Below are 140,245 nucleotides of genomic sequence, written 5' to 3'. Positions count from 1 at the left end.
GCACTTTGCTTTATTGTGCTTCACAGACACTGTGTTTTCTACAGGTTGAAGGTTTGTGGCAACCCTGTATCGAACGAATCTTTCAGCACCATTTCTCCAACAGCATTTGCTCACTTCATGTCTCAGTGTCACATGTTGGTAATTCTCACGTTTCAAACCCTTTCATTACGTTCATACTTGTTACGACGATCTGATGTTACTACTATGACTTGCTGAAGGCTCGGATGATGGTTAGCATTTTTTAGCAAAGAAGTATTTTTAAATTAAGGTATGTGCCTTGCTTATATAGACATATTGCTGTTGCACACTTCATAGACTATGCTACTGTTGTGCTTGAATGCTCAGTCCTGTTTGACTCTGTGGACCCCATGGACTGCAGCCCAGCAGGCTCCTCTGCCTCTGGGATTTTCCAGGCCAGAATACTGGAGTGGGTTGCCATTTCCTTCTCCTGGGGATCTTCCTGGCCCAGGGATTGATTGAACCCACATCTCCTGTGTCTCCTGCATTAGTAGGTGGATTCTTTACCACTGAGACTATAGTATAAACATAACTTTTATATGCGCTGGGAAACCAAAGAATGCACGTGACTCATTTATTTTGGTATTTGCTTTATTGTGGCAGTCTGGAAGCAAACCCACAACATCTCCAAGGCATACCTGTATTTATGAAGAAAGAGTCATGCTGAATACAGCAGATGCCACAATTAGGAGGATAGGGCCGTAAGACTCTGAGACAGCAGGGCAGCAGGGCCAAGAGAGACTATGTGATAAGAATGCTTATAATGATTCAAAGCCAAAATGAAAGATTCACACTCTCAAGAAAATAACAATACTTTATGAAAACAAGAATAGGCAGATTTGAACAACATTTATAGGTGAAATGATATGCTAACTGAAATGGGCCTCAGAATAATTTCAGAGTAGGGACTTCCCTCGTGGTCCTGTGGCTAAGACTCCATGCTCCCAACGCAGGGGGACCAGGTTTGATCACTAGGGAACTAGATCCCACATGCCGCAAGCAAGACCCAGAGCAGACAAATAAATAATTATAAATATTTTTAAAAATCTCAGAGTAGACAGCTGTGGGAAGGCGTGTGTATAAAACAAGACTAGTTACAGGTTGATACTTGTGGAAGGTGAATAAAAATAAGTACATAGGGATTTCTTATTCTATTGTCTCTAATTTTATGTTTGAAATGTCCATAATAAAAATTAAAAACAAATGACATTAAAAGCTCCAAACAGAACTTCTAGAAATGAATAATGTAAATAATGAAATTTAAAGCTCAAAACCAGTTTAATGGCAGATTGGACAGAGATGAAGAGAGAATGGATGAACTGGAAGATATTCTTAAAATATCCAGAACGCAAAGTAGAGGGGAAAATGTAGAAAACCCTTCAAGAGAGATTAAGAGACACAGAGGACAGACAACCACTTTAGAGTGCAATTTGGCGTTATCTGGTGATGCCATGACCTAACAGCTTTACTTCTAGTTTTGCTTCTCATACATGAAAATATGAGCACTAGAACTACATGTAAGAATTTCATAGCAGTATTGTGTATGATAGAGAAAAGGCAGAAATAAGCTAAATATCCCTTAGTGGCAGAGAAGATAAATAGGTGACATCTTAGTCATACAAAGCAGTAGAAATAAGTGAACCGCAATTTTGTGTGTCTCCATTAATACACAGAGTGCGATATACATACACCACATCTTCTTTATCCATTCACCTGTCGATGAACATTTAGGTTGCTTCTGTCTTGGCTATTATAAATAGTGCTGCTATGAACGTTGGGGCGTGTGTGTATCTTTTCAAATTATAGATTTTCCAGATGTGTGCCCAGGAGTGGGATTGCTGAATTATATGGCAACTCTATTTTGAGATAAAACTGTTTTTTAATTCATATATTTTAAACTTTAAATTCATGGATCACCCAATATAAGGGTCAAAGAAGGTATCCTAAGGGAAATCAGAAAATACTGAGAACTGAAAGATAATTAGATCAGTTTGTACTAAAGTAGAAGAATCCCACAGCAGGATTACATAGAGGGAGAGTCAGAGCTGCCAACGTACACATTAGAAAAAAAGAGACTTTTTTAAACTCCAATTGAGTGAGTTCAGTGTCCAACTCCAGAAGGAAGAAAGAGAATAGAATAAAGCAAAAAAAAAAAAAATAGAAGGAAGGAAATTAGGAAATAACAAAGATAAGAACAGAAATTAAGGGAAAAATAAGATCAATAAAACCACAGCTGGATCTTTGAGAAGACTGATAAAACAAGCAGATCTCTGGCACGAGTGGCTGGGAATATAAAGGAGAAGGGATGGGCATGTTAGGAATGAACAAGAAGAGGACATAGCTAGAATAGAGATTCACCCATAATGAGGGCTCACATCTACAAGTCAGTCTCTATACCTTAATCTATAAAGGAATATTTATTTACAGTTCAGATTGACCTACAAATCCTCTCTACAGAACCTTCTGCCTGGGTATAGTAACAGCGACGTACTGGCATTTACACAGAATCTGCTAGGAGCCCCTGCGACTTCCATGGGCTCTCTCACCTCCATCCATTTGGTTACGCTGTTTCCTCAGCTCAAAATACCCTTTCTCTCTTACACATCTTGGAAGGTTCTGCTAAAATGCCACTCCTCTGGCTGTTCTTATCTACCCATTATCCACTCTACCCTTCTCCCTTACCAACAGAACCATAATTTTGCTCAGGATAATAAAATGCCCCATTTAAAATAACCACAACTACAGTACTTCAGTCCCAGATTCCTCTGCATCCCAGGGTGGCATGTGATGGTCAATGAGATGTAAGTAGGAGTTTGCTGGGTATGGGGCTTTCCTGGTAGCTCAGCAGGTAAAGAATCCACCTACAATGCAGGAGACCCTGGTTCAATTCCTGGGTTGGGAAGATCCCCTGGAGAAGGGATAGGCTACCCACTCCAGTATTCTTGGGCTTCCCTGATGGCTCTGACAGTAAAGAATCCACCTGCAATGTGGGAGACCTGGGTTTGATCCCTGGGTTGGGAAATCCCCTGGAGAAAGGAAAGGCTACCCACTCCAGTATTCTTGCCTGGAGAATTCCATGGACAGAGGAACCTGGCAGGCTACAGTCTATGGGGTCGTAAAGAGTCAGACACAACTGAGCGACTTTTGCTTTTTGCTGGGTATATTTTTTTAAGGTTTAAAAAATCCATCCACCCATCCATTCATCCACCACCCATCCTTTCACTCATTCACCCATCCATCCACTTGTCCACCTGTCTACCACCCACACACCTATCCATCCATCCAACCATCCATTTCTGACAGTCTGTGAAGTGCCAGACTTAATATTTAGGTATTTGATACAGAAAATGAGCGATGTTTGCCCCCTGCCTTTAAGCAAATACACTACTTGGGAAGACAGATAAGGAGACAGTTTCAACATCTTTGTGGTAAGTGCTATGCTAGAGGTAAGAGAGAAATAAAATCCTAACATATTAATATTTTTCCTTCTCTTATTCAACCAGGGCTACCTGTTTGCCTCAGGGAGGATTGTGATTTTCATAGTAGAAATATAACAAGAGGAAAAAAAGACTTTTACCTTTGAGTGTTAAGATCAATTCTGAGTGTACATGAGATAATAGTCTTGAAACTGAACTTGGTTCAGGGAAGAAAGGGATTTTCTAAATTTCATGGGCTTCCCTTTAAGAAATTATGACCAAATCTGGTGGACTTGGATCCATAATAGGGTCAGAGGATATGACTTAGGGAAGTTTCCATCAGGTAGGAAGAAGCAAGAGATCAGAAGCTTGATCAGACCCTCCTCCAGGTCAAAACAGCAGTGGGAAGGCCCGAGGGGAGTGTGACTGCTGGGTGGTACTGTAGGAGGACCCTGTGGCCAGACTCTGGGCTGGAGCCCGAGAACCAGGCGGATGGCCGCTCATCAGGTCCAGGACAGGCAGCCTGGTACCACCTCAACCACGTGTCTTAGAGGCAGGAATTGGAATCGGGATCCTGTCTGGGAAGGCGTGGGGAGAAGGGGCCCTGAGAGGAAACCTGAACCTTAATGTACTTGAACTCTTGCCTTGATGTGTCTGACTTAACTCAGAAGGAGTTTTTGAAGCCTGGAGAGACTGAGCTAGCTTTGATTAGCAAGTCCATGGTGTTTAAATTTTCTTTTTTTCTCTTTTTCTGCCCTTAGCAGGAGTGGCGACTTGGGAGCAAGACAGAATCAATTATAGACCATTTTCCAGTTGCACTTCTGTGTGCCTTTGCTTACCGCATACAGATTTTATCCAGTGATAGAGGCATGCATGGGGTGCTGAGGAGCCAGAGGGCTGAGGGGAGGGTGTCGGTGGGCGGGGCACTGGCTTCCATCAGGGTGGTCACACAGGGCGCGGGCTCAGAAGGGCCCTGTCCTTAGGGTTTCATGCTCTGTGATTGTGGGGTACGCTTAATAATTTTCCCTCTGAATCTGTGTTTGTAAGTGAAGTCTAATGGGGCAATAGACAGCTGGGGGCTTGGGGTCATGCCTCCCTCTGCCTCCTGGGGCCAGCGACTAGACAGTTCTCAGTCACCTGCTCCCCAGCCTCACCCTCCGCCCAGGCCAGGGACTGGGTGGTGAGGGTGGGGGATGGCAGGGAGATCAGCGTGTCCCTGGAGCCTTCAGCTCCCAGCAGGAGCCTCAGAGCAGGCAGCTCTCCTCACTCAGGGCTGGCTGTGCCGCGGCGTGTTTAGCAGGTGGCTTGTTGGGGGCCCACCCCTCATCCAGGCACCAGGTGCGTCCACGGAAGGTGCGTTTCCTTGGGGGTTGCGCCTCCACCATGAGCTCGGGTAGCAGGCCCGTAGGAAGGGGAGACTACTCCCTCCCCAGTCAGGGTCAGTAACTGTGAGAACGGGACCCTGGCGACCTCTGAACCTTGCCTCTAGTGTCCTCCTGCCTGATGGAGCATGACACTAAGTTGCAAATAAAAGCATCATGACAGGCCTCAGAAGAAAGGAAAAGGCGCTGTGTTGTTAATATCTTTAATGGTGCAATTTCCTACTTTTCTAACAAGAGGCTTGATTTTTTTTTTTTTTTTTTTTGGCCACACCTGACCAGGGATTGACCTGTACCCACCTCTGCCGTGGAATCTCGGAGTCTTAACCCACTGGACCGGCAGGGAGGTCCAAGAGGCCTGCATTTTCATTGCCCACTGGGTCCCACAAATCCTGCAGCTGGCTCTGGCCTCATGGAAGCTTTGCCTGGAGGAAGTCTGCTGGGTCTGAGGCTTTCTGCTGAGCCGGCCCACCCGGTAGCAGGCCTCCTTGGCAGTCAAAACTCAAATGGCATCACCCCGCCTGGTAGGCCACCCCAACCACACAACCAAAGCGGGGCTATGGTTTCAGGAACATCAGGGTCGAATTCTGGCCCCACCAGCAGCATCTCCAAGGACCTTTCTGTCAAATATTTCTGAATCTCCAGGAGCATCTAATTTTTTTTCAAGTACAATTCTCTCACTCGCTCATGATTTCTGCCTTATTCCTTCTCTCACTCCTGGGATGGCTGCCTTTGGAGCTTCCTGCAGCCCTCAAAGCCTGCCCCCGACTGAGTGCCTTGATTCCAGTCCCCACTGACAGATGAGTGATGAATAGCTCAGACATCTGCTGTGCCTGCCATGAGCCAGGACCCCTCTAGCAATGGACTCACTGAGTCCTCTTATCAGCCCGACCAAGTATGCACTTCACACTGCCTCTCTCTATATGAGGGAACAGTCACAGAGGAAGCAGATCCAGTAAGGGATGGAGTTAGGATTTGAACTCAGGCAGAAATAATGATGGGTAAAGAATCCTCCTGCAATGCAGGAGGCCTGGGTCCGATCCCCTAGAGGAGGGCATGGCAACCCACTCCAGTATTCTTGCCTGGAGAATTCTGTGGACAGAGGAGCTTGGCGTGCTACCATCCACGGGGTCACAAAGAGTGAGATGCGACTGAGCGACTAACACGCATGTCAGAAACGATGATAATTTAATGATAAAAGAAGTCACACCTGGGATGGCATGCTGGAAACGCAAATGCAGTAGCTGAACATGCGTTTAAACTGCCAGAAAGGAATTTTACCAGCAAAATGGACACACTGTCCATTAACCTGATAGGGACAAGGCATCCGGTTTGGCACTTCGGCGAGGTTGGCCATCCCTCTCGTGATGGAAAAGGGCAGAAGGGACGGTTGGAATGAGGAACGTGGGGTGTCAGATGGCTGGTGGTACAAATACATCTGAAAGCCCACATCAAACCCCTCACCAAACATTTCTGATTCTCCAGGGGCATCTCCTTTCTTTTCTGCCTCAGAGCCCTGGGATTCAGGTTGCAGCAGAACTCGGGGGAGAGGCCGTGTCTCCACCATATGACACGCCTGTGCCCCAACTCTAGTCTAAGAAGGCCAGTCACAGAAAGTCATAATGCTCCATCTGGTTGGTTTAGCAGCCAGGGTTAGATTTAAAGTTTTAATCAAAATGTTCTGTACTTGGCCATAACTGATTTATTTGAAGGTCACCTTAATTTCTTTCAGCCCATGGGGGCTCAACTCAATTTTCAAGGTTGATTAACTCTTCCCTCCCTCTCGGTGACGACACCCCCACAGAGCCCTCTCCTTCCTCATCTGGCCCCGGGGTCCTCTTGGTTTCTCCTCCAGTGATACCTGGAGCCTTTGGTGTTTCCGTCCCCCTGTGGGTTTTGATTGTCACAGCCCTTTCCAGGAACAGATAAAGATCCGCACCACCCAGGATTGGCAGTGTCCCCAGCCTGAAGCTGGCTGGGAGTCTGTCCTGGTTTCACCATCTTAAGGCAAAAGTGGGCTTGGAGCCGCAGACACTGCCCGCTCTGGAGGACTGGCCACCATTCTCCAATGGAGTGGAGGTGACACTTGGAACATAACTCTCTACAAATTCAGAGCCATGACTTTTTGGATACAGTAGTTTCTGGGGAAGTGCCCGCATCTCGTTCAGGCACACTTTTACCTAGATATTTGCCAAAGAATCCCGGAACTAAAATTCAGTCATTTGCCAATGAAAACCTAACTTTTAAAAGAGTATTTAACTCTGTGCTGCCTGTATGTGTATGCATATACATGATTTTACGCATGCATGCATGTATAGTTAAGCCTCTTTAGGCCTCTGTTGCATGCATGCTAATTCGCTTCAGTTGCATACAACTCCATGAGACCCTATAGACTGAGCCCACCAGGCTCCTCTGTCCATGGGATTCTCCAGGCAAGAAGACTGGAGTGGGTTGTGAGCCCTTCTCCAGGGGACCCTGCCAACCCAGGGGCTAAACCTGTGTCTTTTATGTCTACCTGCATTGGCAGGTGGGTTCTTTACCACTAGTGCCAGCTGGGAAGTCCTAGTCCTCAGTCAATGGTGAAAAAGACCAACCAAATGAGAAAAACAAGGCTATTTGTTCCGAACTTGCTATAGCGAAGGAGAGGGCCAGTGTCACCTGCATTTTGGCAAAGACTCAAAGGCAGACTGGAAAGTTTTAAAGTGGAAAAAAGGGAAGGTCACAGGTGTGCCCTGATTGGAGGCTGTTGGCCTGGGGAACCTGTAGGCAGGCTGACTACAAGCGGATGTCCTAGGTGATTGGTTAAGCATACAGAGTTGGCTTCCTCTGATGGGTCCTAAGTTGGAAGAGAGGACAAGGAGTAAGAAAGCTGCTGGTTAGTAATCTAAATCTGGTCATTTGGGGTCAATTGCTCTAGAATTTGCTGTTTGGCTTCTTGGATTGTCACAGGGGTAGGAATCTGACTTCCAGAAAGTCTGATTTACAGCAGACTGGCTTCCTGGGCTGTTTATTGCAGGGAGGGGGGCGGTTTCCCAGGCAGGTGGAGGCAGGCTGTGGGTGAAATCTCTATTTTTATATGTGGTGTGGCCATTGTCTTTATATATTCAGTCTCTCATAATAATATAAAATGAAATCAAATGTGTGCATGCTCAGTCGTGTCTGACTCTTTGCAACCCCATGGACTGTAGCCCACCAAGCTCCTCTGTCCATGTGATTTCCCACGCAAGAATACTAGAGTGGGTTGCCATTTCCTACTTCAGGGGATCTTCCTGACCCAGGGATCGAACTTTTATCTCTTACGTCTCCTGCACGGGCAGACAGGTTCTTTACTACTGAGCCACCTGGTTTGTCTCTCATGAGATATATTCAGTCTCTCATGATGATACTTTAAGAATTGGTCAGATAAGTCCATCCCTTCTCTCTGAAGGGTAGACCAGTCCATTCAGCAAGTTTAAAAGGTGACCTTATTAACGAGCAGTGATTCATCTGATTGAGTCTGTGAGATCTCAAACAACTTCAATGAACAAATCTGCAAGAATCACACAGGACCAAAATGCAGCTGCCCCACACACAGAAGCAAGCTCGTGTCTGGTGATAGCGTGGAAATCATCCATGACCTAGATTGAGAGAGAAAACCAAGACGGCTTCTCAGAAAACTGCAGGCAGCTCCTTCGTCCTACCTTCCCTGACCCAGCTCCGCCAGTCTCACCAGGCAGTGCTACTGCATGGATTCCGAGGGAGGAGAGAAGATTCAGGCAAGGAGAAAGGTAGCTTGGTGAGGCAGTTCACAAACATGCCTGCTTTCTTCTTGAATTATTAGGACAAATAACTCCGCTTGGCAAGACCATCCTCCCTGTGCAGTGGCGATGAAAGCAAGTTCAGAAGACTTGTCCTCGGTGTCCCGTCGGTCCTGCTGGTGGGAACAGAGGTGATGCCCCTGATTCTCTGGGGTCCAGCCCAGTTCAGTGGCCCTTCTCACATCAGGAGCCCTCAGAGCTTTTCCTTGTGAAATTAATTCCCGATCATTTCTAGCTGTGCTTTCTAACCCCAGCACTTTCAAGGCTCTTACTTCCCCATGCACCAGGTTTCAAACAAAGGCAAGGAAGCGGACCAAGGATGTAAAGCAGGGAGGCAATGAATCTACAGCCAGGTGCTATGGATGTGGTATTGGATGACCTGAACTTTGCTCCTGAGAAAACAATGATTTGGGCAAACCATTTAATTTCTTTTGTTTCAGATTTCTTATTGGCACAATAGCATGCTATTTTATTCCAGACAGCTGGGTGCTGAGCATGCCAGACAGGCTCCCCACCCCATGGATCTTCCATCTACACAGAGGAAGAAGACAAGGGGGTCAGAAACTCACACACTTGGAAAGCCCCTGCAGATGAGCTGTCATCCTTGGCTTCCCTTTCCCTCACCCCACTTCTGGTCTGAAGACATCCTCCATCTCTGTCATCAGACTCTGTCCCTCCAAGTCCATCACGCAGGGGCCCCTGGGCATCCCTGGCGTCTTTATCAGCCTCCTGCCTCTGCCCCTGAAGGTCAGTTCTCACCATGCCAGCGAGGGAAACCCTTTTAAACATAAACCCATAGTATTCTGCTCAAAACTTTCCCATGACTTTCCACCTCTCCTGGAGTAAAAGCCAGCCTTCTCAACCTGACCTACAAGGCCATACCACTCCCGGTCCTTGCCTCGCAGACCCCTACTCCTTCCTTCAGCCACTGTGATCCGGCTCCCAGCGACCCTGCACCAAGACGTGGCAGGTTTGTGCCTGTTTGGCCAGCACGATTATTAATGGTGTCACTTGCACTCTCAGAGGCCCCGGTTTGCATGGTGAGTTAGATGGCCGCTCTGGCCACTCACTTGCCATCCTGCTTTCTCTCCTCTGCCTGGCCCCCTCCCTCCCTGGAGAGCCGCTGCCGTCAGGCACCATGCCATTTACACAGCACGCTCTGGGTGTGCTCTGTACTCTGACCCCGGGACCCCCTCCTCCCCTGCCCTCCTCCTGGCTCTGCTTTTCCTCCCTAGACTTCTCATCACACCAGTTATTTTTCTCATTTGTTTATTGTGTCTCCGTGCCTGCCCCCTTGTGCAGGCTCTGCGAGGGCAAGATTTTATTTTATTTTTTCCTTTTTTCAGTTTCTATTTTATTTTTTTGCCTCACCACGTAGCATGTGGGATCTTAGTTACCCACTCAGGGATTGAACCCATGGCCCCCTGCATTAGCAGCCCGGAGTCTTAACCACTGGACTGCCTGGGAAGTCCCGAGGGCAGGGATTTTTAATGTCTTGTTCACTGCTGTTTTCCCCAGTGCCTAAAACAGTGCTTAGCACACAGAGGTGCCTGAGTGACTGGATGAGGGAGGGGGTGCTACTCTGGATCTGGTGGTCAGAGGAGGCTTCTCAGGGGTTGGCTCTGAGGTTAAGGTCTGTATTGGTTTCCTCTGGCAGCTGTAACAAAGTACTACAAACTTAGTGACTAGAAACAACACAGATGTGGGACTTCCCTGATGGTCCAGTGGCTAAGACTCTGAGCTCCCAGTGCAGAGGGCCTGGGTTCAATCCCTGGTCAGGGAACTAGATCGCATATGCTACAACTAAGAGTTCATATGCAGCAACTAAAGACCTTGCATGCCACAACTAAGACAGTGCAGTCAAATAAGTACATATAAATTTAAAAAAATAACACAGATATATTATCTGATGGTTCTGGGGGTTAGAAGTCCACGCTGCATCTCACTGCGCTGAAATCAAGGTGTTGGCAGATATGCACTCTTTTCTGGAGGCTCCAGGAGAGAATAAGCATCCTTGCCTTTTCCAGCTTCTAGAGGTCACTCATATTTCTTGGCTCTTGGCACCTGCTTCCATCTTCAAACTCTGCGACGGTCAGTCAAGACTTTCTCAAATGCCATCTCTCAGTTCTGAACCCTCTGCCTGTCTTACCCCTGTTTTCATTGTTTAGTTGCTCAGTCGTGTCCAGCTCTTTCCGGTCCCATGGGCTGCAGCACACCAGGCTTCATGTTCTTCACTATCGCCCGGAGTTTGCTTAAACTTAAGTCCACTGAGTCAGTGATGCCATCCAACCATCTCATCCACTGTTGCCCCCTTCTCCTCCTGCCTTCTGTCTTTTCCAGCATCAGGGTCTTTTCCAATGAGTTGGCTCTCATATCGGGTGGCCAAAACATTGGAGCTTCAGCTTCAGCATCAGTTCTTTCAATGAATATTCAAAGTTGAATTCCTTTAGGATTGACTGGTTTGATCTCCTTGCTCTCCAGAGGATTCTCAAGAGTTTTCTCCAACACCGCCATTCAAAGGCATCAATTCTTTAGTGCTCAGCTTTCTTTATGGTCCAACTCTCACATTCATCCACAATTACTGGAAAAACCATAGCTTTGACTACATGGACCTTTGTAGGAAAGTAATGTCTCTGCTTTTTAATATGCTACCTAGGTTTGTCATTGCTTTTCTTCTCAAGGAGCAAGCATCTTTTAAATTTCATGGCTGTAATCACCATCCACATTTAAGGATCCTTACTATTACACTGGGCCCACCCAGATAATCCAGGATGATGTCATGAAATCAGTTGATTAGCAAACATAATTCCATCTGCAACCTTGATTCCCCTTTGCAGGAAACTCACTATATTCACAGGTTCCTGGGACTGGGACGTTGATATCTTTGAAGGAGGGGTATTATTCTGCCCTAATAGATAGGGTGGTCAGGAAACGCTTCTCAGAAGAGTTGGCATTGAAGGCGAGGTCTGAAGGGCAAGGAGAAGCTCATCATGTGAAGAGCCAGAAGAGCTTTCTAGTCAGGAGAAGCATGTGCAAAGACCCTGAGGCAGAGAAGAGCTTGGCATTATCAAGAAGCAGAATGTTACCCAGAGAGACTACAGTATATTGAGCAAGGGGAGAGTGGTCCCCAGTGAGGCTGGGGAGGGAGGCAGGAGTCAGATACTAGTGGAGATGCCGTGGTTTTGTCTCCCAGTCTAGGTCACGTATGATTCCATGCTGTTGGTTCTGTGTGTGAGACAGCTGCATTTTCACAGTATGTGATTCTTGCTGATTTGCTCTACGAAGTTGAGATCTGACAGTATAAAGCAGATAACTGCTATCCGTTGATAAGGCCGTCTTTTAACCTTGATCAGCTGACTGATACACCCTCCAAAGAGAAGAAAAGAAATTTATTCTCTCACAGTCTTGGACACTAGAAATCTGAAATCAAGGTATCCATAGAACACACTCCCTCTGAAGGGTCTAGAAGAGAATACTTCCTTGTTTCTTCTAGCTTCTGCTAGTTCCCGGCTGTTATCAACTGAATACCTGTCTCTCCAAATCCAAATGTTGAAACCCTAATCTCCAATGTGATGGTACTAGGACTTGAGTCCTTTGGGAGGTAATCAGGTTTAGATGAGGTCATGAGGGTGGAGCCCCCATCCTGGGATTAATGCCCTTATAAGAAGAAAGACAAGATCTTTCTGTCTCTTTTTCTCTCTACCATGTAAGAACACAGGAAGAAGGCAGCCATCTAAGCCCCCCAGTCTGTGCTATTTTTAAAATTAATTTATTTAATTTTTGGTTGCATGGGGTCTTTGTTGCTGCACCTGGGCTTTCTTTAGTTGCAGGGCTAGTCTCTGGTTGCAATGCATGGGGTTCTCACTGTGGTGGCTTCTTTTGTTGAGAACAGGCTCTAGGCACTTGGGCTTCAGCAGTTGCAGCACGTGAGGTCTGTAGTTGTGGTGTTCGAGTTCAGTTGCTCTCTGGCACATGGGATCTTCCCCGACCAGGGATTGAACCCATGTTGCCCACGTTGGCAGGCAGATTCTTATCTACTGTGCTGCCAGGGAAGTCCAATCTGTGATATTTTATTTTATTGTATCAGCTGGGACTAAGACACCAGCGGTCCTCGGCGTTCTTCGGCTTGTAGCAGCATCACTCCAGTCTCTGCCGCCATCCTCCCATGCCCATCTTCCCTTTGTGTCCAAGCTTTTCTTGTCTTATAAGGACATCAGCCATTGGATTCTGGCCCACCCTAAGGTAGTGGGGCTCCACCTTAAACTGGATTACATCTGCAAAGACCCTGTTTCCAAATAAGGTCGCATTCACAGGTTCCAGGCAGACATGATGAGGGACACCGTCCAACCCAGGACACCTTCAGTCCCCCTGTTATTAAGACTCTCCAGGCCACCCCAGTTTCCTCTCCTTGAGCCACCCTGCTTGGAGCTACTTTCTCAGCCAGACTTTCCTGTCTGTGGGTCTGTATACAAGTTACCTCTCCTCCCCATCCTCTCTCACCCTTTCCCCAGATCTTGACTGCAGCCACAGCTATTTATTTTCTTTTATCAATGTCTTTCTACAATGCAGTTGCTTAGCAGACTGAATGCCATTTTAATCCTCCAGACACCTGCTTTCAGGTTCATTTCTCACTGCAAAGTGCTTATCTTAGAAAATCTTGGAAGAATCTGAGTTTGGTCTTTATATCAACTAATTAGTATACACAGGCTCACTCTCCTAAATGGTTACAGCTACCCTGAACTGGTGGCTGACTTCAGGCCACAGTACAGAGGAGGTTTGTGCCGAACAGGCTCAGGGAGAGGAGCTGAATGATACTGGAGGCAGAATACTGTTCTCCATCATCCCCCAGTGGACACTCACTGCTGTGTCCTATTAGTCAGATGACCTCAGAGCCCAAGGAGGTCACTGACCATCCTCTGTTTGGGAAAGGATGAAACTGGGGTCCCAGACAGAGGTTTACAGGACTTCCTCAAAGCCACAAGTATGTGACAGATAGAAGGCTCTGGAGTGAAATTGATAAGTGGTTAAAAAAAATTTTTTTTTAATTTATTTGTTTATTTGGCTGTGCTGGGTCTTTGTTGCTAGGCAGGCTTTTCTCTAGTCGTGGTGCACAGGCTAGGGGGCACACGGGCTTCCGTAGCTGCGGCTCCCAGGCTCTAGAGCAGAGTTGTGCTCAACAGTTGTGGTGCACAGGCTTAGTTGCTCTGCGGCATGTGGGATATTCCCAGATCAGGAGTCGAACCCACCAAGTCTCCTGTATTGGCAGGAAGATTCTTTACCACTGAGCCACCAGGGAAACCGGATGAGTAGTTATACACTTTGTTCCTAAAGCTAGAGTCTAACTTAACAGGGAAATTAGATTTTATTTTCTTGGGCTCCCCAAATCCCTGCAGATGGTGACTGCAGCCACAAAATTAAAAGACACTTGTTCTTTGGAAGAAAAGCTATGACAAACCTAGACAGCATATTAAAAACCAGAGGCATTACTTTGCAGACAAAGGTCCATCTAGTCAAAGCTATGGTTTTTCCAGTAGTCATGTATGGATATGAGAGTTGGACCATAAAGAAAGCTGACTGCCAAAGAACTGATGCCTTCGAATTGTGGTGCTGGAGAAGACTCTTGAGAGTCCCTTGGACTGCGAGGAGATCCAACCAGTCATCCTAAAGGAAATCAACCCTGAATATTCATTGGAAGAACTGATGCTGAAGCTGAAGCTCCAATATTTTGGCCACCTGATATGAAGAGCCAACTCATTGGAAAAGACCATGATGCTGGGAAAGACTGAGGGACAGAGGACAAGGGGGTGACAGAGGATGAGATGGTTGAGTCCACCCCTGACTCAATGGACATGAGTTTGAGCAAACTCCAGGAGATAGTGAAGGACAGGGAAACCTGGCGTGCTGCAGTCCATGGGGTCACGAAGAGTTGGACACAACTTTGGCGACTGAACTACAACGACAAATAAGGGCATTACCTTAAGATCAACAATAAATCAAAGAGGTCTCCTGCTAGTCAATGTCGTGCTGGAGGCATTAGGCAAAGCAGTGAGAGAAGATAAACCAAGATGAGGTGTAAGAGGACTTCCCTGCTGGTCCCGTGGTTAAGAATCCACCTGCCAATTCAGGGCACATGGGTTCAGCTGCTGGGCTGGGCAGATTCCACACACTGAGGAGCAGCTAAGCCCATGCACCACAGCTGCTGAGCCTGTGATTCAGAGCCATCAGGTATAAGAATAGGCGAGAAAAAGAGCAAACGTATCCTTCATAGGTGATATGACTGTGCACCTAGAAAGCCCTAAAAGTATTTTATATTTGTCTTCATTGTTATCACTTCTGGAGTTATTCATTTCTTGATATAAATCCAAATTTTTACCTGGTATCATATACTTCCTGCCTGAAAAACTTCCCTTAATGTTTCTAATAGCACAAGAATTGATTCTTGGCTTTTGTTTTTCTAAAAACATCTGTATTTTTGCCTTAATTTTTGAAAGATATTTTCACTGGGTATAGCCTTTTGAGTTGACAGTATTTTTTCTTTCAGCTCTTTAAAGATACAATTCTTATCTCTGTTCCTCTGAGTGTAATGTATTTTTTTCCTCTGGCTGCCTTCAAGATTTTTCACTTTATCTTTGGTTTTCAGCAGTTTTAATATAACATGGCTAGATTGGGGAGGTGGGGGGAGAAGGTTCTGGAGTCACACCTCCACTTCTCTGCCCAATCTCCCACCTGTCAGCACCCACGTTCTGGAAGGACTTGCCACCATCTGCTTGTGTAAGACAGTTACACATGGTGTGTGTAATAGCCAAGGGTCCCCCTCCAGCTAGCTCAGGTCCTAGGGAATGCGCCAGGTACACTGTGATACCCAGGGCCACAGCCAAAGGACTGTGGATATTATTGCCTCTGGCGTGGGTGGTGGAAACCCAGAGGAAGAACCTACCAGATGTTTAAACCATGTCGCTTTTGTTGTTGTTCAGTAGCTGAGTCCTGTCTGACTCTGCGACCCCCATGAACTGTAGCACAGCCAGGCTCCTCTGTCCTCCACGATCTCCCAGAGTTTGCTCAAATTCATGTCCATTGAGTAGGTGATGCTATCTAACCATCTCATCCTCTGCGAGGCCCCCACATCATGTTGCACCCACTTTTCAAACACTCTGCAGGATCTGTCTCAGCAGCTAACGCTGGTCCGTTCCCAGCTTTCGGGTCTTCTCCACTTGCAAATGAACCGCGCTATAAATCCCCGCACAGGAAAAGGCAGGATTTTCTCAGCAGGAGGATGCGGAACGCTTGGAGACCTATATAATAAGCCGCTATCGGCAACAAGCACTTTCTCTCCCTGTTCATTATTGCTGCGGTTTAAGAGGAACAGGGAGGTCCCGCTCTCGCCTGGTTCCAAAGAGAAGCTCTGAGACTGCCCCGGAGGCGGGGGGCCGCTCTGGCACCAGCAGAGACAATGGAATACATTTTGAAATGTCTTTTCCCCCGTGCGCTGCCAAACAAAAGCCTCGGAACCCTTCTGGGAATTCACTGTACGAGGAAAGAAAAAGAGGCCGGGCGGTCGGAGCCACGTGCGCCTCCCTCGGCTCAGCTCCCGCCGCCCGAGGTCTCCGAGGCCGCGCCTGTTCCCAGCGGCTGCGTAGTTGGGGACGCGCTCGCTAAACGCAGTCGCTCTCTGCAAAGGCTCACGCCCCCTTCGGTTTTGAAGGCGTCTCTGTTTCTTCCCATTGATTGAACCGCCCGCTGCAGAGGCCGACCCCGACAGCTAAGCCCCGGAAAGCCGTCTTCCCTTTTCTTCCCTCCCCTTTGGACAGACCCGTACCGGGGGCGCACAGCAGAGGACCTGCCTGAGCGATGGGTCGCTACCCGCTCTCCAGCATAACGTTCCCAAGGGAACACCAATTTCCCATGCTTTAAAAATTCTCCTTGGAAAAAAACAAATTGTAGTCACGCAGGAGTCCAGCCAGCAGGAACTTCAGAGATGAAGAGCTTGAAGGTACAAGCTCTGAACACATCGCTAAACCCGCAGAGTCCCTCTGATCCCCGCTGGGTCAGGAAGGCTCGCTGCGCCTGGTGCTGCTGACAGTGGTGTGGGACGGTTTGGCCGATTTGGCCCACTTGAGGGGAAAGGCCAATCTGAGTCAGGGAAAGTTATGCATTAGACCAAGTGTAATCAAATGTACGCCTTTTAAATGATCTATTTACAATCTTCATTTATAATTCTTCATGCATCCTGTAAAGAAAGGTCTTATGAAGGGGAATTTGGGGCAGGCCCCTATCCGCCATATTTGCATGTTTGACTCTTGCTATAAATACAGTTGAGGACTTCCCTGGTGGTCCAGGGGCTACGACTCCACACTTCCAAAGCAGGGAGCCCGGATTCGATCCCTGGTCAGGGAACTAGATCCCATATGCTGCAACTGAGGCCTGGCACAGCCAAATAAAATTAAATAAATAAATGTTTAAAAAAACAAACACAGTTGAGGACCAAAGTAAATCATTTATCTTCTGTCACTACCCAGGAGGAATGAAGGTGCAGTATTTATCACCGAGACACTCAAGTAAAGAAAAATTTTCTTTCATTAACTAAACTTACAAAACAGTATAATAAACCAATAATATTGAAATAAAAATATAATAAAATATCTGTGAAAACCAAGACCAACTGATCAATTTTTTTAAAAAAATCAATACTTGGCTATTTAGAAGCCAATATATATATCTTTACCCGGAATATAAAGTTCCTAACACCAGAAAAATCTTTTAACCATGACCTTTGACCAACTCTTACTAAATGTGCTTTGCAGCTAGGACTTTCTAAGAATGTTTAGAACTCAACCTCACTTGTGTTATTCAGAGTTCTTCAGAAAAGTTTGCTGAGTCAAAAATTAATTCTGAATTAAGACCAAGACTCTTACCAAGACTAAACTTGAGTTCCCCTCTCAAGTTACAAAATATTTATTAAATGTCTTTAAGGGAAAATCATTAAGTCCACTGAATTATTCATCACAAACTATATGGGGCATATGTTTGTTTTTTAAATTTAAAACATATTCACAAACATTTTCCAGAACACTTATGCCTAATAATTGCGTAATTATATTAAATGTGGGCTCAACTGTATAAAATTGTTACCTTCAAAAGACATTTTGGATAAAGATTATGGAATAAGTCATCCCTCAATACCTAACTGTCTCTATGGTGTGTTTCTGGTCCCTTTTATTTTCTAATTGGGAAGTTCTTTGGTCAATGCCCATGTTACAGACCAAAGAACTGGAGCACTGAGGTCACACACTGAGCCCGTGATAGAATTAATCATGAGCTCATGAGCTGTTCTCTCCCACCAAGAAGCCACAGTCCTCGAGGGCTCCATATCCACCTGCTTGTCTGTCTGTAGGACAGCAGATGCTAGATAAGCACTTCATTTGTGTTCGACCCTTTGTGACCCTGTGGATTGTAGCCTGCCAGGCTCCTCTGTCCATGGGGAGTCTCCAGGCAAGAATACTGGAGTGGGTTGCCATGCCTTCCTCCAGGGGATCTTCCCAACCCAGGGATCGAACTCAGGTCTCCCACATCGCAGACAGACTCTTTATCATCTGAGCCACCAGGGAAGTCCAAGAATACTGGAGTCAGTAGGCCATCCCTTCTCCAAGGGAACTTCCCGGCTGAGGAATTAAACCAGGATCTCCTGCGTTGCAGCCGGATTCTTTACCAGCTGAGCTACCCGGGAGTAACTAAATGCAAACTTTTTAAAAACTCTGATTTAATGTTTAAAAATGGCAACCCCCTCCAGTATTCTTGCCTGGGAAATCCCATGAAGAGAGGAGCCTGGTGGGCTACAATCCATGGGGTCAAAATGAGTCAGCCACGATTGAGCAATTGAGCACAATAATATCTCATGGAACTACTATTTATGAAATACAGTTTGGAAAATCATGTTTTCATATAAATCCAATGAGTTTTAAGAGTATGAAAAAATTTTCCTTTTCCTCCAAAGTTTAAAAAATCAAATCAAGAATACAATGGGCATGGGACTTCCCAGGTCGTCCAGTGGTTAAGAATCTGCCTTGGGATGCAGGGGATGTGGGTTCCGTCCCTGGTCAGGGAACTAGGATGCCGCATGCTATGGAGCAACCAAGCCTGCGCACTGCAGCTACCAAAGCCTGCGCACTCTGGAGCCGTTGTGCTACAACTAGAGAGTCCTGGGCCGTAAGGAAAGATCCTGCTGATGCAACGAAGACCCAACAGTTCAGTTCAGTTCAGTCACTCTGCTGCTGCTGCTGCTAAGTCGCTTCAGTCGTGTCCGACTCTGTGAGACCCCATAGACGGCAGCCCACCAGGCTCCTCTGTCCCTGGGATTCTCCAGGCAAGAACACTGGAGTGGGCTGCCATTTCCTTCTCCAGTGCGTGAAAGTGAAAAGTGAAAGTGAAGTCGCTTAGTCGTGTCCGACTCCTAGCGACCCCATGGACTGCAGCCTACCAGGCTCCTCCGTCCATGGGATTTTCCAGGCAAGAGTACTGGAGTGGGGTGCCATTGCCTTCTCCGGTTCAGTCACTCAGTCGTGTCCAATTCTTTGTGACTCCATGGACTTCGGGACAGCAGGCCTCCCTGTCCATCACCAACTCCCGGAGCTTCCTCAAACTCATGTCCATCCAGTTGGTGATGCCATCCAACCATCTCATCCTCTGTAATCCCCTTCTCCTCCCACCTTCAATCTTTTCCAGCATCAGAATCTCTTCCAATGAGTTAGTTCTTCACATCAGGTGGCGAAAGTATTGGAGTTTCAGCTTCAGCATCAGTCCTTCCAATGTCTATTCAGGACTGATTTCATTTAGGATTGACTGGTTTGATCTTTCAGTTCAAAGGACTCTCAAGAGTCTTCTCCAACACCACAGTTCAAAAGTATCAATTCTTCAGTGCTCAGCTTTCTTTATAGTCCCAACTTTCACATGCAAAATGCTCAAACTCCCGCACAATTGCACTCATCTCACACGTTAGTAAAGTAATGCTCAAAATTCTCCAAGCCAAGCTTCAGCAATACGTGAACCATGAACTTCCAGATGTTCAAGCTGGTTTTAGAAAAGGCAAAGGAACCAGAGATCAAATTGCCAACATCTGCTGGATCATCAAAAAAGCAAGAGAGTTTCAGAAAAACATCTATTTCTGTTTTATTGACTATGCCAAAGCCTTTGATCACAATCTAGTGTGGAAAATTCTGAAGGAGATGGGAATACCAGACCACCTGACCTGCCTCTTGAGAAACCTGTATGCAGGTCAGGAAGCAACAGTTAGAACTGGACATGGAACAGCAGACTGGTTCCAAATAGGAAAAGGAGTACATCAAGGCTGTATATTGTCACCCTGCTTATTTAACTTCTATGCAGAGTACATCATGAGAAATGCTGGGCTGGAGGAAGCACAAGCTGGACTCAAGATTGCCAGAAGAAATATCAATAACCTCAGATATGCAGATGACATCACCCTTATGGGAGAAAGTGAAGAAGAACTAAAGAGCCTCTTGATGAAAGTGAAAGAGGAGAGTGAAAAAGTTGGCTTAAAGCTCAACATTCAGAAAACTAAGATCATGGCATCCGGTCCCATCACTTCATGGGAAATAGATGGGGAAACAGTGGAAACAGTGAGAGACTTTCTCTTCTGGGGCTCCAAAATCAGTGCAGATGGTGACTGCAGCCATGAAATTAAAAGACGCTTACTCCTTGGAAGGAAAGTTATGACCAACCTAGACAGCATGTTCAAAAGAAGAGACATTACTTTGCCAACAAAGGTCCGTCTAGTCAAGGCTATGGTTTTTCCAGTGGTCATGTATGGATGTGAGAGTTGGACTATAAGGAAAGCTGAGCGCTGAAGAATTGATGCTTTTGAACTGTGGTGTTGGAGAAGACTCTTGGGAGTCCCAAGGAGATCCAACCAGTCCATCCTAAAGGAGATCAGTCCTGGGTGTTCTTTGGAAGGAATGATGCTAAAGCTGAAACTCCAATACTTTGGCCACCTCATGCGAAGAGCTGATTCATTTGAAAAGACCCTGATGCTGGGAAAGATTGAGGGCAGGAGGAGAAGGGGATGACAGAGGATGAGATGGTTGGATGGCATCACCGACTCAATGGTCATGGGTTTGGGTGGACTCCGGGAGTTGGTGATGGACAGGGAGGCCTGGAGTGCTGTGGTTCATGGGATCGCAAAGAGTCGGACACGACTGAGCAACTGAACTGAACTTTCAGATTCATACATGACTACTGGAAAAGAAAACCACAGCTTTGACTAGGTGGACTTTTGTCGGCAAAGTAATGTCTCTGGTTTTTAATATGCTGTCTAGGTTGGTCATAGCTTTTCTTCCAAGGAGCCAAGAGTCTTAATTTCATGACTGCAGTCACCATCTGCAGTGGTTTTGGAGCCCAAGAAAATAAAGTCTGTCACTGTTTCCACTGTTTCCCCATCTATTTGCCATAAAGCAATAGGACTTGATGTCATGAATGATCTTTGTTTTTTGAATGTTGAGTTTTAAGCCAGCTTTTTCACTCTCATCTTCCATTTTCGTCAAGAGGCTCTTCATGACCCCTACCCCTGTCAAACAACACAGCCCCGCCCATCAACAGAAAATTGGATTAAAGATTTATTGAGCATGGCCCCGCCCATTAGAACAAGATCCAGTTTCCCCCGAAGTCAGTCTCTCCCATCAGGAAGCTTCCACAAGCCTCTTATCCTGATCTGTCCGAGGACAGACAGAATGAAAATCACAATCACAGAAAACTAATCAAACTGATCACATGGACCACAGCCTTGTCTAACTCAGTGAAACTATGAGCCGTGCCATGTAGAGTCACCCAAGATGATATAAATAAATACAGATGATAAAATAAAGATAATATAAAAATAAATAAAGTCCTTCTTTATGTGTGTGTATATATATATAAAGAATACAGTGGACATAGTCTAGAAGAAAATCTTACAGGCTGAAGTTACGATGCATGCGAGCTAAGTTGCTTTAGTTGTGTCTGACTCTTTTTTGACCCTATGGACTGTAGCCCACCAGGGTCCTCTGTCCATGGGATTTTCCAGGCAATACTGGAGTGGGTTGCCATGCCCTCCTCCAGGGGATCTTCCCAATCCAGGGATCAAATGCAAGTCTCCTGCATTGGCAGGTGGGTTCTTTACCACTAGCACCATCTGGGAAGCCCCTGAAGTCAGGAGGTCCTGCAAAATATTCGATTTCATGTCTCCAAGTCTTGATCTCTTGCTCCCTAAGGTTCAAGGTTCAGCTCACACCAAGATCTGTGACCTGACCTTACACCTCATACCATGGTCCTCCTCCGCAGCTACAAGGCTGCTCCACATGGGCTCAACACGTTTTTGCTAAATGAATCAATGACCCTAAAAATACAAATGATGTGGCGGTGTTGGGAGGAAATAGGAACAGGCATCTCTGTTTAAAGCACAAGCATGAAAGAGGACATTTATTGGGCTATTAACTTAATCTGGCTTTCCTGCCTTTTACCTATGCAGTAATATATGTTGTAATTTCCATTTGGGGCTGACTGCAGAGTTTGCTAGGAGCCGAGGAGAGAGGAATAGTGGGAGGTGAAAAACCCATACGGCTATCTGTGTGCTTCTACTGACACCAAAGGTTTATCATGAAACTGACACTCCCAGCGCAGTCTCACTTCAGATCTGCTCTTTTTGTGCAAGAAAGGCTCATGAGGACCTGTCAGTAATGGGAAAATGAGATATACCAACTACTGACTGAGTCTTAAATGCAAGTTTTTCCTCTCTTTGTCTGACCCGTGCCTAATTTTGCAGGTATGTATTAGCAGTCAATTGCTGGTAGCCTCATCCTGCTTAAGTGCCCCTTCTAGGATGCCCTGGCCAGCCTTGTTTTGTTTTTCTTTTTTCCTTTTTTCTTCTTTTTTCAGTGATGATTGTAGTTTTAGAAGGAAAGGTTGATGATCCAAAATAGATGGTCCTGGTCCCCTACTGCAGTCCCTATGGAGGGCTTGTGGCTCTACTTGTAGCAAAATTAATTCCTTTTTTCCTGTATAGCTTTTGAAAAGGCAAGATGGGGATTTTGTGGCTGTTGATGTGCGTGTGTGTGCTGTGTGCTTAGAGTCTTTGCAACCTTATGGACTATATAGGCCACCAGGCTCCTCTGTCCAGGAGATTTTCCAGGCAAGAATGCTGGAATGGGTTGCCATTTCCTACTCCAGGTGTTCTTCCAGACCCAGGGATCGAACCCACATCTCTTTTGTCTCCTGCAATGGGAGGCAGATTCTTCACCACTGCGCCATCTGGGAAGCCCCAGGTGGCTGCTGGTACGTCTTTCTAATACATACCTGAAAAATTAGACATGTGCTGCAGTTTGACACATGGTAACAAGATTTTAGAGACTTCCCTGATGGCCCAGTGGTTAGGACTCAGAGCTTCCACTGCTGGGGGCATGAGTTCAACCCCTGATCAGGGAACTAAGATCCCACAAGCTATGCAGTGCAGAAAAAAAAAAATAATAATAATAAGATTTTACACTTTAGAGAGTAAAATTCATCCCGTCCTACTACATAGTAAGCCAGAGCCCTTCACCAAACATGACAAGCTGCTGTCGAATTTCTTCAAACACCAGGAACCACGTGGAACCTGGCCACGCCTTCAGCTTGCAGGATACCTTCATATCAGTGTCCTCGACCCCCTTTCCCTCTCCTTAAAAATTAGCCTCCATTTTTACCTCTGAGGAATGCTAGTTAGTTCATGGTCCAGGGGTCACACAGGCAATCACCCTCAGGGCCCCAGAGGCTTTGGTGAGGAACCAGACTTCATTCTGAGTGACGGGGAAGCTGGTGAGAGATTAAGAGGTGAGGCATAGCCTGGCCTCACTTACATTTTAAAAGAATCATTCATTTGCTCTGGAGACTATTTCCCTGGTGCAAGGGCAAGAGAATGGCTTGGGTCAGAATGGGCAGTGGTGGGTGGAGGAAGAGCTGGACCGACTCTGGATTAATTCTGAAGATAAAGTCAGTGGGATTTGCTGATGAACTAGAACAACTTTTGCCCAATTTTTAGGTCCCTGCTACTGCCTTATCTACTGTGCCAGGTAGATAAGGTTCTGCCTCATATGCAGTACTCAAGTCAAGACCCATTTTCCTGCCCAAATGTTAAGTGGTCAGGGCAACCCCATTGGCTGCACCGACCTCCTGCCCTAATCTGGCAGCACTGAGCTAACTGTACAAACAAACCTGAGCCCCCAATTCCACTGCAAGTGTTCATGCGCATTCGATGTGTGTGTGCTGCAGCCTTATGTAAGAGCCTAGATAGGAACTTCCTCGGTGGTCCAGTGGTTTAAGATGCCTGCTTCCAGTGCGGGGGCTGCGAGTTCAATCCCTGGCTGGAGAACTAAGGTCCCACATGCTGCATGGCACAGCCAGATTTTCTAAAAATAAAATAAAAGCCTAGATGGATGGCCACAACGGAAATGCCCATTCATAGATAAATTATGGCACACCCAGACTCTGAAAACTGACACAATTGTTAAAAAGAAGGAGGTAGAAATATACGGGCTGATGGGAAAGATGTCTGCCACATAAGCATTGTCAGTAAATGAATAAAATGCATGAAAATATGTACGCTTTCTATTTTTATTTAAAAAGCATGATCTAGAAGGCAATGGCAACCCACTCCAGTATCCTTGCCTGGAAAAGTTCACAGACAGAGGAGCCTGGGAGGCTGCAGTCCATGGGGTTACATGACTGAGCATGCGTGTATGAGGGTGGAGGGAGATGGGTTGGTAGCAATAAACTGGTAAAACTAAAAGAATAAAATAAAAAGCATGTGCATGAGCCTAGAACAGAGAGCTGGGAGGATGCATACCACTGTGATCGGTAACTCCCCAGGTGTGGGAGGGCCGAGGGGGAAAAGGACCATATATACTCTCTGCTGGTTGCTTTTTTTTTTTTTTTTAACAATTATTGTGTTCTTTTTATAGTAAAAAATGAGATCTTTTTCCCCCACAGGTCCTGTCCAGCTCTTGCAGGAGCTGGAGAAACATCTCTGCCCCTCCCCACACCCTCCACCTCTTGTTATCTCTCCCAATGCTTTGCTCCTCTAGTCCTGCCAGGCAATGCCCTGCCAGGCTGCTTCTGGCTCCCAGCTTTTGGCTTCATGCCCTGGACTCCATTAAAGCCTCTTTTCCATCTGGCAATGCCCACAGTCTGCCATCTGGAGACGGCCCTCACCCCCAGATCCTACCCCACCAGGCTAACCTGACCACCCACTGCTCCCGGGCCCCCTTCTCTAACCTGGCCCCCGTGCCCATGTCCCAGAAGGTCTAAGACACTGATACACTTTGAAGTGCTTCTCTGCTGGGAAACTTCCAAGGTTTCCATTGCCTGTGAAATAAAATCCAAGCGCTCTGGCAGGGCAATAAAGGCCCTTTGCAAAACTTGGCACAATGTCCCTGCCCACTTGGGGCCATTCTGATTGCCGTTACCCAAGCTCAAGCCACACCACGCTGCTCAGGGTTCCAAACATGCCACACCCTGTCGGCCCTGTGTACACCTTTCCTCAAGGAGCCTGGATCGCTCCGCACTGGTCCTTATCCTCCACCCCCAATTACTGATCCCAGGCAAACAAACATATAACTGTCAAAGCCTGTGTAAAAGTCCCCTCCTCCTGGAAGCATTCTTACTCCTTACTCCTGCAGGAATAGTTACCCTCTGCCTGCTCTGTATTCTGTCGCATTTTGTACATTATGAGATCAGTCATAGCTCGGGAATAAAAAAAAAAAAACAACATAGCCTGTGGGTCGAATCTGGCCTGCCACTGATTTTTGTGGGCCTGCAAACCAAGTGTGTCTTTTACATTGTAAATGGTGAACAAAAATCAAAAGGAGAACATTTCATGACATATGAAAATTATATGAAATTTAAATTTCAGTCCATGAGTAAATTTGATTGGAACAAAGCCACACTTCTCTACTTGGTGAATGAGTGTCCATGGCTGCTTTTCATGCCACAGTGATAGAACTGAGTAGACTCTATGACCGCAAAGCCTAAAATATTTACTAGCTGGCTAATTTTTTGTGCTCTCACCTCATGGTGTGTGGGATCTTAAGTTCCGCGACCAGGGACTGAAACCGCCTGCCCCAGCAGTGGAAGCACGGAGTCCAAGCCACTGCGCCACCAAGGGAGGCCCCACCTGGCTTCTTATAGAAACATTTGCCAGCCCCCAGACTGCTCTGCTTATGTATTTATATGTCAGTTTTCAACAAGACATTAAACTCATAAAAACAAGAATATGCTGTACTTTCCTGTCTATCAAAAAGATAGCCGTTAATACTGTATCCAGCATGTAGCAGAATTTCAGTATTTAGTGAGCAAACGCCTAGCTGTGCTCTCAAAAGGGAGAATACACCAGGCTCCTGACCCATGGAGGAAATGTTGCCATAAGACAAAGATCAATGCCAGGTGTCACTGGGATCAGTGGTTAACATTATTTTCATGAAGTGGAGAGAAAATAAAACATGTCACCATCTCGATTCCATTCACAATTTCTACTGATTAAGGACAAAAACAAAGACATAAAACAACAAAAGAAAAGTTGCCTTTCAAGAAAAATTCCCAGGCTCCGTTCATTCCACTGATCTTATTATCCTAATGCAGGCCCTTTTAGGAGGGACTGTAATTATCTAAGACTCTGCTTCAGATACACAGGGCCTCTCCATTTCCTCTCTCGTCACATCCAAAAAGCGGATTAGTTTCTGAAGTTCCTCACAATTTTGTCCTACCCCAACCCATCCAACCCCAGATAGGAATTCTCTCCCCACAGGCAAATTGGGCTCTATTCTCCCCAAACACCCATCTCCTTCCAAGGCCACCGATCAAACTCTAAGCATCCTTGAAGACCTACCTCAAGACCACTCCTCCTTCCTGGAAGAATCTGACTCCTCTAGGGTTCCAGGACGTGTGTTAAAAACAAAGCAATTACCCGGTTAACATCAAAATATCCACAGACAATAAATGCTGGAGAGGCTGTGGAGAGAAGGGAACTCTCCTACACTGCTGGTGGGAAGAGAAATTAGCACAGCCCCTATGGAGGACAGTACGGAGCTTCTAAAAACAGAGCTATCATGTGACCCTGCAACCCCACTCCTGGGCATACATCCAGAGAAAGACATGTTCTGAAAGGATACATGCACCCCAATCTTCATTGCAGCACTGTTTACGATAGCCAAGACATGGAAGCTACCTTAATGTCCATCGACAGAGGAATGGATAAAGAAGGTGTGTGTGTGTGTGTGTGTGTGCGCGCGTGTGTGTGCGCGCGCGCATGTGCACAATGAAATATTATTCAGCCATTAAAAAGAATGAAATAATGTCATTTGCAGCACATGAATGGACCTGGAGAATGTCACACTAAGTGAAGTAAGTCAGACAGAGAAGGAGAAATATAGTAGGAAATCCCTTAAAAGTGGAATATAAAAGGAAATGATACAAATGAGCTTACAAAACAAAAAGAGACTCACAAACTTAGAGAACAATTTTACGGTTCTTGGGAAGAAGGATGGGGGGCAGAGGTAGCGGGGGAGTTTGGGATGGACGTGTACACACTGCTACATTTAAAATGGATGACAACGAGGACCTGCTGTATACAGAGGGAACTCTGCTCAGTGTTATGTGGCAGCCTGGATGGGAGGAGTTTGGGGGGAAATGGATACATGTGTGTGTGTGGCTGAGTCCCTTTGCTGTCCACCTGAAACCATCACAAACTATCACAGTTTGCTAATTGGCTATACGTCAATAGAAAATAAAAAGTAAACAAAACAAAACAATTACTTGTCCTAGAACTCTTCGCACTTAATAGAGTCTGGAAAATCAGTGGCCAGAATGGAATTGCATATATTGCATATAGTATTATACACACTGTGTCATATTACATATAATATACTGTATATTCTCTGCGACAGAAAACTTCATGTCACTGTATTTGTGTATCCCACATGGCTCAAGACCCTCAGAAATGCTTGAAGGTTTTTTGAGTTGGGGGTATCAAAAGAGGAGTAGCCGAGATTAAACACGAAGCCCAAAACTGTAATACATGGAAAACTAAATTCTTTTTTTTTTTTTAAGTAAATGCTATAATGGAAAACAACATACGAGGCTAGTGACAAGTCAGTGGGATCAGCCTGAGGTTCAGGGAATAGGTACACGCCCTCAATTCAGAACGTTCTCTTTCACCAAAAGAAAGTGTCACACAAGTCTCCAGGCCAGGACAGAAATGCACCCCACCTGAGAAGGGGTTCTAGAAGGAGGGAGAATGGGGTTTGGAGGGCACGATGAGGACGAGACACTGTTCTTGTGTGGGGGGGTGTCTTTCTCAGAAGCAAACTCGCTCCTGGAAACCATCCAAAGGGTGGGAGGCGGCCGGGGCTGGGTGGCAAGAGAATCAAATTGAGTCGAACCTCACTCAGTGGAAAGCAGTTTTCCCACCTGCCTGTCCTGGCCTGCAGGATTGGTTGAAATACTTGTTTCCCCAGTTGCACTACGAGGGGATTGAATGAAGTTTTTCTGGAGCCCATCTGAGGGCCTCTGAGCATCTGTGCCACTTTCAACCTAAGACTTTCCACAGTCTGAACTGCGGCCTCACCCGAGGCGAGAATACCGAGACCAGGAACAGGAGCCAAGGAGAAGCACTGTGGTAAAATCAGCGGGTGATCGTCAATGCACACGGTGTCAGCCACCACAGGGATCAGAGACAGGATCCAGTCTGAGTGCTCCAGAGCACTGTGATGGTGAGATGAATGAGACGAGGAGCCCGGCATCTCATGGATCCTCAGTCCCTGTTGAAAGAGAGAAGCCGGAAGGGCTGGGTGGAGCACCCCACATCTCCACCCTGGGGCGCTAGGGAGGCGGCAACCCGATGGGCAGAGTGAGGAAGGCTCAGAGATAGCAGGAGGCACCCAGGCCAAACCTGACCTCCCTTGTGAAGCTGTCCAGGGCCTGCCCTGCTATGCTGGAGGCCAAACTAATTACCACCCTGACCTCCTGCAAACTCTGTTCCATCTAGTAAACATTAATTTAGGGAGCCCAGCACTCCCAGCAAGAAAGCAGCCTACGTTTATTGGGAGGAACCACTGTATCGTCATAGCGACCACGGGTTATGCCACCAGTTCCTTTCAGCTGAAAGCCTCTTGTCTTAGGTTAGATGCCCTGGGGAACAGAGCTGGAGTCTTACTGGTGCATTCAGACAGCTATTTGGACAGCCTCTCAGGAACTGGACTTTGAGCAAATCACTCAGGCTGGGCAGAAGTTGAACTCTGATGCAGCTGGGAGTCATTGTTGTGTTAGCCCGCCAGGCTCCTCTGTCCATGGAATTCTCCAGGCAAGAATACTGGAGTGGGTCGCCATGCCCTTCTCCAGAGGATCTTCGCAACCCAGGGATGGAACCCAGGTCTCCCTCATTGCAGGCAGATTCTTTACCATTTGAGCTACCCAGGAACCCCTGCTGGGAGCCTCACCTAATTCCACAGGGAGCTCGAGAGCTGGGATGGACTTTCAGAGCGGTCCTGAATCAAGGTAGGGGGCCAGCCTCTTGTACCCCCAGCACGGACTGGATGTTAGCAGAGAACTACCCAGAGAGGTCATATCCTTGGGCATGGCAGGTCCCTTCAGTAAAGGGCAAGTCTCAGGGAAGAACTCATCCGTGAGCTTTCACAGCTGATGGCTGGAGGAACCTCGGAGGCTTCAGGCTGTGGAGGATGCCAGGTTGGGCACCAAGCATCCCCTCCACTTCTTAAGGGCAGCCTGTTTCGTTCTCTGTTCTCTGCATGTCAGATTTTTCTCTTCCTGCTCCTTAGGTTACAAGGATAGATAATGGTCACACCATTGCTCCTAATTTTTAAAAAATGTGTTCCATTCTGAAGACAAGCCTAGACTAAGGCTGGAATCTCAAATCCAATTTCAGATTTGTGGGTCAGAGACCTTGGCTCAACTTGGGTCAGTGTGCCCACCCAGTAATTAGCTATGGTCTCAGGTTAGATTCCAAGATACCAACAAGGCTGCCCAGGACCCACCCTGGTGACTATGTGCATGGGAGGTGGATAGATCTCCCCAACGGAGAACTCTTGTGAATTAGGCATCCATCCAGAGGTAACCAGAGCAATGAGTAGGAGCTTCTAGACTGAAGTAACAACATATGCCAAGGCATGGGAGAGTGGAGAGTACGCCATTGCCGAGAGTTCATGCATTTATTCATTTGACAAACATTTACTGAGCACCTGCTATGTACCAGATGTAATTACAGGCTAGAAGTACAACTGCAAAGAAACTGGGGAACTGACAACAGAAATGTAAGCAGCCTTCCCCAGAGCACTTCCCAGCAGTGCTGAATGTAGAGCCTACTAGAATACTTCCCTGAGATGTTCTGGTGAGATGTTGATGTATAAAGTAGCAGAGGCCGAGTTGACCTTTATCGTGGTCATTGAGCAAAAAGAAAGAAAACCCCACTTCTTCTGTTATATGGTAGCAGTTGAGACATGCCAGTCTTGTGTTGCTCTGGTTGCTTAATAAACCATGAAGAGCCTACGTCATTTGACTGTGGAGACCATGGTGGGCAGGATGCAGGATTCGGGGCACGGGCGTGCCCTGAACTTGGCTGAGGGATGCCAAAACATTAGAACTCGGAGACCACTGCTTCATTTTACAGCAAGGAAATGTGTCCCACACCTGACTTGGAGGAACTAGATGCAGCTGGACTCCCTGTTGTGTGCTCCTTCCATGCCCCACGGAAGATTTGAGTCCTGGGCTCACCTGTGACTCTGGCAATTGACCAGGGCAGTTGACAATGGATATCTGTCAGCCCTCCTCCCACCCGTCCCTCTCCCCAAGCTCTGCCCTGCGGCCTGAGGATGGTAATATCATTGAATGCTGACCCTGTGCCATACATAGAGAGACAGGGAAAACCACTAGACCACTCAGGTATGACCTAAATCAAATCCCTTAGGACTATACAGTGGAAGTGAGAAATAGATTTAAGGGCCTAGATCTGATAGAGTGCCTGATGAACTATGGACGGAGGTTCGTGACATTGTACAGGAGACAGGGATCAAGACAATCCCCATGGAAAAGAAATGCAAAAAAGCAAAATGGCTGTCTGGGGAGGCCTTACAAATAGCTGTGAAAAGAATAAAAGTGAAAAGCAAAGGAGAAAAGGAAAGATATAAGCATCTGAATGCAGAGTTCCAAAGAATAGCAAGGAGAGATAAGAAAGCCTTCCTCAACGATCAATGCAAAGAAACAGAGGAAAACAACAAAATGGGAAGGACTAGAGATCTCTTCAAGAAAATTAGAGATACCAAGGGAACATTTCATGCAAAGATAGGCTCGATAAAGGACAGAAATGGTATGGACCTAACAGAAGCAGAAGATATTAAGAAGAGGTGGCAAGAATACACAGAAGAACTGTACAAAAAAGATCTTCACGACCAAGATAATCACGATGGTGTGATCACTCACCTAGAGCCAGACATCCTGGAATGTGAAGTCACGCCAAGGCCTTACTCCTTGGAAGGAAAGTTATGACCAACCTAGATAGCATATTAAAAAGCAGAGACATTACTTTGCCAACAAAGGTCCGGCTAGTCAAGGCTATGGTTTTTCCATTGGTCATGTATGGATGTGAAAGTTGGACTGTGAAGAAAGCTGAGCGCCAAAGAATTGATGCTTTTGAACTGTGGTGTTGGAGAAGACTCTTGAGAATCCCTTGGACTGCAAGGAGATCCATCACTATGAACAAAGCTAGTGGAGGTGATGGAATTCCAGTTGAGCTATTTCAAATCCTGAAAGATGATTCTGTTGAAAGTGCTGCACTCAATATGCCAGCAAATTTGGAAAACTCAGCAGTGGCCACAGGACTGGAAAAGGTCAGTTTTCATTCCAATCCCAAAGAAAGGCAATGCCAAAGAATGCTCAAACTACCACACAATTGCACTCATCTCACATGCTAGTAAAGTAATGCTCAAAATTCTCCAAGCCAGGCTTCAGCAATACGTGAACCATGAACTTCCTGATGTTCAAGCTAGTTTTCGAAAAGGCAGAGGAACCAGAGATCAAATTGCCAACATCTGATGGATCATGGAAAAAGCAAGAGAGTTCCAGAAAAACATCTATTTCTGCTTTATTGACTATGCCAAAGCCTTTGACTGTGTGGATCACAATAAACTGTGGAAAATTCTGAAAGAGATGGGAATACCAGACCACCTGACCTGCCTCTTGAGAAATCTATATGTAGGTCAGGAAGCAACAGTTAGAACTGGACATGGAACAGCAGACTGGTTCCAAATAGGAAAAAGAGTACGTCAAGGCTATATATTGTCACCCTGTTTATTTAACTTATATGCAGAGTACATCATGAGAAACGCTGGGCTGGAAGAAGCACAAGCTGGAATCAAGATTGCCAGGAGAAATATCAATAATCTCAGATATGCAGATGATACCACCCTTATGGCAGAAAGTGAAGAGGAACTAAAAAGCCTCTTGATGAAAGTGAAAGAGGAGAGTGAAAAAGTTGGCTTAAAACTCAACATTCAGAAAATGAAGATCATGGCATTTGGTCCCATCACGTCATGGGAAATAGATGGGAAACAGTGTCAGACTTTATTTTTGGGGGCTTCAAAATCACTGCAGATGGTGATTGCAGCCATGAAATTAAAAGACACTTACTCCTTGGAAGGAAAGTTATGACCAATCTAGATAGCATATTCAAAAGCAGAGACATTACTTTGCCAACAAAGGTCCATCTAGTCAAGGCTATGGTTTTTCCAGTGGTCATGTATGGATGTGAGAGTTGGGCTGTGAAGAAAGCTGAGTGCCGAAGCATTGATGCTTTTGAACTGTGGTGTTGGAGAAGACTCTTGAGAGTTCCTTGGACTGCAAGGAGATCCAACCAGTCCATTCTGAAGGAGATCAGTCCTGGGTGTTCTTTGGAAGGACTGATGCTGAAGCTGAAACTCCAATACTCTGGCCACCTCATGCAAAGAGTTGACTCATTGAAAAAGACTCTGATGCTGGGAGGGATTGGGGGCAGGAAGAGGGGTTGACAGAGGATGAGATGGCTGGATGGCATCACTGACTCAATGGGCGTGAGTCTAAGTGAACTCCGGGAGTTGGTGATGGACAGGGGCCCTGGCGTGCCGCAATTCATGGGGTCGCAAAGAATCGGACACAACTGAGCAACTGAACTGAACTGAACTTCTCTGTCTTATCTAGTCTACCCTAGGAAGCAGGTGTTAGAGATTTGCTGGCTTGCTTATCTTCTTTTCCCCTACTTCTTGATAAGACAATGGGATTTAATCAAAGATAACCCATACTATCTGAATTTGTATAACAAGAACTTATTCTTCTTGTGATTAAAAAGGTAGAGCAGTTATCCACATGCAAGACCGTATATGAGCCTAAGCTGTAACGACATTTTGAAGAAGCAAGGACAACCTAGAATGCAGTTTCCTTAACTGTAACCTTTGAAAAAAAAGAGAAGCCCAAAGTGAGAGGATCTCTGACTGTCAGGATTGTATTTCCTGGGCAACAGCAAAGATCTGTAGGTAATGCAGTCCTAGGCAACTCAAGCGTCTCTGGGTAATGCCTGGGTGGCAGCAAGGGTCTCTGGGTAATGCCCGGGTGACAGCAAGGGTCTTTGGGTAATGCCCTGGTGGCAGCAAGGGTCTCTGGGTAATGCCCTGGTGGCAGCAAGGGTCTCTGGGTAATTCCCTGGTGGCAGCAAGGGTGTCTGGGTCATTTAGTCCTGGAAAATGCAAGGGTCTCTGTGGCAAGTGTTTCTGGGTAACGGCAAGTGTTTCTGGGTAACAGCAAGTGTCTATAGGTAATGCAGTCTGTCGCTGATACTGCAATGACACAGTGCCCTGAATGGCTTTGTTTAACCACCCAGAATGTGTTTCTGGTGCATTTGGCTACACCCCCTCTTCCCTGTGGAAGGACTCTATTTGGATCAGCCCCTGGCCTATTTCACACTTGTTCATGGTGAGGGTGGGTAATGGGAAGACTTCTGGAGACTCACACCACATGGACTTCACAGCAGAGGCCCGCTTGGCTATCATCCTGTCCCAAAATATCTGTGACCGGGCTCCAAAACAAGAGACACCAGCGTCTTGTGTATAATTTTTGGTTATTAATTTACTTTTAAAACTTCTGTAATTCTCATTCCACCATTCCTTATGAAATTTTTTGTTTACTTATTGGCCGCGCTGGGCCTCGACTGTTGCATATGGGCCTTCTCTAGTTGCGGCGAGAGGGGCCCCTCTCTAGTTGTGTTTCGCTGGCTTCTCTTGCTGCAGAGCACGGTCTGGGGCATGAGGGCTCAGCAGTTGTGCTTGTGGGCTTAGTTGCCACACAGTATGTGGAATCTTCCAGGGATCAGGGCAGGCAGATTCTTAACCACTGGACCGTCGGGGAAGTCCCTCAAGCTCCTTAAGTTAATCGCATCTGCAAGCTCTCTTTTGCCATGTAAAGTAACACAACCACAGGCTCCAGATATTAGGACGCAAACATCTTTGGGAGGTTCTTTCCCTACTACAATGTACTTTATAGATTTTCTTTTCTTGAACTCCTTGTAAAGTGTATTACACTGCCATTCGCTCGTGTCTTGCTGCTTTCGCTCACCATTACATTTGTAACATTCGTCCCTGGTAATATCTGTAGCATTCATTCATTTTTTGTCATTGCTATATTGTAGTCCCTCAAATTCATACACCACAATTTATTTATTCATCTTCGCTGATGGCCATTTAGATCATTCGGCTTTTGAATTTCACAAGCAACACTATTTGTACACATGTATCTTGATGGTCAGAATCCGTAGAGTCGTCCTGATTCCACCTCTTCCGTCTCCTCCCCACTCTCAACCACCCCCAGCCTGCCTGTACTACCTCCCCGTCTAATCCCTCCTGTCATCACCGACTGAGGGCCTCCTGACACGGCTCTCTGCTCTGGCTCCCAGCACAGGGTCTGGGGAAAACCACCTGTCCCCAAAATGTTTCTTTGATGAATCTGAAAACAGAAGTGTTGGGGGCAGATGAACCTTGAGACCCCCTCAGTTAGACATTCTGGGATAAAGAAAGCAGCTTCCCTCTCACCTGAGGCAACAGGAAGACCCTGGTGGTGATGTGACGGTGCAGTTGGACCACTCATTCAGCCACCAAGATCTTCTTGCACCTAATGGTCAGGAGCCTCCACAAGACCCTCCACGTATGGTTTGCAGACCTCCCCAGCAAACAAAGGGTTAAGGTAGACTCCAGCCTGGCAAGTGGTCACACACTTTGACTATCACTCCAGAAGGGTGGGTGCGGAAGGAGAGTTAGCTTTACTGAGTCAAGGTCTATTGGTCTGAAAAAAAAAAAAAACAACTGTTGGTTTGGGTGAGCTCTATTTTATGACTTCTTAATTAATTAATTTTACAGTAGGTCCTTGTTGCTTATTTTAAATAAGCAGGGACCCGCCTGGTGGATCCGTGGCTGAGAATCCGGCTTCCCATGCAGGGGACACGGGTCCAATCCTTGGATGGGGAACTAAGATTCCACGGGGCAGCTAAGCCCATGTGCCACAACTGGAGAGAACCCCCCAAATGCTGCAACTAGAGAAAGCCCACATGCCACAACAATGACTCAAAATAATAATAATAATTAATTAATGTAGCAACATGTCTGTTTTGTGACTTTAAGATCTAAATGAAATGAAGTGAAACCCCCCTAAAATAATAATAATAAATAAATAGAGCAACATGTCTATTTTGTGACTTTTAAGGTCTAAATGAAGTGAAAATCCCCAATAACAATAAAGAAATACAGCAATGTGTCTATTTTTTCATTTAGACTTTCAAGGTCTAAATGAATTGAAGTGAAAACCCAAAGTCCCTGGGCCAAAAGACCTAAAAGGAAAGCTGTGGGTCTTTCTCAGAAGGAACTGGCTATTTAGTCCCTCCAAGAAGGGGTTTTGTTTGTGGAGGAGAAGCAGAGAGGCGAGCCATTTCCTTCCATCTCATCAGTCACCTGCGGGCTCTGAAGAAACAGGTCAGGCCTGGCCGCCGGGCAGAAGTGGGAGGGGAGGCAGAACAGCTGTCCCGGCAGAGGGTGCTGAGGCCACTGTGCTTCAGGCCAGCAGGACGGGGCTGGCTTGCAGCCAGCTCAGGCTGAGGACATCAGGGCACAGGCAGCTCTTGTGACTGCGGGGGGTGAAGTGCCAGAGTGCATGGCCAGCCTCGGGGCTGGGTCAGCTGCTCTTGGCCACCTCGCTCACCCTGAGGCTGCTTGTCCAGGGCCGGGCACCCCACCGGGACCCGGCACTCCTGTCCATCAAGCCCCCCTCGCTAAGACCCCAGCACACCAGCCCCCCAGGCCGACCAGCCTGGGCTTAGGCCGGTCACTGTTTCAATTGGCTCTGATACACACCCTGTCCCCTAAGTCACCATCTAAGTCCTGAATCCAGGCCCCAACGAAAGAGGATCTGCTCTCTCGAAGCCTCTGGAGCGTGTGTCCACTCACTCCTGCCCTCCCTGTCTGCAGGGGTTGGTGGGGAGGTGGGGGAGAGGGCAGGGGTCTGTCCTGAGGCTGAGCCCATGCAGGTCACCCTCGGTCAGGGCCCTCGCTACTGGGCTTGCATTTGTGTACAGCAGGGACATCTCTAACGGTGTGAAACTAAACTGACCCTCAGGGGACTGAAAATAAGATATGAGCAACATCCCCCAGAGACTGACCCCTAAAACTGGACACCAGAGGCCCCCGAACATCCTGGAGCAGTCCCATGGGCACTGCATCTAAGGAGCTAAAAAGAAAATTACAGTTCTTCAGGGGCCCTTGTTTCCTGAGGTATGCACCATTCCTTATTCTTTCCTGTATTAAATCGTTCAACAAACAAATCTTCAGGCTCTTTTCATGTGCCATAGCCGCTCTAGTAACCTATTACCGTGTAACCGTCTGCCCCAAGACTTAGTGACAAAGGCTTTTCTGGGGATGACTCAAAACTAGAAGTGAAATAAGACTGACTGATTCAACTACATTAAAAACAAAACAAAACAAAAAAACCTCTGTGTGGGAATGAATACACTCATAAGTCAAATGAAAGATATTTGGGGAAAACATACGCAACTCATGTCACAGAGAAAGAATTAATCTCTCTAATAGCTGAGTTCTAAGAAATCAGGGAAAAAAAACAGAGAAAGGACATTTAAAAACACAGATGGCCCTGAGGTTCATAAAAAAAAGTCAAGCCCACTTAAACCAAGAGAGAAATTCTAATTATAAGCGCCCTGCGATACCATTTCTCTTCTAGCAGATTGACACAAATTCAAAAGCTGGAAACTGGCCTCCTCTGTCAAGGCCACAGGGGAGCAGGCAGGCTTGTGCAGCATGGGACAGTCTGGCAATGCGGAAATCTAGCAACATCATGGGAAAAGTGGGAAAGATTTGTCCACATGTACATTAAAAAACAAAAAACTGAGGACTACTAAGAAATTAACAGAAGTTTCCTGAATTGAGTGGTAAGAGTGGGTTGGCCAAGGATGGGGTAAAAACACGATGCCCCGCTGCATACCTTCTTGCGTGTCCTTCTTTGAACAGGAGTGCCTTATCGCTTCAAACAACTTAAATATGCATAACTTAATGAGACATAAAATGCACAATGTCAAATCGTATAGGACATAGCTAAAATCATCTTTAGAAGTGTAAAGCTTTAGGGGATTCCCTAGTGGTCCAGTGGTTAAGACGCCATGCTTCCACTTTAGGGGGCACGGGTTTGATCCCTGGTCAGGAACTAAGATTCCGTATGCCTTGAGATGCAACTCCCCACACCCACAACCCCCACCCACCCCCACCCCCCGCCAAAAAAAAAAAAACGCTTAAAGCTTTAAATTCGGTAAATAGGATACAAGGAAAAATTTTTTAAGTTAAAACAAGCTGGAACAGAGCAAAACAGGCTTGTTAATAACGGCTGACAACATTTCACAGTGCAACATACTTGCTATTCCCTCATGTATTTAATCATATCTAAATTATAAATCAAGGGTTCTTGTCAGGTTTTTGGTTTTTTAGTGGAACTCTTAAGTTTGGGTATAATTTTAATTCACAGAAAAAGCTGTAGAGATAGTACAGAATTTCTTCTATGTCCTTCACCTAGCTCCCTATGACGTAAACACCTCCAATAACCATGATACAAAGGCAGAAATTAACATTAGGATGTTACTATGAACTAAACCCTAGATTTTAGATTTTTCCAGTTTTTCCAAGAATGTCCCTTCCTGTTGCAGGATCCGATCCAGGATACCACACTACATTTAGTGTCAGAGATTGCCTTTATTTCATAAACTTAACCAAGGGAAATTTCCCCTTGCTGATGGACTAGGAACTCCTGGGAACATTTCTGCCTCTCACTTATTAATACGTTCCTACCTCTCTGGATGTGGACAGCATTCTAACCTGAGGAATGTAACCAAGGGAGTAAGGACGCAAGACCTTAAGAATTACTCCCTGACTCCCCAACTCTGGGCTGTTGCTTTTGTGAGTCTAGAGGGACAGGCTGGGAGGAAATGTTCTTTGTAATTCTCAGCCAATTCAATTGGCAGAAGTTGATTGAGGTTCTAGTGTGTGCAGGGGCTCTGGTAGATGCTAAAGGGGCAAACAGAGTTGAGTAAGACCTTTTCCTAATTTTAGAAGCTGACATCTAGGGAGTGGACCCAGTTGAATACAACACCATACGGGGGTGAGAGGTGGTGTACCGGCAGCAAAAACAAGAGATGAGGAGGTACGCGTCTCACCTGCAAGGGCTGAAGAGGGCTTCCTGGAGCAGGTGACTTTCGAACCATGCTTTGAAAGAAGGGTAGGGTTTCAATGGCAAGGCAAAAGGGAAGCGTATTCTGGACCAAAGAAATGGGGTAAACAAAGGCACAGCAGTGAGAAAATGTGGGCACAGAGAACCCACAGCCTGGGGTTCCTGAAGCTGGATGTGTGCCCCAAAAGGCAGGGAGACAGGCGACTTCCCTGGTGGTCCAGTGGCTAAGACTCTGGACTCCCAAGGAACTCAAGGGGCCTGAGTTCAATCCCTGGTCAGGGAATTAGATCCCACGTGCCGCAACTAAGAGTCTGTGCCGGGGTCCAGCCCCGGTGGATCCAGGGAATTCGAAGGGGGACGGCGTCGGCGAGGATCAGGAAACAATTGCTTAACTAAACGTTAATTAAGGATATAAAGAGTAATAGAATGAGGATAGCTCAGTGAGGAAATTCAGTGGAGAAAAGAGGCTGAATAATTCAGCCAGAAGGTAAGAGAAAGAACGACACGGTGAGACCAAGTTTCGGTGAACAAGGCCCGCACTTTATTTTCCAAAGTAGTTTTTATACCTTAAGTTATGCATAGAGGATAATGGGGGAAGGGGTAGAGTCATGCAGCAAGCCAGGCTTTCTTCCTGCAAACTTATCATATGCAAAAGCTTAGGTGATTTGCATCATCTTCTGGCCCGGAGGCCTGTTAACATTTTAAGACCCTTTCTTCAGAAAACTTATTTTTCTCTAAAGGTGATAAGCCAAGCGCCACCCTCGAAAAGCATTAGATAAAGTTGCATTCCTACAGAGCAAAGGTGTGGTGGGCTATAACAAGAAAAAGAATTAACTCAAGGGTCCCAGGTTACAAACATTAAAGCTACTATTTACACCAATTATATTAATCAATACACTGCCAGGGACACAGCAGGTAAGGGATATGGAAACTTAGCAGCAAACATTGGCCCAAAAAGTGAAAATCCTTCACCAATACAATTTCTAATCAATCTTTTAACTGCTCAAAGGAATCTGTGTTTAGACAGTTTAGAACATCTCATGCCTCTCACAGTTGGGAGGCTCTGAGCAATCACATGTGGCTGGAAAAACCTATTCAGGCAGGCTAGAGGATTTCCAAAGGAGTTTGTAGGTTGAAACACTGTCACACCCAGGAATTATTAACTGGAGCTCTAAGCTAACTCTTTTTTCAGAGAGAGGTAGTGGGGGACAGCCCCCCGTAAAGTCAGAGGTGTAGGTGAAAGCACAAAGCAGAAAGTAGGCAGACTCTGGTTTTGGGGGTAGATTGCTCGAGAATTTCCAGGGAGACTCCTGAGGCTTGATCCCGCCTTTGCGTATGCCAAGCCTCCTTCCTCATGACCTTTGCCAGGGGCGGAGCTCGCTCCCCGCAAGTCTGCAAGCCACAACGCAAAGATCCTGCATGCCAGGACTTTCCTGCTGGTCCAGTGGTTAAGAATCCGCCCTGCAATGCAGGGGACACCAGTTCGATCCCTGGTCCGGGAAGATCCCACGTGTCTCTGGGCAACAACTGAGCCTGTGTGCCACAACTGGTGAGCCTGTGCTCTGGTCCCCAGGAACTGCAACTACTGAGCCCACGTTCTGCAGCTACTAAAGCCCATGAAGTTGGAGCCTGTGCTCCCCAGAAAGAGAAGCAATGCAGTGAGAAGCCTCCACATCACAACTAGAGAGCGGTCCTCACTCTTTGCAACTACAGCAAGCCCATGCCCAGCAACGAAGACCCAGCACAGTCAAAAAAACAAAAAAAAAGATCCTGCATGCCACAATTAAGACCCAGCACAGTCAAATAAGTAAACGTTAAAAAGAAGAAGGGAAGACGGGCCGCAGAGACAGTCTCTAGTGTTAGGCGGGAGATCCACCTCCCTCCAGCAGGCAGTGATGCCAAAGGTCAGAGTTGCGGCCATGCAGCAGGGGGAGCTGGTGGCGGCAGGACGTGTGAGTTGGAGCAGGGGGCCTAGCCGAAGGGAGTCCTTGTCTTCTTGGGGTGATGGGCACCCAGCCCAGGGGGTCACTGGAATGGGAGGGGTCAGAGGCAGGCAGTGAAAGGGTGCCGTGGATCCCGGTCTAGATGTGAATGTGAGGATGAGGAAGCGGATGTGGTGGGGTGACTGAGGGGAGCCTGACGGACAGAGTTGAGGCAGCAGATAAGGTCTGTGCAGGAAGGGCCGACTGGACTGAGGAGTGCAGAGAGGTGCATGGATGCTCAGTCACTTCAGTCACATCTGACTCTTCAGGATCCTATGTACTGTAGTCCACCATGTTCCTCTGTCAATGGGATTCTCCAGGCAAGAATACTGGAGTGGGTTGCCATGCCCTCCTCCAGGGGATCTTCCCGACCCAGGGATCGAACTTGCATCTGCCTGTGTCCTCTGTATTGTGGGCCAATTCTTTACCCACTGAGCCACGTGGACTAAGAGAATTTGAGGTCAATGTGCTAGCTAGAGAAGTCCCCACTCAGAGGCCAGGCTGGAGCCTGGTGCCAGGTATAAATGTGGCATCATCCATGACAAAGAGGTGGCACCCAGGGCAGTGGAGGAAGGAGCCTCTTCACAGGGGCCATGTCCCTCCCTGTGGCTTCTATACCTCAGGGTCTGTGACCCCTGCTTAACTTGTCCAGGAGGCCACAGCATTTCTGGAACTCATGGACACCACCATGCATGTACCCACTGAGAGATGGTCTTGTCAACCCCAGCTCCCAGCTGACCCTCACCACTTAGTAAGGTCCAACCTCCTTAGCTCCACGCTCGGCCCCATCCTCACCTTCATGCACTGTCCAGCCACCAACACCCTTCCCTGCACTGTGACACCCTGCCAGCTCATCCCCCACCAGCCCTGTCTTCAGAGCCTGGGTCTCTGATCTCCTCCCCTTGACACACACCCACACCCCAGGAAGAATTCACTGTACAGCTCTCACTTTAGCCCTCAGCCACCTAGATTCTGGGCTCCAGTTAGGGGCTCTGCTGGGCCATGACACCTCAGGGCCCTAGGCTTTCCAACTAGCAAATGGTGCTAAACAAAGAGGAAGTATTTCCCCTTATTTGTCCTAGACCTGTCACTTTCAAGAGGCTCAAAGGATGCACTTTTGCACCTTTATTATAGGATTTGGTACCCCAAATATCCCCTTCATGATTTGGAGTTCTTGATCCTCTCCAAGCTCAATGTCATTGTCTATAATCCTCCCTCACCTGGGGGTTCCTCCATGTTCCCAATTTACACATTCATTGGTTCACTGGTACAACCAATATCAAGGCTGGCTCGTGCCAGACACCTTGAAGACCCCAGGACACCGTGAGAACACAATGGAGGCAGTTAGCCCTCCAGTGGGGGTCCATGAGGACCCAGGGGGTGCCCCGATCGCTGGGGCAGCTTCCTGGGCCTTCTCCAGCTCCTGCTCCCGCGCAGGTGTAAGGATGGCCACGGGGATTGCGCAAGGGTCTGGTCCCATCTGTCCAGATCTGTTACCTGCGACACGGCCCTGGGTGCAGCCCAAGATTTTGGAGGTCGTTTGGCCAGAGCCCGCGGGCTCCCCCACCGTTCTGCTCACAGCTGAGCGCTCAGCCCCACTGTGGGCACGTGGGGGCTTCCCATTGCAAGCACGATCGGGGATCAGGTCTCGGCAGGAATCCAGCCAGCCCGCCGGAAGTTCTGCACGTGGGAGCGGGGGCGGGGCCGACCATTGGTGGGCGTGGCCGAGGGCGGAGGGAAACGGCCGCTGGTGGGCGGGGCCGGGCCGGGCCGGGCCGGGACTGTCCTTTGGTGGGCGGGGCCGAGGGCGGGGTGGGGCAGGCCTTTGGTGGGCGGGGACGAAGGCGGGGCGGGAGAATGGACCTGGTGGGCGGGGGCGGGGCAGAGCGGACAGGCCGTTTATGGGCGGGGCCGAGGCGGGTTTGGGGCGGGGACGACAGCTGGTGGGCGGGGCGGGCCACGACCATTGGTGGGCGGGGCGGGGCGGGGCGGGGCGGGGCGGGGCGGGGCGGGGCGGGGCCGGCTCCCTAGGAGCCAGAGCCAGAACGCAGGTGTCTGTCGCACGCGGGGAGACTTAGCTGGAGTGACGGCCTCCGTGCGACCTAGGGACGCGAACGATGGGTGAGGCTCCGCAGTCCCGGGCTCCCTAGACCGGAGTGGGATGGGCGAGGCCACCCACCTGCTTGGGACCGCGGAAGCGGGGTGGGCATGCCGCCCTCCCGGCGGTAGCACGTCCTTGTCTGCAGCCTGCAGAGCAGGCCCAGTCCCACCGGCGCGAGGGTGGGGCCCCGAGAATGGGTCGCACGTGGTCTCTCAGGATTCCGGGAGCCCCAAGTTAGAGAAGCAAATTCGCGGGGGCTCTGGGGGCACGCGTGTCTCAGGCCTGGCCAGGAGCGCCTGCGGGTGCAAAGGTCAGCCCTATAGGAGGCAGCCGGACCTGAGCGGGCCGGTGCCCCGGGGGTCAGGGCAAGGGGCCTGGGGTCGCGCCGCCCGCGCTGAATCCAAGCTCCACCTGATTGCCCCTGTGTGACCTAGGGCATGGACTGCACTTCCTGTGCCTCAGCTTCTGGGTTTGGGAAGGGAGGGCGAGAGTGTTCCAACTTACTGTGAAGATGTGGGGAGATGGGCCACCCCATCGCGCCCTCCGCGAAGGCTTAGAAAACCTTGGCCATTGCTTATTACTCTGTTTACTCCAGTTTTACAGTAAAGAAAACTGGGTCAAGAGGTTTTAGTAACTTACTCCAGGTCGCACAGCCAGAAGTTACAGAGCCCAGGCCTAGCTAACCCCCACCCCCAACTTATTCTACAAAATTCTACTGTGAAGCCCTCCCAAGGTTTTTCCTCACCCAGTGGACCCAGCTTACCTCTCCGTCCTCCAGGTAGCCACACACTCACATCAGGCTCTTTATTTCAGGTCTCATCTCAGAGCTGAAGCTCGCTGTTCCCTGGGGCCACATTGCAGCCAAAGCCTGGGGTTCCCATCAAGCCACCCCTGTTCTCTGCCTTCACGGGTGGCTGGACAATGCCAACTCCTTTGACAGACTCATCCCTCTTCTCCCAAAAGGTGGGCCTGGGGGCTGAAGGGAAGCCATGGGGTAAGGCAGCGGGTCTGTAGGAGAATCAGGAGTGGGGGAGATGGCTGACCTGGATGCCCCCTCCCACCCTCTCCCTCTGTCTCAGACTTTAATTATGTTGCCATGGACTTCGGGGGTCATGGGCTCTCATCCCACTACAGCCCAGGTTTCCCGTATCACTATCAAAACTTTGTGAGTGAGGTCCGGAGAGTCGCGGCAGGTGAGCAAGAGACAGAGCCTGTGTGTTTGTCTGTGGGGGTCGGGGGTGGGGTGGTATAGGGAATTGGGGAGGTGCTCTGTGAATGGGGTGTGATGGCCAGGAAGCAACGCTGGCCTGAGAGTGCCTTGGGGTCTGGCCCTAATTCTGCCAGCAACTCATGGGTGACTTTGGGCAAGCTGGAGAAAGCTCGCTTCTTCCCATGAGTTCCAACCCCTCAGTGCCCCTGGGGGCCCTTTCAGGGTGTTTCCTGAGTGGAGCATCCCAGGGCACAGGGACTGCGGGGCCGAGGGCAGGTGGGGGAGGCTGGGCCCACCCCGACCTGGCTCCATGTCTTTTCAGCCCTGAAATGGAACCGGTTTTCCCTCCTGGGCCACAGTTTTGGTGAGTGCGCTGGTCTCAAGCTGTGGGGCTGAGAGGGAGAGGACTAGTACACAGGTTCCCTGCACCCCTGGGAACTGCAAGAAGATATAAAGGAGTTCGTTAGACACTGACCCGTGGGCACCATGCCCAGTGGCCTCAGGCAACCCCCTAAGGGACAGGTGGCCCCATGGATGGCCGTTGTCTCCTGATTTGAGAAGGGAAACAGAGTCAGGTCCGATGTAGGGGCCGCGTGGCCCCAGAGAGGGAGCCTCAAGTTTGATGGTGAATGCAGAGCCCCGCCTGCTGGTGGGAGACAGGAGCTGGGGGGCCTGGCTGGTGGTAGGTCCACCTCTGGGAAGGAGTCTTGGTAGGACTTGGAGAGCTGGGGGATATCCGCCAAATACTCTTTTGTCCCCCCAGGTGGTGCTGTGGGTGGAATGGTGAGTAGATGGCTTTGCAGTGACCACCTCTGGCCCCTCCTCCCGGTGGGATGAGGAGAGTAGGAGCAGGAAGGGGTAAAGAGTAGGAGCAGGCAGTGCATTAGTGGCTTGTGCCAGCTTCCTTTGGAAGGACCCATGATGATCACTATTGTGAGGACATTCCTGATGGAGTTAAGTGTTTCCACTGCCCATCCCCTCTGTCACAGAGAACCCTGGAGAATCCAGCCATCACCGGGGTCAATGCTGGGTGTGGACTGTGGGGAGGAGGGGAGAGAAAGGTGCCCTGAAAGGATAAGAGATTCCTGGTGGCCTAGTGGTCAGTACCCTGTCCCCACCCGAACGCCAGTGTCCCCAGGGGACAGTCTGAGTCCTTCTCCTTCCTCTCCTCTTCATGCTTCCTGTCTTCGGTGTCGCATCATAGTTTTCCTGTATCTTCCCCGAGATGGTGGATAAACTCATCTTGCTGGAGTCCTTACCATTTGTCCTGGACACAAACGTAAGGACGGGGCTTGTGCACATGGTGTCACTGGGGTACCCGGGTCCCATATAGTGTCCTCAGCCCTGCCCACCTTGGCAGATACCAGGGAAGCAGGAGGAGGTGGCAGACGCTGGACAAGAGGGCTCAGGGTTCCCCACCCCCACCGCCCCTGAGGGCAGGGTTGTGCTACGTATTCCCTCGGACTGGGCAGGGAACAGGGTCACGGGCCTGTGTCATCCTTGGAGGCCCTGCTTGTGGCCTGGAGTCTGCAGAAGGCCAGGCAGGGGTGGGAGAGGGGAGGAGCAGTGGGCTGAGGAGGCCCTAGGGGTGCACAGTTGGGCAGGCCCACCTGCACTCAAGTGCCCTCACAGTGTACACGCACCACACAACTGCACACAGGAGGCCTGAGTAGGGACTGGTGGGCAAAGCGTTGACCCCTCTCACCAGCACCACCAGTGACGACCACCAGGGCTGTCTCTATATCTGAGTCCTGGCTCTGCCATTTTCCCTGCTGTGTGACTCCGGGCAGGTCAGTTTGCCTCTCTGGGCCTCAGTTTCCTCACCTGTACAATGAGGAGGTTGGACTAGGGCAGGGGTCTGAAGCCTCTGGGACCTAATGCCAGATGATCTGAGGTGGAGCTGCTGTAATAATAATAGACATAAAGTACACAGTAAGTGTAAAGCGTTTGACTCATTCTGACACCGTCTCCCTCCCCCACCCTGGTCCAAGGAAAAATTGTCTTCCACGAAACTGGTCCCTGGTACCAGGAAGATTGGGGTCCCCTGGACTAGATGATGTGGACGCACCCTCCAGCTCTGACGGGAGTCTTCCTGTTCCCAGGGCTTAGCCTCACACAGCTCCTTTATCAGTTTCAGTTTTCTTGTCCATAAGATGTCCACAGATTCTGTAAGGGCAGGAACCACAGCTGTCTCTTTACCACCACACACCCAGTACTGGCACACAGTAAGCACTCGATAAGTGCATTGCGTGAGTGGAGAGCTCGTGGGTTACAGTAGGATCTCCGAGACTGTGGTAACCACCACTCTGGAGTCCTTGTTGGTTTCACCCACTGAGCTGACAAACACCGTGCCCCAGGGGGCTTCCTTGGGAGTTTCTGGTGACTCTTTGCTCCTGCCGGGGTGGATGGAGGTGTCACTTCCCATTGCTGCTCCAGGCAGTAGGCCTTGGACGAGGCCAGGCCGTGCTGAGAGTGAGCTGGGCTGGAAATGGGTGCACTGGAGTTAGGTTGTACCCGCTCCGCAAGTTCCTCTCCACCATGTAGTGTGAGAGTGTCAATTAGAACAGATGAACTTGCCGTTCAGTTGGACCCTAATAGTGCACCTTTGCAAAGCACTTGGCAGTTAACAGAGCTCTCCCTTCCCCTCCATCTTCAGCCTGACCCCTCCAGCTTTCCCGGGCTGCAGGCTGGGCTGGGTGGCTGTGACCGAGGTGGACAACTTGCTTCAGGTCACAGGGCTAACTGGCAGGGGCTGATCCTGCGCCCTGCCTCTCTCGGGTTCAGAGTATTCTCGGGCTAAGAGGGTGTGCCGCTGAGTGGAGGGTGCGGCTGGGCGAGGAACTGGGTCCCCGCCCGCCCAGCAGAACCCATGGGCCTTTAGGAGATGGACAACTTGCTGACCTACAAGCGGAGGGCCATAGAGCACGTGCTGCAGGTGGAGGCCTCCAGGAAGCCCGAGCAGGTGGTCAGCCCGGAAGAGATGCTGCAGAGGTGAGTGGCAGGTGGGACCGGTGGGAGTCAGAGATCTGGGGAAGTTATGGACCACCGAGGGGGGAAGTCTCTGGGGCCTGGAGGAAGCTCCATCTCCTAGTCCCAAATCTGCAGCACACCTGTTTCTCTGTGTGCTCACTGGCGCTCCTTAGCCACCCTGGCTGGGACTTTGTCTGCCCTCATTCACCCCACCCTGTAGCTGTGCCCTTTGCCCCACCCCTCCACAAGCTCTCTGCCACGCCCAGTACCCCCCCACACACAGACACACGCACACTCACAGCACTGAGGCAAACATCCCCACTGGTGCAGGCGCGTGTCCTTGGCGGGTGGCCTTCCCGCACCTTCCTCTCCTTCCACCTGGGCCCCCGCCCCCGCCCCAGGCACCCAGTGTCCCCTCTTCCCCAGGTTACTGAAAAAGAACAGCCACGCAAGTGAGGAGTGCGGGAAGCATCTCCTGCAGAGAGGAACCACACAGGTGGCCACGGGTAAGGGGCTCGCTGTCCAAGGCCTTTGCTTATGGGCACTGTCCTTTCTGAGGAATGGCAGTGGCTAAACTTTACTGCTGCTTGCTCTGGACCAGGCGTGATCCTAAGCACTTTGCAAAAGTACCTCCTTTAATGCTCCTACTGACTTATGCGTGCTAAGTTGCTTCAGTCGTGTCTGACTCTGCGACCCCGTGGACTGTAGCCCGCCAGGCTCCTCTGTCTCCAGGCAAGAATACTGGAGTGGGTTGCCATGCCCACTGCCCTATGCTCGTCCCATTTAAAGCAGGAGAAATGGAGGCTCAGATGGGCCAAGCAGCTTATGCTAGGTCAGACGGCTGCTGCACATTCCAGAAAGTCACATCCTATGGGAAACTTGGTCAGGGGTTTGGGGGCTCATTGTCGAGGCACAACGCTGCCCTGGTCTGCCAACCCTGTGTGCTGGGCGCCCAGTGTCCGAGGCAAGGCTTAGAGGACCCCCACGGGGCAGGGGACTTTGAAGATGTTTTTCAGAATGGAGAAGTTGAGTTGGTGGCACCTTGGTTTCAGGGCAGCATCAGGCCTGTGTTTTCTGCATGTTATTTCCCAATATATTCAATCAGGAAACCTTCACCCAGAGTCTGCTCTGTGCCCAGCCCCGAGGGTGGCGAGCCAGAGACGACACCTGGCTGGAACAACCCCAGGGGGCCCCATCCACAAGTGCCCTCGCTGGCAATGACTCCCTGAGGAGCTCAGAGAGCGTGGGCAAGCTCTTCCTGCTGTCAGACTCCTAGACCTTCCCAGGTGACTTCAGTTTATGAAGAACTAAATGAGGCTAGAGTCCAAAGTCCAAGTGTCCTCGGGTGGGGCGGGGCCGGGGTGGGGTGCCTCAAGGAGTTGTGGAATTACCCCAGCTGCTGGAGGTGGGGCCTTGGGAAGTGATAGGGACCTTGAATGGAGACAGCAGGGCAGCCCCCAGTGGTCATCATGTGGGGACTTGGGTGGCCAGAATTTCTAGCTGCTCAAGAGAAGCCAAAGGTCTGCTGCGCTGTAATTTTTTTTTTCTTTTTGGCCACTTGGTGAGGTATGTGGGGTCTTAGCTCGCCAACCAGGAATAGAACCTGGGCCCCCTGCAGTGGAAGTGCGGTGCCTTAACCACCAGACCACCAGGGAAGTGCCTGCTGTGCTGTAGTTTTTCTCAGAAGTTGCCAACCCACCATTAGGTCAAGGGGAATATCCCTGAGTGGTTTGGCAACCTGTTCTTGTCTTAGTCGCCATATCTGCCCCTCCCTGCAAATCCATAATGGAGAAGGGAGGTGGAGTGCAGAGGCCTATGGGCTCCGGCTCCCCTGATGGCAGACTGGAGGGGCCCCGAGGCAGAAGTGGGCTAATCTGGAATAAGACAGGGTGCCTGGCGGGTGCCTGACAGAGGCTGGGGAAGCCGATTAGGGCAGCCCGGGGTCATGTGAGACGGTGAGCGGACGCTGAGCCAGGTGTCACGGGGTGAGAGCAGAGGAGAGAGGCGTCCTGGGCAGTGAGCAGGCGGCTGGATGGCTGTGTCGGGACAAGCCCCTCTGTGCTACTGGGGCCCTTTGAGGCCCGGGGTTAACCCCAAAGCAGACCAAGCAGCCTCCCAGACCCAATCAGACAGGGTGACCCCGGGGAACTGATGTTCCAGGCTCCTCCTGAGTCCCGACCCCCTGACAGCCCCCCACTGCATTCTGGAGCAGGCCACACCCCCATCATCCAACCCAACCCCCCAGGATGTGTGTTTCTTTCCTAGGGCTGCCAATACAAAGCCACACACACGGGGCAGCCTACACAGCAGACATTTATTCTCACAGTGTGAGGCCAGAAGTCAAGATCAGAGTGTTGGCAGGGCTGTGACAGGCCGTCCGAGCCTCTCTTCTGGCTTCTGGTGGCCTCAGGCATTCCTTGGCCCATGTGTGGCGCCGTCTTTCTCCCCAAGTCTTCCCAGAGTCTGAGATGAGAGCGCTCTAGAAAAAAATAAAAAAACATCGAGTAAGGGAGGCCAGAGTTGGGGCCGAGCTTGTCCTTTGCTCTCTTCAATAGAAGGGCCTGGGTTTACCTCGTGGAGAAGGTGACCTCTGAACCCTTCAGGGATGCAGGGAAACCTCCAGGAAAGGCTTGAGGCAGGAGCTTGATTGGGCTTCTGGGAAAAGCAGGAGGCAGCAAGCAGGGCGAGGAGGGAGGTCAGCTCCGATTTTATCTGCCTCTTATCCGTGTTCCTGTCACAGCCCTGGCCCAGGCTGTCTAGAAACAAGCTCAGTTGTTGGCGTGAGGTGGGGAGAGTCCTGATCCGGGTGGTTTTCGTGACCACGGACAGTCCCATGTCAGCACCCGGCCGCTGCAGCTCTGACTCGGTCACGAGCTGGGCTGCCCTGGGGCTGCAAGCCTGATTTGTTTTGACTTGTGCACTTGAAACACAAAAATTGACCTGAGGGGAATTTTGAATAGATGGCTTGTATTTAGAATAGAAAGACTGTGTGAAAATGGAGAGTTCCACTTTCTTTTTGTTCGTTTGTTTGGCTGTGCCAGTCTCGGTTGTGGCCTGTGAACTCTTAGCTGTGGAGTGTGGGATGTAGTTTCCCAACCGAGGATCAAACCTGGGCCCCCCGGGGTTGGAAGCACAGAGTGTTAGCCGCTGGACCATCAGGGAGGTTTTCTTTTGAAAAACGCAAAGAGCTGGCGACACCTTCCCCACAGGCAACAGCAGGTGGACGGAGACCCCTCCATGTGCCGGTGGGTGCAGCGCCCGCTCTGCCCAGCTCCTGTGGGTGTTTGAGTCCATGAGCTTGGCAGGTCCCAGCAGAGAAAGGGAGTGGTGTGCCACCTTCCCAACACCTCCCGCAAGCTCTCCAAATGCAGAGATTTCTATGGGCTTTACCCAATAGGCACGCTGCTGCTGCTGCTAAGTTGCTTCAGTCGTGTCCGACTCTGTGCGACCCCATAGATGGCAGCCCACCAGGCTCCCCTGTCCCTGGGATTCTCCCAGCAAGAACACTGGAGTAGGTTGCCATTTCCTTCTCCAATGCATGCAGGCATGTTAAGTCGCTTCAGTTGTGTCCAACTCTGTGTGACCCCAGGGACAGCAGCCCACCAGGCTCTTCTGTCCGTGGAATTCTCTAGACAAGAATACTGGAGTGGGTTGCCGTTTCCTTCTCCCAATTCAGCCTCTAGTCCCTCTCTTTTCCCCAAAGGACCAGGGTGGAGCTGAAAGTTCCAAGCTCCTAATCATGGCTCGATCTTCCTGGTGACCAGCCTCCATCCTAAAGCCATCCAAGAACCACCCAGGATCACCCCATTTGAACAAAAGACATTCCTACTGCCCAGGAAATCCCAAGGAATTTAGGAGTTCTGTGTCAGAGACCAACTGTTAGGACAAAAGATGCCCCTAGCATTTCCACCGCTTTAGGAAGGGACAGTTTTTAGGAGCTCTGGCCAGGAGCCAAAGAGCAGGACTCAAAAATATGTTGTATTATATCACCATGGCACAGTCTCGAACTATCGGCTGTTGCAAGAAAGGGGGGAGTCTAGGGTTCTCATAACATCCCCTGCCTTCAAAACTATTTTCTTATAAAATGTACATTTCATGCAACTTTCCGGGGATTTCTAAACCCTTGGAGGAGGCGTCCCTCACAAGTCAGGGGCTGGGCCAGCCTGAGGGGTCCCAGCCGCCAGGCCGACCTCAACCTCAACCCTCCCTGGTTCCTTCCCAGTAAAACAGATGCTGGCGTCTGCCTTTGTGTGGTTGTTGAGGGAATTAAATGAGGTGAATTGGCCCAAAGCCCTGCTCATGGCTGCTGGCACGTGGTGACTGTGGGATTGGAATCTAACTGAGAAAACACCACACACCAGTCTCTTTCATGACCAGGAGCACCAGGGCCACTTGCTTTTGGACCTGGTGCTTGGACTTCTTATTTAAGTGACATCTGCTGTGGCCCACCAGTCTGAGAAACACCGTTCCTGCCCTCACAAAGGTCACTGTCACAGGAGAGGCAAGCAGAAAAGCAGACAGGTGCGGGAGTGTCCAGGCGGGGTGGGTGTCAGCTGGAGGCGAGGCTTGGAAGAGACGGAGGACGGCCTCAGGGCGGGGCAGGGCCTCAGGGCAGAGAAAACAGCACTGTGGGGTCCTCAGTACCTTGGGGGTCACCCCACCCCCAAGATAAACCCCCCCTTTTAAGTCTTTTCACATCCTCTGAGCAGCAGAAGCTCAGGCTTGGAGGAGGGAGGAGAGCAGTGAGCCTGGAGGCCAGGAGACCCAGGGGTCAGCTCTAGTCCTGCACACACAGCGGAGCCAGTCATCTGTGCAGGGAGGTCGTGGCCGGAGACGAAGGCGGCCCAGAGGCCTTGGCCGTGGTTGCATCAGACAGCAGTGATCTAGTAGCGCAGTGACCAGAGAGTCTTCCAATTACATGCTCCTTCTAAGTATTTTGAGTCACGAATGCCTAAGAACCCCTACCAACAATTAGCTATGGGACTGCCTTGGTGGGCCAGTGGTTAAGAATCCGCCTGCCCATCAGGAGACATGGGTTCCATCCCTGATCCTGGTAGACTCCACTTGGCGAGGGGCAGCTGAGCCCGTGTGCCCGTGCTCCCCATCAAGAGAAGCCACGGCAGTGAGAAGCCCACACCACAGCGGGAGCAGCCCCCGCAACCAGAGAAAGTCAAGTGCAGCAACGAAGACCCAGCGCAGGCAAAAAGACTTTTAAAAAATCAGCTGTGGACAAAAAAGAGACCAAATCTCCATGTCCTCGTGGAAGCTGTGACCTAGTAGAGGAAAGAAGCACAGAGGGTAGATGACAGAAGGCATTAGAAATTTCTGGGGAGAATGGAGAGAAAGAAGTCATCTGTGCAGGGAGGTCGGGTGTGGAGGAAGGTCCCGGAGGCCTGGCTGGGAGCGTGGTGTTTGTGCAAAGGCGCGTGCGAAGGAGGGAACAGGCTTGCTTCTCTCAGGCAGCACGTCTGTGGGGTGACCCATGTCACGCATTCTCTCCCCTACTCAGGTCCTACACTACTCAGATCAGGCTGCCTCCAGGCTCTGAGATTCTGTACCCTCCCTGACACCCTGCAGCTCTTTCTTTTTTTTTTTAAGTATGAATGCAGGGAAAACTGTTGGTTTTATTGGTATTAGAGGGTAGTTTTAATATAAGCTTGTTAGATATTCAGTCACTTATCTTGCCGAACAACATGCCAAGATGAACCTTGAAGCATTTATACAAATGAAAATGTTTTCATTTTTAGAGTCCTCAATTAACTCTAAAGACTCAGTATACAAATGCAAAAACTTGAACTTATCAATGAGCCATCAAAATGTTGCCCTACTAATAACTGAGCAGTAAAAAAAAAAAAAAAAAAAAAAATTCTGATTTTAAAATTAAATAGTTCCAGGTGAAACCATGTAATTTCCCACATCTATTATCTTTGTATTCTGCACAGAGTTCCAAGGCAAAGATTGCTTCTAGCTTTATGCCCTACCAGAGAGGATGACCCGTGTGGCCGGATCATCACGGCCTCTTAGCCTTCTTTCCTGAGAGATCCTTCACTTCTTTAGGAGGGGGCATAGGAATTGGTTTCCATGGAATTGGGTTATAAAAGGCTGGTTCTGGATAAGAATCCCCACTGTAAAAAATGGGTTCTTTTTCTGAACGCATCCCTCGTGCTTTTCTTCAGCAATTGTCTTTCTCTTTTCGGGTTCTTCCACTTCTTTCTTTCCAGCTGTTGATTTAATTCCTACTGGTCTTGGAGAGTCTCCTAGGCCAGGGACATGGGCACTGGTGACGGAATAGCTGGCAGTGTTCGGCTACATGAGCTGATGGCGGCTGCCATCCTGACTCCTGCAGCCCTTTCTTGAGGGGACACTGCCCAGGAGGGAATTGCTGGGTCATATGTCGCTGTGCTGTGCTGTGCTTAGTTGCTCAGTCGTGTCAGACTCTGCGACCCCGTGGACTGTAGCCCATCAGGCTCCTCCATCCATGGGATTCTCCAGGCAAGAATAATGGAGTGGGTTGCCATTTCCTTCTCTGGGGACTCTTCCCCACCCAGGGATCGAACCCGGGCCTTCCGCACTGCAGACAGATTCTTTGCCGTCTGAGCCACACGGGATAGGTGGCCCCCGTAGGGACCGTGGCAGAGAACCTAGGTGGAGCTGGGACCACCCAGGCCTCCCCGGACACACAACCTTTCTTTTTTGGCTCAATTTCTCTCCAACAAGTGATGATGTTCTTCTTAGCTTTTTGGTACTTCCTGGAACATAAAGATCCCAGTGAACATTTCAGGGCTCCCAGAGATGAGATTGTGATGCCAGGTGGGTAGTTGTTCCCACCACCACCATCACTCTGTGCTCCCTCCAGGATGGCCCGGAGGCACCTGCCTGGGCCACTCCAGTCCATGGCAGGGTAGCTATGGGCAAGCTCTGCTCTGAGGAAGCCCGAGAGGATGCTCAGGGTGGTCCCTGCGGGCCCAGACTGAAGCGATGAGCCCTGGCTGCAAGGACCCAGGGTCCCTGGAGAACCGAGCTGTGTCTCCACCCCCCTCCACTTGCAACTGGCGGTGCTGAGTCCACGTCTCTCTGCTTCCTTCCAGGTGTGTGGCTGAACAGAGATAGGAGGATCACTTGGGTGAGTGCTGCTGTCTTCTCGACCTTTCACAGTGCCTGTCAACCTCTTTCCTTTTTTATGGTAATAAGAGATATATATGTATAGCATGATAAATAACCATTTTCAAACCATTTGTGGCATTAAATGCATTCACGATGTTGTGCAGTTGTTACCACCCCAAAATTGTTCATCATCCCCAATGAAACCTCCGCACCCGCTAAACACCACCTCCCCCGTCCTCCTCTTTCAGCCCCTGGAAACTGCCAGACTGTTTTCTGTCTCCCAGTTGACTCCTCCAGGCGCCTCATATAAGTGGGATCACACAATGTGTGACTTTTTGTGTCCGGCTTCTTTCACGTAGATAAATGTTTTCAAGGTTCCCTCGTGTTATAGCATGTGTTGGAATTCCATTCCTTTTGTGTCTGAGTAACATGGACATGGGCCTCCCTGGTGGCTCAGCAGTAAAGAATCCCCTGCCAATGTGGGAGACACGGATTCGATCCCTGGGTCGGGAAGATCCCCTGGAGAAGGGAATGGCATTTTTGCCCGGGAAATCCTGTGGGCAGAGGAGTTTGGTGGGCTACAGTCCATGGGATTGAAAAAAGTCACCACCACTCAGCAGCTAAACAACAACAAATATGGATATACCAGTCATCCGTGAAGGCGAGGCCTGCTGTCAGCCACATCGTGGGCAGATGTGCAGTTCCATCTCTTTTCTTATGAGTGTCTGTGTAGAAAGACACTCTATACAGACAAATACAGACATTCTACAAAGACAGACTTTTGTTCTAGGGCTTTTTTTCCCCATTGTTTAGGTGTTTACATGTTTAGTCACAAAGTTGTGTCTGCTGCTTTGGGACCCCATGGACTGTAGCCCACCTCTGTGCATGGGATATTGCCAAATGGTTACAAATGCTTAGATGGATTTGGAATGACTGGAAGGGCAATAGGAGTTCTAGGGCAAGCCAGCCGACAGCTGGGGGAGGGTGTGGTCAGAAGTCCCTTAGAGAAGGTGGGCCATGCCCGGCCCCAGGAGCGGGGTGGAGAAGAGAAGAATGCTCAGGTAATTGTGACCACACAGGTGAGGCCTTGGAGTCAGTTCTGGGCATCTGAGGGGCGTTCCTGCTGGAGGGTTTGAAGACTGAAAGAGACGAGAGAGGGACTGGTTAACAAAAGGCCTTAGAGGACTTCCCTGGCAGTGCAGTGGTTATGAATCTGCACTTGAGGGCTCAGGTTTGATGCCTCGCTGGGGAAGTTTTGCATGCTGCAGGGTGTGGCCAAAAAACAAGCCAACTAAAGGCCTCAGAAACTCGCAGGCAGCCTGGAGGCAGCCTGGTGTGTGACAGGAGTACTCTAGAAACTCAGTCGTCTCTGCCACAGAGAGGCTCTGTGACCTTGGGCAAGGCACTTACCCTCCCTGAGCCTCAGCTGTCTTGTGTGCGGAAAGAAAATGCATTCGTTCATTTAGTCATTCATGCAGCCAGTTGGTGAGCCGCCAGGAGGTGCCAGCCCCTGTGCATGCCTTCCTGGGGTAGCTGTGAAGACTAGCTAAGGTCACGTGCTGAGTGACCAGGCACCGTGCCGTCGCTTCCGGCGCTCACAGATGAGGCTCTTTCTGCGACCGTGTAAGAGGGTTAAATGCTCTCCACTGTGAGACGCTAGCATTAGAGGAGGGACATTCTGGCCCCATGGAGCCTGCTGAGAGCTGTCACCCAGGCCCAGGCGTGGACACGAGGCCTGAACCAGGGCATCAGCCAAGGGGATGGGAATGTTCGAGTTTTGGTTTTGATCCAGCTGGAATTTGTTCTCAAGCAAAGAGGGGTTGTTTGTTTGTTCAGTTGCTCAGTTGAGTCCAACTCTTCGTGATCTCATGGACTGTAGCCTGCCGGGCTCCTCTGTCCATGGGATTTCCCAGGCAAGAATACTGGAGTGGGTTGCTCTTTCCTCCTCCAGAGGATCTTCCCAACCCAGGGATTGAACCCAGGTCTCCTGCATTGGCAGGTGGGCTCTTTACTGCTGAGACACTAGGGAAGCCCGTGGAGGGGTAGGGATCCATTTTCATTTCTTCCCCAGAGGAACACCAGTGGGTCCACCGCCAGTTATCCAGGGCCGTCCCCAGCACAGGGCTCACTCTCTGTGGCTTGTCTTCTGGGTGCCCATCCTTGGCGGGGGAGGTGGAGCTTACGGCTCGATCCTAATCAGCAGGATCCTGGAGGCCCTGATGGAGAAGTCTTCCTCCAGGGAGTCTCCTGGCTGGCCCCCCTGGGGCTGAGTCAGGCTGCTGTCCCAGCTGTCCGCTTCCCAGAGCAGTTTGGGTTTTTTTTTTTTTTTTTTCAGTTTCTGCAGTAGTACTACTCTTGCCAGTTTATTATTTTTTAGACTATTTATTTACTTGTTTATTTATTTGGCTGCGTCAGTTCTTAGTTGCAGCACAAGGAGTCCTCACTGTGTCTTGTGGGCTCAGCCGTTGGGGTGCGTGGGCTGAGTTGCTCTGCTTAGAGTCTTAGTTCCCCCACCCAGGGTCGAACCTGCATCACCCGCATTGCGAGGCGGATACATAACCGCTGGACCACAGGGAAGTCAGTTTGTTTTTGAGGGTGTTTGGAAATGCCCTTCCAGCCTCGGGGACTGTGCCCACAGCTGTTCTGCAGGGGGAGCCGTGTGGTCATCACAGGGCCCAAGGGAGAGGGCCACCCACAGATGGGAAGACTCCCCTTGGGGCAGAAACTAAATCACCAAAGAGACAAATTCTAGGATGGGCCTGTCCCTGCTTTTTATGTCCCATCAATCTCTTTGTCCGCATCAAGTCACACGTTCTGATTCCTGTTTCTTTCTAACATGTTTTGATACCAGAACTAGTCCACTCTCCTTGTTCTTTCACACATGTTCTTGCTTTTTCTTGCATATTCTCACTTTTGAATGAAGTTTAGAATCATTGACTTCTGTTAAAAATTATATTGGGATGAATTTGTAGAATACTTTGGGAATTTAATTATGAAAGTTATGAATGAGGCTCTCCCAGCTTATAATAAAGGCACCACCTCAGTTCACTGGGGGGCGGGCAGTGGGTTATCTAGATGGAAAAGTATGACCCCAGGTCCCTGCCTCACACAATATACAAAAAATTAATTCACCATGGATCGTAGATCAAATATGAAGGGTGAAACAGTAATGTTCTAGAAGAAAAATTAGGGAATGGTTTCATGACCTTGAGGTAGACAAATATGTTTTAAGTAGACTAATACACACACACACACCATGAATCAATGAAAATGTTGATAGATACAGCTTTATTAAAATTTAGAATTTTTATTCATCAAAATAGAATAGTAAAAAAAAAAAAAAAAGAGGGACTTCCCCGGTGGCTAAGACTTTGTTCTCTCAATGCAGGGGCCCTGGGTTCGATACCTGGTGAGGGAACCAGATCCCACATGCTGCAACTAAGACCCAGTGCAGTCAAATAAATAAATACGAATAAATATTTTTTTAAAAAACAGAATATTAATGAAAAAGGGGACTTCCCTTGTGGTCCAGTGGCTAAGACTCTGCGCCCCCAATGCAGAGGGCCCAGGTTCGATCCCTGGTCAGGGAACTAGAGCCCATGTGCCACAATTAAGACATGACAGAGCCAAATAAGTAAATAAATACACAGGTTTGCTGAGGGACTCATGTCTGGAATATGTAAGGAACTTCTCCAAATCGATAAGATTAGAGGCTGACAACCTCATTTTTAAAAACTGGCGAAAGATCTGAACAGGCCCTTTCTGAAAGAGGCCATCCAGATGGCCGGTGAGCACATGAACGGTGCTGGACGCCATCAGTTATTAGGGCAACGCAAATCAAAGCCCCAGCGAGAGACCTCCACACCCGCTCCAGAGCAGCTAAAACCGAAGTCGTGACAGTAAATACCAAGTCTCGGTGGGGATGTGGAGAATCCAGAACTGTCCCACACTGTGGGAGGAAGTGTAAGTTGATGCAGCCATTTTGGAAAACTGGCAGTAACTACCGAAGGAAAATATATGCAAATTCTCTGCCCAGCAATCTCAATCCTAGATATACAGCCGGCAGCACTGCGTGTGTGTGCTCCAGAAGACACGGCAGCTTGATTCATAATAGCCCCAAAGTGGAGATCACCCAAATGTCTATCAACAACAGAATGCATAAACTGCCACACATTCATACAGGAATGTGAAAAACACACATGCAGACCAAAAGAAGCCCGAACTCAAAAAGAACACTATGACTCCTCCTATATGAAGTTCGAACAGCGGCAAAATTGATCTAGGGAGCTAGAGGTCAGAGCAGGTGGTGTCCTTGGAGAAGACCCCCAGAGGGAGCCGGCTGGTTGCTGAGCAGTTCCAGCCTCCATCTGGGTCATGGTTACATCCTTACGTGACACATGTATCCGTGTGTCAGAGGCCGTGATGAGGTAACACTCAGATCTGTGCACTTCATTATAAGTTATACTTGAATTTATTGTTGTTGTTGAGTTGCTAAGTCGTCTGACTCTTTTGCAGCCCCATGGACTATAGCCCATCAGGCTCCTCCGTCCATGGGATTTTTCAGGCAAGAATACTGGAGTGGGCTGCAATTTCTTTCTCCGGGTGATCTTCCCATACCAGGGATCAAACCCATTGAATCTCCTGCATTGGCAGGTGGGTTCTTTACTGCAGAGCCACCTGGGAAACTCACACTTGACTTACAGAAGAAAAGGAGAGATCAGGGAATGAAAGCAGACTGGGAAAAGACGGTCAGAGAGGGATGGAGAGGAAAAGGAAAAAAGACGGAGGAGATAAGATGCGGCCAGCAGCTGTCCTCAAAGGCTTTTTGGAGCCTTCATATGGTTGCCTTTGAGGAAAGCGCTCCACAAACCCAGATCTGTGTTCTGTTTTCACATCTGGAGACGTGCATGGAGGTGATATCCGTCAGCCTCTGCCTCAGAGACCTGCCTGTAATTCTGTTGAGGGCCTGCCTGGGCCATCAAGCCACAGGGTCCCAGTCCTGCTGGGAGAAGCAAAATTAAAGCAAGGCTGAGAGACTGAGCACCAAAGAATTGATGCTTTTGAGTTGTGGTGTTGGAGAAGACTCTTGAGAGTCCCTTGGACTGCAAGGAGATCCAACCAGTCCATCCTAAAGGAGATCAGTCCTGAATATTCATTGGAAGGACTGATGCTGAAGCTGAAGCTCCAATATTTTGGCCACCTGATGCAAAGAACTGACTCACTGGAAAAGACCCTGATGCTGGAAAAGATTGAAGGCAGGAGGAGAAGGGGATGTCAGAGGATGAGATGCTTGGATGGCATCACTGACTCAATGGACATGAGTTTGAGTAAACTCCGGGAGTTGGTGATGGACAGAGAAGTCTGGCGTGCTGCAGTCCATGGGGTCATAAAGTGTCAGACATGACTGAGTGACTGAACCGACTGAAATAAAAGACTAGGGGTGGGGGGCAGTCCATGCTGAGCTGAGTCTGGCGCCATCTCCTGTCTCACCGGTTGTTGTTTAGTCGCTAAGTCGTGTCCAACTCTTTTGTGACCCCATGGACTATCTATAGCCCGCTAGGCTCCTCCGTCCATGGGATTTTCCAGGCATGGATACTGGAGTGGGTTGCCATTTCCTTCCCCAGGGGATCTTTCCAACCCAGGGATGGAACCCACCTCTCCTGCCTTGGCAGATGGATTCTTCACCGTTGAGCCACCTGGGAAGCCGGTCAGCTGCTGACTGAGACACAGTTGCTTTGCCTTTCGGATCCTCTGGGGAGGGGATAACATGTGGCATGTCTGGATCCTCAGTAAATCTTCACCCAGCAGGCCTTGTGGTTGACAGGGGGACCTCTGTTTCTCTGAGGAGAAGGAGATAGCTGGGAGGGGTCAGAGCAGAACAAAGATGAGTTTTCTTGGCTGTGTGTGCGTGCAGCTTCCTCTAGATGCTGTAGGGGAACTGGACATTAACAGTCAGTCCATGTGGGGGCGCTCTTGAATTAACCCACTCGGCACACACTCACTGAACCCCGTGCCTGTCACACATGTGCCGAGAGCTGTGGACACAGGAAATCCTGAGTGCCCTCCCTCAGAGGGCTCTCGGCCCAGAGCAGCGCAGTCCAATAGAAGTATGATGTGAGCTCATGTTAAAGTCTCACCGTCTTGTGGCCATACAAAAAGAGTGAAAAGAAACAGGTGAAGTCAACTTTCATAATACCTTCTAACTCAGTGTATCCAAGGTGTTGTCACTTCATCATGGAATCAACATAAAAAAATAGTCGAGATATTTGACATTATTTTTTCACACTAAGTCTTTAAAATCCAGTGAGACAGCATGTCTCAGGCTGGACAAGCCCCATGCCAAGCCCTCAGCAGCCACGTATGGTTCCCGTGTCACGCCTCCGTCCTAAAACCTTGGCCCGAAGCACCCGGGTCACTTCTCTGCATGTAGTTGCATGGCCTCACCTGGCAGAGGGGGGCCTGGACATGTCGTCTGCCTAGGCAGCCACGAGCCCAGGAGGAGGGAGAACGATTACGGGGACTAAAGTCTCCAGTCTGAGGGAGGTGAAGCCTCTCTTGAGGTGGTGATGTGGCTAGGCAGTGGGCTTGGTCCTGGTTGGGTGCCCGAGGTGGGTGTCTACTGCTCCCAAGAGAGCTGGGTTTCCACTCACAGCAGCGCCTGGGGCCTCGTGGCGAGAATTCACTGGGGTTTTTTGTCTCTGCAGGCAGAGCACTGCCTCGATTTCGTCAGCAGGGAGCTGTTTATGCACTACATCAAAAATCTGCAGGCCCGCGTCCTGCTCGTCAAGTAAGTTGGAACCAAGCTCCCCAGACAGACCCGAGTTTCAGGAATGCCCAGGTCTCCTGGTATGAGACCACTCTGCCATCTTTCCTGGGCAGCGCCGCCCCCCCCCCCCCGCCCCCGCCCCGTCGCTGGTGCGTGGAAGGCAGGCGAGGGGACGGGCACGGGGGAGGGCACTGGGGGTGGGCAGGGACAGCACCACACCTTTCCACAGGTATCTGTGTCTGGGGGGCGGGGCACACTCAGGTGTGGCAGAGGGACCAGCAGTCAGTACCGCCTGGCCCCATCCTCCCAAACCCTCCAGCCACACCGGGCCCCGCGCACCCCCAGGCCGGCCCTGTGCCTCCATCTGCTGTCCCCTCTCCGCCATCCTCAGAGGCCATCCGCCACCTTCGGGACCCACAGCCCGTTGAACATCCTTCGCGGGGGCTCAGGTGCCACCCCTGCTCCACTGCATTCAGCCTGGACCTGGGACCTGGCAGGAACTGTGACTTCCGGGGACTCGTCTGCCGAGCACAGGGGTTCAGAAGGCAGGGACTCATGGGGGGCAAATCCCAACCCCAGGGAGGGACGCTGCGCACCCTCTGGGACATCTAGACTTTATGCTGAGGGCCTGGAGGAGCTAGAAACTAGAACCCTGCCAGGCTGCTGTGCGACTGTAGAACAGTGCAGCCACTTTGGGAAGGTCTGGCAGTTTTTCAAGCCTTGAAATCACCATGTGACCCAGCATCTGCCCACACCACAGCCAGTGCTGGTGGCTCACAGCGGTGTCCTTCAGAACAGAATGAACCGAGCGTGGGAGGCAACTCCGATGTCCCTCAGCTCACCGCCAAGCAAATAGGCTCCAACCACATGATGGACTGATGCCGCAACGAGATGGAATGACGCACTGACACTACAACAGGCAGGAACCTTGAAAACATTAGACTTGCTGAAAGAAGCCAGTCAGGAGAGCCTGCGTACCGTGTGATTCCATTCACTTGCAAGTCCACATCCATCATGTGCTCAGTCGCGTCCAACTCTGTGACCCCGTGGACTGTAGCCCTCCAGGCTCCTCTGTCCATGGGATCTCCCAGGCAAGAATACTGGAGTGGGCTGCCATTTCCTCCTCCAGGGGATCTTCCCCACCCAGGAACTGGACCTCCTGCATTGCAGGACCCCCTGTGGCTCAGTTGAGGTGATAAATAGGATCTAAAATCGACTGTAGGGATGGTTGCTCACCTCTGAATGTACCAAAATCCATGGAAGTGTACATTTTAAATGGGTGGAATTAATAAAGCTGTTAAAAAAAAGAGAAAGCATGCACTCAGAAGCCCGTTCAGATCCTGGCTCCACCATTCAGTGGCTAACCCTGGGAAGATCCTGAGATTAACCTTGTGCAGGTCCCGCTGAGCTGCGAGGGCCAGTGGGGACTAAATGACAGCCCTGAACTAAACCTGGGCTCGAAGGGCCCGGCGGCGGTGGGAAGGTTAGAGGAATGCTTGGGCTTGGGCCAATCTCAGAGCCCAGGGCAGAGACAGAGCATGCAGGGAGCGGTCCCAGGTGAACCTTCCTTCTCATCTTCCAGAGCAACCGAAGGATATTATGCCTTGAGAAGAGAGGACGATGCCGACAAGGAGACCGTAATGTTCGTGGTCAGCTCACTTAAGTCTGTCCTGAAAGAGGTGGGTGCCCAGGGCTCAGGGCAGCTGGGGTCGGCAGGGGCTGCCAGGCTGCCCTGGGCTCCACCTGTCCATCTCTTTTCTTGCACTGGGACCCCTGCTCTGGCCCCAGGTCTAACAGGTAACCCCAGGAGCAACCAGGCCTCATGTTGCTACTATGGTCCCTGGAATCACATATAAATCAGCACAGAAAGCAGGCTTTTCATTGGCAGAATCCCCTGGTTTTATTGTCCTCCTGTATTCCTGGGCCATGCCCAACTGAGTGGTTCTACAATTTCCTAGGGTCTCAAATGGGAACAGATGACCAGTCCCACCAGTGGGTGCCAGACTCCAAGCTGGAGGGCTGGGACGTGTGCTATGACTTTGATGTTTGCCTGGGCTCCTGGGAGCACCTGGCGTTTCAGGAGCATCATCCAGTAGACAGCTGACCCTAGGGCCTGAGCAGATGGCCGGGCGTCATCACAAAGGCGAAGACCCTGTGTGGCTAGCCGGGCAATGTTCAATGTCTTTCTTCCTGCCCTGTGGGCCTTTCTTCTGGGCCAGTTGGAGAGGCTGCTTGTTCCTTCTTCAAGTGAATATTATCTGATGACCAGACCCAGGAGCAGCCCCTGGACTGTGGCCCCCTCCCTAGCCGAGCTCTACAACCTCAGCTCAGAATGGCCTAGAACCCAAGGGCTGGGCACTTCCCTCCCAGGAAGGCACTTCCCACTGGCTCCGAGCCAGGCCTGACTGTCCCCTCCCCTGACTGACTAGGGCCTGCAGAGCTGTGGACACGCGGAACTGCTGGGAGGCGGCCTTCCACTGGGTCACCTCATCCCATGTCCCCTTCCCTCCCCAGAGGTTCCAGTACTTTGAAGTCCCAGGTAATCACTACATCCACATGAACCAACCCCAGCAGGTGGCTCGTGTCATCAGCTCCTTTTTACAGAACAAGGAGGGGACCCCAGCCTCCCTGTAGCCCTGGGCCTGGAGCTACAGCCGCCTGCTTCAGCACCGGGCTCCCAGCTTCTGAGCCCAGGCCAGCGTGCTGGGGACAGGGCCCCTGGTCCCGAAGACCAGCACGGCCAGAAGCGAGTGCTATGGCAGAGCTGGGGGTGGGGCCGCGGAGGGATCTAAGATTCTGACTTTAACATCTGTGACTTCCGGGGGGAGGGATGGTGTCTGTTTTGTGACTGCGCAGAGGGCATGTGTGAGGCCTGAGATAGGCCCAGCTGGCTTTTGTAGTGCTTTCTTGCCACCCAGCTGCATGAAAAATAAAACGTTCTTGTATTCTGCTTGTGAGGCCGTCTCACTGCCCACAGGGGCTTCTCCATCAGGAGGAAGGGGCGAACACAGGGGACAGTCAGCCCTGAGAGGAGAGTCCGGAGCCAGGCAGGGACAGGACCCAGGACAGGGAAGGAGCCAGCTCTGGGCCAGGGGCTTCCAGAGGCCAAGTCCTCGCTCCGGGCCCTAGGACAGCTGAAGCACACGGGAACCGATGGGTGACTCTGTCCTTCACCCACCCCGTGGGCTCAGGTCTCTGGGGTTTCACACAGCGGCCCCTCGGCCTGGGCACAGCCGTTGAGACAGGTGTTCCAGGACCCCGGGTCCTCACTGGCCACACTGCCTCCTGGTCACCACCCTGCTCCTCGGGCCCCGTGGGGACGGGAGAGGCTCAGTAGGGTCGGAACTTCCGCTGGGCCCGCATCAGCTCAATTCTCTGCTTGTCCTCCTCGAACTTCTTGCGCAGCTGTGCAATATCTGGGGCGAGAGGTCAGGAAGGGAAACAGGACCGGGGTGAGACGGCAGGCCGGGCGGGAGCTATGCCCCGCAGCCCACACTGGAGAGGACAGCAGCTCCTCCCCTCAGCCCCCACTCCCCTGGTGGGCGCTCAGCACAGCCTCCCCCATTGCCTCTGTGCTGGGCAACGGTGCAGATGCTGCCAGGAAATGGAACTGGGCCGCAACCCAGTCAGAGGATGCAGGCTGAAGTGGAGAAGATGGCATGCCTGAGGTTTCAGACAGAAACTTTACCAGGTCAATGGGGCTTCCCTGGTGGCCCAAGGATTAAGAATCTGCCTTGCAATGCTGGGGACTCAGATCCCACACGTAGCAGGGCCACTAAGCCCTCATGCCACAACCACCCGAGCCCAGGCACCTCAACTAGAGAGGCCCACCCACCACGGTTAAGAGCCTGCTCACTGCATTTAAGACCCAACAAAACCAAATAAAAAAGAACACCACCTCTGTTATCCCCTCCACCTCCAACACACACCCCGAGGTGAAGGAAGAAGGCTTTGGGGGTGCTGGGAGACCCCTAGGACCCCTCTCCCAGCCTAAAAGACCAGGAAGCTCCGCGCAGCCGGGGCTGGCAGAGCGGCCACAAGACCACGGCCCAGGCACGCAGGCAGTGGGGTGAAGGACAGGGCCCTGGGGCGCCTTACGCTCCATCTTGGTCTCGCGGTGCTGCCAAGCGTAGAAGTTGAGCAGCTCCTTGCGGGCGCGCTTCCGCCTCTCCCGCTCCAGCACCCGCAGGCTGGCCGCCTCCGTCCTCGGGAGCACCGGTCGGCGGCCCCGGCGGGTCACCTTCACCCAGCCCTCCTCGTCGGGGACGCCTTCCTCCTCCTTGGCCTTGGCCTCCTCCTGCAGGGAACAGGGCCCGTGACGGGCGGGCGCCTGGGACCCACCCTGTGGCCCCAGGAGCCCCTCGCCACCTCTTCTCCACTCTCCTGGCACCACGCTGCCACCTCGGCTGCTCCCTCCGCGCCCAGCACCGCGTGCCCTCACGCTGCTCCCCTCCAGCCCTGACCGCCCGGCCCGCCAGAGACCATTTCTCACGAGAGGACCGTTTCCGGCTGGATGTTACCAGCAGGGAGGCCCAGCCAGCCGCCGCCCGTGCAGAAGCCCCACCTCCGCTATCTTCCGGTCGTATGTCTCCATGAAGGCGTCCACCTCGACCCTCAGGGCCTCGGGGTCCGGCACCGAGTCCGTGTAATCTCGGATCCACTCTGACGGAGAAGGGGGCGAGGGAGACGGGGATTCCTAGGCCCGCCCCTTAGGGCCCCCCCAGGACCTGGCAGCGGGCCGGGATCTCCCCGCCCAGGCCGCCGGGATGCTGATGCGTGGGCCCGGGTTCGCGCCTGAGGATGAATCCGGGGGCGGCGAGCGGGGGCCCTCACCCCTGCCCACCCTGAGGGCCAGGTGACACGGGCAGACGCGGCCCCCAAAGCTGCCCTCCCGGCCCGGGGCCCACGGTACTGACTGAGGACGCCGCTCCTCACAGGGTGACTCTCAGTGGAGACCAGCAGGGGGCCCTTCAGGGCCAAGGCGGCTGACACGCTGCCTGGCTTCTGGAACAGCACGTAGGCCACCTGGAAACCCTGGAGGAGGTGAGAGGTCAGCAGCCGGAGCCTTCCCCAGGGGGACTCACCCCAGGGCCCCCCACCCGCCCTCAGCCTGACTGTCGCGGAACCAGGAGGAGAAGGGCTGTTCTAACCCAGGCGTGGGGTGCCCACACTCCTAGCTACGCAACTTCTGCTAAGAGTGACCTGATCCCACGTCTTCACCGGGGAGCAGTGGACCCTGGGGGCCCCTGTTTCCCTTGTGGGAGGGACTCAGGGGAGGGCGTGCTCTCCCGGGGCCAGGAGTGGACGGACAGATGGGGCGGGGGGGCGCCCGCAAAGTCCCCTCAACAGGAGGAGGTGTGGGCACCGGACGCAGAGAACGGAGACCAGGGCCACCGAGCCTAAGAATCGACTTCCGCGGGGGGAAGCCAGCGGCGGGGGTGCTCGGGGAGGCCCCTCGGGCGGGGAGCAGAGATGTCTCTGAGCTTCCCCACTCCCAGGATGATGGAAAGAGCCGGACAGGGAGGCTCTAGGACGTGGCAAATCCGGGTGGAGGCCGCTCAGCTGACAGGACTCCTAGACCACACAGGTCAGGACGGGCCTGACCACAGGGAACACCTTAATTGCTGCGGCCACCCCCGATGCACGTTCCCCTCACACACCGGGGACACCGCTCGGCCCCGCCCACACCCTCACTGGCGCGCCCGGTCCTGCAGGCTTACAGGAACTGGTTTGGGGTGAAAGAACTTCGACGGGGGCTCCTTTGGGCTCTCAGCAAGCTCCGGCTTCTCCTGTAACTCCACTGACTGGACGGGCCCGCACGGGGAGAGGAGGCGCAACAGGCACTCCTGCCAGGGCGGAGAGAAGCGCAGGGTGAGCCGCCGGCCACACCAGAGGCCCGGAGTCCAGCCTGCAGGGCGCGCACAGAGAGCCTGGGCACGCCACCCAGCTCCTCAACACCGAGGTCACAACCCCAGCCCCCCACGGCCCAAGGGGGCCACCTTTTTTGACTTTGTGTTCAAAGCTGTGGGTAAAAAGGGACTCCAGAAGGAGGATACAGAGGGGAGACGGAATTCAAGTATAATTTTTTGGCTTTATGACCTGACCCTGCTGGAAGCATGTGCCCAGGGTATGCTCTGTCTGTTCCGGAAAGGGACTGCTCCCTTTGAAAGGCCATCTGGCTGAAAGATCTCTCTTCCCCTGTCAATGTCTCTGAAGGATCTCCAAAGGAGAAGTGGGTTCTCAACTTTTCTTTTTCCCACTATTACAAGAATGCATATGTGCTAAGTCACTTCAGTTGTGTCTGACTCTTTGCGACCCCATGTTCTGTAGCCCTCCAGGCTCCTCTGTCCATGGGATTCTCCAGGCAAGAATACTGGAGTGGGTTGCCATGCCCTCCTCCAGGGGATCTTCCTGACCGAGGGATTGAACCCAAGTCTCTCAGAATAGGTGGGGAAATTTTACTACCTGAATCAGCCATTTAGAAAGAATTAAATCTCCCCTATTGGAATCAGGTTGGTGGTTATCCTTGGCAGGGGGAAGGGGTGCAGCGGGATTTCTGGGGTGTGGGTGATGCTCTGTTTTTCAGTCTGGGCACTGATGACACAGATTTGCTCAATCTGTGAAGTGTAGTGAGTGCTAGGCTTCTCTATTCATACACTAGTCTTCAGGACACATTAAAAACGACATCCTCCCCTCTCACTGTTTTTCTCCTTAACTGCAGAGGAATCTTTTAAAAATTAATATTTCTTTTCTAAAAAAAAAAAAAAATCATCAAAAATCCAGCCATTCCTTTAGTTTCTCTTCTGTAAATTAAAGAAATACTAAATTTAGTAACTTTTATGAAGAAAAAAAATAACAGACATATCTGCATAGTAGTGCGTGCGTGCTAAGTCACTTTAGTCATGTTCAACTTTTTGCAACCCTATGGACTGTTGCCCACCAGGCTCCTCTGTCCATGGAATTCTCCAGGCTAGGATACTAGAATGGGTTGCCATGCCCTCTTCTAGGGGATCTTCCTGGAGGGACTGAACCTCTGTCTCCTGCATTGGCAGATGGGTTTTTTAACACTAGCGCCACCTGGGAAAACTCTGAATAGTAGACTCAGAGGTAATTTTATCTTCTCCTACTTTCTTATTTTTTTTACTATGGATGCGTATCAATTAAAAAAAAAAAGAATGTTTACGTTGTCAGACTTCACACAAGTAGTTAGCACAACCTTCACAATACTCAAGAAAAAATGTGAGAACAAGTGTCTGTCCTGGAGGAGGGCATGACAACCCACTCCAGTGTTCTTGCCTGGAGAATTCCATGGACAGAGGAGCCTGGCAGGCTACTGTCCACGGGGCTGCAAAGAGCAGGACACGACTGAACGACTAACACTTTCAGTCTCAAGTGTCTCTGTCTTCGGGTGGAATTATGCTTGGCAGACATAGTTATGCAGCAACTGCTTTAGGCAACAGAACACTTCGGCTGTACTATAATACTATCTGCAATGGACACATATCAATTTTATAATCGGCGGAAAAAACACGTAACTCAAACAATTCTGGGTAACATATAAAAAGTTATGGGCTCCCTAAAGAATTATATTTAAAAAAGGACACCTTTAAAAAGCCAACTTCCTGTCACAAGAGATGCAGACTTCCAGACACCAGGGCTTCAGTTAGCTGCTTCCCTCTCATCACTGAGGACTGGGGGGAGGTGAGGGGCCCGCAGGAGCCCCTGCCCCAGGCTCAGGTTCCCTCCCAGACACCCGTTTACCTCTGTGCAGTACGGGGGCACGTTGAGGACAAAAAGGGTCCGCTTCGGAGGCCAGGGAGACTTGGTACCTTCTCGAACTTTGTGCTCTCTCACATAGAGGTAATGAGAGGATTGCTGCTTTTCAGAGAATTTGATCGGAATGGCTGGAAGGAACATGGGGACGGGGAGGGACGACACACGAGTCAGGTTCAGGCTGTCCCTTTTTAGTCCTGTGTGCCTGTCGGTCCGCCCATCCACCCATCCATCCTTCACTGAACCCTTCTCCTAGGCAAGGCCTGTGCAAGATGCTTGGGCAGGCTACGCGGCTGGACGAACACCATCTGCCCAGGAGGGGCTCCAGTCGGTAGTAGAGAGAATGTAAATGAGATGCGAAAGGAGAGAGGTTCAAATTCTGCTGCTCTGGGGGTAAACCCCAAATCCTTACCACGGTTCCCCGTGTAGCCTCTCTTCACCCCATCTTCCCCTCTCCACACCACATGCCTCCTCTCTGTTCCTCCAATCAGCCAGGGCTTCACCATGCTGCTCTGAAACATCAGCCCTCATCCTTCCACCCATTCTTCAGGTCCTCACTTCCTTGGGAGAGCCTTGCATGCCAGGTTAGAGCTACCTGCTTTGTGCCTTAACATCTCTCTCGGTCTCTAAGCCCCCTGCTGTGTGATGATTTGGATAATCGCTGGCATTCCCATAAACTTTAATCCTGTCACAAGAGATGCAAACTTCCAGACACCACCTCTCCGGACACAGAGAGCATGGAGACGATCCAGCTGCAAGCCCTGCACTCAGGAAGCTCACGTGGTAAAGTGGGAGGACAGAACAAGTCAGCATGTAACAAGCTGGTATCAAATAGGAAGGAAGCACACAGAGTGAAGCAGAGCAGGCTGATGGGTGGCAGAGGCCTTTTGGGACCACCTCTTTGAGGAACTAACATTAAAGCCTCCACCAGGGGCTTCCCCGGAGGCTCAGTGGTAAAGAATACACCTGCCAATACAGGAGACACAGGTTGGATCCCGGATCCGGGAAGATCCCACATGCCACAGAGCAACTAAGCCTGTGAACCACAGCTACTGAGTCTGTGCTCTAGAGCCCGGGAGCAGCAACTGCTGAAGCCTGCATGCCTACCTAGATAGAGCCAATGCTCCACAAAAGAAACCACTGCAATGAGAAGCACACTGCAACCAGAGAGCAGCCCCACTCCTGGCAACTAGAGAAAAGCCCGAGCACCAACCAAGACCCAGCACAGCCAAAAATAAATAAAATTCCAAACAGGAAGGAAACACACAGAGTGAAGTAGTGCAGGGTAATGGGTGACAGAGGCCTTCAGACAGGCATCTATCAGGACGACCTCTTTGAGGAAGTAACATTAAAGCTTCGACCAGAATGACACGAAGCCCTGTAACACAGCAGAGCTGTCTGAGGAACTCAGAGGAAAAAGACACAGTAAGTACAAAAACTCTGTGGGTGTAAAGAGCTTGTTGTCTCGGAGAAACAGACAGAGCTATAGGTTAGCTAGAGCCAGGACAGAAGTGATGTGATGTCTGGATTTTGTTTTACATGCTAACTTTAATCACTGAAGAGAGTTCGTCGGGGATGGGCGTGTGAGGCAAGATCTGAGTTATTCTGGCAGCTGAGTGAAAAACAGAAGGCAGGGGAACCAGTGAGGAGGACACATAATAACAGGCGAGGTGAGCGCTGAGCGGGCTGGACCAGAAATTGCAAAGAGGGGCTGATAAGTGGATGCGTGTATCTCAGGGGAGAGAATGTAGACAGACACAAGTTCGCCCTGGAAAAGTGTAGACGGAGGTGCATTCATCAAGGAAAGCGTTGGCCAAACTAGGTCCGTCCCGAGCCAAGTAAAGCCAGACGAGAACAGGCGCCGCGTGGGCTAAGGGGGCCCGGGGCTTCAGAACCTTCTGGGGCTCACGTCCAAGCGTGTGACGGCTCCTCGGGGTCCTGAGCCACTGCCGAGCCCCCGGGCTCTTCGTGGAGAAGTATGGCCGCTCCCCGGCCTCGCGCCCCGCATTCCCTCACCTGAGTAGCCGGGCAGGGTTGGAACCCCCGAATCAGATTCCCGCACCGCACGCTTCCTTCTGCGCGCCACCATCTTGCCGACCGGAAGCTGCGGGGGATGCTGGGAGTTGTAGTTAGTCGCTGGTGGCCGTTTCCGTGATGACGGCACCTCCTGGGGCCCCGCCCTCTCGGTTCCAGGCCCGCCTCTTGCGACCCCTACTCCCCACCTGCCCCCTCCCTCGGTCCTCCCAGGGCCCAACCTTCAGTTCAGTCCAGTTCAGTCGCTCAGTCGTGTCCGACAGTTTGCGACCCCATGGACTGCAGCACGCCAGGCCTCCCTGTCCATCGCCAATTCTTGGAATAAGGAATTACCTTAAAGTAAATAATTATATTATGTACATGTAAAACAATACATGAATATGTAAACATTATTTTATATGTAAATATTTATTATGTAAATACATACATTAAAAAGTTACCACAGTATACTACTGTTGATATTTTATCAGTGTTGATATTTCTAAGTGCAGAAACATTCCTTCTCTAGATATCCCTCAGTCCTTTCCCATTTATAAAATAATTGTTTTAAATACTTCCTTTACATTCACTGAGAACATCGTTATTATTTTTGCTAATCACTAGGCCACCAGAGAACTCCCAACAGCCATTATTTCTTCGACTTTTACTTTTCTCCTTCTGGGACTCATGTCACAGATTTTAGACTTTTTGTTACAGTACCAAAGTCCTTCACTATTTTTAAGTCTGTTTTTCCTTATTGTTCAGATTGGGTAGTTTCTATTGTTTCACCTTCAAGTTCACGGATTCTTCTCCATTGCTTTTTTGGGGGGGCGGGAGGGGGAGAATGGTACTTGTACTTTTCAACTTTATTTGGCTCCACTGTGTGGCTTGTAGGATCTTAGTTCCCTAACCAGAAATCAAGCCCACAGCTCCGGCAGTGAGTGCAAAGTCCTAACCACTGGACCTCCAGGGAATTTGGTGTATTTTTCAACTTGAAAAGGTTTTTCTCTACCTTTGAAACCAACTTAAAATGGTTTTCCATTTCTTTATTCTTCAATTGTTTGAAGTTCAAATATTCCATCAATTGTTTCATGTTAATTGCTCATTGACACATTTTTAATGGTTGCTTTTAAATCCTTATCAGTAACTAACATCTCTGTCATCATGGAGTTAACATCCATTGCCTTTTCTCCTTCAGGGTGAAATTTTCCTGATCTTTAGTATGACTGACTATTGACTGAAACATGGGCATTATTAAAGCTCTGTATCTTATTTAAATGTTACAGCACACCTCCTCTAATGGGCATGGAAAGAAACTGCTTCATTACTACCAGGTTATGGGTGGCAGTGAGCGCCATCATCCTAGACCCTCTGCTAATACCCTGGTTGGGAGGAGCTGTGGGGGGTGCCCATTTCTCCTCCTGTGGCCTTCACTGACATCAACTTAAAAGTCCCAGCTCCCTGTTTGGCCTTCTCTGACTCCATCCCTGCAGATTTGGGGGTGCCCCCAGTACAGCCTAGTGAAGGAGGATGCATATCTAGGACTCAACTTGGCATTTACTAGTGAAGGTGAGGCTGCAGTTTTTCCTGTGGTGTTTCACTAGTTTTTTCAGTCTTGTTAAGCTATCCCTTTTCAGGTCCTCACTTGGGTTTTTGGTTGGTTGTTGGTCTGCTTATTCAGCACCCAGCTTGGCATATATGAAGCAAAAAGGAAACCCAGGGAACTCAATGCCAGTCATTCATTGGGTCCCCAGCCAGTCTCTTTTCTTTCCACCTTCCAGTCTTATGTTTTATGTAAAATATACAAGGTTGTATTTAGTGGAAAGGATAGGAATAAAATACTTGCATTCCATCCTCCCATAAATGAATGTAAAATGGTGCAGCCACTGTGGAAATCAAAATGGTTGAGTCTTCAAAAAATTAAAAATAGAACTGCCACATGACCCAGCAATTCCTCTTCTGGGTATATACCCAAAGAGCTGAAAACAGAGTCGTTGAAGAGATTTTGTACATTCACGTTCATAGAATTATTCACACTCGCTAAAACATGGAAACCCAAGTGTCCAACAGATGGATAAGCAAAATACGGTATAGACACACAGCAGAGTATTATTTAGCCTTAAAAAGAAATGACACATGCTACAACATGGATGAACCTTGAGGACATTATGCTAAGTGAAAGTCAATTCAGTTCAGTTGCTCAGTCGTGTCTGACTCTTTGCAACCCCATGAATTGCAGCACGCCAGGCTTCCCTGTCCATCACCAGCTCCCAGAGCTTGCTCAAACTCATGTCCATCGTGTTGGTGATGCCATCCAACCATCTCATCCTCTGTCATCCCCTTCTCCTCCTGCCTTCAATCTTTCCCAGCATCCAGGTCTTTTCCAATTTCGCATCAGGAGGCCAAAGTATTGGAGTTTCAGCTTCAGCATCAATCCTTCCAATGAATATTCAGGACTGATTTCCTTTAGGATGGACTGGTTGGATCTCCTTGCAGTCCAAGGGACTCTCAAGAGTCTTCTTCAACACCACAGTTCAAAAGCATCAATTCTTCAGTGCTCAGCTTTCTTTATAGTTCAAGTCTCACATCTATACATGACTACTGGAGAAACCATAGCTTTGACTAGATGGAACTTTGTTGGCAAAGTAATGTCTCTGCTTTTTAATATGCTGTCTGGGTTTGTCATAGCTTTTCTTCCAAGGAGCAAGTGTCCTTTAAATTTCATAGCTGCAATCCAATCACCATCTGCAGTGACTTTGGAGCCCAAGAAAATAGTCAGAGAAAGACAAATATTGTATGAGTCCACCTATTCAAGTAGTTAAAATCATGAAGACAAAAAGCAGACTAGTAGTTGCCAGAGGCTTGGAGGGTGGAAGGAGAATGAGCTGGTGTTTAATGGAGAGTTTCAGCTCCGTAAGATGAAAAAGCTCTGGAGATGGATGGTAGTGATGGTAGTACAACTCTTGTGAATGTATTTAATACCAGAGTTACACTTAAGACAGTTAACATGATAAATTTTATGTATATTTTATCACAAAATCAAAAAACCTACCAACTAACTTTTTTCTAGTATGCAGTTGATCTAAGAGGTAAATTTTACCCGTAAGTGTAACTTCAAGGCAGCAACTCCCCTGTTCCCTATGAATAGACCTATGTTCGAGTTGACCATGCTTATACTCGTGAGGCACTTTAGGCCCAGGAGGTACCGAGTTTCTGTGCTAGGTCCTTCCCAGACATTCATGCTCATATTCTCTCAACTGTGAAGACCAAAATTCAAAGAGTCCTGTGAGGAACTGTCTGAAGGTCATAGCTGGTGAGCAGCAAAGCAGAGGCAAATCTCTTGTTTTCTGGTGCCAAATTCCAAGAAGCCCCTTAACGTAATCTTTTAAGAAATGACAGCTCAAAAGTAGGAATAACAAACGTTTATTCAGAAATGGGTAAGTAACACATAGTCTCCTCCATCCCTTAATGCCTCTCCTTTTGGAAAAAAAAAAGAGACAAGACGGGGAATGTAGGGGAGTGCGAGGTGGAGAGGGACACAAGGACTGGCCTACCACCTTCTCTTCTGTTTCCCACGATGACACCTGCCTGTAGAACGGGGGAGAACAGACTCTACCCTGCAGTGGACCACACAGCCACCCAGAGGACAAGGTCCAGAGGGCCGGTGGGAAGATAAAGGCATACAGGCAGGGTAGTTACCTTCCCTACTGAACGCAGAGTCCAAGCAGTGATCTGTCTGTCTCCAGACCTGAGAAGCCAGCTCCTAGTGTCTTATGGACACTCTCTGGGGTCAAGAAGGGGAAAGTGTAGGAGGAATGTCTTCTAGCTGATGAAGAGAACTCAGTTTGCACCCATTCAAAGAGGGAGAAGAGAACAAAAGCAGCCTTCTTCAAAGTACTGGAAAGTGGACCACCATCAGGCACATTCCCTGGACTTCCCAAGCCTGGGCAACCTCAGAGCTGGAGGACTGAGCTGAGTTCACACCTGGGTCCTTGCTGCTTGATCTAACTCTGTGGAAATTTGAGTTTCCAGGTTTTTCTTCGCTGGACTGGCCCCAAGTAGGTCATCAAAGACTCTGTCTCAGGTCCCCCCTACACTTTCTAGGCTTGTGCCTTTTACACTATTTACTTACAGAATCTTGCTCCCCAAGACTTGCCAGCTCTGCTAGGCTGGATTCCCTCTACAGTCCCAACAAACCAGCAAGAAACTGAGGATGAACACCCCTGGAGTAATGCTGTTCTGGTGTATTCAGGGCTTCCCCTTTGGTTCTAGAGTTGTGCCCCCAATGCCTGGAAGCACGCTGAGGGGACAACCTGTCCACTTGCCTGCAAAGGCTGCTTCGCTCTCTCAACTCCCTCCCCACCGCCCCCTGCTCCCCTCCCACCTCAGTCAAGGCAGGAAAATGCCCCTCTGGTCAGGATGGATGGATGGGTCACTCATAGTAGTGGAGACAGTGCCCTCTGGTGGCTGCTGAATATCTGCCACCTCTCAGCATCCCTGACTATTGCATGAACCTGAGGCCAGGGAAAAAACATCTTGGAGCAAGCCAACATCCCTATTCAAACAACCCCAAGGTCCTCAGTGTCATAGAACAGGAGGCAGACCCTTTGAAAACCCAACTAGCAGAGAGCTGGCATTTGTACCAAAACCAAGTGTGATGAGTGCTAGGCTGGGTGAGAAATGGGGGGGCTAACAAGGCAGCCCTGCCCAGCAGTGACACTCAGAAGGCCAAGAGAGCTGGGCTGGGCCACTCGGCACAACTCAGGGGAAGGGGAAATGTAAGCTTGAGAATTTATTCTGGGTTGACTGAGACAGTAGGGTCCCCCAAACCAAGAGCTAGGGTACACTCTTCCTGGCAGAGCAGTAGCCTCACCCTGCCCTTACCACAGGGCTCTCTCCAGAAAGCACTGGTCTGGAGCCAACTGCGGGGAGAGGACAAGGAGCCCGTGACTTGATCACCACCTAGGCCATCTCCACTGACCAGGAGAGTGAGTGGCAGAGCTTTTGAGCTGATGTGGTTCCTATTAGGATGGCAGGGGCTTCCATTCCCTACTTTGTTTGAAAAGTTTTAAAAAGAGAAAGGGGAGTCAAACCCTCACCCTGAAGAAAGCAGTATCCTTCAAATAGCCCCTGCCCCGAGTTCTATGGGGCCACAAGAAGGCCACTCAGAGAATTTAGGGCACCATTTTCAGATTTTAAAAAATCTATTTGGGGCTGAGTTTAGGGAGAAACACTCTGAACAACACAAGTCTACCCTGGTGATGAGGTGGAGAGAGAAGAAACGCACTACAGGAAATGTGAGCACATAGAAGAGCACAGGCAGAACACAACACAGAAAGGCGGCTGCCGTCCAGCGAGGAGGCTTTCTACCCCCGGTGACTCTTCCTGCACGCGGGGGCCCCCAGCCAACGGCCCATTGGTCACAACTTTCGTTTAAGGAAACAGAGCCACCCTCCTCCGCCCCCGCTTCTGGCTGTCTCGCTCCCCCGCTCAAAGTTTGATTTTGAATTCTGTGGGCTGTGTGGTCACAGAGGCCCCCGATGACTTGAAAAGCGCCTTCAGGATGGTGTCAGGATCTACTTCGGCTGGAGGGTTGGATGAGGGGGCAGAATTCACTCTGCGAGGCAGCTCACTCTCCTTTTTCACTGAGGGGCTATCACTCAGCCGTCTGTAGAGAGCAGAGAAGAGTCAAAATCTTCGTCAGGTTCCCCTTCAGTGGAGAAGGGTCCCACCATTAGCTGGAGATCTGTTATAAGCTAGGCACCAAACATAATGCTTTCCGTACCCTTTTACCCTATTTCTTATAGCAAACCTACCATTCTTTAAATTTGCTAAGAAAGTTGAGATGCAGCCTGCTAAGATCTGGGGTTTTTTTTTAAGTTTAAGCCTCAAGGATAGCCAAACACACATCAGCTTATCACACATTTTGAGAAGCCCAGTAGATTTAACTGGGTCTAGCTCAGTGGTTCCCAAATCCACTAGGTCATAAAACCCACATTTTTCAGAATACAACTTAATCCTGGAACACAGTTTAAGAAACTCATCTAAATCACACAATTCAATATCCAGGATTCAAACTGCAGTCTTTCTAAATTTCAAAGTCTATTACAGGCCTGCCCCTCACTACACCCATGTTGGCAAGCCTAATATTCTCCCTGGGTCTCTGTCTCCTCCTCAAAAGGACCTCCTTTTACATATCAATCTAGACATTTTCTGCATCTCAGGCTTCAAAAAGTCCTCAGTCCTGGGCCAGGCATGTACACTGGGTGTGTAACAAAATAAGGCGGAGCACCCAGCACAATCCCCATCAGAGTCAATCATGAGGAGGGGGGTTTTCTGCTCATCTGAAGATGCACACCCAATCATGCAAACAGGGACACAACCAGCCTGCTCTCCACTTTCTAAATTATAAGGCAGGGAATGAAGTTAAGTTAGCCCCTGTGGGGTCAATCTCCTGTAGAAATGATATAACAACCCACTCTGTACAAATTTAAGCCTCCTAGTCGGCTGGCTGCTCTCAGAGCAGAGGAAATGGAATGGAGCTGTGATGCAAGCATGTGTCTCCTCAGAACAGAGAGATGATCATGCCCAGTAAGCAAGCAGAAAAGCCCCACATGGTCCCCAACACCTCTGCCTTTGGAACTTACAGCAGGATGGGCTGGTCTGAGGTGATAACGTTCCCATTCATGTGGAGGTTGCACTTCATTGGTTGCCCTGAAAAACCAAGAAAGAAAAAGCTCTGTCATGAGCCCTCAGCTCCTCATGGAAGGACAGGGACTGCCACTTTTGTTATCAGGAGTCAAAGCACCCACCGCTGGCAGCTCTGGCTTCACAGCTAAGGCTGGGGCTGTCAGGTGTCAGCAAAGCCCAGAGACTATGAGGGTTATGAGGTCCATGAAACTTCGGTAATGACAGTGTCAAGAAGCAAACTGGCAACAGACCCTGCTTTGTGCAGGAGGAGATCAGAATCAAAGTAAGGGAGAAAGTACACACAGCATGTAACAACCCAGACTGGTTGTGAAGCAAGTAGAAAGGGGAAATGCTTATGGTACAAAATTAAGTGAAAAAAAATTTGAAAGCGTATGTTCAGATTTCTACTTTGTCCATGAAAGATTAACCTTACAAGTACCAGACTCCCACTTTGCATTTTATGTAGTAAGTATAACAATAACAGCACAAAAAAAGGGGAAAGTGGGAATAGAGCCTTATTGGAGTAACATTTCTAAATTTCATTGTGGCTACATTAATATTAATGTGAAATAGACTCTGATAACCTACAATATATACTATAAATCCTTGAGCAACTATTAAGAAAAGAAAGTGACTCAAAAAATATAGTGGAAAAAATCATTAAAGGAACTAAAATGCTACACTAAAAAATACTTATACAATGCAAAAAGGCCACATAAAATGTATGTAAATGGATTAAATAATACAATCAAAAGGCAAAGGCTGCGATAACCAACAAGGGATCTACTGCATAGTATAGCACAGGGAACTATTCTCAGTATTTTGTAATGACCTTTAAGGGATAAGAATCTGAAAAAGAAGATATATATAACTGAATCACTGTGCTGTATATCTGAAACTAACACAACATTGTAAATCAACCACACTTCAATTGAAAACAAAACATCACTGCTTATTCTTAGTACACAGGAAGCCCTGGAGAGTTTAAAGCACTAGGTAGATGTCCACCCACTCGTCCCAGAGGAGGGCTTCCCCCGAAGGCCTGCTGTGAGCGGCGAGGAGCATCGAGGTGAGGAGGCTGCTTTCTCTGACTTACCATCCAGACACCGGTTGTTGTACTTCTTATACGCGGTGATGGCATCGTCCTTCTTTACAAACACCACCTCTGCTACCCCAGGATGGACCAGCCGAGCACGCTTCAGGGCTCCACAAACACAAAAAAGCTCCTATGAAAAGCAAGAGGGCTTGGGTTGGGAAAGAATTTCAGGTTGTTGTTCTCCCTGCCTGCAATTCACACATTTCAGACAGGGCTCTGGGTTGACAGGTGGCTTCACTCTGATTGAACATGCCAAGCAGCCAAGATTTCAGGAAGGCTCCATGTCAGGTAGTATTCCTGGGACATCCAGAAGCCTCAATCTGGGGCCAGATGGACGAGTTGTGCTGGGCCTTGTGATCCCTATGACTCCAAGTCACCCCCAAAGTCCTCCTGCCTCAGTGCCCACTTCCTCAACAAGGGTAATAGTTATGGAATATGGTATTTCTGTCAAGAGTGCTGTGTCATGAAAATGGATGGACATGTAGGACTCCAGTGGATGTCCACATGGATGGACAAAGAGTGGTTAATATATCACCCGGGAATCAGAAACAAAATTCCGCAGTTCAATGCAGGGTGACCAATTATCCTGGTTGGCAAGATTGAGGGGTTTCAACTGAAACCATTTTCAAGGCAGTGCTTTGTACACGTGTCGTCATCATCCTTTACTCCCATCCCTCACTTCTCAGATGAAGAGACTGAAGTCAGAGAGGGAACACAGTATGGACACAGACTGCAAAGGCTAACTAACAACCACACCATTTCTTCACCTGCAACTGCCTTCACAAGGTTGTAATGAGGACAAAGGGAAGATCTGTGAAAACGTCGTTGAAAAGATTTCCAACAATAAAAGGGAAAATGGTACATATCAAAACCAAGACACAAAACTGAATACTAAGTGTGATCCTAATTTTATTATTATTGTTTTTAAAGATCTACTTTAGGCCATGCTGTGCAGTATGTGGGATCTTAGTTCTCCAAGCAGGGATTGAACCCAGGCCCCAGCAGTGAAAATGCCGAGTCCTAACCACTGGCCACCAGGGAATTCCTCTGGCTCTGGTTTACAGGCTATGAGGAAAAAGGGTTAACATATCTGGCCTGCCTGTTCTCCTTTGGAAGTCCTGCTTCCAAAGTTGACCCTTAGCTCACGTTTGGGATCTTGGATTCTGGGAGGGCGCTCATCACCATAACTGGCAAGAGTGGCAACTTGCAACTAAATTGTGCCAACAACGTGCTTCCTGCCAAACACTTGATTTCCTTCTGTGTCTGGAATTTTGGTATATGGCAGGCAGACGGTGCATATGTGATTAGTCCCTGAGAAAAACTCTGGGGACTGAGTCTCTAATGAGCTTCCCTGGTCTTTACAACTGACTGCTGGGGGAGTAAGTGCATCCTGTGTGACTCCCCTAGGAGAGGACTCCAGAAGTTTGAGTCTGCTATCCTCTAGCTTTTCCTCCACAAGTTGTCTCCCTCTGCTGATTTTGCTTTGCATCCTGTAATGCATCTCAGCCTGGACACAACTCTATGCTAAGCCCTGTGAGTCCTCTTAGACAATCAGCTAACCTGGGGGTGGTCTTGGGGACCCTTGGAACAGAAGTGGCTTGAGATCTGAAATTCTGGCAGGCCACAGTACTCACAACAATGTCCTCCTCGGTGACTCGAGGGTGCAGATTATTCACGGTCATCTTGGTGCCTTCCAAAGGGCTGAGGACAGGCTGCCACAGATAGAAGAACGTTACCAGAAGTTATCAGAGAACAGAACGTTACCAGACAACAGCTGTGCTCAAAGGGCAGAACTCATTTCACCAAACGACCAGGAAGGCCCAGAGGAAACCTCTATGGAGAGTTTCCTACCACAGCTGGGCCCCTCTAATCATGTCCCAGTCAACTTATGCTAAGGAATGGAACTTCTCATGTTTCCCAAATATTCCAGGCCCTTCCAGGCCTGAACCTCTGCACAGAATGCCACTCGTGTTTCAAGAACCATCCGGCTCAAATGGCACTTTCTCTTTAAAGCCTTCCTGTATCCCCGGTGGAATGAGAGGCTCTTTCATCGGTGCTCCTGGCAGCCCTGTGCTGTGGCAGACACAGTGCTCTATCTGCAGCTCTGTTTCCCTACTGGCTTGCCTGTGGGCTCTCTGAGGGCGGGGTCTACTGGATCTTGGTTTGCTCATTTGTAAGACAGAGGTGGCAACACCTACCTCCCAGAGGCACTATGAGGACCCAACGAGATGCACACTGCCCACCCAGCTCAGGTTAACTCTTGACTAGTGTGAACACTTCTCCTTCGCCTTCACCTTACCTCTGCAGGCGGCAGCTCTTTGGGGGGCTCCTCCTTGTTCACCAACGTCCGGGACATGTTGGTCAAGGCTTTTGTCCGAACAGAGGAGGAGAGAGCAGGAGCAGTGTACGCATCATTCTGAACCACTTTGGTGAGAGGAAGGGCCTTGGACATGGACAGCTTGGAACTGCTCACCCCGGCCTAAACAAAGAGGCAGACAGCAATCTGAGAAGCCAGGGACCCAGATACCCTAGGTGACTGACGACCCCCAATCTCAAGGCCTCCTACCTCCCCAGTTCCATTACTGATCTAAAGCCAGAAAGATACCAGCTGCCAGGGAAGGGACAGGAGGAGAAAAAAGTAGACTGCACACGTGCTCACAGAAGCCACGTTCCAATGTAGGGAGCCCTTGGCAAGAAGCATCCAGGCAGTTCCCGAACAGAAGCCACAGCTCAGTCATACCATTTAGATTTGATAAAAACCTACAATATGGAGTTAGAGTCCAAAAGCTTGGAGTCAAGTTCATTCCCAGATATGCTTCTATCACCATGGGCTGGCTGGGACTAGGAAGTTACTCTGAAGAAGGCCCAGACCCCCGCTTTTTGGTACCTGTTCTAGTCATATAGAGGAACCACAAGTAGCTCACCTTTGCAGCTCCCAGATGGTCAGGTGCAGGCTAGCAGAGTCAGCACGTGCAAATCAGCAGAAACCGTTCCCTCCCTCCCTCCCCTGCTACCCTTAACTGGGGAAGTGATCCTTTAGAAATATAAACCAGCGAAGTGCCTGGTTTTAATGTATCTGGAGAAAAAAAATGTGTGAGGCAGAAGCGGTTAGTGGTCTTGCTGACTGAGGACAGTCTACCAGGCATTGATTCATGGAGAAAGGAGGAATGCAGCGGCCAGAGAGACAGATGATGGAACAGAGTTAATTCACCAGCTTCTCCCAACCCAGGTGACTCAGTGTGGATCCCACACTTCTCAAGCTGTTTCCCGAGTTTCAAGAGCCAGCAGAGTGCAGTGGTTAAAATGTGGCCTGGGAGCCAGATTGCTGAGGCTTAAATCCTAGATCCACTACTTACAAGCTGAGCAGATTTATTTAACCTCTCTGTGTCTAACTCCTAGTCCATATAATAGGGGTAGTAACAGTACCCATCTCACAGGGTGGGGAGAGAGGGAACTCATTTTTAAGTAAGTTAATATAAACAGATTTTTCCAATTAGGGTTAGCCACTAACTAACAGTTAGCTGACAGCCGCCCTGGTAACAGACACAAACACTCTAATGACTAGAAAGGCTCAGCCCCTTTGTAACAAACTGGCATCATTCAGCTTCACATTTCAAAGTTAAGAGCTTCAAGGGTAACCAAGAAATTGGTCCACATATTCAGTGCAGTGACTAAAACTGAGTCTTTGGGTGCCTGAAGACCAAATAAAGGCATGGGTACCCATGTCTTTAGCGTGGGTACCCTCTCGCCTCCTATGTGTGATTTGGTTCCATGCACTGAGCCAAGCAGTGCAGAGCTCCCTGATGTTCCCAGATATACCGCTTTCTTTCCTTCTCTGCATGGCAGAACATCCATCAAACTTTCCCTCCACGCAGGCGGCACCTGGTGGAGCTTTCAGGAAAGGTTCAGTTTATTCTTGCTAACACATCAACCAATGGAATCCAGACTCAAGGATGGGGCCAGAGCTGATGACCACGGAAGGAAGGGAACCAGCAGAATGTCCTGCCCTAAAGGAAATAAAATGTGATTCTGTCCTGTGGGATCACTCACATTTCCCCTGAAGTCTCCAAACACAGCAGTTGGGAACTAAAGTCTGCACTTCACTGTCTGTTGGATCTTGAACAAGTCCGCTGACATGCTAAGCCTCAGTATTTATAAAAACCAGGGGCTGGATTAGTTCCGGTTCTAATAATCTTAGGACCCAAATAAGGAAATATCTCTGAATTGAAAGATCCTACTCTCCACCACATCTCCCATGCACCTGATCAGACACACACAGAGTGTTAAGAAGAATGTAAGATGACATACCATGTGGTGGAGAAAGCTGCCTGAGGCTGCAAATTTCATCTGTTTAGTAGGAATGGGAGCTATAACATCGTCATCATCATCCAGGTCGTATAAATTCTGAAAATAAAAAAATACATGCTAATGTAGCATGCAGGCTCTCAGCAGACATTTGGAATAAGGACAGCAGGGAGATGAGAGCTGGAGTAATTAAGCAAGGCGTAGGGAGAAGTATGTACATGTGGAGTGCCTGGGCAAACTGGCCTGGGTGACTGGGGCTCAGTTCTGGCAGGCTCCCTGCCCGTAAGAGCCAAATGAAAAAGCTGTGAAATTTCAGGTACATCAGAAGTACCTTTCTACAAGTGGGCAATATCTATTAAGGATCCCTAAAATGCCTGTTTATATCCTTTGGCTTAGAAAGTCTGTGCCGGGTAATCTGGTCTATAGAAATAAACTCAAACTGTAGAAAGAGCTTTATCCTCCAAGATGTTCATAGAAGGATGTCTAACAGTGAAAATTACAGGAAAATGGTTGAAGTCAACTAAATGTCTACTCAATGGATCAAGCAGTTATTAAAATGTTTACAGTAAATGTGAACCACAGAAAAATGCTTGAGTTATAAAGTGAAAACAGAACAATATGAAACTGGATAATAACATAATCACAACTACAGCTATGCATTAAATAAATAATAATCTCTCTCACATATACACACACACAAACAAGAAAAACACAGGAAGAATTCAGGGCAGAATTTCAACAGGGGCTCACTATGGAGAGCCATAGTATAAGAACTACCCCCATCCCCCCCAATCTTTCTGTTTTGCTAATTTTCTATAGTAAGCACACACTACTTTTACTTTAAAAAAATAAAAAGATTTTCAACATGCCTCTCTGCTTCTATGCATTCAAGAAATTTCTTCTCAAAACTCATAAACTGCAAAGTGTCAACCTCCAACTCTTCAAATTGGAACCCTGGGCCAGGCCTCAGTTAATCCACTTGGAAGATCACATCAAAACACACACTTGTGGGCAGTCTCTCTCTCTCTCTCTCTCACACACACACACACACACACACTCCACCTGTTTGGCCTGGTGGTTATTGACGACATTGATCCTCATTCCAGCAGGATGAGCATGAATTGGTGCCATGGCCTTCTGCTGTGGAACCTAGAAACACCCAGTGGTCATAATTCATCCCACTTGGCCTACATGCGTTCTCTACAAGTAGGGGATAAATGAACTTTAATATGGTGGGCATTCAGTTTTGGTCTGTAGTAAAAGGTCCTACAGAGTGCCTCATTCGCAAAGCAGGAAAGCGACAGGAAGACTCATCATCCCAGAGATCATGTAACAATGTACCTGCAGGGCTCAATGAACCTGGCTTAATAAATGTTCACTGCTTCAGTAGTTCCTATTACCAAAGTTGCTGTGAAGATTAAATGATACTGTTTCTATTCCCTTTGGGGCAGTGGCTCTGCAGGTGGCCAGGACTCTGCACTAAGAGCCAGGTCTGACAGGGCTTCTATCCTGATGCGTCCACTGACCAGCTGTGTAACTGTGCACAAAGATTCACATCTTTGAGACTTAGATTCTCCTTTGATAAACTGTGGTAATAACTGGGGTTGCATGAGGAATAAATATTCAGTGTCTGCACACAGCACTAGCTCAACTAGTCTGTCCTCTCCTCTCTTCCCTCTACCACTATTTCACCTGGAAAGTCACTTAATTTCTCTGGACAAATCCCCACCACCACCCCACCCATTTTCTTTTACACAAAACTGAGATGATATCTTGCCTCCACATATAGTTACTCTTCAAACAGTTGGGGGGACTGTCATTTTGCTTAAACACACCTGGTCTCTGCCTGATTCCACAGTTGTTACTGGTTTTGAGGAGTTTTTGGCAGGAGTCTCAACCTACCTGGATGGTTTTAGTGAGCTTCAGAGCAGGGGTCACTGTCCCAATGGGTGGGCTCATGAAGGCAGCAGGGGAATTCCGCTTCAAGCTGATTTTCTCCCGGGCATCAGCAACCTGGTGGGGCTTCTGGGGCACTGTGCTCTGCTGCTTGCGCGAGTTCAGCATCTCTCTGGCATCCTGCACTTTCCCTTTGATCCGGAACCGAGCATCTTTCTGCAAAAGCTTTTCCCGGGCATCCTTGACTCCCAGCTTGAGGCGGGCATCTGAGAGGCCAATTTTCTGCCGGGCATCAAACCTCTGCTGGAAGGTGGCTGTGCGTGCTGGCTGGCTAAGAAGGCTCTGTTGGATCCCAACACGCGATCGGACACCTCCCACTCCTGGTCTGGCATTGAGCCTGCAAATAAAAACTGCAATATTAAGAAGATCTGGATATCAACAGTAGCCTGTGGTAGTAGTAGAGTCGTGGTAATACTGGGAACAAAGGAGGTCCTGGAGAAACCAGAAAGCTGCTTCCTCTTAGAGGAAACAATTCAGTCTATACAGAGACTTCTTTCACAGTTTTATGCCTTTTAAGTCTGCATGGTAAACAAAGGGAGGAGGGCCTGGTGGTTTCTATCATTAGGCAAGACTGCTTTGCACCCCAGACCAGGTGTTTTGAGACACTATCATGGATAATAACCTCTCAACAATACCAAATGAAATAAGAATATTTCCCAGATATCGTAAACCCACACAGCGAAAGACTAACTTTAGTTTCCAAAATTCTTTCATTCCTTGTTCTCCATCAGCCCTCTCAACACCCTGTGAAGCAAGCAGTATTATGCCCATTTTACAGTGGAAGACACAGGCTTAGAGAGGTTCAATGATCAACAAAGGGCGCCCAGCTGGCCTATGACAGTCTCATGTCTCCAGGGCAGGTAGACACCCCCAATGGGCTGGGACCAAGAAAGTCAACACATGGGTCTGTCTCGGAGTCTGAGGTCTAATAAAAACATAAAGACTTGGAAGAAAAGAAAAATAACCACTGCCTGAACTGTTTCTATTCATAACACTGTGACTTCAAATGTGTAGGATTTTTCCACATGCCAACAAATTCTCCAACTCTCGAGATACAAACTGGGTGTCTGACAGCCCAATTTTGACACTACCTACCTAGAGCTGGCACAGACTCCACTGGTTAAAGGCTCAGTCCCACAAAACTGCCCTCACTTCAGAGAACAATTTCAAGTCCTAGGCTTCCTGTTCATTTGACAAAGGTTATAAAATGGAGCGTTCACAGGACCCTCCCCTGAAGTTAGATAATTTTCTAGGGTAGCTCACAGGACTCTGGAAAACACTTTACTTATTATTATTACCAATTTATTACAAACGATACAACTCAAGAACAGCCAAATAGAAGAGATGTATAAGGCACTGTATGGAGAAAGGGTATGGTAACACCACCCTCCTGGCACATGGATATGTTCATCAACCCAAAATTTCTTCAAACTCAACTGTATAAGGGTGACTATGGAGGTTCTATTACCTAGCATAATTGATTAAATCACTGGCCACAGATGATAATCGCTTAATCTCTAGATCCTCTTTTCTCCCTGGAGGTCCAGGGCAGAGAGTGGGGGTGGAGTTGCAAGTTTCAACAAGCTAAGCAGGCCTCCATCTTTCTGGAGGCCAGCCTCTGTCCTGAAGCAATCCAGGGGCCCACTGAGAGCTGCCTCATTAGAACAAAAGATGCTCCTAACGCCCTTACCACTCAGGAAATTCCAAGGGTTTTAGAAACTGTATGCCAGGGACAAAGACCAAATATATATTTATTACACTCTGACACAACAAAAACATGAAGTTCAGAAACTTAAAATTGGAAAGGAACAAAACTCCATTAAATAAGCCCCATTCTCTTCTGGGGCTCCTTTGTTGGCTCTTCAATGACTTTAGAGTAAACAGAAGAGCCCTTCAAGTACAATCCTTAAAGTCCTCCAGGGGGTCTGCGGGCTTCTGCTTCACCCCACCTGCCCACACCACCACAAGCCTCCAGCCACACATACACTCCTCCTGTGGCAGGTGCCCTGCCTGGGGACACAGACTCCCAAAGCAACATCTCCTTCTTGGGAAACCTTCTCTGATCCTTCCAAGACAGCCCTCCTTTGTGCCTATTATCACGACTGTTTGTGTTGTTCTTTTCTTTCCCCACCTTGGACTGGGAGGGAAGGGGCAGATGGGGATCACTCCTGTTTCAGAGCCCCGTGCTTTGTAAATGTTGCTCAGACCTGGCTCAGTATCAGAAACATCTAAGGAGCTTCTTAAAAATACAGCTCTCTCTTTAAAAAAATAAAGGCAAGAAAGAAAACAAAAAGATACAGCTCTCCAAACCCTACTCCAGAGCTACTGAGTCCAAAATTTGTGTAAAGGCCTGGGCATATGCATTTTTCACTCCACAGGTGATCCTGGAGGATAGCAGTGCTGAGACTCTCTGGCCTGGAGTTTAAGGCAAAACTGCTGAATAAACAAGTTCCTGCATCATGTCCCACATCACAGCCCAAGCCTCCCAGGAGGCATTCTTCATCACCGGCAAGCCTCTGGGTTCTCCTACTGCCTCATGCTTCCTCAGCTGGAAGCTGGAGCGAGACTTTCTCAGCTCTTCTGCTAAGAGCAGAAGCACACCCAAAGGTGAGTCTTCCTAGCACCAGTAAAAGAAAATCTGGACCTTCATCTTGTTATCCAAGCACAGCGGAAAAATACCTGCTGCTTCTAACAGGCCAGAGCCAGACCTAAAGCAGTGATGCACAGTACCATTTTACTTTGAAAATCGACAAATTACTTTAGGATTTAAGTACTTTCCAGTGGGTTTACACAAAAAACAGGTGGGAGAGTGGAAGGGGTCATTTACAGAATCGATCAGATTAGGCTGAAGGTGGGTGGGACTGCTTGTGCATCCCTGCTCTGTTTTCCCATGTAGTCTCTGGGAGACTGAGGTGCTAGAAAAAGCAAGGCCCAAAGGAATGAGGTGTTTAGGGAGACCAGTAAGCACCGTCAGGGAGAGGGAAACAGCTGTGTGCAGCAGGAGCATCTATTCGTCCCTGAACTGGGCTACCCTAGGCTTTGTAGCCTGTGAAGCCATGGGAAATAGTGAGGCTATGCTCTGTGGTAAGCACAGAAAACTGTAGCTACAGAGGGGCCCTTGGTATTTATGGAGAAACTCTGTAACAAAGCCCTGTCCCCAGGACCAAATGGCAGGTAAGGCCCCCACTGAGATTTGTTTGGTGTTTTTTAAAATGCTTTCAACTCCCTGTATCTGTTGATGATGCCCATCAAAGAAAAGCAACAGGTTGTCGGTTCAGACCAGGGTCTACTACTGAAAGTCTACTCATAAAACGTGGGAAAAAGATTTGGATCAACATTTACATGCACATCCAGATGAAACCCGAGTTAGTGGAAAGCATTCCAGATGAAATTCCTCACTCGTCAAGCACTGGAACCCTCTGAAGGCAGAGGCCTTGGGTACCAAAAGGAGCACAGTGAGGAACGGGATGCCAAACTATGGGGTGGGGTGGAGCAGATGGGACATACAGATCAACAAATAATCAGCATGCTCCCACTCTAGGAGAGGAAGGGCCAAGGTCTGTGGGCTATGGGCAGCCTTCCAAGATTTCTGGAAAGAGTAGTGTCAAAGGACATCCTCAGTTCAGTTCAGTCGCTCAGCTGTGTCCAACTCTTTGCGACCCCGTGAATCGCAGCACGCCAGGCTTCCCTGTCCGTCACCAACTCCTGGAGTTCACCAAAACTCATGTCCATTGAGTCCATGATGCCATCCAGCCATCTCATCCTCTGGCGTCCCCTTCTCCTCCTGCCCCCAGCCCCTCCCAGCATCAGAGTCTTTTCCAATTGAGTCAACTCTTCACATGAGGTGGCCAAAGTACTGGAGTTTCAGCTTTAGCATCAGTCCTTCCAAAGAACACCCAGGACTGATCTCCTTTAGGATGGACTGGTTGGATCTCCTTGCAGACCAAGGGACTCTCAAGAGTCTTCTCTAACACCACAGTTCAAAAGCATCAATTCTTTGGCGCTCAGCTTTCTTCACAGTCCAACTCTCACATCCATACATGACCACTGGAAAAACCATAGCCTTGACTAGACGGACCTTTTCCAAATATGGAAAGGACCCCCAACAGCCCACAGCTTGCAGCTTCTTTGCTCTTGGAGCCCTCAAAACACTGGACAAAGCTTCTATCAAAGCACTTACCATGCAGCATCACAAAGATTTTTACAAGCCTGCATCTCCCACATGACTAAGAGCTTCTGAGGGTAGATCCTGTGTCTCCTCCTCCACATCAATAATGCCCCAGGGGAACGACAAAGGCTCTAAGAGCTCTGTCAGGGATCCACAGGGCTTCTATCTTATCTTCTCCTTTTAGGCTCACCATCTCTGAGATTACCTGCCATCAGGTCCACCTTATAGGGGAGAAACCAAATCAAAGAGCACAGTCTTTCCAATAACAGATTTCAAGCTTCCCTCTTTCCTACTCCAAGCCTCAGGGGAGTTAAGATGGGAGAAAGGATGGCTGCCCTGGAAGGGCTTCTCCTAGAGAAGACTGCCTCTGCAAAGGCAGTCCTCAACTGTGCCCTAGGATCCTGGCCACCAATTGCTCTCCCAGCTGAGAGAGGGCACCCACAGAGCCATGGCACAGGGGCCCCTCTGGTCCTTACCCAAAAAGTGGACCCACAAGGGTCTTGTTGAACTGCAGGCACTTCAGGAAAGGCCTTCTAGAAGAGAAAGCAGCTGGTCTCTGACTGAGTGGACATTACAAAGGGAACCAAGCTACATAAACGCTGACAATGAAGGCATCACTGATGACCAGGTCCACCACACAGGAGGGGTCAGACACATCCACATACAAATGTGAGCAGGTCCTGAATGAAGATCTCCTATCTTCATCTGTCTTCTCTCATCACCAGGGTACCCCTACCACAGGCTCCTGATATTTATAACTATAGGAGGTGCGGTGATCTTATCATGTAATACACCATGATCTTCAGTTCAGTTCAGTTGCTCAGTCACGTCCCACTCTGCGACCGCATAGACCGCAGCACGCCAGGCCTTCCTGTCCATCACCAGCTCCTGGAGCTTGCTCAAACTCAGGTCCATCAAGTTGGTGATGCCATCCAACCATCTCACCCTCTGCTGTCCCCTTCTCCTCCTGCCTTCAATCTTTCCCAGCATCAGGGTCTTTTTCTTTTCTTTTTTTTTTCATCAGGGTCTTTTTCAATGAGTCAGTTCTTTCCATCAGGTGGCCAAATGATCTTACCACACCATAAAACTGGGCAAATCTAGACCCCGTGGCATAAATTATGCTTTCAAAAAATCTAGTTACCCAATTTCACCAATCAATTAAACATTACTACCAAAAAAAAGAAACAAAGGAAAAGAAAAAGCTGTTGAAAGCAACTATTTTGAATAATTAAAGAAACAATGAGATTCTTGAAAACAAAATTCATATCCCTGGACAAAAGATGAGGAAAGGGGCAGATTCAAAGTTTTCTGGTTCATTCCAACTGGGTCTGAACAGTAAACCTTTGCAGTAGGAGGAGCAAGGGAGATTAGGTCTCTGCAACCTTAATTTACTCATATTCCTTAACAATTTCCCTTCTCTGATAAACTGTAATGGCTGTTTGAAATGTCAGTACTGAGAATTCACAGGAGTTTGTGCTTGATAAGCAATGTCTACCATGGCCAAATAAGGGGCAACTGGCTACTACGGTTTATGAAAAGATTTTACAATGGAAGCACTCTCAACGAATCGTTTTGAGCACTTAACTGCAGATCCATAAACTTTGCCTCACCTCCTTTAACCCTCACAACTCTGAGAATAAGATTATCCACATTTTATAGATGGGGAAACAAATTCAAGGAGAGTAACTATTTCAAATTATAGAGCTATAATGTGATTTGAGCTTTAAAAACAACAGAATGGGAAAGACTAGGGATCTCTTCAAGAAAATCAGACATACCAAAGGAACATTTCATGCAAAGATGACCTCAATAAAGGACAGAAATGGTATGGACCTAACAGAAGCAGAAGATATTAAGAAGAGATGGCAAGAATACACAGAAGAACCGTACAAAAAAGATCTTTACGACCCAGATAATCACGATGGTGTGATCACTGACCTAGAGCCAGACATCCTGGAATGTGAAGTCCAGTGGGCCTTAGAAAGCATCACTACGAACAAAGCTAGTGGAGGTGATGGAATTCCAGTTGAGCTATTCCAAATCCTGAAAGATGATACTGTGAAAGTGCTGCACTCAATATGCCAGCAAATTTGGAAAACTCAGCAGTGGCCACAGAACTGGAAAAGGTCAGTTTTCATTCCAATCCCAAAGAAAGGCAATGCCAAAGAATGCTCAAACTACCACACAATTGCACTCATCTCACACGCTAGTAAAGTAATGCTCAAAATTCTCCAAGCCAGGCTTCAGCAATATGTGAACCATGAACTTCCTGATGTTCAAGCTGGTTTTAGAAAAGGCAGAGGAACCAGAGATCAAATTGCCAACATCTGATGGATCATAGAAAAAGCAAGAGAGTTCCAGGAAAAACATCTATTTCTGCTTTATTGACTATGCCAAAGCCTTTGACTGTGTGGATCACAATAAACTGTGGAAAATTCTGAAAGAGATGGAAATACCAGAGCACCTGACCTGCCTCTTGAGAAATCTGTATGCAGGTCAGGAAGTAACAGTTAGAACTGGACATGGAACAACAGACTGGTTCCAAATAGGAAAAGGAGTTCGTCAAGGCTGTATATTGTCACCCTGTTTATTTAATTTACATGCAGAGTACATCATGAGAAATGCTGGACTGGAAGAAACACAAACTGGAATCAAGATTGCCGGGAGAAATCTCAATAACCTCAGATATGCAGATGACACCACCCTTATGGCAGAAAGTGAAGAGGAACTCAAAAGCCTCTTGAAGAAAGTGAAAGTGGAGAATGAAAAAGTTGGCTTAAAGCTCAACATTCAGAAAACGAAGATCATGGCATCCGGTCCCACCACTTCATGGGAAATAGATGGGGAAACAGTGTCAGACTTTCTTTTTCTGGGCTCCAAAATCACTACAGATGGTGACTGCAGCCATGAAATTAAAAGACACTTACTCCTTGGAAGGAAAGTTATGACCAACCTAGATAGTACATTCAAAAGCAGAGACATTACTTTGCCAACAAAGGTTCGTCTAGTCAAGGCTATGGTTTTTCCTGTGGTCACGTATGGATGTGAGAGTTGGACTGTGAAGAAGGCTGAGCACCGAAGAATTGATGCTTTTGAACTGTGGTGTTGGAGAAGACTCTTGAGAGTCCCTTGGACTGCAAGGAGATCCAACCAGTCCATTCTGAAGGAGATCAGCCCTGGGATTTCTTTGGAAGGGATGATGCTAAAGCTGAAACTCCAGTACTTTGGCCACCTCATGCGAAGAGTTGACTCATTGGAAAAGACTCTGATGCTGGGAGGGACTGGGGGCAAGAGGAGAAGGGGACGACAGAGGATGAGATGGCTGGATGGCATCACTGACTAGATGGACGTGAGTCTGAGTGAACTCTGGGAGTTGGTGATGGACAGGGAGGCCTGGCGTGCTGCGATTCATGGGGTCGCAAGGAGTCGGACACGACAGAGCGACTGATCTGATACCTAATTAAGGGTTTCTCTGGTGGCTCAGTCGGTAAAGAATCCACCTACAATGCAGGAGATGCTAATTTGATCCCTGGGTCCCCTGGAAAAGGAAATGGCAACCCACTCCAGTATTCTTGCCTGGGAAATCCAATGGACAGAGGAGCCTGGTGGGCTACAGTCCATGGGGTCCCAAGAATTGGACACAACTTAGCAACAAAACCACCACCACCACCACCACACCTAGTTAAAATACCAATAAATCAAGCATGGGTCAAAAACAACGAACAAGACTAGAAAAGTTAAGGAAGGGTGAATACTGTCCTCAAACTAAGAAAAAAAATGAGAACACCAGTTACATCCAGGGACAGAGTGCACCCTCTAGTGACCAGAGGGTGAACACACACACACTAAGGATGGTGGGCTCACCAGAGACCCATACACCATACTCCTTGTCTGGCAAGAAATGCCACCATGATGGCCCATGCTGCTATTTTTATCTACTTGAAGAGCACAAAAGGTAAATTTTCAGGAGGGAGGTGATACAGTTGTGGATGTAGGAGCCTAAATAAGCTACTTTCCCTCAATTACATATATTCGGTTCCCTGGTTACATCACTTCTCAACTCCTTTCATGAGCAGCTTTAGGGGGGTTTCAGTGTTCAGGATTTTTCTAATCACTGCTCCTCTCCCTGCGTGAGAAGACAGCTATTCATCCCAGCAGGCAGCGGTACTGCTTATATGGCAGGCATTAGTCATCAGGAACTTTTCAAGTAAACGTTCCTGCTAGGAGCAGGTCTCTAAAACATTGAGCCAATTCTGTTCCCCTCCTGGCTCCAATAACTGCTAAGGACTCCCTAAAAAAAGTGCAACCCCTCAGTGGAACCCCCAGTCTGTCTCCCACAGACTGCAGCCTCCCTTCCCACTGCAGACTATCTGATGTTCCTGAACACATTCTGGGTTTTTGGCCCCAGTAAACATTTGGGAGGGAGAGAGAGGAGTGTTTTTACTGCCCTGCCTCATGATACCTGTAACAGTGCAACTGTGCACTGCTTCCAGGCGCTCACCAGGTACTCTACCAGGTCCTAGGAAGAGCAGTATGGGCAAGAGAGCAGACACTTACTGGAGCCTAAGCCCTCTCCCCCAGCACCCCTCCTCCACTGGAACCTGGCAGACACATGATCAGGGAAGGTCTGTCTGGGGCTAAGAATGCCTCACCCTCTTGGATCTGCCTGTGGAGGGCACAGTGGCCCCTGGCTCTGGACAGATGTCCAGTCCAAAGGATATGGAGGGACCCTGAATTGTTCAAAGTGGATTTTAACCCATGGGGTCTCTGGGTTAGAATGTGTGTGTTGAGGTCATCTTAGAAAATAGAGTTTAGTTCTAACAATTACTGAGGGTTAATTCTGAACTATGTGCTTTAGAGACACAAGGAAAAACAAGACAGGATCCCCTTACCTTTGTGCCGATGTTTCATTTTAAATTATAGTTCTTCTCTTCCAAGCTAATGTAACAACTCATTTCCCTCCTCTTTGTTTTAGGTCTAATTTCTTTTACCTTATTTCAATAGGAAACCAGCAGAGAGTATGGGAGCAGAGCCCTGGTTTCAACTGGAAAATTCCCTAACCTCCTCTCCCCACAGCTCCAAGGATTCTCCATATTTGTATCTAGCTCAGAGCCACTCACCTCCAGCACACTCTAGGCCCAACTTCCCCACTAAGACTGCCGGTCATCATCTACCTGCATGGAAGCAGTGACAGCTATCCTCTGACGGTTGAACTAAGCAAACCAAAGAGGAGGGTGACTTGACTAACCAATTACATCCAAAGGAAGAAACTGACAAGAGAGGCAGGCCCACACTGCAGCTGGTGCCCAGTGCTACCTGAGGAGACTCATCTATGGGTCTTGAACAACTGAAACCAATAGAGACATGCTGTGTTGGGGGAAGGACAGCACCTCACCACAGCCTGGATGAAGTATCATAAAATAATTCCCCACTTTCTTGAATCTCATGTTAATCAAAGAACTTTCTGATGATTAATTGAGGGCCAAATAATAATGATGGTAATGACACCTTTCTTGACTTACACAGTACAATGAAGACAAAACAGAATAGCTGTTCTAAAGAACAAAGCACATTCCACGACTTTTGAGAAGGGGTTATTTACACTTGCAGAGGCTCAGTCCTTTGCTATTTCCTTTAAGAAAAGAAGTTTTCTGAGATGGTCATAGGCTCTTCCTAAATTATTAAGCACAAAGTTGTCTCTGTGACATCCCTATACTACACCAAGGTGCCAGTAAAGAGATTTCTTCTAAGAAGCAAGTAGAACAGTATTTATTTACTGTAGGAAATACCATCTGTTCAGACCTTTCACAGTTCTTGACAAGAACCCTAACCCCCTCACCCCCGATCTAGTTTTTCTCTGTTGGCTGTGCGAGCACAATGGAGTTTCCAGTAGGTTTAATCCAAACCCAGCATGTGGTCCAGTTTCTTTCACACTGTCTCTTTGCCTGCATTTCCCCCAATTCAATTTTTACAAAATAGCAACACAATATTCTCACACTGAAGACTGGATATTACTTCTTTCCTTAAAAGCCTTCATTAACAATAATGATGAGAGCTAACATCTACTGGGCACTTAGTACCCACTAGATGCTTTCTGAGGTACTTTAGATACATTAATTCATTTAGTCCTGACAATACCCAGTAAATATTACCCACGTTTTACAGATAAAAAAGAGAGGCATGGCATGGTTAAGTAAGTTTCATATGGCAAGTGGGACTGAAACTTGGCAGTCTGACTCTAGGACCCCAATGCTTACTTATTATGTCCCCTAAAGGAGGGATTTGGGCTTCTATTCCTTTAAAGCCATCTACTGAACACTTACTATCTGGTACAGTTTAAAACATACACTCTTACATCCTCATATTTAATCTTCTCAACCACCTACCTGGAACCATTATTACAAACGAGCAAAATGCCTAAATCAGAGGTCATCAGGCCACAAAAGCACAGAACCCCACAATGGGGCCCGCCAAGGGACCAGGTCTGCCTGGCTGCAGTCTCTGCTCTTGTGGTGGATCCACACATCCTCCCTTCCCTGCAGTCCCATTCAAGGCCCAACACAAGACACTGCACACATCAACATCAACCGCAGGTACAGACTGCCTGCAGTCGGGAACTAAGGGAGTGCCTGCAGGAAGCCCAGGTAGTGGGAAGCTGGCTGCCCCAGCAACTGTTCAGCAACTCTGTGAAACCTGGATGGGCTCAGACGTGACCAGAGGACCCAGTACCAATTCCCCGCCAGTTACTAGAGGGTAGACCTGAAAGAGGGCTTCCCAGGTGGCGCAGTGGTAAAGAACCTGCTGGCTGATGCAGAAGCCACAAGAAATGCTAGTTCGATCCCTGGGTGGGGAAGAACCCCTGGAGGAGGAAGTAGCAACACAAACCAATATTCTTGCCTGGAAAATCCCATGGACCAGAGGAGCCTGGCCGGCTACAGTCCTGTGGGGTCGCCAAGAATCGCACACGACTGAGCACACAACACAACCACAACAAAGATAGAGAAAATTAACGCTGCGTGCCCATTATGAACCAGAAACCTCGTGAAGGGCTGGCTGGGGAATGAGGCGGGGGCGGGAGCAGTTGTGGCGGATCTGTGTGTACAGGTTGAGGGTGAGGGATACTTTTCACACAGTGAAAAGAATCCATCTTCGAGCCACCACACAAGGCAGTATTAATAAACATCTGCCGAGTGAACGACTGCGGGAGAAAACAACATCCTTCTTTACAGCCTGGCTTCTCCGCAAGGACATGTGAACTAATCTAACGTGTGCTAGAAAACCACTGGCCCAGGTTTCCCATCTCTTTCACACAGATGAACTGGAGCCCCTATAGAGTCTGGAAATGACTACCAATATTTTGAGGGTCCAGAGGAAGTTTGGGTCACGGAACGGCAAACCAGCTCCGCGACTCTTCACCCCGACACAGAACAGGGGTTCTCTGCGAGTCACCAAGAAACGGCCGGCCTGCCGCCCCGTCCCGCCAGTTTGTCTCGCCCAAGCCTGAGGCCAACTCTCAGAGCGCGCCCGGCCCCGCTCTGAGCTCTCCTCGGCCGCGGGCAAATTCCACCTCAAGCCCCTCATTTGGAAACATTAATAGCTGGCTGACAGGACCGCGCACCGGCGGCAAAGCGCCCCCGAGAGCCTGAAACGCCTCACAAAGGGCCGCGAGTGTGAAGAGCGGGGAACCGGGAGAAGGATTGGGAAATTTTAAAGGGCTGACTTTGGGTCGCGGTTTCGGCAGGAACAGACCCGGAGAGTCTTAGCAAGTCACTTCCCCGAGAAACTCCAGGCGTCCTAACTCGAAGGCCGCGCTGAGACCTCGGCGCCGCGCCCGTCTCCTCAGAGGAGGAGGGGCTGCGCCGGGGAGACCCTCCGGACGCCAGGCGGGCCGCGGGGCAGCGAGTCCCGTCCGCGCCCGCAGCTCCGCCCCCGGCGGGCCGCTCGCACAAGCCCAGCAGGCCTGCCCCTTCCTCGGCGCCAGCCGCACCAGCCTCCTCCGGCCAGCCGGAGCGACGGCGCCCACAGCCAGTGGGCGGCCGGGCTACCTGGCCCGCGGCGGCGGCGGCGGCCGGGCCAATGAGGAGCGCGGCTGAGGGAGGGGGCGGGCGCAGACTGGCCCTCCGCGTCGCTCCCGGGCCGCTCCCCTCTCCGCCCCAAGCCCCGCTAGGACGAGGACCCTGAAACCCGAAGGGAGAAAAGGCCACTCACCGCCCCTTCGATGCAGCTCCTCGCTTTCGGATGAGCTCGTCCAGAGAGATGTCGGCCATCTTGCACCGCCGAACGAGCCGAGAGCAGCTTAGGTTCCCTCAGCCTCCGAGCCCGCCCCTAAGGTCGCTGTGGAGCGACTAGCGGCTTCCGGCGTTCGCCAGATGAACTCTCGCGACAGTTCAGACGGAGAAAGGAACCGGAAGGGGCGGGGCTCTCCCCGTGAACCTTTGCGAGCCGGTTGCTTATCTGCATATTGTGGTCCTACCTTTCCCCCTCTCTCGCAACTGAAAAATAGTAAAATGAAAAGCGACATAAAACAATGAAATGAATAAGGCAACCTTCAACGAACAAAGTAAGGGCTTTAACGTTCCACTTTTATACTCACCGTATTGCAAATGAGAATGGGATTCATTACCTAGGAAGTAAGCCAGGAACGTCTTTATGCCTTAAACTTATGAGTAAGGAAAATAACGATTCGGGGTGACGCCCGAATCCTCACTGCTAATGTGAGACGAATTTTTGAGCGGGTAAAGGTTGCCCCTAAGGTGACCCGCCTACTTTGCGGGATGCCTGGGAGTTGCGATCTGCCCGTCCCACTTATATTTTAAAAAATAGAATTGTTTGGGTGTGTATGCACGGGATTAAAATAAAAACTAATCATTGGTAGTGTGTTTGTTGTGGATTAAGTTTGTAATGAACAATTTGTTCCTGTTTTTTAAAGGGCATTGTGTGAGCGGCTAATATTTTTAACGTTAGCTGTTTGTGTTTGAATATAGCACACCGGCTCAAGCAGTTCCCGCTGTCACGTGTCGTATTTCCAGGCTGAATAACCTTCAAAAGCCAGCCGTTTTTCCTTCCTGTGTATGTGTGTGCCTGTGTTTTCCTGGTGTGTATTGTGAAAGTGGGGCAAACAGCACAGGCTTTTTGCGATCTAAGGGTGCAACATGTGGAATTGCATTTTAGTTGAACCGCCTACACTGACCCTGGCATGAGATGGGTAGTCAATCGTATCTGAGCAGTTAATGAAACCCGGGTCCCTTGTGGTTCAGATGGTAAAGAATGTGTGTATAATGCCGGAGACGCGGGTTCAGTCTCTGGGTTGGGAAGCTCCCCTGGAGGAAGGGGAGGGCATGGCAACCCACTCCAGTATTATTGCCCGGAGAATCCCAAGGACAGAGGAGCTGGTGGGCCTCAGTCCATGGAGTCGCAGAGTCGGACACGACTGAGACATTAACACACACAATCAATGGAAAATACAGGCAATGCCTTGAGCACAGTGCCAGGCACGGACTGAGTGCCCTATGAGTCACTACTGTTATTCTTTTCTAAGTCCCCCGAGTGGAGTTAGTTACTCTTGACAGAGCAGCGCAACACAATAAAAAAAATCCGGCGTCGGAAGGTCTGTGGAAAAACGAGCTGCTGAAGCCGGAGGGGGTCTGAGATTGGGCTCCAGACGGAGGGGGGAAATCCAGGTCGCCTCTGCACTGCCGAGACTGGGTGCCGGCCCCCTAAACTACCACTAGAGTAGGGTCCTTAACTGATACCATATCTGACAGTGAGCGGGATGGCCCTCCACTAGGAAGATTTCGTAACTCTGGGGTCGCACTTGGCGGCCCGGGCAGCGGGGATCCGGTCACGTGAAGGGTGCACGGGGTGGGGCGTCCCGCTGGCCCTCCTACGCCCGAGACGTCCCGAGACGTCCCGGAGCTGGAGGTGCGGGTTACAATTCTCTGGGCAGGGGTTTCGTTCCGTTTCTTGTACGAATACACAGGACTTTTTGCCCGGTGAGAACACACATGGATTACCAGCAGTGCAGCTGCGCTGTAGCCAAAGGTACTGGGTCCTGCTTGGAGACTAAGCAAGGATTGTGCCCGGGCCAGGGAGAACCGCACCGGGGAGGCAGTGCCCGGAAGGCGAGACTGCACCGGGCGGAGCGTGTCTGGGCACAGGCCGGTGCTTCCTCCGGGGCCTGCGCCCAGCACTGACATGCTGAAATGTGCATCACTTTATACATTCCTTGTTTTTTTTTTTTTATGGCCCAACGGCATATGAGATCTTCGTTCCCCGACCAGAGATGAAACTCTACCCGCTGCAGTGAAAGCACTAAGTCTTAACCTACTGGATCGCCCCCTTTACTTTTTTTTTTTTTTTGCTTTTATAGTATAGTTGGAGCTTTGCATTGACTTCCTAAAAGTTCTGTATGGGTAGGTGATATCTATCACCTGTGAATTCACTTCAGGAGAGTAAGTGAAAGTTAAGTCGCTCAGTCGTGTCGGACTCTTAGTGACACCGTGGACTGTAGCCTACCAGGCTCCTCCTTCCATGAGATTCTCCAGGCAAGAATACTGGAGTGGGTTGCCCTTTCCTTCTCCAGGGAATCTTCCCGACCCAGGGATCGAACCGGGGTCTCCTGCATCGGAGGCAGACACTTTAACCTCTGAGCCACCTAAAGTGGAAGTTGCTGAATCTGGTCGGACTCTTTGCAACCCTATGGGCTGTAGCCCACCAGTCTCCTCTGTCCATGGGATTCTCCAGGCAAGAATAGTGGAGTGAGTTGCCATGCCCTTCTCCAGGGGATCTTCCTGACCCAGGGATCAAATCCAGGTCTCCTGCATTGCAGGCATTCTTTACCTGGACCCTGAATGAAGGAACTCCCTTCTCTACCTGTAGCCTCCACAGGACAAGGTGACACCTGCCTCACCTTGGGGCAGCCCCCCCACACACACCCTGAAAACCACTCACTGCCCTCAGCCTCAGTCTCTCTGTGGGAGAGGGGGGCTACTAACTTCTTCCTACTTCTTTCAGGGTGTCCAGAGAGCATACAGTGGAAAAGACTGGGTCACATGGGGTTGTCTGAAGTTAGGACTGGGCACACCTTCTGACACAGCAGAGATGATCTGTGCAAGACTGGGTGTGAGGGATGCTTAACTCCCAGGGGCCACACTGTTTTCCAGGAATCTATCCTAAAAGAAACCACCAGAGAGGAGGCTGAAGATAGCCACTGTGATTTACAAAATCTGCAAACTGGAGACAGCCTTACTGTCCAACAGCAGGGATCTGCTACATAAAAAGCCATGATCCATCAGGCTTATGGCGTTTCTAACCACAGAGGGAAAGCATACCTGCCATTAAGGCGAGCTGCGGCCGCACAGCGGACCGTGTGGTTTCATCTCAGTTTTAAGTGTTTGCCTCTGGATGTCCACTATTTTCCTGGGTATAGTTTTTATTTTTACTGCATATATATATCTTTTCCTGTGACTATTTCTTTTCCTGTGTCTATTTTTCTGTACTCTCCACAAATTTTCTCTTTTTTTCTTTGGCCGTGCTGCAGAACCTGTGGGATCTTAGTTCCCTGACCAGGAACAGAACCCGTGCCCCCTGCAGTGGAAGCACGGAGTGGAAGAACAGCCAGGGAGTTCCCCAAACAAACCTCAGAAATAAATGCCAGGTCTTGCACAGCCCCTTTCCCCCTCCTGCCCCAACAACGCAGGTCACAGAGCCTCCAGGAGTTCCAAAGGGTTCAAACTAGCAAAGTTTTACTTCAATGTTGTTTGCTCATAAATGACTCTGAAAAAGCCGATATGCAAGAGGCTAACACGCTGTGTCTAAGGCAACGTCGAGGCCACTGTGAATGTCCTTCCAACAAGGGGCTCTACTCGAAATCTCCCTGACCTGGGGCAGGGGCAGCACGGGTGCTCTGGGACGGATGAATAAAACGCACACCATCTCAGCTCTGCCATCAGGGCTGGCTGCCCGGGACGCTAAGGCAGTCGATGGGAGGTGGACTGCTTGGAACTTCCAAAGCTGCCCGAATGTTTGGGTGTTTTTGCTGAAGCTTTGGGAGAGCCCATGTGCCAGCTGGAAGGGCCCTCGGCCAGCCCCCTCCTCCCACACCAGCCCCAGGGACAAGCCCACCTCCCTGCTGACTGGACCTGCTGGGCTCTGGGTGGTTTGGCCAACCTCTCACCCCAGCAGCCCCTGCCATGGGAACTTACTGGTGTCAGCTACCATGTAGTGTCAGCTGTGGAAGCCTGGCCGTGGCCCTGAAGCAGGCAGGGGCGGCAGGCGATGGTCTGCAGCTGGGGTGAGGGCCTGCGGCCTGTAGCTAAGGGTTGCCTGTACATTTCTGCTAATTTCCAGGGTGTGGGATGCTCTGGGGAGGTTGGGGAGCATGGTGCTGGCAGCCTCCACCCAGTAGTGTGTATGCTGGAGGGGGCGGAGAGGGAAGGAACATCTCCGGCGAGGCCTAGACAGGAATCTGTCTTAAAGGTGGCCAACAGCAGCCCACCTGTAACAGACACCTGCTCCCAAAGGGGCCCCTCAGGGGCCAGCCCAGCGGGGTGACCTCCCAGGCACGGGCAGGCCAGGCTGAACCCGGCCGCAGCTGGAGATGTGGGGCGGGTGGTGTTAATGAACAGCGGCAGGAGGGGTGGGTGTGGCCAGGGTACAGTGAAAGCGGGCAGCAGGGCCCGTCCATCAGAAGGCGAAGCAGCGCTCCTTGGGGTGGCCCACGCGGTCCAGGTTGGGCAGGCAGGCGTACTGGATCATGGGTGGGGGTCCACACATCAGCACCAGCGGTTCCTCCTCTGGGGGCGGCAGGTGGTCCCGGATCATCTCCTCGTTCACGAAGCCCTGGCTGTAGTCCCAGGCTGCAGGACGGGAGACCAGGTGAGCCTGAGGGTGGCCGTGTGACTGACCACCAACTGCCCACCGCCCCCTCCTCTATGACGAAGCTGCTGTGCCTGTGAATTCCTCCTTTCTTTCAACAAACACGGAAGAATGGAGCAGACCTTGGCTCTGATCCCCTGCCCCCTTGCCTGGCTCACCTGGCTCACAAATGCAAGCCTGTCAAGGTTCCCTAACCATACTTTACAGTTTGCAAAGCCTTTCACTTCTACTGGCCTCTTGTGTGACCCTCGTGGATGGACAGGGCGGGGCTTACTGATGCCATTTTACAGGTGTGGAAACTGAGGCCCAGAGGACCCAGAATTGTCTCAGGTCACACAGTGAGGCATGGACAGGGCTGGGACATTAACCCCAGGTCCCAGAGGCCCCCCAGCCAGTGCTCAGTGCCAGGCTGGTCAGGGTGATGCTGCCTACCCCCCACCCCTCTTCTTGCTACCTACCAGCCCCGTGCCTACTGCCTGACTCTTCCCTCCATGGGGCGCTGGCCCACAAGGAGCCATCTCTAGTCCACAGCTGTAGTCCCAGTGCCTAGACAGCCGAGCACAGAGTAGTTGCTCAATAAATAATGAACAAAGGAATGTGTCCCAAATAAGCATTAGATGCTTTTGAATTGTGGTGTTGGAGGAAACTCTTGAGAGTCTCTTGGACTGCAAGCAGATCCAACCAGTCCATCCTAAAGGAAATCAGTCCTGAATATTCTTTGGAAGGACTGATGCTAAAGCTGAAACTCCAGTACTTTGGCCACCTGATGTGAAGAACTGACACACTGGAAAAGACCCTGATGCTGGGAAAGATTGAAGGCAGGAGGAGAAGGGGACGACAGAGGATGAGATGGTTGGATGGCATCACTGACTCAATGGACATGAGTTTGAGTAAACTCCGGGAGCTGGTGATGGACAGGGAGGCCTGGCGTGCTGCAGTCCATGGGGTCACAAAGAGTCGGACACGACTGAGCAACTGAACTGAAATGAGCCAGAAAACAGTGAGGCCAGGACACAGGCCGAGGTTCCAGATGCAGGATCCTCAAAACAGCAGCCTCCTCAAAGTCCTGCTTGCCTCCCTGTCTTGCACATGCACACGCGCAGTTGTGTCTCCAGGTTTCACCTGAGATCCAGAGCTGCCTTTTATTCCTCCCAGTGACTGCAGGTGCCCATGGTGAGAACCTGACGCCCCGGGGCTGGCAGGACTCTAGTCCCACATGGACCCTCAGGACTGACCCGCTGATGGGGGCTGCTCAGGGATGGGGACCAGCCAGTCCTGGCACATGGCTCCTTGCCCCCATCACCTGTACTGCCCAACAACGTGACTCCCTTTTGCAGACGCGTGAGAAGCAACCCGGTCTGAAGCTCACCTTGCTCCGCAGTTCTTCAACGGTCAGTCGGGACAAACACTGCTTAGGGACTGAGGGCACATGCTAGGCTCTCAAATGACCCGTGCCGAGCAGCTCAGCAGGATCTCAGCCCCGGAGGGACAAACAGAGGGACTTGCCTGATGCCCACCACCCGCTGCCTGCTCCCTCCCCTCTGAAAAGCTACCATCAACCACCTCCTGATCCCATGGTGGGCGCCTGACCCCAGGCCAGCCTGAGCCCCGGCCAGTGAGTGGGGGGCTTACCCAGGCCAGCCCTCTGGCTTTGCTCCGGTGAAACAGTAAACTGAGGGCCACGCGGCAGCGTGAGCAGCAGACAGAGCATCACTGCATCTATCAGACGAGCAGGGCTCCACCAGGCCTGCACCCTGAGTCCCTCTGGCTCCAAACACCCAATTATCTGGCTTCTCTCTGTCCTTCACAATTTGGAAGAACCTCACTAAAGCCTTTGACACCAATAGAAACGCAGCTGCGGAAGTCCAAGGTCACGCGGAGGTCACCGAGGGATCTTGTCTAAATGGACACTGCTCCCTGTGTCATGCCCTGTACACTCCACGGCGGGGGTGGGGTGGTGGAGGGACGGGGGGTGTCCCCTGAGGGAGGGGGATAAGTCGGTCTCAGCTGGTCCTGGATGAGGAAGCCTCCTCTGTGCTGAGCAGTGGGGTATATTCTACCTCACCGGCACTGTGCTTAGTCACTGACCACACCTCCCCTTTCACATTGGCTGCTGGGAGGGTGCACCACAGCCCACGCTCCTGTACAAACCTCACTCTAGATTCTATTTTATGGGCCTGCCCGTGTTTTTCTTTCACTCTGACTCACTCCATAAGTCTCTATAAGCTGCCTAAAATCCCCCTGGAATGGGGCAGGACATAGGCAGGTAGATCACATTTTATTAACGGATCTCCAAGTACTTTGTAAAAAACTTCATGGGATTAAACCCTATTTGCTAGTATATGAAATGTACAGGTGTATAAGATACATCTGTTTTACAAGATTTTTTTTTAGGCAAGTATTTCTCTTGTGTGTATGCTGAAAGAGACTGTGGCGGAAACGTGGTCAGCGGGCCCCTCCCTCAGCCCCTCTAGCTCCACAATCACCACGCTGGCCTGGTACCCTGTTCTTGTTCAACATCGGCCTTTTCCAGTTTATACCTGATGGTACAGCAGTCCTCCAGCTACTCTCGAATCGTGGTCAGGGTAATAATAAACGTAACTGTAAAATACCAGAAAACTACCTAACTGTATCTCTTCCTGGGCCATGTTACTTGGTTCCTCTTAAAACAGTTCCTAGGAGGAGGCACTTTGGTCTCGGCATTGCCAGGTGCCACCACCAGAGGGCGGTGTCCACGACAGTGCTTGCATGCATGCTATGCATGCTAAGTCACTTCAGTCGTGTCTTTTTCTGTTGACTCTTTGCGACCCCATGGACTGTAGCCCAGGCAAGGCTCCTCGGTCCATGGGATTCTCCAGGTAAGAATACTGGAGTGGGTTGCCATGCCCTTCTCCAACTAACAGTGCGGCCAGGCCTTTTGCTGGCAGGAGACTGGAGCAGGGTCTAGCTCCCAGAGGACAGCCTTGTTTCGAGTTTTGGGGCAGCCTTCAGTCCCTGCCTCCTATGAGTCCTTGGCAAACAGCCCAAACACCTGGACAGGCAGAGTGAAGGGAACTGTACATCAGTGCAGCCCGACCCCCAGGGCTGGTGACTGCACTGTGGAAACGATCACCCGTCGCCCCCAGCACTGGCCCCAGCTCGAGGGGAGAACGCCGGTCTTCTATGTCCAGCAGTGCAGGCAGGGGTAGGCCTAGGGCTCCATAAGAGGCGGACAAGAGTTCAAGTCCCAGCTCTGGGCTTTTCTCGCTGTGCACTGTGGGGCACTTACCTCCCCTCTCTGATCCCTCTTTCCTCACTGCCCTCCTCTCACAGGACCACCGTGAGCTGGACCAAGGGAGACCTCGTGGACAGAAGGCTCCACCTGGCAGAGGGCTTGCAGCACAGGCACGCATGGGCCAGCGTGCCCACCCACCCAGGCACACTCACCTTCAGGGGCTTTGTCCACCGTGTACCAGAGCTTGAAGCGCGCAGAGTGCTCGTTCCTCAGTTCCTCCAGCTCGGGCCGCAGCAGGATGTCCTTCTCGGTCTGGGGGAGCGGACAGGGCCCAGTGGTCAGGAGGGACAGCGACAGGGACTGCCCTTGGAGACCCTGGTCATCCCGCCCACCCGTGGGCCACACGCTTGGCAAAGCTTCCAGGGCAAGTCCGAGTCTTTTTATGCTCTGGCATCTCAGGATGTATCAATAGGTCCATAATTTAGGGAATATAGATGCAGCTCCCCACATCACACAACCCGCAACCTTGCCCACGCCAATCCCTCTGCTTGGCGTGCAGCTCCCCACCTTCACCCTGCTGACTTCACTCAGCCAGCCCCACGCGACCCTGTAGAGTTCAGCTTGTTTCACCTCCTCCAGGAAGTCTTCCTAGACCCCCAGGGAGTGTTAGCAATCTACTCCAGAAACGTTCCCTCTTTCCATTCCTAAGCATAGATTTGCCTGGAATGTTTGCAGGTCACTCAGATCTGGCTCCTCCGGTCAGTGAGGGCACGACTGACTCATAGGACTGTTGTGAAACTAGGGACAAAGAGCACCGTCAACCAGCAAAGGTCACCCGCTCACTGACCTCTCCTGAGCCCCCCGCTGGGACAGGCAGGCAACGAGAGGCATGGAAATCCTCTGAACATCCTCCTTTGTGAACACCTCTCTGACCACCCTCAGCGCCCTGTCAATTCCTTAGGATCAACTTGAGGAAGTGGAGTCCAGGGCAGACAACTCCACATAGTTAGGGCCTTCAATACAAGCCGCTGCTTTATTCCCCACGTAGGTTACAACCAACACACACGCCAGCAGGGAGTCCTGGGGTACTCACCCCTCTACACCTCTACCAGGACTAGGTAATACTCATTTACCCTTTGCCAATCAGATTGATGGAAAATAAAGCTTGTGTTTTATCTTTTATTATTAGTAAGCTTGTCACTGGTCTGCTCATATTTTTTTCTTACTAGTTTGTAAAAACTTTTTATATGAAGGATATTTTTATTGATGATACATTATGTGTCTCATCCTCAGTTGTTTATCTTTCTACCTTATTTATCAGTTCAGTTCAGTTCAGTCGCTCAGTCGTGTCCGACTCTTTGCCAACTTTTTCCCCAGAGGAGCTTTTCATTTTTAAGCAGATGACTCCATCAGTCTTTGACGGGCTCTCCTCCAGTGTCTTGCTTAGCCTGACCATCTTTGTTCACTCATTCAGTAATACTTCTTGTATTTAAAAAGGCTCGCCCTCTACTTTTAAAGCTTCACTTTTTCACACATATATCCTTAACCCATACTTCATTTTTCTATAAGGTAAGGTATGGACCTACTTCACTTTTCCCAAGTGCACAGCAACTAACCCAACACTCCTTTTCATCTCCTCAGGTTTGACATGTCACCTGCATCAGATATAGAGTCTCATTTACACTCAGGTCTGCTTCTAGGTTAGGGCTGTTCAACCGAGCCTTCTATAATGATGGGAATGTTCTAGATCTGTGTTATCCAAGAGGGAAACTAACCACTGGTCACAGGAGACTATGGAACCAACAACATGTGCCTAGTGAGACTGGGAAAGGGAGCTTTTCATTTTATTTCATCTTAACTAGCCTCAGTGTAAACAGCCACATATCTAGCATGTTCCAGCACAGTCCAGACTTCCCGCTGTGTTACCCAGAAACACAGCTAGTCCAGTAAACCCAGGTCTCACGTGCGGCTCCAGAGCCACGCTATTTTCATCACTGACACTTCTTAGTATTCTTCCTTGTCTCTCTTCTTTTTCAAAATTTTCTTGGCTGCCCATGTATACTTTGTCTTCCAGGCCACAGTGCATCATTTTGTCATATCATAAAAGGAAAAAAATGATCCTACTAGGACTTCTGAGTATTACTTTCTGAAGAACCGATGCCTTCAGAACATCAGTCTCCCTGCCCAAGAACCAGGCTGCCCTGCTGTTTATTGTCTCCCTGACGCCCTTCTGAAAGCGGGGCTTCCCTCCTCGTCCTGGGTCCCCACCGGCCTCCACTCCCGGCCACCCGGTGCCTCCAGGAAGAACGCACGCATCTGCGATGTTAAGCGCTCCTGTCCCAGGCCACCTCAGTCCTCACACGGGTCCTGAGAGGTGGGCCCCCGTTACCCTACACTGCAGATGGGGAATTGAAGCAGCTGCGGCCCCCGTCCAAGCCAAGCATGCACGGCACATGGGGAAGGAGGGAGAGGCAACAGCCCGACTGGAGCAAAGCCGTGGTTCCCCCTGTGGGGTTCCCTGCGGACCCCAGGGTCCCTGAGACCCTCCAGCGGGACCCTGAGGTCAGAACAATTTTCACACAATACATTTTTTTTTTTTTTGCACTTTTTTCACTCTCGCTCCCTCACAAGCGTGGAGTGGAACTTTCAGAGGCTACGTGACTTGTGACACCACACTGACTAAATACAGAAACAGATGACGGAAGCCACTGCCCCCACCGACGGGCAAAATGACGCCGTTTCAGGTGACGGAAGGCCTCCACGGAGACTGCCCAGCACCACCAAGCCGAGTGCAGCCCACCCGCTCACCCCACCGGCCAGCCTGGCGTTTCTGGCTCTGTCCACCCACCCCTGGGCCTGGTCAAGGCCGCGCTGGTTGACCTCAGGGCAGTTTTCTGCAGCTGTGTGGGAGTCCAGGGACATCAGGCCAACCTTTCCCCTCTGGGCTCAGCGTCCTCGCAGATGGACGGGGCAGAGCCTGGGCCAGACGGACCCAGGGCAGGCTGACCTGAACCGTATCTGAGAGGTGTGGGGGGCCTGGTGCACGCGCCCCCACACAGGCAAGGGGTGTCCCGTCTGAGCCTCCCCACAAAGGGGCCTCACTACAAAATCCACATATTCAGTCATGAAACGCTGAGCCTGGAGAGATCCTCGTGATGACCGGGCTTTATCGGCTCATTCCTCAGGGAGACAGGGAAGCCCAGAGAGGGAGAATGACCTGTCCAAGGCCACACAGCAGGCCAGGGTGGGCAGGCAAGCGGCAGGCGTGGGGAGGAGGACATGTGCTCGGGAGCCAGACAGCCCAGGTCCAAACCCGATCCCAACACCCCCAGCTCAGGGACCTCGTGCGGGTGCGTCCTCTGCACCTCATCTGTGCAGATGCACCCTCAGGCTCTTCCCACGTCCCTGGTGGGTCCCAAATTCCACGTGCGGTAGAGAGAGTGCTGAGGTGCCGAGGAAGCGGCCAGGGGAGCCAGTCTCGGTGTGGGGGTGCTCCAGGGGCCTTACCCCCCCAACCAAGCAGCCCTGCTCGGGTCAGACGCTCTAGCTCTGCCCAACCTCACCAGCTGCTGCAAGGCTGCTGTGCACAAAACACTCAACACACCTTCCAGCCATCGTGAGCATCTCCACAGTGCCTTGCAGACCCCTGAGCAGTGCCTACCCAGCACCCTACCCTCGGGCATACAGACCTAAGGACCACCCACTGACCTGGTTGGCAAAGAGCAGGTGGCACACGGTGTGGTCATCAGGGTCCTTCATGATGGCGCGGATCACCTGAAGCATTGGGGTGATGCCTGCAAAATGAGCCACCCCCACACGCTGTGTGAGTGCCTGCTGCATACATACAGCACCAGGCAGATGCCCGGGGAGGTGCCAGGACAACCCTGACCTCATGCAGCTCCCGGGCGCTCGTAACCTGTGTGGTGTCCCACACCCTGCCCCCGACTCAACAACTCCGCCCACCAGGGACTCAGGCAGGGATCTAGGTCCACATACCCGTTCCTCCTGCAATCATGCCCACAGATTTCACCGTCTTGATGACAGGGTCGGACTTCTTGTCTGGACGGATGGCAAACTTTCCTGGGGAGAGCAGACGGGGTGAGACCCAGTTCTCAAACACACCATGCTTGGGGGTCAGACGGGCTGGAGATCCTGCCCCATCTCAAGGGTTTGGGTGTGGCGACCACCTTACCCCCCCAGCCAGTCAGGTGAAGGGGATGGGAAGCGGGGGGACTAGGGCCAGCTCAAATGCCAAGAGCAGCAGGAGGCTGGAGAAACAGGGCCCCAGCTCAGCCCTCCCCTGGTTTGCTTTCAGCCTGACAGAGCTACTCTGTGGGCTGGATGTGCCCCCCAAGGCTGATCTACAACCCCTGCACCGGCCACCTTGATCCCTAACAGCTGGGGAAATGAGGCCCCGGAGAGGAGGTGGCCTGCCCTACAGGAGTCACCCTTCCAGGCAGCAGCAGGGGCGGGACCTGTACCAACATCCTCCGCACCCGCCGGGCCCCTGGGGAGTCCAGCCCAGGTCACCTTTGCCCTGGTAGACCAGCAGCCCGTTGGGGCCCCGGAACTCAATGGTGTCGCCAATCTTCATGCTTTCCAGGTACTGGGACATCTTCCCTCCAGCGGGAAACTTGGGATGGGTGTCTTTGAAGTAAACCTGAGAGACACACGCACCATCCTCAGCCCCCGTTCCCAGGCTGCCAGGGTGAGCTCCGGGATCTTCTGCGGCTGCGTGCGGCCTGCTCACTCGGGGCTCCTCCCACCCGTCAGAACTTACCTGTCTGTGCCCCGTCCCCCCCGGGGGCCTGCCTTCCCCGTAACGTCCCCTTGGAGGGCAAAGCACCAGCCTGGTGTCCACGGCAGCCGACCCGAGGGCCTGAAGTGTAATGTTCTGCCAAGACCCGTGTCTGTGACCCCTCCCGGCAGGAGATTCCCACGGCTGTCAGCCCAGTGCGGGCCCTGCTGGTGGCTGTTCAGTTCTTTCTGCTTTGTGCTGCCATGAAAACATCACTCTTGGAACAACTCCCTTTTCTGTGCCCTTTGGGATTTCAGCTTTGGGAAAAAGGGATGCAGCTACAACCCTCGAAAAAGAGACGGGCAGACAGAGGAGGAGCTCCAGGACAGAGCGGCATCTGTGCTGGGCCTTGAAGGGCAAGCAGGAGTGGGCAGAGAGGGGGCAGGGCAGGGTGTGCCAAGGCCAGGGGCCTCACAGGGCTTGGAGCCTCTGGGGTGTGGAGGGGAGAACTCGTGGCTGCAAGACAGCCGACATGTCTGTGTGTCTGGGGCCGGGGAGGAGAGTGGGCAGAGCTCACTCTGTGCCAGGCCAGCGCTCTGACCTTTAGCCAGGGTGAACCAAGGGGGCCACGAGGTCTCCAAGCCAGGAAGGACCTGGTCCTCGTGAGCGTTTCATCCTCTACTTGAATCCCCCCGCCCCAACACCTCCTCCACATCCGGCTGGGGTGAGTTCAGCAAGAAGAGATGCATGAACCCTCACCACCTTCCCGTTCCTTCTGGACAAAGCGCCCCTCCCTGCAGGGCCTCCAAGGCTCTGCCCAGCCCCACTGACTTCTCCCCTTCTCGGCCCTCAAGTCCTCAAGCCTCCTCCTGGCCCCAGGGCCTCTGCACTGGGAGGGTCCTCTCCCTCCATCTCCACCTACTCGCCTCACAGTTGCCTGCTCAGAGGGACGAGGTGGGGGGCACAGCTGTCACCACCCCGCCCCAGCTCCAGTGTCTGTCCCCAGAACAAACACTGACCTGCGTGTGCCCACCTGTTCAGTGTCCACTCTCCAGCCAAAAACAGGCTCCCAAGGCCGGATGGGCTGGGCACCCAGCGTGTGGCCTGAGTGACACTGAGCAAAGAAGGGACCCAGGCCAGAGCCAGGACTGCCAGGCCAGCTCCCTTCCTGCCCTCACAGACCCAGCGCCCAGCCCGGGACCCTGAAACCCCCGGGGCTGAAGCTGCGGCCCAGCGGGGGTCTGTTTCTGCCCCATCCCCCATCCTGGGGTCCAGTGAGGGGGCCTGGGGCCCGCACAGCAGCATTGGGACAGTAAGCCTGGTCCCCAGGGGGATGCTGAGCCAGGGTGGCTGTGGCTGGGGGTTGTGGTTTGGGCCTTGACTGGGGAAGGTGTCTAACACCCCACACCCACCACCAGCTCTGGCAGGTTCCCACTTTTTGGGTGTGTAATCAGAGAAAGTGACTCACTGCTGTAAAGCCTGTGTTTCTAATTTTCACAAAAATGTACTGGGTTAGAGTGTCACTTCTCCTTCTGCCCAGCGTCTTGTTTTTTAAGATCCTTTCTGGCTTGTCTGTGTCTCTCTGGTCTGTTGCTTCTAATGGCTCTGTCTTCCCCGTGGGGTGCACCCACCCCCTGACTGGTGGGGGATCCCAGAGAGCCCCTCACCCCAGTGCCCACACAAGGACCCATGAGCCCCACACTGCACCCCCAGAGGGCCTGTGGGGTGCTTCTCAAGGGTGAGCGGGCGCCCAGCTCCCCGGGCCTCCCCCGTCTGCGAGTGGAAGACGGGCCCTGCCTGAGCTGGTGGGCCTGCCTGCTTCCTCTCCGGCAGACCATCTGTCCTGGTTTGAAGACACTGAGCCTGAATCCCACCCCCTGCCCTCTGCTGAGACCCCCATGCTCGGCTTGTGCTAAGAACCACAGGGTGCCCCTCACTCCGAGACCAGGCTCAGAGAGCACAGGGCCTTCAGAGGCCAGATTCTGGGGCACGTGGGCCCCGGGGAGGCCTGGGCTGCGATGTGGTCACCCCCGCCCCACCCAGCTGTGGCCCCAAGGCCTCACCTTGATGACCAGGTCCACAAAGCCCTTGTCGTCATCGCTGGAGACGGGCGTGTAGGGCCGAATAACCAGGTTCCCATCGATTCGAGCCGAGAGGTAGATGTGCTGGCCTGCAGGATGGCGGGGGTGAGTCTGGGCCCGGGACCATCCCGCAGCGTCCCCTGGATCTTGTCAACCCACTTCCCTGCGTCCCACCACAGCCTGAACAGACCCCGGCTCCTGCTGTACCCTTCACCGCCCCCCACCCCAGGGACTTCCATCACATCCCAGCTCTCTGCCTTTGCTCGTGCTGGGGCCACTGCCAGGGACACTGGAGCATTCTGCCCTCTCACTGTGACACTCATCCTCGAAGGCCTGGGATGGCTGATACCTCCTCCTTGAAGCCCTCCCTGCTCTCACTGAGATGTAAACTCCCCCGCCCCCCCACCTCCCTTTCCCAGCGCTGGCTCCGTGTGGGCTGGGCCGGGGCTGTACTCACCGACAGGGAGGCCCAGGATGTGCTCAGGCGACGGCAGTGCAAAGCGGAACCGCCGCGTGTCATGGCTGATGACCTGCAAGGAGGCTGAGCTGCTGGACGACACCCAGGGCAGAGGGGCCACAGGACCCAGAGCCCCCACCCTGCCCCAGCACCAGAGATGACACTGACAAGTGGCACATGCCCTGCACACACGTGTGTATGTGAGGGCACAGAGGTAAGCCACACACTGCACGTGTTCTGTTCTTGTTGGCCCAGAGAAGGGCAGTGACCCGCCCAGGGCCACAGAGCAAGGTGGCTGGGGCAGGAAGCAAGCTCCAGATCCCAAAAGGAGGCTGCCAAATGGCCCAGAAAATTCCAGGGCTTCCAGGGGCAGGAGGGAAGGAACCACCTCTGCCATAGCTTGAGATGTGTCCTGTCCTGGGGTGGCAGGAAGAGCCTGGAGGCTGACCACAGAGTGGGGAGGGCTGAGACAAGGCTCCTGTGAGTCTTGGGGCTGGGACTTGAGAGAGGGGTTCTAGAAGCCACTAAACTAAAAGCCCCCAAAAGGCAGGATGGCATGACTGTGACAGGGCTACACAGGGCAGGAGGCATGGCAGCCTCACTGCCTGGGAGGTGGACATGGCCATGCGCACCCAGGGCATGGTCAACGGGCAAAGGCCATTTCCGCTCCAGGGCGGGGCAGAGGCGGCTTAGGACCAAGGCTGGGCTGAGGATGGGGGCTGGTCTTAACAGAGGCCAGGGAGGCAAGTGTCCCACAGTGTCAGAGCTAGGACGTGAACCCGGTCCTTCTGACTGGGCTCCAGAAGGCCCCTGGGGGTCTCCCCTGCACCAGGCGCTGCAGGGCGGTGGCTGTGGAGGGGCCACTGGAAAGACAGGCAGCCAGCAGCCCAGCACTTGTGCTCGTGCTCACAGGAGGCAAGGCCCAGTGGGACGGTGCCACCACCCAGGGAGGGTCAAGAGACCTCCAAAGGGCCAGAGCATCACTGGAGTGAGCGAGCTGGGGCAGGAGGCCTGGACCTCAGGAAAGACGGCACCCAGCCTCCACTCAGGATGCAGGGCTTGTTGGAGGCCGGTGGGTCTCTCTGCCCCACAGTCCAGCTGCAAACAGAGGCCCAAGGCCTCCTGCAAGTGGATTCCAGGATTATCAAGCAGTCCTAGGGTTCGAGGTCAGAAATCCACATGCCAGACGTTTTTGGAGGAAGAGCAGAAATGAGGCAAAGACCCTGATGACTACTGTGTTCGACAGCCTCTAGCCCAGGACAGCAAGAGTCACCAGGCTAACGTCTGAGAGGGCGTGGCACGCCGCTGCTTCCAGGAAGCCGCTGGCCATGACAAGCTGAGCAGGAGACTCTAAGGGCTCAGGGCGACCCTGCCCAGCACCTGGTCCAGTCCCGTTCGGAGAGGGGAAGGGCGGGCAGCTGGGACCCTGCCTTGTGCCATAGCAAGTAGCCAGAGCAAGCCCACCTGCTGACCCTGCAAAGCCACCAGGAGGCTACAATGGGGGAGGGTAACTGCTAGGACACTCGCCACCTGCTCAATCAAAGGGGCCTGGAGGGTCCACTGCGGACATCCCTGTGACAAAATACCAGAGAGCTGTCAATCAGAATGAATCAGCTTTGGGTTAGACATGAAAAGGCGTCTGTGCTGTGTGTGAAAGTGAAAGCGTTAGTCGCTCAGTCGCGTCTGACTCTGCACTGTAGCCCACCAGGCTCCTCTGTCCATGGGGATTCTCCAGGCAAGAATACTGGAGTGGGTTGCCATTTCCTCCTCCAGGGGATCTTCCCGACCCAGCGATCAAACCTGCATCTCCTGCATTGCAGGCGGATTCTTTACTGTCTGAGCCACCAGGGAAGTCCATGTTGTACAGCCAGGTAAAAATATCAGGTTATTAGAGAAACTAAGTATACACACATCTGAACGTCCACACGTCATGTACGTAACCAATGTGACACCAGGAAAGGCTCGTGATGACCCATGAATGGGACCCTCTTGCACAGGGGTCATGGTGCAGGGAAGGGGAACATTCACACCTTGAGAACAGGGCACATATAAATATGTGTTTTTACAAAAGTACAATTTTTACAGTGAGCACATGTAAATCATACATTACTTCTGGAATTAAAGAACAGTAACAAGGGCGTTCCCTGGTGGCCTAGGGGTTAGAATTCTGGGTTTTCACTGCCGTGGCTGGGGTTCGATCCCTGGTCCGGGAACTAAGATCCCACAAGCCACGTGGTAAAAAAAAAACAAGGAAAAAGAACTTTATGAAAGGAAAAGGATTCAAAACGTTGTGATTTCATTTTAGTAGGAAGAAACTGTACAGGATATATTGAAAGGATAAGTCTGGTCTCATCTGGGAAGTGGTCTTTTTTTTTTTTTTGGCCTCTTTCTTGTTTTCGACTTCTAAGAAGAACTCCTGGTACAATTACGGTCACAGGCGCTCCAGCTCTAACATGGAGCCCGGGGCACAGACCAGAGCCTGGGATTCAGGCTTGCAGCAGGTGACTGGCTTTCTCTGCCCCATGACTCAGTTCCTCCCTGCCACACCCCTTCTGAGGCAGCTGCCTGTGGCCAGAAATAGCATGGGGGAGGCTTTGATGGTGAGGAGGGAGGCGGCCCTACAGGGTGGGCGTCTGGGCAAAGATGGGGAGAGGATGGTTTTAAATCAAAACTACGATCGGAGGTTTGAAAAAGGGGGGAAGGGCAAGAGGGGAAGGGCAGGAGTGAGCCTGCCCGACCCAGCCACAGTCGAGATCACGGGAACATGCAGGGAATCAGGACTCTAGGGGCCCTGAGTGGGTGGGCCTGGGAGTGAGGGAAGGAGAGAGGAGGAGACCTTGTCTTTAAGGAAGGGGCCCTGGGATGCAGCACCTTGGATGACCACGAGGCCTAGGCCTGAGTCCTAACCCAATCCCTAACTCACAATGTGACCCGAGTTAACCCTCTCTTGCCCTCTGTTTTCACATCTGTTAAATGGGTATCTGGACCCAAAAATCCTTACAGCATCCCTCCTACTCTGATTTTCTGTGGGATAGTAAGTGTGGCTCAGAGAACCTGCTCTGAGGGTTCAAATCCCTCAGTAATTTACTGGTAGCCTTAGAAATGGATATGCATGCATGCATGCCAAGTTGCTTCAGTCATGTCCGACTCTTTGTGACTCCATGGACTGCAGCCCGCCAGGTTTCTCTGTCCATGGGATTCTCCAAGCAAGAATACTGGAGTCGGATGCCAGGACCTCCTCCAGGGGACTGAACCCACATCTCTTATGTCTCCTATATTGGCAGGCAGGTTCTTTACCACTAGCTCCACCTGGGAAGACCTTAGAAATGGACATCACCTCACTTTCCCCATCTGTAAAATGGGCAAATAATAGGATCTACTTCATGAGGGTCCATGCCCTAAGTACACAGTAGATGCCCATGAAATGCTCTGATGCCGAGAAGGAGAGAGAGGTGCCCGTGCCCCAGGACCCCTCAGGCCCTGCACTGACCTCCTTGTCAATCAGCCGCAGCGGGTACTTGATGTCTGGATTCTCGAGCGTGATGGCCGGGGTGGAGCGCTGGAACAGCTTCATGATCAGGCTGTACAGGAACCAGACTGGGGAGAGGACCACGTGGCCCAACTGAAACGACAGGGCAGACCCAAGAGGTCAGCTTGGCCCTGGGGAGGGTCTGCCCCCTGCCCTTCCCCCAAACACACCAGTTGGTCCACAGCTCTGGACCACTCCTCTGCCAGGAACACCCTCTCCCCACTTCGTCACCATCCCCACCCTGGTTCCATCTTGGTGCCAGCTGGGAGACGCTATTAATACAAAACTCAAACTCATGAAACCCATCAGGGTGTTACTACGTCACTGGAAAAGCTCCATTTCCCCTGAGGAACAGGGACAAAGAAAGCTATGAAACTGAGCATGTAGCCCCTTTTCACTATGGCTGCCAGGAAGCTCAGAACAAAGTTCCCAAGCACCTGTGCTTAACCTTGAGTACTGTGTATCTGTGCTCCCTTCCTCCCTCCTTGAGTCAATCTCCCTGCATTAAGTGATGTCAAGTCCTAGCTCTCTACAGACAAACCCCTGAGCCCTGGGGTTCTGCTTTCAGGTGTGAGGGGCAGCCAGGGCACTGAGCTGGACGCTGGGAAGCTCTGCTCCTTGCTGGCTGGGTGACCCTGGTCGAGTCCTTTCCCCTCCTCTGAACTGAACTGGACAAAGGTGATCTGCAAGGTCCCCCGAAGCTCTCTGCACCGTGCCGAGCCCCACACGGGGGTTAACCTCACGACGACCCTGAAGAAGGTGCTGACGTCACTGCCGCTTTACAGACAAGGGAACGGCTCAGGGAGGCGAAGCAACTCACCCAAAGGCACACAGCTGGCAGGTGGGGGGCTGGAATTCAAGCCTTAGTCCACCTGCCTCCCCAGCCACGCTCTTATAACATCAGTCCTCGCCCTCAACATCACGCTCAACCTGCTATGTGGCTCTAAGGGGCTCTTCCTCGCCAGCCCCCTGCACCCCTGCCCCGTGCTCTCAGCCTCACAAAGACCCTGAGAGGTGGTCTGGATACTTTGAAGACAGAGAAAACTCAAATCACATGGGCAGATAAAACTGCTTAGGTTTTACCTGGGGAGGACATCCTTGCAAAGACAGACAACTAGCCTGCTGCTCTTTCTAGCTGTGTTTGTCCCTGGGAAGCAAAACCACTGAGCCTCTCTGCCCTGCTTCTGTCGGTGAAATGGGGATCAGAAAACACACTTCCTGGTTGTCAAGACGGAACTCAGCCATGGAAAGCGGCTAACCCAGGCTGTCCCCCAGCAGGCCTGTGACCTCACTGGGCGCGTACATGGGTGCAGCGGCTACCCTGGGCCATCTGGAAGTCGCGTCCTGGGCAGCTTCCACAAACTAGACCACGAGCGAGACCCAAGGAGAAGACAAGAACAGCCTCAAGACCACTCAGACCAACCCTGCAGTAGAGAACCTGGCAGACCCCACCCTGACCAGCGAGCAGCATAGGAAAGGGGCCAGGCTCACCAGACAACGCCTGACATGGAGCGAGAGGGGCCGGCACTGCCCCGTGCCTTCTTTGGGACCCACCTCCAACACGAGGAAACACCGAGGGGCCGTCCTCTGAGACCACTGGCACGACTCTTCAAAAATATCAAGGCCACGAGAAACGAAGGCTGAGGAACGGGTTCCAGATTAAAGGAGGCTCTGGTGGGTTGCAGGGTGGCCCCCAAAAGACCTGTCCACCCAGATCGTGGGGATGGAAAAAGGGGTTTTGCAGCTGTAGTTAAACCAAGGAAGACTTCCCTGGTGGTACAGTGGATGAGAATCCGCCTGCCGATGCAGGGGACAGGGGTTCAATCCCTGGTCGGGGAACTAAGATCCCACATGTCGCAGGGTAGGGAAAGCCCAAACGCCACAAATACTGAGCCTGCACCGTAGAGCCCACAAGCTGCACCTCCTGGAGTCCCCGCACCACAACTATGGAAACACACACCCCAAGAGCCCGTCTCCACAACGAGAGAAGCCGCCGCGTGAGAAACCGGGCACCCTAGCGAAGAGTAGCCCCCGCTCGCCGCGACAAGAGAAAGCTCTCACAGCATGAAGACCCAGTGCTGCTGAAATAAATTAACCGGGAGGAAAAAACCTGGACTTGAGATCCTCTTGGATTCTGCCAGCAGGCCCCAAATCCCATGACAAGCGTCCTTCTCAGAGAGAGAAGATTCAGGGGAGAGGGCTGCATGAAAGAGCAAAGGACCCTCCCCTCGACCTCCAGAGCGTGCCCTGCCAGTACCCCGATTTCAGACTTCAGGCCTCCAGAGTGTGGGAGAAGGAATTTCCATTGCTTTGTGCCACCTAGTTTGTGACAATTTATATGCAGTCAGATGAAATAAAGACAGGGAAGTCCCCTACCGACGAACAAGTTCCGTCCCGTGAGCGCTTTTGTGAAGTCTAATTTGTTCGAAAGTCTGACACAGGCACCCAGCTCACACAATCGGCTATGTTGTACGGTACTGTACTGGGCTTATAATACTTCTCACACAAATGATACACAAACAAAAAATAAAGACAACACTTAAAATCTTACAGGAGAGCACCTTGATAAATACAGTATTCCAGTACAACAGCTGGCACACAGGGCCTGGCACTGAGTCAACCGACAAGAAGAGTCACGGACTGGAGGCGGGAGAAGAGGTGGGAAACGGTGGAGCTGAAGCACCGCCAGCAGAGGAGACGGAGGGCGAGCAAGACAGTGTGTTCTCATTCACGCCTCACGCGGATGGAACACACGTTCGCATCTTTGAAAGTCTGCAACTTGCAGGTTCGTGGGTAAGGGATGAACTCTATACCCCTGTGTTTCTGTGTTCTGAGTCGCTGGGAAAACCGCCACTTCCCCTGAGGAATAGGGACAAGGTTCGTATGGAGGAGACTTACTGTACAGAGGCCAAAGGGACAGAAAAACTGCAGAAAAAATGCAATGGGCAGTTTTGAATTTGATTCTGGGCCAGGGGGGAAGAGAACACAGCTGTAAAGGACAATCCTGAGACAACTGGCAGAACATGCATTAAGGCCCATGGATTAGACAATAGCACTGTATGTTTCCGATTTGATCACCATCTTGCAGTTATGCAAAAGCAAGTCCTTGTTCTTAAGAGACAGACACAAGTATTTAGAAGCAAAGAATTAACATAATGTCATTTACTCTCAATCGGTTACAAATACACACATACAATAATAAGATAAATACAACCAATGTTAACATCTGGTATATTTTGGTGAAGAGTATATAAGGGCTCTTTTATGCACTCTTCCAAACTTACTGGAAGGTTGAAATTATTTCAAAATTAAAAGTGAAGAAGGCAGTCCACACTAGCAGTTCAAACAGCGAGGTCAAGAACCCAAAGTTCTCCCCAAACACTGGTTCTCAAGGAAACGGTCTCAGAGCTTGTTCACTCAGCCTCCCTAGGGTACCTCCCTGAGCTTGGTTCTCACGGTAGACAACCGTGCATATTCTTCCACGCAAGTTCCCCCTTTTCCTTGGCTGCCAGGAAGCTCAGAGCCAAGTTCCTTGCCTGCAGGGAGGCCTCTCTGCTTCCTCTGCAGACCTCTTGACAAGATCTTCCCCTCTCTAGGCCCAGTCTCAATGCTCCCTCCCTTCCTGGAAGCCCTGCCAGTACCTGAGGCCTCTCTGAGCCTTGGTGTTCTTATCTATGGAAAGAAGGTCAGGGCCACTGACTGGCCTACCACCCAGGGGAGCTGGGACATGAGATGAGGTAGGGGGCTGAGGTCACAGACTATAACCTGGGGAGTGTGGGCACATGTGCGTGTGTGCACGCACACACACACACACACACACACACACACACACACAGGAGCTTTCTCTACCACCCTCATGGGGCCCCCACCACAAGCGAAGCAAGAACACAGGCACCAGGATTCCACACCAGGCCTGGCCCTGCCCCTCAAACCGGCCCAGCAGCTTCAAGTTGCCCAGCTGCAGCTTTGGTTACAGGCCTTTTGTGGGGCTCAGAACACCATCGACAGTGCCTCGTGCCTCTCCGGCAGACAAGGCCTCCAGGCTGCGTGCAACCAAGGCCTCATCCCACGGGGCCCCTGGTCTGTATCAGTGGGTGTAAAGGGAAGGCCCGAGGGAGCTGGCCCCAGCACACACCCCAGCACACACCCCCCAACCCCTGGCCTGCACAGACCTCACAAAGGGTCTCTGGTCTCCTGCTCATTTACCTACCACCTACCATGTCCCGACCACCATGTGCTATTTCTCCCACCCTGAATTTTATTTAGGGCCCATTGGGGGGACTTCCCTGGCGGTCCAGTGGCTAAGACTCCTCGCTCCCAACGCTGGGGGTCCAGGTTCAATCCCTGGTCGGGGAACTAGATCCCATGTGCCACAGCTAAGACCAGACACAGCCAAATAAGTAAATGAATAAAATAAATATTGAAAAAAGGCCCGCTGGCAGCCCAGGACTCCAGGGTCAGGAGACCCGGGGCTGAGACCCAGCTCAGGACTTCAGGAGAGGATCTTCACCTCTCCAGGCTGCACCTTCCTCAGGAAGGTCCCACCTAAGGCCGGGGAGGGCATCAAGGCTGGAAAAGGCCATGCGCACACATGGCCCCGAGCTGGCACTGCTCCACGAGTGGGCGGTGAATCCTCTGAGCTAATCCTCACTTCAGTCCCAGGCTGCAGCACCGTGACTATCATCCAGTCAAGGATAAGCAAAGTCTGTCCTCAAGGGACCACACTCAAAACGAGTGAGACTGCTGTCCCCATTTTTCAGACAGGTTAAGTGACTTGCTCACTGCCATGAAACCCAGTCCTGTGTAGTCTGGTTCTTCTGGAGGTGCCTCCCAAGACAGATGCCCTGGAGCCCACAGCCCAAATCCCCGGCTCCACCGAAATCCCATCTCCCACCTCCCGCAGCCAGGGCCCAGCAGCCCAAAGCAACAGGCCGCTCCCCCCGTCCCCCAAACACCCACCACGTGGCTCCCCACTGCCTACGCTCAAGGTCCCTACCATCCTGTCACCAGTCTTTTTTGCTTCAGGCCTCTGCACACCCTTCCCTCATCCAACCAGCACATTCCTTTCCTATTTAGCTTCCAAGAGCCCAGCTCAAACCTCAAATCTCACCTGCCAGGCCCCTCCCTGGCTAATCAAGCCCTTAGCAGACTTCCAGAGCCCCCATTGCCCTCTGCCAACTCCCTGGGGATGAGGGTGGGGCACTCTGATGATTCCTCTGCTCCAGGCCCCTTCCACGTCTATCAGGGAAGGCATATCCACCGGGAACATTGTTTAGGAAAAAAATTGAGCCAAGTTACATTTGCAGGAAATCACTATTGTCGGCAGCCCTGGAAATAAACTTAAATGACATTAAGAGCCAAGTGGAGCTGTGCTCCCTGGAGTTTTCCTTCCTCCCAGCACAGCTGTTTCAGTGCATGTACAGCCAGGTTTGATAACTAAGACCCCTGGCTGGCAGGTAAAGGATCTGCCAGTGATGCAGGGGACCCGGGTTCGATCCCTGGTTTGGGAAGATCCCTGGAGAAGGAAATGGCAACCCACTCCAGTATTCTTGCCTATAGAATTCCATGGACCAGAGGAGCCTGGCGGGCTACAGACCATGGGGTCACAAAGAGTCAGACACGACTGAGCGACTCACATACACCCCTGACCTGCAGTTCGATGTGCAGTCTGCAAAGCACCTTCCTCTGCGTTTCCTCACTGACCCTCAGCCGTGGGTGACGGGCCAGCTGCCTTCCTCATTGGCTTGGCAAGGCCCAGAGTAGAGTCTGCGCTCCGGATCCCCTGTCTCTCTCCTCCAATCTTTCACCTGCCCCAAATGCCAACCCAGGGTAGGTGCTGAGCCGTGAAAAAGGCTCATTCGTCAACAGCTCTGAAGGCGAGCCCTCAACACTGACCTTGGCCCTCGCACAGAACTTGCACATTCCAGGCACCAGCTCCGTATGCCCTGGATGCCAGCCTGGGGCTCACACGCCTGGGCCAGCTCCCCACGCGCGATCACAATGCAGAATGGCAGACACAGAGAGGCGAGGGCCCTGGTGTCTCATCTCCAGCAGTCAGAGCAGAGACTTGGTAAATATCTGTGGATTAATTCACATGGGGACAAGCACCAGCGGCTACCCCACAGTCTCTCTGACTTCTCTTACTTTATACGAATGTTTCAGTAACCAGGACAAGAGACCAGATGCCCCCAGGGGGAGGGCAGGAATCGGCCCTCCACCAGGCATTGGCCAGATGGGTGGATCCTGAATTCCTGGCGGACACACCTGCCTCCCAGACATGGGGCTGGAGCCGCTGCTGGAAGGAGCTGGCCTGGGACTGATGGGTAAACATAAGCGGCCTTTCCTCCAGTCCCTCTGCCCGGCTGCTCCGCGTGAGCACAGGTCCTCGAGCCCAGCACGCGGGCACTACGGCCACCCTACTTCAGTGAGGACACTGAGGCAGGGTGAGAACTGGCAGCCAGTTCGGTCTGCGCACTGAGCCCCGCGACCACAACTCTGCCCCCGTGGACAGTGTGGCCACTCAAGAGAGCAGGGGTGGGCTTTGCACAAATTCCTTTCCAAGTGGCAGCTGTGGGCAGACTCTCACTGTCAGTTGGTCCTTCAGGACACAAAGCCCAGTGGGCACAGTTGGCAGAGAAAAGAGTGCAGTGGAAAGGTCAAACTTTGTCTCTGGGAAACTGGAGGCTTTACCAGACCCACAAGGGGTTGGGACGCCCTGCCACCCTTGCAAACAGTGGGCAGAGTAAACAGGATGGACGAGGCTAAGGCCCCACCCCAGCTCCTCAGTGCACTGCACACACATGTGCGCACACGCATATACACACACCACCTCCCCCCGGCCACCCCGGGGGCTAGGGGACAGCTGCCTCCCAGGCCTTGACCTGGTGCCTCAAAGGTTACACTCTGCCCCCGACGGAACCCACCTGCCTTTCCCTGCCTCTGATAACATAGGATGGGGAGAGGAAAATGGGGCACCAGGGTGTCTCCAGGGAGCCCCCAGCCTGCCCAACAGAGCAGAGAGGCGGGGTAGCCCTGCCACCCCATGCGGCACCCTGCCAGCTGCTCACCCCCTGGAATTCCACCCCCTCCTCCCCCCCGACCCTGGGACCCTGCCATCCTCTCTACCCAGGTCAGGTCTCAGCGGGCAAAGGGACCTGCCAGGACCTCCACCTGGCAGGCATGTTCCTCCCCAGGTGCCAGCCCCCTGTGCTGAGGCTTACCTGCCTGCTGCCTGCCCGCCAGCTATCCGGCTGGGATCTGAGCGTCCACCTCCCTCATAGCCCCCTTCTCAGGAAGTGGGAGGGTGCAGAGGAAGTCCTGCAGCGAAGGGCTCCTGGCCCGAGGCTTGGGGTGAAGGGAACCCAGGAGGAGGGGCAGGTGCAGAGCCGATCCGCCCTCTGCAAGGGAGACCCAGCCCTGCTGCCCAGGGGCAGGGGGTTTGGGACCACAGACTAGGCACAGGGCTGCTGGGAGCAGGAGAAAGCCTTGGACTCTACCTGTGGTGGCGGCCTGTCCGGATCCACTGAGCGCTCACATCTGTGCTGGGGGCAGGGGAATCAGGGTTGGGGCCGGCCGGCTAAACCCCCCAGCGTGTACCCACCGGTGGCTGGCAGAGTCCAGAGCTAACCCCTCTTCCGTGAGTGGGAGGAGGCCTCTTGCAGGGCCTGCACGTCCCAGATAAAAAGTCTGGCGCCCCAAGCCCGAGCGGGCCTCCGGCAGACTGCGTGGAGCCTCTGTGCCCGGAGGCAGGGCTGGGGTCTGCTCCGGGTATTCTGGGCCAAGCGGGGACCCCAGCAGGGCCCACGAGGAAGGGACCATCCACCACCCCTTGGACAGAGGAGGCCCAGGAGTTGGGACAGGTCTCCTGACGCTCAGATGGGGCTCTGTCCCTCACGGAGGGGCTACAGGGGGTCCTTGGCTACTCAGTAAAAATACTGAGCAGCCACATCCCAGGGTGCGTGCTTAGTCACTCAGTCGTGTCTGACTCTGTGCGACCCCGTGGACTGCAGCCCACCAGGCTTCTCTGTCCATGGGATTCTCCAGGCCAGAAGACTGGAGTGGGTTGCCATTCCCTCCTCCAGAGGATCTTCCGGACCCAGGGATGGAACCCAGGTCTCCTGCATTGCAGGTGGATTCTTTACTGTCTGAGCCACCAGGGAAGCTCATCGAAGGGACACAGAGACAAATCCAGGCAACGTGGATGGCTAGAAGGTGAGGAGCCCTGTGGGAAAACAGCAAGGGGTGGGGGGTGTCTGGCCTGGGGGGTAGAAGGCTGAGCGGTAAGGAAGGAAGACAATTTCTGGGAACACGGTCAGGACGTTCCACGGAGCTGGGGCGATGCCCCCAGGCTTGCCCTGAGTAAAGCTGCCCCTCGGTCTGAAGGGCCCTGAGTCCCAGGCTGGGCCGCTCACCCAGAGCAAAGTGGCCAGGCCAGGGGCTTTCTGCCTCCTACCCAAGGGGGGGGGCCACAGAGAGCCGGAGGGCGAGGCGGGGAGGAGGCCAGGCAAGAGGCTCTGGGCCTCCTGCTCCCAGAGGACCCCAGCGGGCCCCAGGGACCAGAGTGTGGGGGGCGGACCTGGCCACAGCCTGGAGGGGAAACACAGGCCACCCACCCCCACTGCGGCTTCTGAGGAAGCCCAAAGGAGGCGGCCCTGGGCCGGCCACATGCCAGTGTGACAGTGGACTTTGCGGCCCTGGAGTTCAGACTCGGCCAGCCGGGCAGGTGGCCAAGGCCCCGGCGGCATCTTCTTCGTCTGTAAAATGGGGCCTCGCCAGTTTCATGGGTTAAAAGAAACTAGAGCCCAGCATGCAGCCCAGAACAGGGCTCAGGGGTGGTGGGTGGTTAAAAAAAAAAACACTCCATGATCCAGCAACATTGCACGTGTGCACACACACACACCCACTCCACACGCACACACTCGCAGGTACGCACCTGTTCACACTCCCGCACAGCTGCACACTCACTCACCGTCCCTAAAACCTAAACACACCCCTAAACGCACGGTTGCACATGCACACACGTCACACCCACACCCCGGTCACACACACATCTCACACTCGCACAGAAGCGCCCGTTCACACTTCACACGTGTTCACACGCATGAACTCACACGCGGGGTCACCAGTCTCCTTCACCGCCCCCACCCTGCACTCGCCCATCCCTGGCGCGCACACCCGCACTCCTGGGCCGGGCAGAGGGGCGGGGCTCCCCCGGAAGGCTCGGCCACCCCCGCCACCCTAACCCCGGCTCCGGGCGACGCCCCTCGGCCGGGAGGGCCGGGCCGGAGGGCAGGAGCCCGGTGCCTGAGTCACGGCCGCCAGGGGACGGCCGGGGCGCGGCGGGCAGGGCGGGGCCGGGTGGGGTCCTGCGTCCCACGTCCGAGCCGGGCCCCCCCGCCCCGCCCCCGAGGCCGGCCGCAGTCGGCGCTGCCCGAGATGGAGGCCCGGCGCCCGCGGCTCCGGTCCGCAGCGATGCCCCCCGGCCCGCGGCGGCCGGCGCCGCGCTCCCCGCCTACCGTGCTCAGCTGGGCCCCCATGTTGGCGCCGCGCTGCGCTCGCTCCGCCGCCGACACCGCCGCGCTCCGGGCCCGCCCGCGGCCGCGTCAGCCGGGAGGAGGGGCGCGCCGAGCCCGGCCCAGTGGCGGCGCGCGGGGGGCGGGAGGCCGGCCTCCAGGCCCCGCCCCGCCCGCTTCCGTCAGCCGCCAGAAGGTACCCGGAGAGGGGCCGGCGGAACGCGTGGCCGCCGGCGCTGTTGGCTACCGCCCCCCGCCCCAAAGCCCACCCACCGACCGGCTGTGTGGCCTTCAGTGGGACGCTGGCGTCTCTGGGCCTCGTTGGCCGTCCCCTAAGGGGAGAAGATGGCGCCCCCCGCCCCCGTCCCCCCCCACTGTTGGGCTCTAAAATAAAATCCGGAAACTCTGTGGCTTCCCAGGCTGGCAGGAGGAGGCCCCCGCTTGGTCTGACTTCTGATCGCGCCCCTGAGCCTCCCCTGGGCCTTCTCGTTCCTCAAACTGGCCGGCTCCCAACCTCCAGGCCTTGCCCTCTCCCTGGAAGACCATCCCCACTTGCCTCAGGGTCAGTGCCGCCTTATTGCTTGGGCATCAGGTCAGATGTTCTCTCCTCAGTAAGACCTGCCCTGACCCTCCCGCCCCCTTCAGGCCGCCCCTGGTGGTCTTCCCAGCACTTAGCATTGAGCTGAAGTCATCCTGTGTGTTTCCTCAAGGGTGGCCTGCCCCTTGTCCTGCCCCATCACAGTGAACTCTGGGCTGCCTGCATGCCTGGAGCCTAGCACAGAGCACATGGTAGCGAAGGCGGGGGGCGGGCAGAAAAAAAGTGAAAGGGTTGTGTTAGTCGCTCAGTCCTGTCGGACTCTTTGTGACCCTCCATGGACTGTAGCACGCCAGGCTCCTCTGTCCATAGGGATTCTCCAGGCAAGAACGCTGGACTGGGTAGCCATTCCCTTTTCCAGGGGATCTTCCTAACCCAGGGATCGAACCCACGTCTCCCACATCGCAGGCAGATTCTTTACCGTCTGAGCCACCTAGGAAGCCCAGTCGCATATAGTTGGTGCTCAATAAATACTTGTTGAATGAGTGACTTAAAAACAGGCAGTGGGCACCTGTTCTGGATAAACCCATGCTGGCCCCACGGGGCTATCTAGCCTTGCTCTTCTGGAATGGTCTTGGACTGGAACGTGAGCTCCTGGTACTGTGGTCAGCAGCCTGTGGCAGGCAGTGTGCTCCTGCAGTGTGGAGCTGCCCAGGCAGAGGACAGGTGGGCCTTCCTGGCAGAAGGAGCTGGGCAGAGCCTGGGGAAGAGGTGGACAGATGCAGGGTCAGCAAGACCAGAGGGGCTGATACAGTGGGACCTCCAGGTCCCTCCCACTGGTGTGATGTGAGGTCAGGGTGAGGCAATGTGGGGACCCAGGTGGAGGGAACTGGGATGTAGGGGATTGTGGGGAGCTCTGGAAGATTTTGGAGGAGGAAATGGCAACCCACTCCAGCATTCCTGCCTGGGAAATCCCAGGACAGAGGAGCCTGGCGGGTTACAGTCCATGGGATCACACAGAATCGGACATGACTGGGCAACTAATACTAACTAACTAACTAACTGGAGGATTTTGGCAGGTGGGGGAGTGACCACCTGGTTTTGAAAGGGAAAACTGGGACTCCCCTGGTGGTCCAGTGGTTAGGAGTTCGGCTGCCAATGCGGGGTACACGGGTTCAATCCCTGATCTGGGAAGATTCCATAATGTGATGGAGCAACGAAGCCCATGAGCTACAACTACTGAGGCTGCGTGCTGCAACGACTGAAGCCCATACGCCCAGAGTCTGTACTCCACAAGAAAAGCCACTGCAGTGAGAAACCCACACCACCCGCAAACAGAGAAAGCCGGCATTCAGCAACAAAGACCCAGCACAGTCAAAAATAAATAAATGAATGAGTCAATCATTTTGAAGAAGGGAACACTGGGCACAGCATGGAGAGAAGGATGGGGAGAGAGGCCTCTTGCCGTAGAACATGAGGGTGAATGTCACCGCAGATCAGTTAGGAGTTCTTTCAGTTTTAACAATCACAGTTTTCATATTACAAATAGGAAAGCTTGACATCAGCGTGTGCAGCCGCTAAGTTCCCAGTGCTAGGTGCTTCCTAGGCTACCCACGGCACAGGTACCCTCTCCAGAGCCACCTTCTACGGAGGCCAGGAGAGCAGCAGGTCACACCCCCAACCTCTGCTAGTCGAGGGTATGGTTTTTCCTGTGGTCATATATGGATGTTAGAGTTGGATTGTGAAGAAGGCTGAGCACCGAAGAATTGATGCTTTTGAACTGTGGTGTTGGAGAAGACTCTTGAGAGTTCCTTGGACTGCAAGGAGATCCAACCAGTCCATTCTGAAGGAGATCAGCCCTGGGATTTCTTTGAAAGGAATGATGCTAAAGCTGAAACTCCAGTACTTTGGCCACCTCATGCGAAGAGTTGACTCATTGGAAAAGACTCTGATGCTGGGAGGGATTGGGGGCAGGAGGAGAAGGGGACGACAGAGGATGAGATGGCTGGATGGCATCATTGACTCGATGGATGTGAGTCTCAGTGAACTCTGGGAGTTGGTGATGGACAGGGAGGCCTGGCGTGCTGCGATTCATGGGGTTGCAAAGAGTCGGACACAACTGAGCGACTGATCTGATCTGAAGTTGGCTTTCTCCTTTTAATCATTCTCTCACAAGCCATGAAGAATTCCCACAGGGCTTTTCTTCTAAAGACTCATCACCTAAATGGCATTAAATCAACAAATCTTAAATCCTATTTAGATCAAAGCTATAGACACTAGTCCAACAACAACAAAAATCCTACAGAATTACAATTAAGATTGAATCTCTTTTTCTGTCTTATATTCTCACTTCAATTACTATATGCACTTGTAGACTCAAAAAGGAAATAGCTTTTCTCTTAAAGTTATCATTGCTGTTGTTGCCTCTCTTAAGGTCATATTAACTGCCCATTTCTTTTCCTGTTTATCTTTTTGAGCCTTTTCATAATTGTTTTGATATATAGAATTTACACAATCAGTTCAGTTCAGTTGCTCAGTCGTGTCTGACTCTTTGCGACCCCATGAACCACAGCACACCAGGCCTCCCTGTCCATTACCAACTCCCGGAGTTCACCCAAACCTATATCCATTGAGTCAGTGATGTCATCTAACCAGATAACAATCAATATAAATTACTGAAGCATTTTACTCTCACCACAGGAAAACCTGTCATGTTTACACCTCACCCCGCTGACACACTTATATTTGTAAAGTGCAAAAGGGGATTTCACTTCTGCTTACATCTGAAGGCTTCTCTAGAAAGTAACCCGCATGCCAGGCCTGGCCTCGCAGGCGGGACTTGTGGCCCAGTTTCTTTGTAGGATTACAGGGTAAATTTCTCCCCAGACTCCGAAGGGGCTAAATTTCTCCCCAAACTCCGAAGGGGCTGTTCACCTCTTGCTTGACTGTAGGGTGGCCTCAGTGACAGAATGTTGGCAAGTGAGAAGGAGCGATGAGAAGAACGAGGGGTGACATTGATTAGGTGGCCCATCCTTACTCTGGGGACTCAGACCCAGCGGGGCGGGTTCAGCAGCCAATTCGCTACGTGACCACAGGCCAAGACCTTTCTCTCTCTGGGAAAGGGCCACTTCTGATATTATATTCTGTGTGGGCGTTCCTTCAGGCTTTAAAAAATCTTGTTTTATTTATTTGTTTTGGCTGCACTGGGTCTTTGTCTAGCTGAGGTGAGTGGGAGCTACTGTTCGCTGTGGTGTGCAGGCTTTTCACTGCAGCAGCTTCTCTTGCTGCGGAGCACAAAGGGAAAGCTGGCTTCAGTAGTTGTGGCATGCTGGCCTAGTTGCCCCGGGACACGTGGAATCTTCCCGGACCAGGGATCAAACCCCTGTCCCCTGTGTCGGCAGGCAGATCCTTAACCATTGGGCCACCAGGGCAGTCCTTCTTCAGGCTTTGTATTTGGGAAAATGTCCAGTGTACAGAGAAGTTGCAAAAACAGTATGATGAACTGTCTGATTCACCAACTGTTTTTTCCAGTGGTCACGTATGGCTGTGAGAGTTGGTCCGTAAAGAAGACTGATCGCCAAAGAATCGATGCTTTCAAATTGTGGTGCTGGAGAAGACTCTTGGGGGTCCCTTGGACTGCAAGGAGATCACACCAGTCCACTCTAAAGGAAATCAACCCTGAATGTTCATTGGAAGGACTGATGCTGAAGCTGAAAGTCCAATACTTTGGCCACTTGATTCGAAGATCTGACTCAGTGGAAAAGATCCTGATGCCGAGAAAGACTGAGGGCAGGAAAAGAAAGGCATGACAGATAAGATGGTTGGATGCTATCACTGACTCAATGGATATGAATTTGAGCGATCCCTGGGAGATAGTGGCGGACAGAGGAGCCTGGTGTGCTACAGCTCACAGAGTCCAAAAGAGTTGGGCACAGCTTAGCGACTGAATGACAACAACAACCTCATTTGACGTCTTCCTTCGTTCTTCCCTATCTATCTGTTTGCTTTGGCTGAACCATGGAAAGTTAGTTGCAGACAAATGGCCCTTCACCTCTGAACCGTTCACCATGCATCTCCCAAGAATGAGGCCATTCTCCTACATACCACTATGCAAGCATCAAATTCAGGGAATGTAACACTGAAACAGCACAGTTATCTTATCTCCAGTCTACATTCCACTCGTCCCAGTTGCTCCATAATGTCCTTTCTAGCCATTGTTTTTTCTGGCCCAGGCCCTAATCCCAGATCAGGTTTGGCAAGTTTATTTGGCAGGTATCTTTAGTCTCCTTTTATCAGTGGACAGATTGGATCACAGGGCAGGTGACGGGTCTGCTGGCGCCTGCCTGGTCTCCCTATTGTAAAAGTTACTTTTCCTTTGATACCGTGTGAATGTTCTAATTCTCAACAAACTTTCATCTAATGGTTTTAGCATCCGTTGATGATCTTTGTCTGAAACAATTCTCATTAAGGTGGTTTAATTGGTTTACAAGGTTGTCGTTTAGTCGCTAAATCATGTCCGACTCTTTTTGACCCCATGGACTGTAGCCCATCAGGCTTCTCTGCCCATGGGATTCTCCAGGCAAGAATACTGGAGTGGGTTGCCATTTCCTCCTCTAGGGGATCTTCCCTACCCACGGATCGAACCCACGACTCCTGCTTGGCATATGGATTCTTGACCACTGAGCCAGGAAGCCAGGTTTACAAGGTACTTTGCGGGGGGAAAAAAAGCACCTTTGTCTTAGTCATTCCTCAAGGCCCTTCAGTGAGTCAAAGAACAGAAACTCTCACAAGCCTGTTTGCCTTCAGGGTAGGATGAGAATCCCCTGTCTACTCAAGTCTCAGATCCCTGGGAGAGGCGGGGGAACAGGGCAGAGAAACCCTGAGTTTCTTTTTGTTTAGGAGGAACCTTTTATATAGGAGGAAACTAGGTCCAGAGAGAGGAGAGAAGGGGGAAGCTGTGGATTAATTCCTCCCAAGGCGTCTCTGGGCTCCTGTCCGTTCCATGGACCAGGGCAGGAGTCTGGAAAGGAGGCTTCCAGGCCAGCTGTGGGGCAGAGCATCAGGGTCCAGGTTGGGACTATCCAACCCCTGCCAGCCCCCCTGGTCTCTGTTACCTATGTAGGACCTAGGTTGTTAGATTTGGCAGATAAAATTTCAGGACTGCCAATTAGATTTGAATTTCAGTTAAAGGATGAGTCATTTTTTGGTTCAAGTATTCCAAGATATTGCACTTATACATGAAGTGAAAGTCGCTGTCGTGTCTGACTCGTTTGAGACCCCGTGGACTGCAGCCCACCAGGCTCCTCTATCCATGGGATTCCCCAGGTAAGAATACTGGAGTGGGTTGCCATTTCCTCCTCCAGGGGATCTTCCCAACCCAGAGATCAAACCCGAGTCTCTTATGTCTCCTGCATTGGCAGGTGGGTTCTTTACCACTACCACCACCTGGGAATCCTTAAACATACGTATATATACCTATGCACTTAAACATACCTATATTTTAAAAAATTAAACTAAAACCTCAAGATGTCCAGGGTGTTTGGACTAACATTAGGGTTGCCAGGTAAAATATGGGACACAGTTCAAATTTAATTTCAGAGGAACAGTGAATAATTTTTTCACCCGGGTATGGGGAATTAAATGTATGGCCCATATGGGACTTCCCATATGGTCCAGTGGTTAAAACTCCAGGCTTCCACTGCAGGGGGCATGGGTTGACCCCTGGTTGGGGAAGTAAGGTTTCACATGCTGGGTGAAATGGCCACATTAATAAATAATGTGTGGCACTTAGAGCTCACTCACTCAGTTACACAGGAGAAACTAATACAACATTGTAAAGCAACTATACCTCAGTTTAAAAAGAAAGAAAGAAAATCACCAGGAAGAAGTCAGAGTCAAAAGCACTTTTAGGAACCTCCCCAGCGGCCCAGTGATTAGGAATCTGCCTTGAAATGCAGGGGACGCAGGTTCAGGCCCTGGTCGGGGAACTAAGATTCCGCATGCTGTGAAGGAGCAAGCCTGCGTGCCACAGCTGCTCAGTCCACACGCTGCAGTGAAAGATCCCACCTGCTGTAACTAAGACCCAAGGAAGCCAAATAAAGTTGTTTTCCTTTTTTTTAAAAAAAAAAAAGAAAGAAAGCATTTTCCAAAGGGGCAGAGGGTGATCTCATAAATTTTGGTAAAATAAATACGTAAATTTAAAAAATGTATAGCACTTGTTACCACGTGTAGGAAATGAGGCAGGTAAAGTCAGTGGGGGCCTTGAATGCTGGGCTGAGCTGCGCTTCTGATAGTAGCCTACAGCTTTGAAAGAAAGGATGACACCTTGGAGGTCCATTGCCAAACAGTTCTAGAAAGTTCTCTGACTATGGAGCATGGGCAGAAGGGAGCAAAACTAAAGGCCAGGGACCAGTCGGGGGAGACTGTGGTGGCCGGTGACATGCTGTGAGGCTCAGGCCAGTGGTCAGCGGATGCAGAGAGCATTCAGGAGGCAGGACTGATGGGGCCCGGGGTCCCCCAGCTGGGGCGAGTAGGCAGGAGGCTTCTGGCCTGGCATGCGAGGGGGCAAGTTTCGGGGGGACTTTGGGAGGGGGTGGGGAAAATCTGAGAGGCAGTGGAGACCAGAATCTGAAGTTCAGAAGGAGGAGAGAGTGGCCCTGCAGCAGGGAAGGAGGGGCACAGAGCTAGGGCGGGTGGTGGACTGTGGAGTGACTGCCCAGGAGGCATTTCTGCCCAAAGTGTTCCCCCGCCACATTTCTGCTATAGGAGGAGCTGGCTGGACCTAAGGGCCCTGGGAGAGGAGGGCTGTGTCTCCTGGCTCCTGGAGGCAGGAGGGGATGCAACCAGAACCATTCTCACCACCCGCCTACCTGCACTCAGAGTGAGTGCCTGGAGAGACTGGTGAGATGATATGTTGGGAGCTGATGTTATTAATCTCCTTGCGCATTTTGCAATCCGAAGACAACGTGCGTGCTCAGTCGCTCAGTCTAAAAGATGGAAGGAGCAGCAGGGACTGGAATCGCTTTTTAGCCAGTGACTGAGGCTAACTGGTAGAATTAAGCACCTGTTCAGGCTGCAAACTGGCTTCAGCAGGGAGGGGGCGCTGGGACCGGAGGGCGGCTCCGGTGTCACCAAGCCTGTCCCGCAGAGGCCTTTCTGGAAGCCACACGGTCTGCTCTGGTGCAGTCCCCGTGCCAGCGGAGCCGGAGCATTGATGCAACAGGAACTGGTGCCCTGCGTGTGCTGTAGCAACCGCGCCAAGTTCTCCAGAGGTATTCACAGCACAGGCCCGGCCGGCAGGATCCCAAACCCCATGGAGCCAGTGGCATCTGGTCAGCGCCTCTGGGCCAGCAAGCCTGAGAGTGAGTCATCAGGGCATCTGGTCTCCATCTTACAGAGGAGAGGCCGTGGCTCGGAGAGGGAAGAGCCTGGCCCAGTCACAAGGCTGGCGAGGGCTGGGAATGGAGTTTGAACCCAAGTCTCTTGGCTTCTGAAACTCAGCTCTCCCCACAGCCTCCTGCCCCTGGAATCAGGCGTGTGTTTTCCTACTCCCTGCTGGCCTGAACCACCTTCCAGAGAAGGTCAGAGACTGACTAGGGGTTGAGGGGGTCTGTGTCACTTCCTCCAAAGCTTGCCTTCTCCGAAACAGAGATTTTCAAATCTTGATTCTTGCTGTGTGACCTTGGGCAAATTCCTCTCCTTTCTGGGCCTCAGTTTTATCGGCTATAAAGTGAGGGATTATCTAGAATCTAGCAGAATCCGATAGAGCAAAGGTGGCAAATTGTTGGCTGAAGGTCGGCATCCTGCCCACGTCAGAGTCTGTTCTGGGTTTAAGCTTCATTTGAGTCAATTGCCAAGTTAGGATTTCTGGCTTATTGTGACAAATCTGAGGCTCTTGCCACACCAGCTCCCAGCTACAGGCCTTGCAGATGCTGGGGTCACAACGTCTGGTGCAGCTGATTCTAAGATCCTCCCGAGGTGCTCCCACGGTGTAATTTCCATACTCTTTGCTTCCAGGGAAGCGGGAGATGGGTTCTAGGCATGGCTCAGCTCCTAATCAGCTGTCTGATCTTGAGCCAGTCAGCAGCCCTCTCCAAGCCATAACTGTAAACAGGGATGACACACCCATCTCAAAAGTCTATGGGAAAGATGAATCGAGACGTCAGGTGTCAACCTGCATTACAAAACCAGCTCTATGGACAGGTGGAAACTAGAAGCATCATTACCTGTGTGTTTATGTTATGCTGAACGCTAGGCTGAGGAATCACACCTGAATGAGGCTTCGTCCCCAGAGACACACAGAAGGCCCGAGCCGAGGACAGTAGGGAGGAACCCCGGGTCTGGGTCTTTCACTTATAAGTGAAATCAAGGGAGACCTCATCAAGGAGGTGACATTCATTCATTCATTTCTCATATCTTTTTTTGGGTGGGGGGAGCTATGCTGTGTGGCTTACAGGATCTTAGTTCCCGATCAGAGATTGAACCCGTGCCTTCGGCAGCAAAAGCGTGGAGCTTTTGGGCCACTGGACCACCAGGAATTCCCTCATTCCCCGTATCTTTACTGAGTCCCTTCTCTGTTCCAGGCACTATTCTAGGTGCTGGAGCAGTGAACAAGACAGACAAAAGTGCCTTGGAAGAGCTGGCATTGGGGGTAGGTGGAGAGTAAATAAAAAATAAGTTTTAAAAATAGACATGTGACTTCACTGGGAAAAGGAACAGCAGACCAGAGTCACAGGGACACAGGTAGTAGCGGGGGAGTTGCTGTTTTATTTAGGAGCCAGGGAGGCCTTCTAGAGGTGATGTTATTAAAGCAGAGACCTGCAGGAATTCAACAAGCAAGCCCTGTGGATAACGGGGGAAAGAGCATGCCACACAGTGAGAACAGCAAGTGCAAAGGCCCTGAGGCGGCCAGGGGCGCTTGGCTCCTTTAGGAAGCAGCAATTATGTGAGTTTGTTCCTTGACTGTGAGGCCACCTTTGATCACTTGGCCCAGCCATGTCTGCCAGGCTTCTCCCTATAAAGGTCTTTTCCCCCCTTCTTTGTATTTAATGTCATCCATGGAGTGGTCTTTTGAGACCGTGATTACATGATTTGACTTAATCCTCATGGCAACCCTAAAGCAGTTTTAAAACGTATCTGTAAATTCTTGACTTTCCATCCGCTGATACATGGGAGTGTGTGTCCCCTCCCCTTGAATCTGGGTTCTGTGACTTCTTGACCAACAGAAGCTCTGTTGACTGAGTGACATGCTGCCGTTTTGGTGGGGGCCAGACCGTAAGAGATCGGTGGCTTCCACTTCCCGTCTCTCGGGATGCTTGCTCTCTTTTCAGATTCTTATCGGGTATAGTTGACTGACAGCCTTGTGTTCGTTTCAGGCGTACAGCAAAGTGAATCTGTTACGCGCACACGTATGTTCACTTTTTTTTAGATTCTTTTCCTATGTAGACTATTACAGAGTACTGAGTTCCCTATGTTATACAGTAGGTCCTGATTAATTATAAATTTTATATATAATCGTGTGTTTCTGTCAGTCCCAATCTTCCAACGTACTCCCCCCCTCCTCCACCCCTCAGGAGCTAGCTCTTGAAACCCAGCCTCCCTGCTGTGAGGAAGCCCAAGCAGTCCATAGAGAGGTCCATGTGGAGAAGAACTGAGGTCTGACTCTCGGCTCAGCTGAGCTCCCCAGCCAACAGTCAACAGCGATTTGCCAATTTGCCAGCCGTGTGAGTGTGTCATCCTGGAAGCAGGACCTCCAGCCCCCGCCCCCCAACCCCCACCCCATTAAGCACCCCAGCTGACACCTTGTGGAGCAGATGAGCCACCCCCCACAAGCCCTGCTCAAATTTCACATCCGTAAGCAAATTAAAAGACTATTGTTGTTGGGCTTCCCTGGTGGCTCAGCGGTAAAGAACCCACTGCCAGTGCAAGAGACATGGGTTTGATCTCTGATCCGCGAAGATCCCATATGCTAAGCCCATGTGCCACAACTCCTGAAGCCTATGCACCTACATCCCAGGATCAGAAACAAGAGAAGCCATCAGAATGAGAAGCCTGAAGACTGCAGCGTGGAGTAGCCCCTGCTTGCCGCAACTAGAGACTGACCACACACAACAGCAAAGACCCAGCACAGCCAAATACAATCAATCAATAAACTAAAAAACCAAAGACCACTGTGATTTCGTGCAAACCAAGGGGGAAGGGGGCCAGCCCCCGGTGCCAGGCACTTTGCCTGTGTGGAGAAACAGGACCCGAGACGTCGATTGGGCTCTGCTTTCTCTCATTTCCCCTGCATTTTTCTCCTTCCCTTTCCATGTGCTCACTGCCCCAGCAGAAAGGCCGGGAGAGCGGAAAGCCAGCAGTCTGGGCCAGGGGGAGGGTTGCCAGCATGCACAGGGCTCCTTAAGGACACATGGAGGAGGGAAGACTCCCAGCCCTGCCTGCAGAGATGGACCCAGGGCTGCACCAAGAGGGGAGAGGCGAAGGGTGAGGGGTCTGCGTCCAGCACGAGTGCTGGCCCATGGGACGCCCTGTGTGAGTTAGGGAAAGGCACCTCTCTGGGAGAGACCCCCACCTCGGCCCCACGCTGGGACCCAGGGCTTGGTGAGCGACCACACTGGGTGTCGAGCTGGGTGTCCACTCCCGCTTCCACTGGGTTCCTGCACAGCAAGACAAGACGGTTCTGACTGCGCCTGCTTCCCGGTGGGCTATATTGCCATAGTGCAGGGGTCCTCCCGGTTACATGGGCCACTGGGGCCCAGGCAGTCTCCCCAGAGAAGCCTCTTGGGCACACGAGGGTGGTGAAGAAGCAAAGAGCTGCTCGGTTTCAGCCCCCCATGCTGATTTGTGAAGACACGTGACCAGCAGCCTCCGAGGACTGGCGACCGAGGCTCTTCCCACCCAATTCCTCATCTGAAACTTCCTCCCTCCCTTTCTTCCTTTCTTATCTTCTTTCAGATTGTTCAACCTTTGCTTACTGGGAGCTCTTTCAGTTAGTTGGTCCGTGTCCCTTTAACACAGTATACATCTGTGTATGTGTGTGAGTCTTTCCGTAGTTTCTGGCATTACAAAGTGCTCCAGGCTCATTCTGTATAAGAAAGAAGAAATTCAGTGCTGAGGCGTGTCTGACTCTTGCAATCCCATGAAATGTAGCCTGCCAGGCTCCTCTGTCCATGGCATTCTCCAGGCAAGAATACCAGAGTGAGTTGCCATTTCCTTCTCCAGGGGAACCTCCCTACCCAAGAATTGAACCCAGGTCTCCCGCATTGCGGGCAGATGGTTTACCGACACAGGAGCTACACAGGAAGCCCAGACAAGCCCAGACATTCTGTATAATCCCTGCCCTAGTTCTAGGATCAGGCATTTCTCCAAGGAGACCAGGTTCCTTTTATTGGAGAATGGCATTAGAAGCCAAGATCTGGCTGCGTGATACTCCATTGTATGGATAAATACTTTATTTATCCATCCATCTATTTATGGATATTTAGGCTGTTTTCTGGAGAAGGCAATGGCACCCCACTCCAGTACTCTTGCCTGCAGAGTCCCATGATGGAGGAGCCTGGAAGGCTGCAGTCCATTGGGTCGCTAAGGATTGGACATGACTGAGAGACCTCACTTTCACTTTTCACTTTTGTGCATTGGAGAAAGAAATGGCAACCCACTCCAATATTCTTACCCGGAGAATCCCAGGGACGGAGCATCCTGGTGGGCTGCCGTCTGTGGGGTCGCACAGAGTCGGACATGACTGAAGTGACTCAGCAGCAGCAGGCTGTTTTCCACTTATTGGCTATTATGAGTAATGCTACTATGAACAGCATCTGTGTACAGATTTGTGTACAAATTTTTATGCGGGCATGTTTTCATTTCCCCTGGTGGCATACCAAGGACTGGAGTTCCTGGCTCATATAATTCTATGTGTATCTTACTGAGGAACCACCAGTTTGCTAAAGCAGCTGCACCATTTTCCATAAGCACCAGCAGTGTAGGAGGGTTCCAATTTCTCCATGTTCTCACCAATGCTTGTTATCATCTGTCTTTTCAATTATAGCCATGCTAGTGGGTATGATGGGGTATTGACTTGTATTTCCCTAAGAGCTGATGGTCTCAAGGGCATCTTTTTATATGTTTGTTGGACTTCTGTGTACCTCAGAGAAATGTCCATTCAGACCCTATCAGATCAGATCAGTCGCTCAGTCACGTCCGACTCTTTGCGACCCCATGAGTCGCAGCACTCCAGGCCTCCCTGTCCATCACCAACTCCCGGAGTTCACTGAGACTCACGTCCATCGAGTCAGTGATGCCTTCCAGCCATCTCATCCTCTGTCGTCCCCTTCTCCTCTTGCCCCTAATCCCTCCCAGCATCAGAGTCTTTTCCAATGAGTCAACTCTTCACATGAGGTGGCCAAAGTACTGGAGTTTCAGCTTTAGCATCATTCCTTCCAAAGAAATCCCAGGGCTGATCTCCTTCAGAATGGACTAGTTGGATCTCCTTGCAGTCCAAGGGACTCTCAAGAGTCTTCTCCAACACCACAGTTCAAAAGCATCAATTCTTCGGCGCTCAGCTGTCTTCACAGTCCCACTCTCACATCCATACATGACCACTGGAAAAACCATAGCCTTGACTAGACGGACCTTTGTTGGCAAAGTAACCTCTCTGCTTTTGAATATGCTATCTAGGTTGGTCATAACTTTCCTTCCAAGAAGTAAGCGTCTTTTAATTTCATGGCTGCAGTCACCATCTGTAGTGATTTTGGAGCCCAGGAAAAGAAAGTCTGACACTATTTCCACTGTTTCCCCATCTATTTCCCATGAAGTGATGGGACCGGATGCCATGATCTTCGTTTTCTGAATGTTGAGCTTTAGGTGGTGTCAGTTTCTCAGTCGTGTTCGACTCTTTGCAACCCCACAGACTATAGCCCGCCAGGCTCCTCTCTCCATGGGATTCTCCGGACAAGAATACTGGAGTGGGTTGCCATTTCCTTCTCCAGAGAATCTTCCCAGCCCAGGGACTGAACCTGGGTCTCTTGCACTGCAGGCAGATTCTTTACCACGTGAGCTACAGGGAATTGCCCACTGTTAACTGGGTTGTCTTAATCACTGCTTTTGTGCACCCCTTCATTTTGGGGCCTGAGGAGACAGCCTCTCTGGCTTCACCCAGTCCTGACCTTAGTTTTAAAGAAATGAACGGGGGGCAGTGAGGGGGCGTCTTATCAATTCCCAGAAGTTTTGTTCACCAGATGTGCGATAAGAATGTGGCAGCCACAAGGATGAGTCCCAGCTCCGGTGGGGTGGATGCCCTGGTGTGTGTAGGGGTCGGGGGGTACTGGAGGGCTCACTTGGCCCATAGAAAAGGAGTGGGGACTATCAGGGTATCTGGGCTTGAAGAGCCAACACGAAACAGGCACAACCTGCTCGCTTCTCTGACAAACCTGTCCCTCCAAGCCTGCAGGAGCCTTGCTGTGCGCCTCCCCAGGTCACCCCCAGCTGAGCCAGCTCCAGGATGTTTGTCCCCAAACCGGTTTGTGCCTGTTGCGTCCTTTCTACTGTAACCTTTCAAGAAATTCAGTGTTACGCAAGCTGCTGAGACTTGAGGGCTAACAGAATTGTGGGGGTTTCTGTGGAAACAAACTTGAATCCCATGGAAAAGTTTGATAAAGACAACTTGCTTAAAAAGTTTCTGCAGGACGGGAACCTCCCTCCTGGCCTGGTGGTTAAGACTCCATGCTTCCACTGCAGAGGGCCTGGGTTCGAACCCTGCTTGGGGAATGAAGATACTGCATGCTGCATGGTGCAGCCAAAAACCCCCAAAACCCTGCAAATTAGGTGGGTGAAGTGACTGCTTAATTCTGCACTTGGATGGCTTCTCAAATCTCTGAAGATTCGAGCTCTCCCTGGGAGCCGAGCCTGAAAGTCCCAGATATTGCCTGGTGGGGGTTATTGTATAGTTGCTCAGTCGTGTCTGACCCTTTTGCAGCCCCATGGACTATAGCCCGCCAGGCACCTCTGTCCGTGGGATTTCCCAGACAAGAATACTGGAATGGGTTATCGTTTCCTTCTCCAAGGGACTTTCCTGACCCAGGGATTGAACCCGCATCTCCTCCACTGGCAGGCAGATTCTTGACCATGGAGTCACCAGGGAAGCCCCACCTGGTGAGGGTGGGTTAGGGCAAAAGCAAGATCCTGTCTCCAGGCAGCAGCTTCAACCTCCAGAGACGTCTGGGGTCCTCATCAGCAAATTCCGAGGGAATGTCCACTCACAGCAGTTAAGGCAAGCTGCTTGAGGCACGCATGCGCCTCTGAGTCCATGAGCTCCTTCACTAACTGACCATCGCCGTCCCACCAGGGAGAAGAGGGAGCCTGACCACATGATGGCATGCTGTGTGGGGAGATGGACGGGAGAGACCCAGGGTCCGGGAGAGGGGAGGAGCTCGGTGAAGGCCGGGTTTCAGTCTCAGCTTGCCTGCCACGCCCCTGGGCCCACACTGCAGCCCTGGGTGGGCTACAGACAGAGTTAACAGCCCCGTTTCCCGGGGGCCATGACATGCCCACAGCAGGGCAGAAGTGGCCCCACGGCTGGTGTGTGGACTGGCTGTCGGGGCTCTTTTATGCTTCTGGGTCTGGCCCCAAGCTCGTGGGGACAAGCAGGGCATAAAGAAATGAGTCCAGGCTTTCCTGGTGGTCCAGTGGTTAAGAATCTGCCTGCCAGTGCAGAGGGCACGGGTTCGATTCCTGGTCTGGGAG

At 51.1% G+C, this 140,245-nt stretch overlaps 4 protein-coding genes, 1 long non-coding RNA gene and 2 other non-coding genes across 14 annotated transcripts; 3 read left to right on the top strand and 4 right to left on the bottom strand.

Moving 5' to 3' along the window:
* Window positions 1–42,436: 42,436 nt before the first annotated feature.
* SERHL2 (serine hydrolase like 2) lies at window positions 42,437–63,516 on the top strand. 4 transcript variants are annotated; one of them, XM_027540608.1, is made up of 12 exons: window positions 42,437–42,536; window positions 43,330–43,479; window positions 43,596–43,709; window positions 44,049–44,090; window positions 44,490–44,509; window positions 44,931–45,005; window positions 46,608–46,717; window positions 47,123–47,202; window positions 53,785–53,819; window positions 60,505–60,587; window positions 62,149–62,245; window positions 63,081–63,516. In XM_027540608.1, exons 1-12 carry the CDS (start codon window positions 42,533–42,535, stop codon window positions 63,198–63,200), a joined length of 930 nt encoding a protein of 309 aa, XP_027396409.1. In that variant the 5' UTR covers window positions 42,437–42,532; the 3' UTR covers window positions 63,201–63,516. The 4 variants fall into 4 exon arrangements, with proteins under 4 accessions (XP_027396409.1, XP_027396412.1, XP_027396410.1 ...); XM_027540611.1 differs by lacking the exon at window positions 43,596–43,709; XM_027540609.1 differs by lacking the exon at window positions 44,931–45,005.
* On the bottom strand, window positions 48,997–50,123 carry LOC113892149. The gene is made up of 2 exons (XR_003510977.1): window positions 49,268–50,123; window positions 48,997–49,175 (listed from the first exon to the last, which is right to left on the bottom strand). It is a non-coding gene; the product is annotated as an uncharacterized LOC113892149 (long non-coding RNA).
* Window positions 57,318–57,390, top strand: TRNAG-CCC. Its single transcript has one exon. It is a non-coding gene; the product is annotated as a tRNA-Gly (tRNA).
* On the bottom strand, window positions 62,442–70,464 carry RRP7A (ribosomal RNA processing 7 homolog A). Its single transcript, XM_027540613.1, has 7 exons — window positions 70,356–70,464; window positions 68,328–68,470; window positions 66,287–66,412; window positions 65,483–65,600; window positions 65,131–65,228; window positions 64,665–64,863; window positions 62,442–63,982 (listed from the first exon to the last, which is right to left on the bottom strand). Exons 1-7 carry the CDS (start codon window positions 70,426–70,428, stop codon window positions 63,897–63,899), a joined length of 843 nt encoding a protein of 280 aa, XP_027396414.1. The 5' UTR covers window positions 70,429–70,464; the 3' UTR covers window positions 62,442–63,896.
* Window positions 70,465–73,759: 3,295 nt separating this feature from the next.
* POLDIP3 (DNA polymerase delta interacting protein 3) lies at window positions 73,760–96,945 on the bottom strand. 3 transcript variants are annotated; one of them, XM_027540605.1, is made up of 9 exons: window positions 96,776–96,934; window positions 84,346–84,736; window positions 83,506–83,592; window positions 82,447–82,542; window positions 80,438–80,617; window positions 79,773–79,850; window positions 78,139–78,268; window positions 77,000–77,066; window positions 73,760–76,020 (listed from the first exon to the last, which is right to left on the bottom strand). In XM_027540605.1, exons 1-9 carry the CDS (start codon window positions 96,832–96,834, stop codon window positions 75,843–75,845), a joined length of 1,266 nt encoding a protein of 421 aa, XP_027396406.1. In that variant the 5' UTR covers window positions 96,835–96,934; the 3' UTR covers window positions 73,760–75,842. The 3 variants fall into 3 exon arrangements, with proteins under 3 accessions (XP_027396406.1, XP_027396407.1, XP_027396408.1); XM_027540606.1 differs by lacking the exon at window positions 83,506–83,592 and having other exon boundaries at window positions 73,837–76,020; window positions 96,776–96,945; XM_027540607.1 differs by lacking the exons at window positions 82,447–82,542; window positions 83,506–83,592 and having other exon boundaries at window positions 73,837–76,020; window positions 96,776–96,939.
* A 271-nt stretch (window positions 96,946–97,216) lies between these two features.
* On the top strand, window positions 97,217–97,366 carry LOC113893876. The gene has a single exon (XR_003511393.1). It is a non-coding gene; the product is annotated as a U12 minor spliceosomal RNA (small nuclear RNA).
* A 2,918-nt stretch (window positions 97,367–100,284) lies between these two features.
* On the bottom strand, window positions 100,285–125,093 carry LOC113892144 (NADH-cytochrome b5 reductase 3). 3 transcript variants are annotated; one of them, XM_027540601.1, is made up of 9 exons: window positions 124,978–125,093; window positions 115,424–115,555; window positions 111,934–112,006; window positions 111,459–111,565; window positions 109,188–109,317; window positions 108,654–108,737; window positions 108,366–108,451; window positions 104,870–104,969; window positions 100,285–101,424 (listed from the first exon to the last, which is right to left on the bottom strand). In XM_027540601.1, exons 1-9 carry the CDS (start codon window positions 124,996–124,998, stop codon window positions 101,252–101,254), a joined length of 906 nt encoding a protein of 301 aa, XP_027396402.1. In that variant the 5' UTR covers window positions 124,999–125,093; the 3' UTR covers window positions 100,285–101,251. The 3 variants fall into 3 exon arrangements, with proteins under 3 accessions (XP_027396402.1, XP_027396404.1, XP_027396403.1); XM_027540603.1 differs by lacking the exon at window positions 124,978–125,093 and adding an exon at window positions 122,959–123,086; XM_027540602.1 differs by lacking the exon at window positions 124,978–125,093 and adding an exon at window positions 122,683–122,796.
* Between the last annotated feature and the right edge of the window lie 15,152 nt (window positions 125,094–140,245).

Source organism: Bos indicus x Bos taurus, chromosome 5, assembly GCF_003369695.1.
Source record: "Bos indicus x Bos taurus breed Angus x Brahman F1 hybrid chromosome 5, Bos_hybrid_MaternalHap_v2.0, whole genome shotgun sequence".
NCBI classification, from domain to species: Eukaryota; Metazoa; Chordata; class Mammalia; order Artiodactyla; family Bovidae; genus Bos; species Bos indicus x Bos taurus.
This window is presented reverse-complemented; position numbering and strand designations above follow the sequence as displayed.

Excerpts from the sequence above, each read along its gene's own strand:
- POLDIP3 (XM_027540605.1), bottom strand. The coding sequence starts at position 96,834 with ATGGCCGACATCTCTCTGGACGAGCTCATCCGAAAGCGAGGAGCTGCA. Across the intron at positions 82,543-83,505 it reads ATAACCACCAGGCCAAACAG|AATTTATACGACCTGGATGA; the intron begins GTGGAGTGTGTG and ends TTTTATTTTCAG. Across the intron at positions 78,269-79,772 it reads TCACCGAGGAGGACATTGTT|GAGCTTTTTTGTGTTTGTGG; the intron begins GTGAGTACTGTG and ends TGCTTTTCATAG.
- RRP7A (XM_027540613.1), bottom strand. The coding sequence starts at position 70,428 with ATGGTGGCGCGCAGAAGGAAGCGTGCGGTGCGGGAATCTGATTCGGGG. Across the intron at positions 68,471-70,355 it reads AACCCTGCCCGGCTACTCAG|CCATTCCGATCAAATTCTCT; the intron begins GTGAGGGAATGC and ends TGTTCCTTCCAG. Across the intron at positions 65,601-66,286 it reads TTCACCCCAAACCAGTTCCT|GGTTTCCAGGTGGCCTACGT; the intron begins GTAAGCCTGCAG and ends CACCTCCTCCAG.
- SERHL2 (XM_027540608.1), top strand. Across the intron at positions 44,091-44,489 it reads CCTCCTGGGCCACAGTTTTG|GTGGTGCTGTGGGTGGAATG; the intron begins GTGAGTGCGCTG and ends TTGTCCCCCCAG. Across the intron at positions 53,820-60,504 it reads GAGATAGGAGGATCACTTGG|GCAGAGCACTGCCTCGATTT; the intron begins GTGAGTGCTGCT and ends TTGTCTCTGCAG.
- LOC113892144 (XM_027540601.1), bottom strand. The coding sequence starts at position 124,998 with ATGGGGGCCCAGCTGAGCACG. Across the intron at positions 104,970-108,365 it reads ACCTGCTCTTTGCCAACCAG|ACCGAGAAGGACATCCTGCT; the intron begins GTCAGTGGGTGG and ends CCGCTCCCCCAG. Across the intron at positions 101,425-104,869 it reads GGTGGACAAAGCCCCTGAAG|CCTGGGACTACAGCCAGGGC; the intron begins GTGAGTGTGCCT and ends CCCGTCCTGCAG.